We start from the raw sequence: 144,179 nt of genomic DNA on the forward strand, positions 1-144,179 counted from the left end.
CTTCCAAGAAAAATACAACCTTCCAAGACTGACCAAGGAAGAAACACGAAGTCTAAACAGACAAATTTCCTGCAAATGAGATTGAAGTGGTAATAAAAAAACTACCCAAGAGCAAAACCCCCAGGACAGATGTATTTACCTCAGAATTTTATCAGACATACAGAGAATACATAATACCTATTCTCCTTAAAGTTTTCCAAAAAACAGAAGAGGAGGGAATACTTCCAGACTCCATGAAGCCAGCATCACCCTAATACCAAAACCAGGCAAAGACTCCACCAAAAAAGAGATTTACAGACCTATAACCCTGATGAATGTAGATGCAAAAATACTCAACAAAATATTAGCAAATCGAATTCAAAAATACATCAAGAAGATCATACACTATGACCAAGTGGGATTCATCTCAGAGATGCAAAGTTGGTACAACATTCGAAAATCCATCAACATCATCCACCACATCAATAAAAAGAAGGACAAAACCACATGATCATCTCCATAGATGCGGAAAAAGCATTCGACAAAATTCAACATCCATTCACGATAGAAACTCTCAACAAAATGGGTATAGAGGGCAAGTACCTCAACATAATAAAGGTCATATATGATAAACCCACAGCCAACATCATACTTAACAGCAAGAAACTGAAATACAGGGGTGCCCACTCTCCCCACTGTTATTCAACATAGTACTGGAGGTCCTAGCCATGGCAATCAGACAAAACAAAGAAATACAAGGAATCCAGATGGGTAAAGAAGAATTCAAACTGTCACTATATGCAGATGACATGATCTTATACATAAAAATCCCTAAAGACTCCACTCCAAAACTACTAGAACTAATATCGGAATTCATCAAAGATGCAGGATACAAAATTAATACACATAAATCTGTGGCTTTCTTATACACCAGCAATGAACTAGCAGAAAGAGAAATCAAGAAAACAATTCCATTCACAATTGTATCAAAAAGAGTAAAATACCTAGGAATAAACCTAACCAAAGAAGTGAAAGAACTATACCCTGAAAACGACAAGACACTCATAACAGAAATTAAAGAGGTCACTAACAAATGGAAACTCATCCCATGCTCTTGGCTAGGAAGAATTAATATCCTCAAAATGGTCATCCTGCCTAAAGCAATCTACAGATTCAATGCAATGCCTATCAAAATATCAACAACATTATTCAATGAACTGGAACAAATAGTACAAGAATTCATATGGAACTACCAAAGACCCTGAATACAATCCTGAAAAGGAAGAAAAAAGTGGGGTGGATCTTGCTCTCCAACTTCAAGCTCTACTACAAAGTCACAGTAATCAAGACAATTTGGCACTGGCACAAGAACAGACCCACAGACCAGTGGAACAGAATAGAGACTCCAGACATTAACACAAACATATATGCTCAAATAATATACAATAAAGGAGCAATGGACATACAGTGGGGAAATGACAGCCTCTTCAACAGCTGGTGTTGGCAAAACTGGACAGCTACATGTAGGAGAATGAAACTGGATCACTGTCTAACCCCATACACAAAAGTAAATTCGAAATGGATCAAAGACCTGAATGTAAGTCATGAAACCATAAAACTCTTAGAAAAAAACATAGGCAAAAGTCTCTTGGACGTAAACATGGGTGACTTCTTCATGAACATATCTTCCCAGGCAAGGGAAACAAAAGCGGAAGTGAACAAGTGGGACTATATCAAACTGAAAAGCTTCTGTATAGAAAAGGACACCATCAATAGAACAAAAAGGTATCCTACAGTATGGGAGAATATATTCATAAATGAAAGATCCAATAAAGGGTTGACATCCAAAATATATAAAGAGCTCACACACCTCAAAAAACAAAAAACAAATAATCCGATTAAAAAATGGGCACAGGAGCTGAACAGACAGTTCTCCAAAGAAGAAATTCAGATGGCCAACAGGCACATGAAAAGATGCTCCACATCGCTAGTCATCAGAGAAATGCAGATTAAAACCACAATGAGATATCACCTCCCAACAGTAAGGATCGCCACCATCCAAAAGACAAACAACTACAAATGTTGGCGAGGTTGTGGAGAAAGGGGAACCCTCCTACACTGCTAGTGGGAATGTAAATTAGTTCAACCATTGTGGAAAGCAGTATGGAGGTTCCTCAAAAATCTCAAAATAGAAATACCATTTGACCCAGGAATTCCACTTCTAGGAATTTACCCTAAGAATGTAGCAGCCCAGTTTGAAAAAGACAGATGCACCCCTATGTTTATCGCAGCACTATTTACAATAGCCAAGAAATGGAAACAACCTAACTGTCCATCAGTAGATGAATGGATAAAGAAGAGGTGGTACATATACACAATGGAATATTATTCAGCCATAAGAAGTAAACAAATCCTACCATTTGCCACAACCTGGATGGAGCTAGAGGGTATTATGCTCAGAGAAATAAGCCAGGTGGAGAAAGGTAAGTTCCAAATGATTTCAGTTATATGTGGAGTATAAGAACAAAGAAAAAACAGAAGGAACAAAACAGCAGCAGAAACACAGAACCCAAGAATGGACTAACAGTTACCAAAGGGAAAGAGACTGGAGAGGAGGGCTGGGAAGGGATGTATAAAGGTGGGGGGAAGAAAGGGGGCATAACGATTAGCATGTATCATGTGGGGTTGGGGGGATGGAGAGGGCTATGCAACACAGAGAAGACAAGTAGTGATTCTACAGCATCTTACTACGCTGATGGACAGTGACTGTAATGGGGTTTGTCGGGGGGACTTGGTGATGGGGGGAGTCTAGTAAACATAATGTTCCTCATGTAACTGTAGATTAATGATACTAAAAAAAAAAAGTTTCCAATTGCTTTTCTTGCTGCACTTATGCAAATAATAAAGCCAAGTGTTAATCATAAAAAAAAACAGGTAAATGAATCACAATGTTTTATTTTAAGAAACTTAAAATCATCCTTGTTGTATATTATCGGAACATGATATTCTATAGTATTTTCTTTAGCTTCTCACTTTAGCATGAATTGGTAGTTGTTCCCCCAACAATATGAATGCAGAAAAAATTAAAAAAAGGAATGAATGCACCAACCCAATGTGCATATTTCTATTCATCAGTATTTTGGGTTTGTTTTGTATTAATAGATAACACAAATAAATAACATTATTGTTATGAGAAAAAAGAAAATACCACCACCACCACATCCATAGAACAAACATTCAAAAAATTCCTCCTTTAAAACTGTGATGACAATTCATTTCTGTTGAATGGATCATAAACAATTTGTTATGATCTAAGCTCCATGAGCTCAAGAAATCTTATTCATTCCAATGATTTCCCTATTCAAAAACCATTTACTGAGTAATTGCTATTCATTCTTTCATTTATTTCTCAGTGTACTTTTGCTGAGTGTTTAGAATACCTGAATATCCCAGGAACTTTTCAACACACTCTGGATCCAAAGTGAACAACAGAGAAAAGGATTCTGGTCCTTAGGCACTTAAATTCTAGGGAACAAGTACAAGGGAGAAAGCCAGTAAATAATTAAAACCCAAAGAAGCCGGGTGATTTCAGAAAAAGGTAGTTACTATGAAGTCAATCAAACAAGACCACGAGCTGGAAGTTGTGAAGACAGTTTGTAAGGAAAGCCCTTTTCAAGATGCCATTTGAAATAAAATGCAAATGTGTGAGTAAGCCTGGCATGGAAAGAACATTCCAGGGTGGAGAAACATAAGGAAATTGCCCCATGCTCCATTGTAGGGACAACTTCTCTTTATTCCCTTTTCCATCTTTTACATCCTGGATGTCATTAATCTTAGCAAGTTTTATTAGAGTCCCTGGATGACCCTATGCCTTCCCTCTCTCTGATTTCCAGGTTAACATTTATTCATCTGACAGCCTTATCTCTTGAAAGTACATGTAACATCCTTGTTCAAATATTCTCATTACTTTATCTCAGTCTATAGTATCATATCCAACCTCTGTAAACTACACTGTCATTAAAGTCTTTCTTTATTCTCATGAAAATCTGCATTTTCAGTCATATTTTTCAGCAGATCTGTTCATACACATTTGTCTTGGGCAAAATTATTTGTTCAGTATTCCTTCCATCACTTCATATCTGAGATGTTCCTGTTCTCTTAACCTAAATTCCTTATTACTGTGCATTTGTGCATATCCAAATGGCCCTTTATTTTAATGGTTAATAAAAATTCTTAACCTACTCTAAAATTCTCCCAAACTGGAAAACTATTTGAAATCACCATCCCACAGTTTCCATAACAAGAAATATAAAATGGCTCAAAGAAATGAGCAGAAAAAAAGAAAAATGACATTTTAGCAGATACTTACATTATAATGGACATTTGTTAAATTTTCTTTTTTTCTAATCACTGGCAATTTCTTTATGAATAATACATCTCATAGGCTGGAGTCTTAAAACTCCCTCTTGATGGTCCTTTGATGTTACAGCAAAGGCATATAACCTTTGGCTTCATCAGTTGACTGAGGAAGCATTTGATTTTAAATAAATGGATTATAGTTTCTGGGAAAATCTCTTGTTTTATGTCCATTTGACACCCTTCAGCAACTGTAATAGACCCTTGAAGATCAGAGAAACCCATATGGCTTCATGTATTCTGCTACTGATGTCACACAGTAAAACTTAAAAAAAAATCTGTATCCTTATCTTTTATACAAACTGTCCTAAATTACACGTACTCTCTTCAGAAACTACAGAAAGTACACAGCGTTTTTTTATATTGTACTACTTTGTTTAATTAGAATTGACTCTGAATGAAGTACAGTTTTGCCCTCTGTGAATCTGCCTTGAACTTTCTCCACTTACAAGGATTCCTCAGCCTCGTTGCCAAGCAACCTTACTTAGATTGTTAAGATTTGCCTTTGCTCTGAGAAGAGTCAGCTGCACCACATGTTCCCTTTGCATTTTTTAAGCATAAATAATTTTTCCCTCCCTTTAAAGTAGTTGTATCTTTTAGTTCTCTGTTCTTGACAGATCTGCTCCATGAGCAATTTACATTCTATATCTTATACTTCACAGTTTTCCTATTCTGCTAATTTAAAAACCTGGCATTCACCTCCTTTTTGCTTCTCAGGTACAGAATTAGAGCTGTTTCCTCATTTAATAAATAAAATGCCAACAACATTTATAATAGAGGAGAGTAAGAATGGAAAAATTAGGTATTTAATTCAGCAAATATTTACCTATTCTATTTACTTTTGGGGGGACTAGGAATCTAATACCAAGAAAATACCAAATACCAACTCTCATGAAACTTATATAGTACTCAGGAAAATAGACAACACATCTGTGAACAAAAAAAAAAAACCAGGATATATGGCTGGTATCGATGTCATAAACAGGAGAAGCCCACTTTTTGTTTAATCTTTATATAATATATATTTTTTACATATAATGTGTATATGTTTATATATAATTCATATATTATATACATGTATACATAATATATATACATATGTCTGTGTGTGTGTATATATATATATATATTTCATGTATAGTGTGTGATAAAAAATTCACACATACAAATTAGATAGAAGACCTTGGAAAGAGCTATGTAAATGAGGGACTTGAAACTTAAGTATCATCAGATTCATAATACATCCACTATTGACCGTTTGGCTGAATATAAAACTGAGAAGAGAGATGTGGGGCTCAAGACAGGTAGAATTTTGCAATTTGTATGGGGTAACCTAAGAAAGCCTCACCAAGGACATGGCATTTAAGGTAATGATCTAAATTAATTGGGGAACATTTTGCTGTGGTTGATAAATGGTTATAGTTGGGAAGAACTAAAACAGGAAATTAAACTGGAAAGACAGGATAGAAATCTATTGCTGCAGAGCAGAATGCTTGAAATTGAGATTGTGGTTGTTGAATACATTGTTAAAAACAAAGAATAGGATTGTCTGTGGGAATGCACAACTGAAGAAAAGTGAAGAGTATTTTCCTTGGAGGAATGGATGCCAAGAAACAGTAGCAACATTATTAGGTGAATTATATACATGGATTTTTAAATCATCAGAAATTAAGGCAATATTAATGTTATACTGAATGACAGCCAGGTGCTAACATTATCTATGAAAGATGGATAATGAGCTGGAAGATAGTAATGATAAATGATTGACAATGTAGTGGGAAGGGTATGAGGGACAGTGGGCTTTCTAGGAACACCTAGAGTTACACAGTTATGTATCCCTGTGGGTGTGACAGCAAAAAGAATGGATAGTGCATGGTATAATCTTGTTTCATGAAATTTATCACTGGTGTAGTTTAGTGAACAGAGGTGACTATTCTGACAGCAACATTGAAGAGCCTGTTACCAATCCCAACTCCAGGACCTTGAATATGTAACATGTGTAAAAGACTAAGGGACCCAAAAATCTCAGTTATAATATAAATTGGTCACAGGATTGGAAGTACAGCATGGAGAATATTGTCAATGGTTCTGTAACGTATTTATATGTTGACAGATAATAACTACACTAGTTGGGGGTAAAGATTTAATAATGTGGTTAACTGTTGAATCACTATATTGTACACTTGAAACCAGTATAATACTGCATATCAACTATACCTCAATAAAAAATACACTAAAAAATAAATAAATAAAAATGAAGATAATGATAGAACCTGCCTTATAGGTTTGTTGAGAAGATAAAATAAATTAATGTATGTAAAAAATGTTTAAAAGGTAACAGCTATCCCTTGAAGACTACAAGAACAGCAGTGTCCTAAGTGAGATCAAAGTTTCATTTCCACCAAGAAAGTAAGAGAAATGTTCAAAGAAAAGACTTAGAATATAATGTTTGTTGACGACCCATGTTGATTTTTCTAAAGACATATGGAACAATTTCAAAAATTGGAGAGCAGCATACATCAGCTGACAGGTGCAACTGATACAAAAAAAGGATATAAAGATCTTATAAAAACTGAGTCTCCATGATGAGGATGACATAAGATTCCTGGTCCACAGGTCAGGACTGGTATTGGTGTGTAGTGGAATCAAGGAGCAAAAAAGATTCAGAGTTACATGCACATATGCACTTGCAATGTCTGCATAGATATCACATATATTCATTTGTTTGCATACACTTACAAGAATATACATACACAGTCACAGAAAATAGGCATTTAAACTTTCAGATTAAGGCTAAAGATGAAATACTGATGTTAATTATCATGTGTATGACTTGCAACTAGGAACTTCCCTCTGGCGTTCTATAAACACCTCTCTAGTGAGTCACCTCTAGCAAGAGTCTATTATATATGCAAATGTCAGAGGGCCAAAGCAAGAGCAAAATTTTCTTATACTCTAGACAGATCTAGATGGACAATATTATCCTACCACACTGCTACATCTGTAGGCCAAAAATTAAAATGAATATATCTTTTATGTAACTTTTTATTAGATATACTTTCAAATAATTGATTTATATGGAAATGATATTAGAGGAAAACCAGAAAACTCAGCACAACACAATCTTACATTTACAGAGCTGTTTAATGAGTTCTACCCATCTACTAGTCTTATTTTATTGAGCAAACATTAATTCTATGTTTTCTGTATTCTTATGTTTGAAAGAGGACTGTTTCATATAAGAATCTTGTACTCCTTAATTCAAATATAAATTTCAGTGGTAGTTCATTGTGTTACTCGTTGGTCTTTATCTCTCTGGTTCTCTAATTTAAACTGAATTTACGTAATTGTTTCAAAAAAATCCACACTGGTACTTTGTTTGTAAAAAATGCAGTTTGGAAAAAAGATTTTGTAAAAGTCTTTATCTCATTTGAAACATAAAGCAATTCAAGTGTTTCAGAAAGTTCAGAATAACTGACACTTTCAATAAGTATTTTTCACTCACGAACATGAGTGCAGACTTATTTTTATTTCAAGAAGGTAAGCACTTTATAGAGTTACCACTTTGGAAAAGCTTTTAAAAACTATCCAATTGCCTGTTCTAAGATTCTGAATACAGGGAGGTAGGTCAGATGGAGCACTGGGTGCCCGAAGTATGGATTAGAAAGCCATGGGGCACAATGGCATAGAAGCACAAATTAGTCTTAATTTTTTGGCTTCTTTTGCTAGAAATTCTCTAATCGATGTATGGGAGTGATGTGTCTAGTGGGAAATTTGTGATTTGAAGGGGAAATATTTTTTTACATCCTTGGGAATTTAAATAATATCTTGTATATCGAGTTACTGGGGCTGTAATTGGAAGGGCCAATCTAGGTCTTTCTAAAGGGTAATTTATATCTCAATTTGTGGAAAAAGAAGTGAAATAAGGACTTTTGTTCCAGAGGAGCTAGAACAAAAAGAGGACACAAGAGAAATGGGGGAAGGAGATTCCTTCCTGAGGGTTCAGTAGGAAGGGTCCCTTCTCTGAGAGGACAGCATCCATTTCATGTTTGAGGCGCAGGAAGCACCAGATCCAGTGGAGGAGAAGAGGTTCCCCTGCAGGAGCACAGCCTGAGTTGTCAGGATTCATGGTGAGTATAAAATGCCAGCCCAACGCATGGCCCAGGAATGAAGATTTTAGCACCCAATCCATGATGGGAGTATTTCCTGTCGGTTCTGATTGGCCTTTCCTGTCAGTCATCAAATTATCCCAAAATAAGGTCCCCAAAGCATTTTGAGACTTGGAATTGTCCTGGGTCACTCCTTTGTTTACCAGGTGAAATGCCCCCCTTGCCTCGTCCCAGAAGCTGGTACCTCTCACGGCAGAGGGTGCAGCTTCCTTAGCAGTGTTCTGTTAGCTGGGACGGGACATTCAGTGTAACTGAGATGAGGACCTAATGAAGCAAATTCTACTTTTACACTACTGTTAGTTTATAGATGTTGCATATGAATAATGTTAATGGAACTCTCAAATCACTAACATGTATAAAACAAAAGGTTAAATTTCCTTAAAATGTAGTAAAGATTTTTCTTGACTAGGGGAGACGTGCTTGTAAATATAGAAATTCATCTTTCACTGAACAAAGAAAATGAGAGGTTATTTAGGTTTGAGAAGAAAGGTGGAATTTGAATTAGATTGAAAGAAAGCAGGGTTTTAATTACAGCTTATCACCAAAATAGTGCATCCCACACCCCAGCATGGATCTGTTCCTAAAGGGCCTACTGACTGGGAAGGATGTAATACAAAACAGCCTGTGACCATGTTTGCAGCTTCCTGAATATATGAGTCATTATCTTTCTAGAAGAGCAGGACTTACAGGTTCCTGTGTATGTGCAAAAGATGTCTTCAGGCATCGGTGCTTATCCCTGAGTCATATTTTTGCATAAAAATTGTTTTCAGTCCTTCCCTCTGTCCCTCTTGAGCCAGATCACAGGGAGGCCATTAAATAGTTATACTCAGGAAAAATCCCTTATGATATTTAGAATAGAATTAAGCAAAACAGAAAACAGGTAGAACTGGTTCTGGAACGTTCATTTTTCATAATAAAAGAAGGTGACAGTGTGCTCTACCAAGGGAGAGAAATTTTTACCATACTTTCTTTTGATTTATAATTCTGCAAGGTTCAAGAGTCAAGCAATGCACCCAAAAGCACAAAATGAAACAAAAACAAAACAAAACTCAAAACTCCAGATCTAAAGCCCAGAAAGTTCTAGGATAATAAGATAAAGTCAGTCAGATTCAGTTGACATAAATTGTACAGACTTTTCCTGTGAGCTCAGATTACATGTGGGCACTTATCCATCTGTGATGAAGATAATGGGTGGTTGGGTTGTGATTCCTAAAGGCTCAGGGAATGTATGTTATGTTGCAAGTATCTTCATTCCAAAGAATAAAGTGAGCAAGATTTTCAAGGAAATCTTAGTGGTAAACCTCAGAATTCACTGAAACCTGCAAAAGAAAACTGAATTCATTCATAAAAAATACAGTTTTTCACCAAAGAAAAGTTTGAGGTAATACAGGACTCAGAGAAATGTAGATTTTAGGTGATATTTAAACAAAACAGGGATTTAATTAAAGCAAAGTAAAGTAGGACTACTTTTATATGAAATTAAGAATAATCTGTTAATAGGGTGGATTCTATTGGTAGTGTGGGATTCTACACAAAAACAGTCTTAGCCTTCTTATATATCAGTCATAACCTCATGCTCTTCAACATTGTTTATTAGCATTTGATAGGTTTTAAAGATTCTTTTATTTATATTGCACATGTATTTCCAAGGACTAATCTTTGGTAAAAAGGAAGCTAAAACACATTGGCTGTTTTTTGTTGGGTTTATTTGTAAACTAATCACGTTTCAAGAATCAATGATGATTTGTTGATAGTCATGTTTTCCTCTGTTAATGGGAAACCATTGTTTAGATGGACTTTATTCAGATGTTAACTATTTTTGTGCTCATAATAACATTTTGTAAATAGTGCTCCAAATCAAAACCTGCTATTTCTGGATTGCTTTTTGATGTTATGTAAACATAAGACTCAATGATAAGCACATATGATGGTAACTTATCATTAACCATATAGTCAATAAAATAATGTTTTCATGAATGATTCACTGGTTTCGTGTCTCATAAAACTTTATGCACACATATGAACTGTGAAGTCTGCATTTTATGCCTTTACATAATCCTGACAATTTCTGAGGCAGAGCTGCACTTATAGTAGCATTTTGGTTAATGTCGATTGACTGATTGACCAACTAGCTGAATTAATAAAAAGCTTTTTTTTTTAAAGATCAAATTACAAGCAAGGTTTGCTGAGGAAAATAGAAATTATACCGAGTTAGAGAACACATACCTTTAGAAGAGCTGGGGGAGCAAAGGTCAGGAATTTCTCAACAGTGGTGTCACCCTGACTGTGAATGGCTCAAACTAGAGGCGCCCATGAGCTTTGCTGGAAGCTGCTCCCAGCCTTGTATCTGGTTACATGTGTAGCTGCTCCTAGTTCTGGAGAAAAATGGCCCATGCTCTTGACCTGCCAAATCTCATACACACTACTATTGGTAATTGTTTAATCGTGAACAATATTTTATTGGTTGTTTTCCATATTGCTACGTTGAGAATGGTTGGTATTGGATTATCTTGACTGCATAGCAAAAATAATTGTATTGTTTGCAAGACAGAAAGTAACTTGAAATTGCAATTTTATAAGATGTAGCACAGCATCTTTGTAGCTTACACACTGAAGAAACAAGCATGCCCACATTACTTAAGGATGTAAGTATTTTCTAATAAACATCAAGTTCTCTCCTTTTCCTGCTCCAGCATTCTTCCTACACCACAGTGCCAAACAATGTACTAAAGGCCTTACGCCTACCAAGATATTTAAACTTCGTAACAAATCTCTAAGACAAGTTGCATTCATTTTATAGATTAAGGAAATAGGCCTTGGAGAGACTGAAGAATTTATCTGAGTCCACACACTTCTAATGACCCAAGTAATAAGTGAAAATCAAGAACAATAAAATATCAGAAAATAATAAATATCAGTTATTATGAGGTTCTACTCTTTAAATGCCTGAGTATTATACACAGTGCTATATATCTTATATTAATGCCTAACACATTTGAATAAATTGCTATTTTCTTCTTCTACTCAATTGCCTTAATAATGATGTTAATAATAATAACGATTTTCTAAGGCATTTTATTTTTTTACAAGTTATTTATACCTTTAATGTGTAAACACGCACACATCTTAGCAGCCTAGTATTATCAGTTTAATCACTTGGGAAAATAAACTTTGACATCAAGATTAATAATATGGCATTTATAAGTTTCTCTTTGGAGATTTATATATAGAAAACACATGTTAATTATATAACAAATTATTGTAATCTTAGACATAGGCATATTAATTACACAAACACAATTATTTTTCATGGGCTTCAAAGTTATATAATCACTCCTATTTTCTTCCATGTCTGTATATAGAGAATAAATTGGTTATACTTTTAGGATAGTGCCTTTTATGGACACTTGAAAATCAATCAGAATTTAGACAGTTTTTAGCATTTTGGGGGGAACTAAATAAATTACCAGTAATACCAAATACTTGTATGGAGTTTTGAAGTGCAATGGCAGAAAAATGGTCCAAAGGTACATACATTGAAAGAAAATGTACTTTTGCTTTTGATTTGGCAAATAATTGGTACAAAGGAAAAAGACATGGTAGTATTTCTTAAGCTCATATAATATATAGTAATGTTCTAATGGAAAAAATATATGTATATATACCTATATGTAAACTTGCATACCTCCCACTTGACTTAATCATTTATTTTAATGTTACTTCAGAAGTTCAAAACATAGATGTAGGTATAAATTCTACATGCTTATCCAGCTACATAACCATAACTCATTCAATATTTAATCATAAACACTCTAAAAATAATAAAAGCTAAAGTAACAGAGTTGCTTTAATGTCACAAATAATGTCTTACTAAAACTTAATTGCAATAACCAGCTGTGCTAAGCACAGGTTATTTTTTAATTCAGCATGCCTTCAAACTTGTGCTCTGTAATAGCTAATTTTTCTTACCATCATTTGTATTTAAACCTCAGTGGAAAGTTTACTAACTTAAATCAGTTGGCAGAAATACAGAATTTCCATTCATTCACAGTAGAATCTAGCAACATTTCCTTTTCTCATTAAAATAATATTGTGTTGATTCAAAATATCTTTAAAACCTAAACTCAAAGTAAGAGGTATATTCTCAGCTTTCATTTTTTTTAAATATATCATAATAAAACAAAAAATATAGTGTTATATATTTATTCATTTTAATTTATCCAGCTTAAGCAACTGGCAAATTGCATTGCCATTAATTAAAAGAAGAATCTCTTGGAGTGGTGCAAATCTGGGGTGAGGAAGACTAGAGCCTTCATTAAGAAATTGGTAAAGTCATAATAATTAGTGGTTAATGGCTTACTTTGGAGCAGAAGCTGAGTACAAAAGAAAATGTGTACAAAATCCATATTCTCAAACAGCTTACATTCTAATATAGGAAAAAAAGACATTAAAATCTCTTTTTAGACACAGTATAAAGATATATATTATGCTCATATGTAAATATGCATAATACTATTCACTGTAGTATTATTTTTAACAGAAAAAGATGATAAATATCATAAATGTCCATCAGTAGTGAGTAGTTGGCAAAATATCAATGAAATGGAATATAACACAGCCAATAAAAAATAATGAATGGGTTCGTGGTATATAAAAATGGAAAATTATACAAGATTTATTAATAAGTGAAAAGGCAAGTGTAGGCAAAAGGTCTGTTTGTGTTTATACAGAGGATCAAAGCCTAATTGGGCTACCCCAAAAATGAACTAAGATACGATATGAAAAGGAACTTCCAACATCAGCACTCTCTGGAAGACTCATGCCAGAAGATGATCATCAAAAAGCCCCAACAAAGATCCACGCACTGCTACAGCTGTAGATGCACTTATCCCACCAGTTCCTGGACTTGCCATGGGAATGAGGAAGGAGATATCTAAGCTGGCCTGTGCATACAGTAAAACAACAAATTGGACTGGATCTATACTGTTGGAACTCAATCAAGAATTAGGAGAAGTGCAAATTGTAGCACTCCAAAATCTTACAACCACAGACTATTTACTGTTAAAAGAACATAAGGGACGTGAACATTCCCCAGGAATGGGTTGTTTTAATTTGTCTGATTTCTCTCAGACTGTTCAAGTTCAGTTGGACAATATCCGCCATATCATAGATAAGTTTTCACAAATGCCTAAGGTGCCTAACTGGATTTCTTGGTTTCACTGGAGATGGCTGGTAATTACAGATATGCTTTGGTTATGTAACTATACTCCTATTATGTTAATGTGTGTGCGCAATTTAAGTAGTAGCTTAAAACCTATACATGCTGAAGTTACTCTACAAGAAGATATGTCAAAGAAATAATCAATCTTCCCATGTTTTCTTCCGCCTGCTACTTCTATAGCTTTTCTTCTTCCTTCCTAATTACAACCCTTAAATAGAATTCGTGCCTCATATCAAATTTACCGAGTATCATAACTCCTCCAAGTGGTAAAGATACCTCAAGACAAATGCTGGGCATAGAAGCTACAGGGCATAAATATGCAAAGAAGTAAAAAGCTAACCTTTTCAAACAATAAGGCTTCCCTCTCACTTACCAACTTCACATTTCCCTGTATGGCCCCGGAAGATGACTGGTTAGCCAGAGACGGGTAAGATTCCTCAAGGGAGGAACAACCTAAGACAGGCACAGTCGCAGGGGGGTCATCAGGTGAGAAATTGGGGATCAATATAGGTGAGGCTTAGAACCTCACCCCCCCTGTTCTGAGAGAAATCTTCTGCATCCGTGGATGTTTTATTGCCCTTGTCTAGCTTGGATTAACACATAGTCTACAGGCACACACCTGATCATCTACATTTGCTCTCTTACAACACTAAACTATGTTTTCTACCTTTATCTTGTATCTACCTACCACTTTAGCATTTTATTAAAAATAATAATAATAAAGAGAGAAATGTGGTATCCACATATAAATGAAGTATAAAAACCAAATGAGTATTCATATTTGAACTGACTGTTTATAGTTCATAATGCATGAGCAAATCCGAAAGTTTCTGTGATGACTGACCTTGTACTGTTCACTATGTAACTTATTCATTGTGTAAGAATTTGTTCTACATGTAAGAACTTTTGTTTGTTATGCCTCAGAAGATTGGAGACTGACGAAAATTAGGCTTGGGGTGGATTAATGATTGTGCATTGAGCATTGACTCCCCTATACAGAATTTTATTGTCGTTAACAACCATTTGATCAATAAATATGAGAGATGCCCTCACAAAAAAAAAAAAAACAAAAAAAAACGGGACAGACTTCCAATGGTAAAATAAATAAGTAACCAGGATGTAATGTATAGCATAAGGAATATAGTCAAGATATTGTAACAGCTTGGTAGGGTGATAGCTGGAACCTAGAATTATGTATATAAATGTTTTATCACTGTGTTGTACACTTGAAACTAATGTAATGTAATACTGTGCATCAACTACCCTTCAATAAAAAATAATTATTTAAAAAAAAAAAAAAGAGTATTCTAGAATCAAAAAAAAAAAAAATAAGTGAAAAGGCAACGATATCTGCCCATCTATCTGTCTAGATCTTTTAAGAACTCACAGGAAAATAATAACGATGGTTATCTTCTTTCAAGGTAGAGGATGAAATATAGCAGAGACATTCCACTGAAAATACCTTTTACTTCTATTTGCTTTGTGAATCATGTGAATTTTCCACCTATTCCAAAATTTGAATCAAATGCAGTTGAATTTGTGGATTGGGTTCAGAGAGACCAGATGAAATATGAGAGCAATAGCGGTGGATGTTAAGAGGTTTACACATTCAGAGTACATTTGGAAGGCTGTCAAAGGAATTGGCAAACTATAGCTCTTGGTTGAAATCACAGTCAGTATCTACTTTGCAATTAAAATTTTATTTGAAAACAGCTACACCCCTTCCTTTATATATTGTCTATGACTGCTTTCCCAGTTTAAGGGAAGAATTGAGTAGTAGTGACAACGATCACATTGTCTACAAAAACCACACCATTTACAATCTTACTATTCACGGAAAAAGTTTTCTAATCCTTGTTATAGATCATACAATTTTCTCATGGATGACTTGTGTGATATTAAATGAAATTGGGAGTGAATTACTCCCAACATTTTTACCTTAAGCAACTGGTAAATCGCATTGCCATTTATTAAAAGAAGGACCACTCGGAGTGGTACAAATCTGGGGTGAGGAAGACTAGAACATTCATTAGGAAACCGGTAAAGTCTTTGAGTGTCTCTGCATGATCACATGAGTCCACAGACACCAGGTTGAGAAAAGGTTGTGTAGTAGAATAGAAAGTAGATATGTACAGCTTCTAAAATGAATAACCCTTTGGACAAATTATTAAACTATCTGATTCTCAATTTTCTCATAACTATAATAGTAGGTTCACTTTAAACTGAAGTTGTTTCCCAACCCAAAATTTATGAAATAGTTACGATATTTTACTATATGCATGTAAATCTATTTGTGTTGTTTTGTTGACTTTTAGTTAGTGAAGGATGTAAGGTATCTAGTTAGGAAAACAGGTAACCTCCCTACTGAAAGTCACAGGATAGATCTGACAGTAGATTCTGACATAAACAAAGACACCTTCAAAATATTAAAATTTTTGTTTATTAAATTGTATGGTATTGAACTTAAGGAACATTTACATTTGAAAACTTAATAAGGGAAAAAACAACCAAACTGCCATTGAACTAACATCACACCTACACTTTACATTTTGGTTTGATACTTTCACATAAACATAGAGGACTTTGATGGCAAGCAATCTTAGAGAGTTAATTGATGCAGAACATAAAGCATTCCTTTGCAAGTTTAATACCCTACTATGGTGTTTGACTTAAAAAATAAATGCAGCAAGAGTGTAATAAATCCCAGAGAATTTGTTAGTGTTCCCTATCTCTTCTCTCTTTTCATTAGAAATACCCTTTCTTTTAAGGACTTTACATTTATTTAAAAGACTTTCACACTTACAAGTGATTTGAATAGATCTGAAGGCCAAGAATCAGTTTAAGCATTTCTAATAGCCAGTTTGTTTCTGTCACAGTGAAATTTTCAGGTCCTTTTAAGGTCTTCCCAAATTATTAAATGTGTTTAACTATGCCTGACCTATTTTTTTAAAGTGTTAGCTAAAAGGGCTATTTTTCAAACTAATTCTATCTTTATTGTTTTTGCTCACACACCACTATTTAGAAATGCTACTATACAGAGAATTCCATCATATCCAATTTTCTTGAAAGTAGATGCAAGTGTTCTTTATTAAGACTAGTTCATGACTAACTTTTCACCCCCATCACAAATATAAAGTGGCAGTGTCATCACTCTTGCACAGCCTCAGTGAAACTCCGTTTCCATTTTCTGTAAGATTTTTCCACTTTTGTTTCTTCTACTTGTTCAAATTATATTCTCAAATCAGTCAGCAACTGGAGCTGCATTCAGCTTTGTGTGATCGAGTCATATGGAGGTCAAAATTGCTCCAGCTTGTTATCCGCAAATTTCTCGTGCACATTTTAAAAGTTATATAAAACAAGTTTATAAACATATGTACACAAATGCGTAAGAGTTATTTGTATTTCTCATCCAGTTTCCTTACTTTAACCTCTGACACCTTCTTACCATCAAAATTTTCTTCACTGTATCTACTTCCAAATTTGCTATTTATAAATGTATAGATTCCTAAGGTATTGAAAAATCATTCATACTTAAAATTATATGAAGTTAACATTAATATTTAATAAAATTTGGGGGAAGCAATCTCTGGGGATTGGTAAATTTGGTGACATTTTAGAAAGGTGAGCTTATAGGCATGCTATTAAATGATGACATATTCTCTTCCTCTGCTAGCTGCCACTGAGAAGAGAAATACACGTTACAATTTAATAAACACCCTCGGTTTCCTCACACATAAATACCTTTTAATTATCTCATGCTTTACTTTCAAACAAATATTTCTTTATTAATATGTGAAAATACCAACTAATCACTTTTCCTTTCATATGTTTTTATTACAAAATTAAGCAGGAAAACATTTTTTAAGAAAAATAGCCAACAAGAGAACAGGATATCTGTTTTCCTTTCATTGTTTTCTCCTATTTCTTCTACCCAATCTTAGCATCCTACTCACCCCCCACCAGCTAACCCATGTATTCTTCCAGAAATTTTACAATGAATTTACATATACATTTTTCATCATTTATCTAGTTATTTTCTATACATCTTGTTTTGCAACTTGTTTTTATTTTTGAACTTAACAATACATAGAAAGTATGTTTCCACGTGTGTACATATAGGTCTGTTTCATTCAAATACCTGTAGAGTCTTCCATATTAAGGATGTATCATAAGTCATTTGACATTTTTAGTACAATTTTAGGACACTTTAAATATTCGAAACAATGTACAATAAATTTGTTTCTGTGAAGCCATGTACGTATAGACTTGTTCTGACATATGATGACATAATACAATTAAGCTAGGCCAGGAATGTAATAAATATTCAATAAATGTTGCTTCAACTATTATCATATTGATGATATTGAAACTATTCATGAACACAGACATACAGGTTGTTAAACTATTGGGGTATTTCCAATTTCTGGTAATCACCATTGGTCTGAGTCTTGGAACACTACGTAACTTCGGCAGCTATGACACCCACAGCGAACTATCTTTAACATAAACCCTTTATTTCTCCAAATATTATTATTGATATAATATACACAGTAATTAATTAATACAAAGACAGTTATGAAATATTACTATTTTATACATGTTTTGTATAGACAGTCTATATAGCTGGTTTTTAAGGATTGCTAGAAATAGAATTCTAAGTGGACAAATATTTTTACAGCAATTTTAAGATTCTATTTCATATTTCTTTTGGCTTTCTTTTTTTTTTCTCCTTTTGAGTGTGAAACCTTAATCTTGTTCCACTGGGGTAATCTGTTTCTCTTATTTGGTTGTCTTTAATTTTTTTCTTCAGCTATTTTGCTAATCATATCCATTTTTACTTTGATGTGCCTATTTGTTGTTTTCTTGCAATTTATACCTTAGTGTTATGGTCTGAATATCTGTGTTGCCCCAAACTTCATATGTTGAAATCCTAACCTCTCTCTAAATTAATATTGGTGGGTGGGGAGCTTACAGAGTTGCTTAAGTCATGAGAGTGGAGGCCCCATGAATTAAAGTAGTCCCCTTATAAAAGAGGTCTGAGAAAGCCATCTGGGGTCCAGTGAGAAGTCAGCAGCCTACAACCCAAAGGAGGCTTCTCACCCAAACCCTACCATGCTGATGCCCTGATCTTGGGCAACCAGCATCCAAGAACAGTGAGTAATAAATTTCTGCTCTTGATTAGTTGTATTGTCCATGGTATTTTGTTATAACAGCCCAAATAGACTAAGACATGTACCTATTTGTTTTCTTTTAATTTATATATCTTTTGGTTCCTACCACTTGTAAAAAATTCATGAATGCAGGGTTTTCAGCTGTTTTGGATGGTTCTTTGACATGATTACTTCCGATCTAGGTTCTGCTTGTGTTCTTCTGTCTCCCCATTCTGAGCTTTGTTTTAAGCAGCATTCTAAGGTGGCCTGCATGCTTATAGCGAAGTGCCACTGAGAGAGATGTACTGAGAGAATACTGTTTCACAATAAAGAAGAGAATATGATGATTTTGAAAATTCTCAGCCTCTTTAGATGACAAAGAGGCAAAAAGTCAGAAATAGCTGCCATAAGTTTGTCATAGAGTAAAGGCCGGGTGTGTGATTGCACAACCCACTGCTGAAACTTCAGAGAGAAAGTAGAATGAGCTGTCCCTTCTACGGGATTAAGGGATTTCTCAGCGTTCTTCTCAATCAAATCGAGGACTCTAGGAGAAGGTTAAAGACACCGTTCCTCAGCCAAAGCATGAGAAGCCAAAATTACAGGAGTACCTAAGAAAGACATGTAGACGTGGCCTTTGCTAATGGAGTGAAACCCACTGCAATTAATGCAATATCTCAAAGTACTTGAGAAAAACATGGGTAGAAAGTCTGCCTGTTTAGACTGAAAAGAACAAAAAAAGTACTAAATGAAAGAAACCTGTTCAACACCTAGAGTTATATAGGTGGAGCAAACTGGTAAAATTATTCAGCTGCAAACATGTGCTAATTTTTATGAAAATGGAATGATGACTCAGAAGACAGACCTGAAAATTATTCTGACTCTGAAATCTATTCAAGGGAATATGGCTGGAGTTTGTCCAGGTACATTTTTTTAAGGTTCAAAAGTTGATAGATTTCAAATGTTTGTAGTAAGCAGAATAGCACAGTTAACAGAGAACAACACAATGTAAAAAAATTGATATTCACAAGCTATTAACAAAGTTTGAGAGAAAAATAAATATCACCTTAAATGGTGTTGTCTGATCAAGAGATGTAAGTGTACATTGTGTGGTGACACATATTCTTTAAATGATATAGAACATTATTTAAAGATAATGGCAAACGTCTAATATGAAGTCTTGCTTCCAGGTCCTTTGATAAGCCCAAGTAAGAGATTATTACCTAAGAGGGCCCTGTAAGTGCTCCTGAAGATAGAGCCAGTTTTACTCCAGCCTACTATATGTGGCAATCATTCAGAAATGAACTCTTGAATTAGCCTGAGTACCAGACAGGTACTTGGTTGAAATTTCCTGGGACGGATGATTTTTCCTTCCCTTACAATATTTTAATTTGTTATTTTAATGAATTATACATACTTTTTTCCATTTTAAACATATTTAAGTGTACCACACATGGCATTAAGTACATTCACAAAGTATTGCAACCACCACTATCCATCTTCAGAACTTTTTCATCATCCCAAACTGAAACTCCACACTCATTAAGAAATCACTCCCTATTCCTCCTCCTCCCAACATCTGATACCCACTCTTATGCTTTCTATCTCTATGCATTTGCCTCTTCTACATTTCTCATTTAAGTGCAATCATACAATGTCTGTTCTTTTGTGTCTAACACTTCACTCAGAATAATGCTTTCAAGATTCATCCATGTTGAAACATTTATCAGGATTTCATTCCTTTTTAAGGCTGAATAGTATTCCATTATATGGTATACCACCTTGTGTTTACTTATCTTTTGATGGCTATTTGGATCTCTTCTACCTTTGACTATTATAAATAATGCTGCTATGAACATGATGTACAAATATTTCTTCAAGTCCTACTTTAATTCTGTTGGATTTTACCCAGAAGTGGAATTGCTGGATCATATGGTGATTCTAGGTGAAATTTTTAGAGGAAACATACTCTTTTCCTCTGTAGCCATAACACCTCACTTTTCCAGCAGCGATGCACAAGGGGGCCAATTTCTCCACATTAGTGCCAGAATTGTAATTTCTGATTGTTCCCCCTTTTCTTTGATAGTAGCAATTGCAAAGGCCTTGAAGTAGTATCCTATTGTGGTTTAGCTTTGCATTTTCTTAATGTTAATGATACTGAGCATTTTTCATGTGTTGATTGGACACTTGTGTATCTTCTCTGGAGAACTGTTTATTCAAGTCCTTTGCCCATTTTATAAGTAGGTTGTTTGGGTTACTTTAATTTTTATTAATGTATCATTGATGTATAACCTTATATTGGTTTCAAATAGTGGTTCAACAGTTACCCATATTATTAAATCCTCACTTCCACTAGTGTGGTTACTATCTGTCAACACAAAGAGATGTTACAGAATTATTGGCTATATTCTCCATTCTGTACTACTATCCCCTTGACCAACTTACATTATGATTGAGAATTTTTGTGCCTCTTTATCTTCCTCACTGTCCCTACCCACCCATCACTCCACCTCCCCCATGGTAACCACCAGTCACTTCTTAGTATCCATGAGTCTACTGTTGTATTGTTCTTTCTGTTTTCCTGTTTTTATATTCCACAAATAAGTGAAATCATATGGTATTTGTCTTTCTGTACCTGGCTTATTTAACTAAACATAATATCCTCTAGATCCATTCATGTTATTGCAAATGGCAGTATTTCTTCTCTTTTTATGGCTAAATAATATTCTAGTATGTATATGTACTATATCTACTTTATCCATTCATCTATTGATGGACACTTAGGTTGATTCCTTATATTGGCTATTGTAAATAATGTGGTGAGAAACATAAGGGTGCATATTTCCTTTTCAATCAGGATTTTGTTTACTTCAAGTAAATTCCTAGAAATGGAATTACTATGTCAAATGGTATTTCTATGTTTACTTTTTTGAGGAACCTCCATACTGCTTTCCACAGTGGTTGCACCAATTGACATTCCCATCAACAGTTTAGGAGGGTTCCCTTTTCTCTACATCCTCAAAAACACTTATTATTTCTTGTCTTTTGGATAGTGTCCATTCTAACTGGTGTGAGGTGATATCTCCTTGTGGTTTTGATTTTCATTTCCCTAATGATTAGTGATGTGGAGCATCTTTTCAGGTGCCTATAGGTCATCTGTATTTTTTCTTTGGAAAAATGTTCAAGTCCTCCACCCATTTTCCCATCAAGTTAAATGAATTTTGGGTGTTGAGGTTTATGAACTCTTTATATATTTTGGACATGAAATCTTTATCAGATGAATCATTTACAAATATATTCTCCCATACAATAAGTTGCCTTTTTGTTCTGCTGATGGTGTACTTTGCTGTACAGAAGATTTTAGTTTGATGTAGTCCCACTTGTTCATTTTTTATTTTGTTTCCCTTGCCTGAGGAGATGTGTACAGAAACAATGATTCAAGCTTATGTTCAAGACATTTTTGCAGTGTTTTCTTCTCAGAGTTTTATGGTTTCATGTCTTACATTCATATCTTTAATCCATTTCAAGTTTACTTTGTTGTATGGAAATAGACAGTAATCCAGTTTCATTCTCTTTCATGTAGCTGTCCACTTTTCCCAACACTAGTTGTTGAAGAGTGGGTCTTTTACCCATTGTATATTCTTGGCTCTTTCATCATTTATCAGTTGAAAATTTATGTGTGGGTTTATATCTGGGCTCTCTATTCTGTTCCATTGATCTATGGGTCTGCTTGGGTGACAGTACCATATTGTTTTGATTACTGTAGCCTTATAGTATAGCTTGAAGTCATAGAGCATAATAACCACCAGCTTTGTTCTTCTTTCTCAGGATTGCATTGCTTTGGCTATTCAGGGTATTTTGTGGTTCCATATGAATTTTAGAACTATTTATTCTAGTTCATTGAAAAATGCTGTTTGTATTTTAATAGGGATTGAATTGAATCTGTAAACTGCTTTCAGTGAGGTGGCCATTTTGACAATATTAATCCTTTTTATTCATGAGCATGGGATAGATTTCCATTTATTTGTGTCTTCTTTAATTTCTCTCATGAGTGTCTTATAGTTTTCAGAGTACAGATCTTTCACCAGGTATTTTTGATGCAATTGTCAATGTAGTTGGCTTCCTGATTTCACGTTCTGCTATTTCATTGTTAGTATATAGGAATGCAACTGATTTCTGTGTATTAATTTTGTATCCTGCAGCATTGATGAATCTAGTTATTAATTTTAATAGTTTTCTAGAGTCTTTAGGATTCTCTATGTATCATATCATGTCACCTACAATAGTGACAGTTTAACTTCTCCCTTACCAGTGTAGATACCTTTTATCTTTTTGTCTTGTCTGATTGCCATGGTTAGTACCTCTGGTACTATGTTGAATAAGAGTGGTGAGAGTGAACATCCTTGTCTGTTTCCTGATCTTAGAGCAAAAGCTTTCAGCTTTTTGTCATTAGGTATGATATTGGCTATGGGTTTTTCATATATGGCCTTTGTTATATTGAGGTACATACCCTCTATAGCCATTTTGTTGAGAGTTTTTTTTATCATGAATGGATGTTTAATTTTTGTCAAATGCTTTTTCAGCATCTATCAAGATGATCATGCAGTTTTTATCCTTCTTTTTGTTGATGTGGTATGTAACGTTGACTGATTTACAGATATTATACCATTGTGGTATCCCAAGAATAAATCCCATTTGGTTGTGTTGGATGATCTTTTTGATGTATTTTTAATTTGGTTTGCTAATGTTTTGTTGAAGATTTTTGCAACTATATCCTTATTGGTCTATAAGTTTCTCTTTCAATATGTTAAATATTTCATGCCAAACCCTTTTGGCCTGTTTTTTGTCTGTTTTTTGTGTTAGAGTGATGCGGGCCTCATAGAATGAGTTTGTATTCCCTCTTCTTTTACTTTTTAGAATACTTTTAAGAATAATAGGTATTAGCTTTTCTATAAATATTTGGTAGAATTCAGCTGTGAAGTCATCTGGTACTGTTCTTCTGTTTTTTGGGAATTATTTTATTACTAGTTCAATTTCATTGCTGGTCTGTTCAGATATTCTGTTTCTTCCTGGATCAGTCCTGGAAGTTTGTGTTTTTCTAGGAATTTTACCATTTCTTCTAGGTTGTCCAATTTACTGGCATATAATTTTTCATAAAATTCTCAAATAATTATTTGTATTTCTGTGGTATCTGTTGTGAGTATTCATTCTTTCTGATTTCATTTATCTGTGTACTTTCTCTTTTTTTCTTGATAAGTCTGGCTTGAGGTTTATCAATTTTGTTTATTTTCTCAAATAATGAACTCTTGGTTTCACTGTTTTTTTCTATTATTTTATTCTTCTCTATTTTATTTATCTCTGCTTTGGTCTTTATTATGTCCCTCCTTCTGTGAACTTTGGGTTTCATTTATTCTTCATTTTGAATTTTCTTTAGTTATCAGTATAAACTGTGAATTTGAGATTGTTCTTCTTTCTTGAGGTAGGTCAGTATTGCTATGTACTTCCCTCATAGAACTGCCATTGTGGCATCCCACAAATTTTGGACTGCTAAATTTTTGTTTTCAGTTGTCTCCAGGTATTGCTTGATTTCTACTTTGATTTGTTCATTGATCCATGATTATATAGAGGCATTTTATTTAGCCTCCATGTAATTGTAGGCTTTTTGTCTTTTGTGTGTAATTTATTTTGGGTTTCCTACCATTGTGGCCTGAGAAGTTTTAATACAATTTTAATCTTTTTTAATTTATTGAGGTTATTTTTGTGGCCTAGTATGTGATCTGTTCTATGTACACTTGAGATAGATGTGTATCCTTCTCCTTTTGTGTGAAATGTTCTGTAAATATCTGTTAAGTCCATCTAATGTATTGTTCAGTGCCTCTGTTTTCTTATTTATTTTCTGTCTATTGATGTAGGTGGTGTGTTAGAGTCTCCTAAAACAGAGGTGTTACAATCTATTTCCTCTTTTAATTATGGTAGTATTTGTTTTGCATATTTAGTTATTCTATGTTGGGTGTATATTTATTTATAATGGTTATGTGCCCTTGTTGGACTGATCCCTTTATCATTAGTAATGTCCTTCTTTGGTTCTTGTTTCTTTCTTTGTTTTGAAGTCTATTTTGTCTAAGTCCTGCTACTCCAGCTTTTTTCTCACTACTATTTGCATGAAATATCTTTTTCACTCCCTTCACTTTCAGTCTTCGTTTGTCTTTGGGTCTGAAATGAGTCTCTTGTAGGGAACATATAGATGGGTCTTGTTTCTCTATCCATTCTGCCACTGTATGTCTTTTGATTGGTGCATTCAATCTATTTACATTTAAGGTAGTTATTGATAGGTATGCACTAATTGCCATTTTACTAATTTTTTTTAACCTCTACTCTGTTCCTTTCTTATACTCTTCTATTGTTATTTGATCGTTTTCTTTAATGTTGTGATTGGATTTTTCTTTCTTCATTTTTTATGTATCTATTTTAGGCTTTAGGTTTGTGGTTACTATAAAGTTCAAGGATAGTTTTCTGGCTATATAACAGTTTAAATTAAGGTGATGATTGCTCTACTTCAAACACAGTCTAAAAGTACTTCTTTCTCCTTCCTCCTCCACACTTTATGTATTAGATGTCATTATCTGGACCTTTTGGGTATCCCTTGATTGATTTCATGTGCAGATGTTTTTACTACTTTTGTTTTAATTTCATACTTGCTTGGTAATTATTTAGTCTACTATGTTTACTTTGGGTTTGTTTTCATTGGTGAAAACCATTTAGCCTTAGGGATATTTTTATCTACTGCAGTCCCTTTAACATATCCTGTAATGCTGGCTTAATGGTTATAAATTCCTTCAGCCTTCATTTGTCTGAAAAATGTTTAATAATCTCTCTCAAATTTAAATGATATCTTTCCGGGTAGGAGATTTCAGTTGATCTTTCTGTTTCAATATGTTAAATATTTCATTTCACACCCTTTCGGCCTGTAAAGTTTCTGCTGAGAAGTTTCCCTCATAAGTAATTTTTTCTCTCTCTAGCTGCTTTCAGTACTCTCTCTTTATTCTTAATCTTTGGCATTTAATTATTATATGTCTTGATTTTGTCCTCCTGGGGTCCCTTTCATAAGGGGCTTTCTGCACTTTAATGACCTAAGTATCTATTTCCTTCTCCAGTTTGGGGAAATTTTGAACGATTATTTCTTCAAGGAGACTTTACATCCTTTGTCTCTCTCTTCTCCTTCTGGTACTGCAATTATGTGAATATTATTTCATTTGGAGTTGTCACACAGCTCTCTTACCATTCTTTCATTCCTAGAGATCCTTTTTTTCTCTCTATTCATCAGCTTTGTTTTCCTGTTCTTTAATTTCTATCTCATTGATTTTCTCCCCCTCCTGTAGCAATCTTACATATTGTTAGAAAAGTTTCCCTCCCCTTTGTATACTTCATTTCAGTTACTTCAGCTGTGAGTGGCTCTTTTTCAGCTCTTGTGTCCCTTTTTTGAAGTTCTCCCTGAGATTCTCAATACTTTTTTTCAGTAGATCAGTGAGTATATTTATGTCTTTTATTTTGAAATCTTTATCAAGATGATTGGTGATCTCCTTTTCATTTAGCCCTCTTTTTGGTGTCTTGTTATATAGTTTTGTTTGGAACATATTCCTTTGCCTCTTAATTTTGTCAGGGTTTCTCTGTTTCTTCCTTTGTGTTAGATGGATCCGCTATGCTTCCTCATCTAAAGAGTAATGACTTTATGAAAGAAGGTGTCTGTCCTGTGGTTCCCAGAAGCTCAAGACTCCTCTCCACTCTGAATTTCTCCTTTGCAGTAGAGTTTCACTTGCTATTGGTGGGCAGCAGGTGGGGCTGCCTTTCTTCTTGTCTGCTAGCCCCTTGTGATCAGAGCAGTGGCTACTGCTGGGAGTGTTGTGGTCAGGGACTCCTTCTGCCTGACCTGCAGTGATGGCAGGGCTGCCGGGTTAATGGGATATGCAGGCGGTTGTGGGTCGCCGAGTTTGATGGGGCAGGTGTGTCTTGCCATGGCCAGGTGCTATGGCAGTGAGTTACACAGTCTTCCCTGGTGGCAGCAAGGCACACAGCACCTAGTTTGGCCACTGAAAGAGCAGAAGGATGTCCAGGAGCTGGCTCCTGCTAGCACCTCCCCAGTTGGGCTGAAACAGGGCCAAAGAATCTGGGAGAGCCTCCTTGTGTCTGGCATGCAGCAAAGTCCCATGCTGCTAGGCCAAGAGGGCTGGCATGCCAGTGGTGCACAGGTTGGTGTCTCAGGACTGAGCTGCCAACAAGGGGGGATGGAGTGACCGGGCTACTGGGAGCACCCAACCTGTTGGGCCAAGGGAGGGCTGTGAAGATATCATTTATTTGTCCTTTCTCCTGCAGAGAGAGCTCTGTCCAGTCCTCAACCCTCTGGCACTCTTATTTTTGACAAATCTTTCAAATAGCTGCCTCTGCTTTCAATATCAGCTAGACTATCTGTGCCTGTCCTCCACCATTGGCTGGACTCTCAGCCTCCCAGAGTGTTCCAATTGTCCCTGGTGTCCAGCCCCCCTAATTATCAGAACCCAATGCAATATGGACTCACGTTCCAAGAGCAGATCTCCAGGGTGAGGTGTGCAGAGTCCCTGAGCACCTGTCCCCTGCCCACGCTGTTCCTCTTCCTCCTGCCTGTGGGTTTGGGTAGGGGCAGTGCTTGGGAACTTCTCAATTGCATCTCTACCACTTTATACTTTTCTGTGTGATCTTTTCTTCTTCACCGGGTGTTGGTGGTCTGTTCTGCAGTCTTCAGGTTTTCGAGTTTATTTGATTCTGCTGTAGTTGCTTCCTCAGTGTGTGTGTGGGAGGAGGTTTCCTTCTCGCCTTCCTACTCTGCCGTCTTTCCTTCCCCTTCATCCAGGTTGTTTGACTTTATTGTCATTGTTGAGTTGTAAGAGCTACATATTCCAGAGATTAATCTCTTAGAAGATAGGTAATTTGCGTTTCTGAGATAAATTCCATTTGTTTGTGATGGAATATTTTTTTACATATTGTTAGAATCAGTTTAGTAATGTTCTGTTGAGAATTTGTGAATCAGTTTTTGAATGTGATAATTAGATTATAGTTTTCCTGTGACTGTATCCTGATATTTCATGTCTTTTTGTTTATTTTTGGTATCAGAGTAATATTACCTTATATAATGAATTGAAAAGTTTTTCTCCCCTTTGTTTTCTGAAAGCTATTTGGGATAATTAAGTTATCTCAGCTGGAGCTTTTCCTGCTGACAAATTTTAAGATAATTTAATTTCTTTACTTATTATGTGTTCATTCAACTTTTCCATACTTCTTAGTATGTTTTGTTAATTTGTGCTTTATATCTAAGTTGCCTAATTTCTATATAGTTGTCCATAAGAATTATTTATAATCCTTTTAATTTCTGTAATGTTAAAAATATTTCCTCTTTTATGCATAATGTTAATAATCTGTGTCTTGCATCTCTTTTCCTTGGTTAGTCTAACTAGAAGTTTGACAATTTTTTTAAAATATAAATTTTGTTATTAATGATTTTCTTTACTTTTTCTGTTTCTTATTACTGATTTTTCATTGTTATTTTTCCTTATAATTTCTTTGTTTTCAATTGTGTCTTCTTTATTTTTTCAGTGTAATATTAGGTTATTGATTTCAGAGATTTGTCTTTCCTAATATAGATATTCAAAGGTATAAATATTTTTATAAGCACTTCTTTTTCTAATTCCCTTGTGATTGCCTTTTTGAACCATGAATTGAATAGAATGTATTGTTTAATTTAAATATTTTTAATTTTTAACTTTCCAAAATATCTTTCTGTTGTTGATTTCCAATTTAATTCCATCCTGTCTGAGAAAATACTTTATTTGATTATTAATCCCAATGAATTTACTTAGACATGTTTTATTGATTATCAGTCTATCAGAATAGGCCTGGGGAAAAAAGTGACCTTTTGCTCTTGAGATGTTATGTTGGTATCACATTAAGTTGATTAGGAGTGTTGATCATGTCTTCCATATCCTCAATGATTTTCTGTCTAGTTATCTTATATATTATTGAGAATGAGACATTACAGTGACCAACTTATCTCGTTGAATAATCTATTTCTTATTTTTATTTTGTCAGGTGTGTCTCCATTTATAATTGTTATATTTCCTGAAATAATTGGTTCTTTTCATTATTAGATGTCCCTCTTTGTCTTTAGTAATATTTGTCTTAAAATCTACCTTGTATGTTACTTGTTTACCTATTCCAGGTCTACATGGTTGCTCTTTGCATGATATATTTTTTCTATTTTACTTTAAATTTATTTGTGTTTTTGAATCTAAGATGTGTTTCTTTTAGGCAACACAGAATTGAACTTTGTTTTTATATTCAGGCTACAATATATGTCTTTTGATTGGAGTATTTAGTAAATTCATATTTAATGTAGTTACTTATATGGTTAAATTTAAATTTGCTATTTTGCTCTTTATTTTCTATGTGTCATGTCTTTATTGTTTTCATCCAACCTGAAGTTTGCTGAACTTCCTGGAAATGTTGTATAATAATTTCTTAAATAAAATTTAACCAAATTTGGAAACTTGAGTCCATTATTTCTTCATACACTTTTCCTGCCTCCTTTTTTTTTTTCCCATTTCCTCTATATTTACTTCATTTTTTTTTCTTCCTATTCTTTAGATTGGAAACTTATATTGGCCTGTTTATAGTTTAGTTGATTCTTTCTTCTCCAAGCTCATATCTTCTGTTGAACAGCTCTAGTGGAATTTTCACTTAAGTTATTGTACTTTTCAACTGCAGAATTTCCAACACAGAATTCCTCTTTACTGAAATCCTCTATTTGGGGAGTAATGTCTTTATCTTTCCCTTTAATTCTTTAAACATAGTCTCTTCAAGTTATTGGAACATGTTTACTTATCATAATTACCTTGAAATATTTACCTGCACCTACGTCTGAGAACCCTCATAGACAGTCTACATCAACTTTTATTTTCCTGAATAGATGTCACATTTATTGTTTCTTTTTATCTCTCATAATTTTCTATTCAAAATAAAACTTCTGATGTGGTTTCTGTAGCAAGTCCCTTGCTACAGAAAATAAGCTGATTTTCCTCACTGGTTGTTGTTTTTATTACTATTTTACATGTTTGTTTATTTAACAATTTGCCTGGAATAAATCTTTGGACTATGTCACCCTTACAGAGAACCAATGCTGATGTCATTGGTTAGTCTTTATTATATTTTTAACTTTTAAGCCTCTATTCTTTGTGGTCACCCTATTGCCATTATGTTTTAGGGATCAGTTCATGATTGATCAAAGACCGACCTTAAACACCTTGAGCAAGTAAGACTTCAATTCTCTGCTGGTGGATCTTGTATAGGATGGAATTACAAAGAAAAATCAGGCAGTTTAAACATTGATTTTGATTATCATTTTCTCCAGGTCCTGTATTATCTCCTCTGCACATGTGCTTGGTCTCACATTCAGCCATGGATATGTGGATATCAAAGCCCCGCCGTAATCTCTCCTGTGTGGCATTGTTCCATTGCACAGTTTTCCAGACTGCCAGAGGGATATAGCATCTATCAAAACTCAGTTGCTATTTCATTTCTCAGATTCTCCTGTGAAATTTCTGGATAGTCTTTTTCCTGTTACTTGCCCCAACTGAAACTGTAACTTCAGACTTACTACATTATTACCATTTGGTCTTTACAGTTTGGTTACCACTTTTTATTGCTACTCTTTTCCACAAAGCCTTAGGTAGAAGGTATTTTCATACTACCTTCCAAATCAATTGAGCAGATATTTATAGCCTGTCTACTTTAGCAGAAATACTAAACACACAGTGTTAGTTGGGCCTGAGGAAATGGAGAAGTCCAGGGAAGAATGCTGTAACTTTCAGGTTCTTAATTAAGATTCAATAGTTTTCTTGGATAGATGTATCTTGTGTCTTGTGTGCCTTTGATCAACTTGCAGAATGCTGAAATTATTGTTTTTAACAATGTGGTCCAGTTTTATCATTATATTTTGGGGCACAAAATCATCAAGCTTTTCTTGACCCCACCAATCTAAAAATCTTGCCAAGACACCAATTTAATTTAAAAATACTCTGTAATATTCCATTCCATCACCAAAGAGAAAGAGAACAGTCTCAAATTCATATGACTCTCATCCTTAACTTCACATTTTTAAAGGACTTTATGCTGATTTAGTACAACTTACTTTTTTTAATCACAGGTGAAATGTTAGAGTTAGTTTTCTTACATTCATAAATACATGACAAAGGGAACATTTAGAGATATTAGGGTACAGTATTAGACATAACATTATAGTAGATATACTTACTAGTCTTTAAGTGTACTTTAATTGAATTATACTACCTTTGGGTGGATATTATTGGAATAATATAAAACAAGGTAGATAAGAAATATAAACAATAGAAGTGAAAAGATTTTATTGAGTTTGGCAAACAAATCTGTTTCAGACAATAAAAGAACCAATTAAGCAATCTTTTTTATTTTCCTTTAAATAAGTCAGTGCAAATTCCTGCAAAACTAGTTGTTTTGGCATTGTATAACTCAGGAATGTCTAATTTGAAAGTTTGCATGTGCCAACTACATAAGAAACATGAATGAACTTGAATAGCTAAGGTACTGGCTGTAAGGAGGAACCACAGTGCAGCTCTAGTCGTGACCAGGCAAGACTGTCATGATGTTGTAGAGTGTTTATGATTGTTTTATGAAAAGCTAGGAAGCCAGATTTTTTTGTAAAGTATCTGATACAAATACATGATACAAATGTACTTTTACATTAACATTTTATATTTATATTTTAAATAATGTAGAAAGAAAGAGAGGAGATCTCTATCTTTTTTCTATATATATATGTTGGGGGGAAAAATTTTCCTCTACCTTTCAAGGTCTTTTTGGCTGACTTAAGGGTTAAATTGACATAAGATATATTAACAGGAGAAAAATCAATTTAATTATGTATGTACAGGAGCTCCATAATAATATGAGGTCCACAGGCAGACGATTACAACTTATATTCCATCCAGAGCTGGGACGTCAGTAGGAAGTAAGGCAATTCACAGGAAGATGAAAAAGAGTAAATTTTCGGTAAACAAATGTTTTCTGGCTACACAGAAGTAATGCAACATAGAGAGGAATTTTAATAAACAGGCTTTGCTAAGTTCCTCCCTGTCTACCGACCTTAGCTCATATTATAATGTAGTTATCTATGCTGATAGCTCTTTCTAGAGCAAGTCCTCCATCTAAATCTTTTATTAGTCAGTTAGGTTGAAAGGTAAGCCTTCTGTTTCTTAAAAATAATCAGCCTAAAATAATCCACATGCTCCTACACATTTCAGGGTGGCAAATTTTGCTTTTATATATCAATATATAAATATATATCAAATTGAATTGTACAATGAACTTGAATTGTAACATTTTAGACAGCTGTCAAAATCAACTCAATTCAAATTTGGAGTTAGGATGATAATTAGTTTTACATTTTTCAAGAAATAGGGCAGAGAGTCTTTCATAAAAAAACAGCCAGACTTTGTGGCTATTTTATAACAAAATTGTCAAGTGGAAAGTTCTATATAAAATCATCTAAATAAATACCACTGAACTATATAATTTCTGCTGTGGAAAAGTATGCTAGAGAAACTATCTATGGAAACAAATATTTGTTAAATATTTACTAAATTCAAGACACTGTGCTGAAAAAGAGAGATATGAATGTGAAAGGTTAATAGTTAATAAAATGCTTTGTATTGCATATTAAAAAATGCAACTATATTTGCCATGTACATATATGATAGATGAAGAGTTTCCCTTAGTGTCAGTGGGCAACTCACATCCAGATTTATTCTATTTCTAATAATTTATTATCTCTTGATAATTAGAGATGCAGACAATAAAACTTTTTACAAATAATTTAATCAATCATAATTAATAATAGTAATAACTTATGTTCATCAGTAAAAAATAATTTTATAAATTACATATATTTATAAGATGGAAGATTATACAGATTTTAAAATCATGTCCTCAAAGGTATTGGTGGCATAAGAAAATCTCACATAGTTACATGGTGAAGCAAACACAAATACAAACATGTAAACAACATGATTTGCAGTAGATATTTTTATAAAAGGATAGGTATGAAGTATGAAGATAAATGGATAAAGAAGTAGGAAGATAAATAAATGAAGTATGTATTACAAATATTTTGTTGTCTTTGATTCATATTATTACATAAGGCTTTACCTGTATACTTTCCTGGGATATTAAAAAAAAATTATGAGGATTTCAAAATTCCTAATCAGAAAATAAAATTAAAGACCTTTCTGACAACCTACTCTCCCTGTTTCTCCTCCCTGCATACAAGGAGTGCTCACCCTGTGCTGTACACTCCCATAGCATTCAAAAACATCTTTGCATTATAAAAATCACATTAATAAATCATTATCTTATCTCCTTCAATCAATTCTAATCTCTTGAAAGACATGTACCATGATCTCTTTATCTCTATTCTTTCTCCTAGAAATAAATAGCCATACCTATTCATACAGGAAAATTATTTTTAATAAGGTCTTCCAATTCTGTTATAACAAAATTTACTGAGCATTTAAACAGTTCTAAGAGATCACATTTTAAAGAGATAAGGTCAGTTTTGTGCTAATGTAACCTGAAAATCCTTAAGAATTGTTGGATTGAATACTCCAGGATGTATAGATTCAGAAAGTTATTAAATTTTCTTTTAACATTTTAAGTATGCATACACATATATGTGCACAATAATGGGCAATATGATTTTTAATGTTATTAAATTATATTTCCTGTCACTTTTACATACTTGTGAAAAGAACTGCCAAAAAATGTATTGGTTAGCTTCTACATTTGTATTTTCATTTTTAGATGACATTTAGTAACTGTCTATTAGTAATTTATTTTTAGTCTAGAAAGATATCAAAATCCAATGCAAGATTTTCCTGATCATTTTCCCCAGTGGGAAATTATTTTGAATTTCTGAAGTCTTTTTATATGTGTTTAAAGATATAAAATACATCAAACTGAACCTTTTAATAAAACTTCAGTGAAGTGATAAAAGATGACTACTGCAAACAATGTAGAAGTACATTTGTATCACTGAATGATCTAGGAGCATATACAGTATAAATGGTATGAAAAATCATAGAAATATCATTCCATTTAATATTTCCTTTAAATAATCCTTCAAACTCCATTTTAAGCAAAGTAACATTTCTGTTGAGTTGTGATTTTTTTTGCAAGCATTTATCAGCAATCAAGTTTACAAATATACTAAACTTTCAAATTTTAACTTACATCCAGCTTAATCTACATTTATTAATTTTTATTTAAAAATTTAATTTGTATCAATGAAGCTCTCTAATGACTTTTAAAAAAATTGGAAACATATTAATACTTTCTTGAGAATATACATGACAGTATTGTTGGGAACATGAATATGAAAAAACTCTCACAAAACAAAGATTGCTGAAATTATGGCATCACACGTGCTTGCCTTCATCAAAAGGTGTAACTTTTGAGTTTCTTTATGCTTTTGGTGTTTTAAGATTGGTGTGACGACATTGCTGTTATTATTTTCCCATATTATATCTCCTCTAGTCTTCCAGAAGACCAATTGCAAAGATATTTAGAAGGAAATTTATTACTAGAAAAAAATCTTTCTAACACGATTGACAATTAAATTATTTGATCTAGCCCATTTTCTTTTATCTCCAATAGGAATTAAGGAATAATGGGAATGCTTAAACTCAGGTTTTCTTGGCACCCATCCTGATTCTGTGTAAAAATTGACATCATACATTAGAAAATTCAATATAGTCAATATTTAACTTTCTTACATTTACTGTTTGAATCCGGTTGAGTCATTACTCAAGGAAACTTGACACTATTTAGCACGTTCCTGTAATTTGATCAGGATGGGTGATACTGTTATCTATGAAAGGAATCTGGGATTCTTGCTGACATACTCTATACCTATATTTTTATCCTGGCAAGATTGAGAAATAGATTTCAATACCTGCAAGTGGCACACATCCCTCTTTCAATGACATATCACAACAAACGTATCTTAAGCCAAAATAAACTTTCTTGGAGTAAATGTACACTCTAAAGATGAAAAGCAAATTATTCATTTTTTTGAGAATTGTTTAAACAAAGGGAGAGGGTAGTAATGGATGGAGGTGACCAATATCAGAGCATATCACAGTGTGCACTCAATAATATTACAAGTAATTCTGACTGCTCTCATTGAAGTAGAAACTTTCCCAGATGATAGATTGCATTGGGTTTCCCTCAGTCCTTCCTGAAATCCCATTTGTTGAGTCTCTACTAGTGGGAATCCACACTATGGCAAATCTCCAAGTCTACTGAACAGAAAGCTCTGACCCAGAAATCAATCCCTTCTACTTTATTCCCTATTGGACTTTCCACTGTAAAGTAGAAGAAAAAAAGTATTTCTTCAGCTATTACAGCAAAATTTGTCTATCCATGCTTTTAGATTTCTTCTGCTATTTAAAAAGCATACCTTCTTCAAGTAAATATAACTCTCAATTTTAGAGAAACTTTTAGTTCTTTTCTTTCTGCTGTCTTGACTGAACTTCTGTCAGCTTGCTTTATGATCTTAAGTTTTCATGGTCAATCATCCTACAAAAGCAATGTTCTAGGGCATAATTATTTTGTTAAAGCTCCATGGATATTCTCAGGCATCATTTCTTTGGCGGTAATTTGTAAATAGACTTTCAGATATACAGAGAGGTAGAAATCACTACTCTAAACAAATCATACTTTTGCTCTTTCAATTTAAATACATATAACAAATAAAATTCAAATAAATCACTTAATTTTCAATTAATTTGTTCTATTTGAGAATCTATCACATAACAATACAAATATAATGTCTGATATCTGGTATTTTAGCAACTTATTTCATAAGGAAAAAGACTGGATTAAACATTACTGCAGATCATTACATTCTCAAAGGAACTGAGCCAAGAGATAATTTTTTTTGGAAACATTCTACCAACTCTGCATTGATTTTTATTCATGTTTTAATTTTATCTTTCTATCGTTTTCATTCTGTAAAGAATTATTAACCTATAGAAAACAAATTTATTAGAAGCCTCAATCTTGTAACCTTTGGAAATTAGCTATTATTGTCAGTTTCACTACTTTTTGTAAACAAAATAATGATGTTTTGTCCAGAGTTTGTTTGTTCACCTTAAGTTCCATATCCTACTTTTTCATAAATGTTTCCAATTGTTAAAACCCGGAAAATCTGCATTTGTCCTAGTTACAAGATGGCAAGAAACATGAGTTTCTTGATTCATAATTGGAAGGATAGAAACTAATAACATGAAAATATTCCCAAATATAGAAAAGTTGTTTCAAAACGGCTCACAGCCACGACCCCCTATTCTTTACACCTGTCATTCTGTCAATACTGTTAAAGAAAAAAACTATGCAAAATTAATAACTATGTGCCAAAGCCATATGGCAGTATCAAACTTTTCAATGAATTTCTTAGGGTATTCTTGATGTTTCTGTAGGCCAACCAAAAGAATATATATTCAAACTGATCACAAACCACACACTCAGAAAGGAAGAGAACCATGTATTTTAATAGAAATCTATTTAAATGCCAGTTTATTTCCATACACATTACTTTCTGGAGTTTGCAATGAGATAGATGTTCTACTGCATGTGAACTGGTTGTACTTTGGTTGCAAGTAAGAAATTAATCTTATATTTCTGTTGACCTCTCTGCAGGGCAGTGGGCAGTATTCCCCGGATTGTATTAATTGCTGTTGTTTTGTTTTGTTTTGTTTCCTTGTCCTGTGTCCTGCGAAAGTGTATGTATGTAAGGATAATTTTCTAACTTCTTTTATGATTAAAAAATTTTGGCCATAAATGTAATTGGCTGAAGATTATGTTTGCTTAGAAATTTGCAGAAGCTGCTACATTTTTTTCTAGCATCTAATGCTCTTTTGAGAAATCTTATCCCTTCTGCATCACAGCCTTTATGGAGCTATAATCCCCCACTCAGTCTTTCTCAGAAGCTTTTAGCACCCTCAAACTTCAATGTTTTAAAAAGTGAAAAAAAATGTTTTAGTTACTAATTAATAATTTGTGATATACACCATTACACTATACACAAACTAAATGAACCAAAACATAAGCAAAATAAACAAGAGCCATGGAAAGCTAGTTTCAACTTAATATACCATAGAAAATATGAGAGCAGAAATCATGATAACAGATAAATAGCTTATCCTCTTCAGCACACAGAGGCCTTTCTTATTTTGTGAGAAAAACTTCTGGTAAAAAACTGAATCTTAGGTTTTCCATAAGTTTTGTCCCTTAAACATATTTATTGAATCTGATTTTTTAAAAGAAAAGTTGACTTCAGTTGTTAGATCAACAAGAAAGGAATCCTTTGTTTCTTCCAATTTAATGTTCACAGTTTGACTTTATGTCAATTTGATATATACATATTTGTCTTACCAGTTTGTATTTTTTTCAAGCTAGAAAATGAACACTTTTAGAAAATTTACACTTTTTTCCTGTTTTTTAATTTTAGGTAAACTAATTTTCCTCTGTGAGCAATAATTTCTACATGATATCAACTCTTTTTACAAATATATTATATTTTGATTTAATTTGTCCCAAGTCTTCAAATATATATTTCACTTGCAAACTCATCTCTAAGAACTCCATTCAAGGTCTTCTAGTGATATTTAATTATGTTGGGGTGGGTGGGAGAGGATGTTGAGGGGGACAAAGGGGTACAGAAACTCTCAATAGTAGTAAACCATGGAGAATATAGCCAATGAATCTGTAACATCTTCCTATGTTGACAGATAGTAGCTGGATTAGTGGGAGGTAGGATTTAATAATATGGGTAACTGTTGAACCATTGTGCTGCACACTTGAAACTAATATAAATTGCATATTATTAATATACAACCTCATTAATATGATTGTGTATCAACCATACTTCAATTAAAAAAAGAATGTCTCAGCTCTGAACTGATATCTTCTTCTTCTTCTATAAAAAATTAATAAATTTTTTACACATATTTTTTACTCTTCTTAACATATATAGATAAGAATTATCTAAACAACCTGTGAGATCTGTGTCAAATTTTTCATATAATTTGGCCATACTTTGTTTCAAAAATTATAGATGTTATTTTCTTTTAAATTTACATTGTTTAATGATATTGCTTAAATGAATTCACTAAAATACATCAAATTTAAGATACTGTTTTTCAATGTGAAAATGAAAAAGTGATTAAGTCATCTAAATAGAAGCTGTATTTTTCATACTTAAAAAATGTCTAAAATTAGAGATCACCTTGCTGAAAATATAACCTAGTCAAATATACTAACTGTTCTGAAGCCATAAAGATACAATTTTATTGCGTTCTTATACTTTTAATACTGAATGGTTTTAAAGTATGTACAATAATAATTAAAATGTTTTTTATTATATTAAAAAAACCAACTCTGTTGGGATTCTTTAAGGAAAAAAGTGAAATAGTTCAGTATCTTCAGCAGTAAGAGTGTTGGGTGGTAGGGCTTATAAATTGAAATATAAATTTTTATTTAGTGTGACAAGGTGACATGTTTTATGGATGATTTTTCCTATTTAATACCTTCTTTGGAGTCAGGTATTTGGTTTCTGACAGTCGAATTAGTGCCTATTTCTCATGGTAGGCTTACATTAACAGAATTCATCAATAATGATATAAAATCTATAATCTATAATTATCAAGATACAACTTTTGAAAATAAAACTTACCTGTATTTTTTTTTGTGTTCCTTCAGAAAACATTAGATTCTGAGTCATGGAAACATATTCTGTAAAATTAGAGTGCTTTCTGTTTTCCAAGAAATGTCTTCGCATATCATGAGATTTAGATTGGTGGCCTTTTGTTTGGTTAATTACTTTATCAAAATCCATAATAAAAGTTCTCCTCCATCTCTTTCTATGAAGTCAAAATGATTATAGCCTTGACAGGATTCCCTAGGTTAAAACCCAAGGTGCCAGGACGACTGAAACAATATTTCCCTGGTATTTACATGTCGAAAGAGATAAAGCCTAGAATTGGGAGATGTTGCTTGGTCAGAAAGTCAGAGACACCAGGGTCATTGGAGAGATTTTACTCATATACTAAATGGTTGAAGTTATAATTCCAGGTAGTTATAGTTCCTAAGAGACTTTTCAGGAAAATAGGAGGACAACTGCTTCTCCTTTTTAAGCAGAGGGAAATAATTTCTAATGTTCCTAGCCTGTAGGGTGTCTGGTTGCTCATGTAGAGCCTCTGAACTTGCTTTCGTGACATCACACAGGGTGTAAGCATGACCACAGTGTATAAATCCACTTACAATTGACCATATGGTATTTAATAAGAAATTTGTCTCTGATCCAGAGCTTCTCAGATGTGTATTCAAGATGGAAAAAAAAAGCCCTTAGTTGAAGATTCAAACAAGGGGAATTAATTCTCTGTGTTAATCACACCAAGGCTCATTGCCAGAAACTTTATCTCTGTAATGGGGATAAACTTGCCACAAAGATGTCAATGTCTGAACCCAGGGGAAGAACAGCTCCTATCCATTAACTGAGTTTATTTTGCCCGGATGGTTTTCTTGACCTTAAGTAAAATAGATTGTTTAAATATTAGGAATTAGCTTATTTTCCTATTTCAATTTTTTTTCTTTGGGAGTGATATAAAATAAGGCATGAAAAATTCTATCTGCTCCCATGTATTCCCTTCAAATGTCTTTCCAAACTTTTCTTATTAACAAATGGATCAGAGTGACATCAGCATTATGGTAGAATAAGATGCTCCCTCTTTTCGTTCCCTTTTTCATAAATAGCAGTCATTCATGAGTGAAAGTGCCCCAGGGGCAGCTCCACACTCCAAGGAGCACGAAGGGGTCCTGTCCACCTGTGCTCTGGCAACAGCAGACAGCTCGGTATGTGCAACTAGCAGCAACCTGTGAATTGGCCTCAGCCTCACTTGGCCTCGGATGGGGAAATTCTGGAGAATATTAGTAGACTTGGGCAAACACTGACAGAAATGAGAAACTTTGTAGAAGTCTAGGTTTCCAGAGGAGAATTTTCAGAACTCTTCTGGAGAGATAGAGAGAAATATGGCAGGCGGGGAAAGAGAGAGGAAGAGAGAGAGATTGAGAGAGTGTGGACACACTGGAGAGTAAGAGGAACTTTGCCAGCATTGCACCTTCCCAAAGGCAGTGCAGCCTGGGGCTGAACTAGCCAGCAGTGACCCCGCTCCCGGGAGAGAGTCGTGAGGGAGGGCTGGGTTTCCACAGTTGTGCAGCATGTTACTGGAGAAACCTGTTATTCTCCTTCAGTGCCCAGAGTACTGCGGTGTGGCCTCCATGCCTTGAGGGAGAAAATTTAAAAGAGGCAGATAAGGATGCCAGAGGGCATTAAAGAGACAGTTTCTGTTGATTGCTTTATGTACTCCAGCAGGAAGCCTGCCCAGGAGCCACTGGGTAATATTCCCCATAGGATCCACCTAACCCAGCCCATGGGCACCTCAAATACCCCGGGAGCCAAACCCACCGCTCCCTCTACTCTCGTTCATGTTCCCAAGGATGGTGGCAAGAAAGAACGTTGGGACGACAGAAACCAAAGAGGCCAGGGTCTAAGGCAAAGAAAAACCAGAAACTCGAGCTGTAGTGCCACCTATGGGAAAACAAGAGGTTTCCAGCAGTCAGCCTAGGGAATTACATGATCCAGATAAGACATAGAAAGTTAAGAATTCTGCCTTAAAAGGGAACAAGAAGTGTTACTGATGAAATCAGTCCCCAAACAGATGGGTTATTTCCCTGTTTGGTGTTGTGAAGCCAATATATGAAACAGAAAGTGGGTTCCAAGCAGTGCAAGCTTTATTCAATGGTCAAATAATGGAGAATCAGGAGTGCAGCTCACACATCAACCTCTCAGCTTATGAGAGCTGGGAAGTCATTGACTTAGAGTACTTTTAGTGAAGAGATTGGACTTTAAAAAGCAAGAATTCATGTTCCCTCTGTGAAAGGGAAGAGAATTTCTCAGAAGTGGAATATCACCTCCCTTTTGTCCTTTACGGTTTCTTCTAGTTGTTGCCATGGTGATTGTCAACTATCATGGTGCTGGTGGGAGTGTGTAACTCCCAGAGAAAATGCCAGAGCAAAATACCTCTGAAACCAAAATCATTTGAAGAGAGAAATAGTGGGAAAACTCGTTTTTTGCATACAAGCAGTCATCCACTTGTGCTCGCCCATGTCTCTCGTGACCTGGCTGCAGAAAAAGAGGCCCCACCCAACCTCTCCAGTCCAGATATGCCCTCTTTTGCCCTCCTAATTACCTATTGATATGGAGATGGACTAAGGCCAGGCAAGAGATTCTAGAAATATCGCAATTTTACCCACAGAGAATCATTTAGTAGGAAAGTATGATGAGGTTAAAGGTTATTCAGGGGTCAAGTAAGCTGCCACCTTGGATACCATCAGTCTCCACTGATTTGGTTTCAAGAGGGAACTCCTGACTGCAGGCATCCTGTTTCTTAAAGATTAGCAGACTTAAAAACAGGTGGAAATTCATCTAGAACAAGTAGGCAGTGCCCTTGGGAACAGAAACCATTTATCATTGCTCGTGAGCCCATGTATGTTCGTAAATAGGGTGACCTTGCTCTTTCTGAAGTAGATGGACAGGTGCACCACTTAGAGCTCATCTCATTGGCCATATTTCTGTTCATCACTGACTTCCAGTGCCACCATGAGTAGGGATATAATGGGACAGTTACCTAGTTATTGCATGTACCACATAAGAAGGTTACCCATTCATGAAAAATGTTTACACTTTTCCCAACTCCAATCAGTTGGCCAGAAGGGACTTCCTTGAAGTTACGTAAACTGAGGAGGCTGTGCTGGTACAACTGCGGTGCATGATATAAGTACCTGAGCCAAGCGGCCACACAATTTATTTGTGGACCAGATCATTCCTGATTCCAGATACACCACTTCTGTCATATGAATAATTGCTTCTGGACTCACTTAACCTTAAGGCTGAATTTGTGGGTCTGACAGAAGGTGGCTCAAGGTGGACAATTCTGATAACGTAGTTCATTGATGTTCTATGGTCAGATTCTCTGATGTTTATCAAGTGGTGTAAAATTTTCTGCTACAGATGACATAGGCATGCTCCAGAATCTTAGGGAATGCTTCAAAGAAATTCTATATATTTTTTCCTATTGAGGTTTACTTAAACTCTCCATGCTGTCTTTTGCTCTACTAGGGGAGCTAAACTGTATTTTTGACCTGCTATAGAGTCCTTTCTCACTTCAGGCCACTCCCAAACATGATAGGCCTGCCTTTAACTCAATAAATGAGTCAGAGTGGTGTTCCCAGCTATGGAATATGCAACGTATAGAACCTGAAGAAGTGGCAGGAGCTGTACTTCCTGGTTAGTGGTGATAAATGCAAGACAAAATGCCTACTTTACTTTAGAAATAGTATTCTGGTATGCCCCAAATGATCTTTCCAACCTCATTGATGTGGCAGGCCCATCATAACTATTGATACCATTGATGTGGTATCTTGCTTCTGAAATGCTATTTTCTAATAACCAACTCCAGAGGTCAACAGATATGGTTTAACTTGCCTTTAATTATTGATCTGGTGACAAGGTGGAAAGATAGGGGGAGATACTGACCTATAGGTCTCAGGAGGATATGGGAACTCAAGATTTTGAAGGACATCTATTTCAATACCTCCATCCACTCCTTCTTAAGAGCAACTCTAACCTTAATAGCTGACTTACCAGGGTTGAAAACAGAGTAAGTATCTGTTGTTTAGGCTACTACATGTGTGGTTGTGTAACCCTAACAGTTTCAATCTTATAGAAATGTGCAGGTAAAATTGCAGTATTTCCAGAATCTCTCACTTGGCTTTAGTGCATCTCTACACAATAGTTGTCTCCAAGGGGTGGAGAGAAGTAGTCCATCTCCATATCAGTAGGTAATTACAAGGGCTAGTGAGCTTATCTGGGCCTCTTCTTCCACAGCCAGGTTGTGAGATACATAGGAAAGCAGAAGTGGATTGCTTGTAAGCAATAAATGGTTTTCTCCCACTTTCTTTCTCCCTTTGACTGATTTTGGTTTCAGAGGTATTTTGTTCCAGGATTTTCCCCCCTGGAGTTAAACCTGATGGTAGTTGAAAGGACGTCTAAACCCAAAATCTGTCTATATGGTTGTGACCCTTGGGCAGGCTGCCCCTAGAGATGGTGGGGAGATGCCCGGAATCCCCCCCAACAGTGGATAGTGGAGATACCCCAATGGCTGCAGTGGTAGAGGGTGCAGCTTCCCCTAGGAGCCCCTTATCTGTGGGGTTTCCAATTGGGGAGCCTCTAGTGGAGAACTGGTCTAGGGTAAAGCACCTCCTAGAGGGGTAGGGCATTCCCCAGAATTGGGGAAAGATGGAGACACTGGGAGCTGTGGAATTAGCTGCCCCTCAGATAGAAGACTGCTTAGAGGCCCTGAGTGGCTGTGTGGCAGCTGGGATTGTAGGTTATATCAATTCCTTGATATAGTGGAAAGTGTTATCGAGGAGAGACAAAGGATTATCGAGGAGAGAGAGAGAGAGACTTTGGCACGAGAGAGACTTCAGCATCACTTGGAGGAGCTGGGTGATGACTTATGGGATGCCCTTAAGGAAGAGAGACAGTTACTGAGAAGACGGGTTGCACTCTTGGAAAATTTCTTAGCAGCGGTGAGTGGGGAGGCAGCAGGAGAAGCCACATTGCAGGAGGTCGTGGGGGAGGAGGAGGAAAGAGCAGTGCCTTCAGCCCTGGAGGTTGTAGAGGACATGTTGGGAGAGGATGAGGGGGTGGGGCCGAGGGTTGATCTGTTGTGGAGGCCACCGCCTGAGACACCAGCCTATTCTCTATTAACAACCCCCCAGAATTACAAATGGTATCAATTTTTGCAATTTATTTTTTATATTGGCACTATGAGTTGCAAGTTAAGGAAAACATTTGTTCCAACTTAAAGAAAGACAATTATAATCCAAGATTCAAGAGCATATCATGGAAGACAAGGGTAATAGTGAAGGAAACTGTGAATTAATAGAATCTAGGAATAAGCAGATATATGGCTTCTCAGTCCATTTGTCCACCTCTCCTGACAGTCATTGGTAATAGACTTGCTTTGCAGTATTGGCCCATATGGAAAAACTATGGCCCCTGAAATCTTCTGAAAAACAGAACTATCTCTCTCTGTCTATATCTTCTTCCTCTTTTTATTTTCTAATTCAGGGAAAAGACTTTCTATTAAGTCATTTTTACCCTACCTCAGCCAGCCAACTGTGCCCTCAGAAGCAGGAAGTTCCTGCTCATGTCAGGACTGCTAGTTAGTCCCACCAGTGAAACTCAGTAGGCTGAAAGAAAGGAATAGTCCCCAGAAAAGAGATAGAGGGATTTTATGATAATACAGTAGTTTCTTACTACTTATACCCTGGTTGAAAGGTTTATTGAAAAATCATATTTCATTTACTCTTAGAACCAAGAACTTGAAAATTTTGCGAAGTAAAACTCTCGAAGGTCATAGTTATGATAATAATATTTATTTATCTATGTACCTAATTGTGTTTATTCATTTTCATAAATTATCTCATTTAATGCTTGCTAAAAATGGTGAAATGTTCAAAACAACTGTAATCATTACATGATGAAGAGACTGAGGTTTATTATGAGTTACATATATTTTCTCCAAGTAACCTGTTGAGAATGAGGCATAGTGAAGACTAAAATTGTCATTACCTTAGTCTAGTAGTTAGCCCTGAGATAATGGAATTACACAATATTAGCATTTTAGAGACCTATGTTCAGTCACCATTGGTGTTATTTAAATATTCACTTAACACTTATAACTTATCTTCCTTTGTAAAATATTATGTGTTTATCATTCTGTAAATTATTTCCTTTGGCACTCTCACTGACTCTTGCATACCTTCATATTCTTTATTTTGAAGGCTTAGTGTAGTTTATTCTAAAAAATAATATTAGTGCATTTAAAATCAATGGATTTATTTATATTCTATTTTTTTTCAATTCGTTTTATGTTTAATTTTACCCCTGCATCACCTGGTGATCTAACATATCTCTGTTCACTTATTGTTTTAGAGGTATTTGAAACTCATTTTAATTTTCATTTGTACTCTGAAAGAAGAAAAGACTGGAAAACTCAACCCAAATTGATGGAGTATTCCCAATCTCCATCTGAATGTCACTCGTTGTTTGACCACACAAATTGTCATAAAAAGAAACAAAACACAGACTCTCCATAAAAAACTACTCCCTGTTGAGCAGATTCTTAGAAACACTGAAAGTCTTGAAAGAAAAATGAAGGGAGTCTTCTTTGAAATAAGTATGGTGCTCCATGCTGAGACCAATCACACCCACATGGTACATAAACATTGAAAATAGAATTGCAAACTAGTAACAGGAAACATGTAATTCTGGCTACAGTTTCTATCTCCAAAAAATAAAAAGCAAAATGTTAGCATTTGGAAGCATTTAAGACATGAAGTTAAGCAAATAGAACAATAACAAATCTAAGGGTTATACATGATTTTTTTAAAAAGTAAATGAAATTCTGTGTTGACAAGAGCACTTCTATAAAATGAGAGTGCTCAAAATGTAATGGTTGCAAACCTAATTAGATAAACCAGATGTGAGCATGGTGAAAATCATTTCAGCAAAAACTGGTTTGGGCATGCTGGCTTTTAAATAATCTATCTCTTCTTTCTGAAATGAGTTTCAAATACAAATATCTTTAATATAAAAACTTCTTGCTCATACCCATTTAGCATGTTTTGTTTATATTTTGTCCAAAGTGTGGGTATACTTTTAGGTGACAGCAGTTTCATAAAATGTTGTTTTTATAGAATTTCATGTAACTTGCATTATTATTACACCCACACATTCCTACAAATTAAAGATGAAAAATAAGTGTATCATAATAACTTGAAAACTAATCACTACATAGTGGTGGACTCCAAACAAAAATGATCATATTAGAAGAAAATAAATGTATAATGATACATTTATTTTCTTCATAAATCTTCTTAAAATATAAACAGACTGTTATTTCTATTCCAGTTTTTAAAATGTTTTATACATATATATAACAGACTTCAGTGCAATAAGTAGACTAGCAAGTTTAAGAAATAAAATCTAAACATGTTCATATGTGATACTAGAGCTCTGGGAAATTAATTTTGGTCTTGTGGCCTTATCTGAGAAATTATGCAAATATTGCACATTAGAATCAATTGTTAGAAATATTGAACTTTAAAGAAATAAAAGCAAAAGAAAAGCAAAACAAAATTGCTGAAAAAAATAATTATTGTTTGTATTTAGGATGTAGGCTATGCAAGTAGAACACTTTATTTTCCAGTTTAATTGTACCATGCTATTACTTTAGAATTGTAGAAATAAAGCAATAAAAAAGAAGTTGCACTAGACAGTATTTCATCTACTAACAGAATATAAGAATGCTTGTGTACAATTTGGATACATTCAAGTTATTCATAACAGTGTTTTTCAATAATGGAATTCAATCAATGAATTAAGATCATATATGAGATTACATAGCAAAGAGTTTATTGCTATGATGTTTCTTAAGAATTAGTTTCTAATCACTTATTCAATCTTTACAGAACATATAATACATAATTCTTTCTAGGAGCTTTGGAAAAAAAGATACAACCTTGTTGTGAATATAAAGGGACAGATAGAATTTAAAATTTATAGTTTTTAAGTTATCCTATATGGTTGAGTATGAATAAATGCTCTCTCTAAATCGTACAATTTTTGGTAAAGCCTTAAAGAAACAATAGAATTTAGAGCATTTGTGTAGGGATGGTTAACATAACAAAGAGAATGCAGTTGATGCAATAAAGCATGAATAAAAGCTTTTTGGGTAACCTTTACTGGGTTGGGAGATAAGCAATCTGGATGACATTAAAGATCACACTTGATCATATACCTGAGAAGACAGTATGAAAGCCACGTGCGATAATATAGAAGATGTAATGGTTAGTCGGATAGAATCTGGAAACATACTTCATGGTTTCAAATCTGGTTCTCCCACTTATTAACTGTCTGACATTGGGCAATTTGTTCAATCTCTTTGTGGCACAGTTTCCTCATTTATAAAATAAGGGTAGTAATGCTTTCTAGGTCATGGGACTGATGTTAAGAATAAATGAATTTATGTATGTGAAATGTTTATAATAGTGCCTGGAATTTAGAGAGATATATTTTAGCTATTGTAATTATCTATATTGTCTAATAAATGATCAAATGTATGTACTCTGGAGGGAGTCAGAACTTCTTTTAATGACAATGTAAGGACCTCTGCAAATTCTCTCCACCACAAAATTAATAAATACTTCAAGAATTTTCAAAGTAAACTTTTTAAGAACAGAAAATTAATCAAAATCTTATCATAATTTTTAAAACACTGCACTTCAGAAAGAGCAATAGACTTTGTGATGCTTTAACTTGGCCTTCTACCATCCCACTTGCCCAGCTCTGCAGTAGCCATAAAAATCAGCAGTTTTACAGTGAAGATAGTTATGAAAACCAGCAGCGTCAGAGACAGTAAAAGGGGTAGATGGATTTGGAGTCCTCAAAAATATCCATTCCTAAACAACTCTCATTATTTGACCTGTGTCACAACTCCTGGAAATGTTTTATGCAGAGGGCATTGTGGTTACTTGACTTAATTCAGAGCTTGATGGTTGAAAACAATCAGCTATAATAGTTTAAAGTTGCAGGTTTCTAAACCTGTAATACTGACTGAGTCATATAAGAACTCAGCCAAAAGTTTAAAAGAAGTAGCTGTGAAATGGAATTTTCATAGAGGACTTTAAAAAAGTCTGATATATTCCTAGGAATCTGGAAAACTAAGCACATGTTCAGGGCTGTGTGCATGCCGATGAAAGACCTGGGAAGATGATAATTACCCATGAGTGACCTCGAGGCCCAGAGCGAGCAAGAAATGCCTTTTTCTCCTCAATGAAGGTTAAGGGCAAGTTGTAGTGTGCTGAGGCACCAAAGACATTCAATAAAGAGACAGAGAACCTCAGCACAAGTTGGAAAACTTACTTAAGGTATTTAAGGAAATCTTTGTAAAATCATGAGAACACCGCTAGGGTAACTGAACATTGACCTGAGTGGTCACATGCCACAGGAATGCAAACTTTACAGAATTACTCAAGGAAAGTAATTAAACACCCAAACACCAGAAACAATCACAACAGCCTAGGGAGGGAGGGGTTCTGATTTACAAAATTACCACATTAATTATCTAAAATGTTCAGTTTTCAAAAAACAGTTACAATAAGAAAAAAGAAAGAAAGGACAGCTGGTACACACACACAAAAATCAATGGCAACTGCCCTCCAGGGGACAAATATATAGAATTTGCTTAGACAAAGATATTAAATTTCCTTTGTAAATGTGTTCAAAGAACCAAACCAAATTGTTCCTAAATAATTAATGAAAAATAAGAGAAGAAAATCTTCCTAAATAGACAGTATCTATAAAGAGAAAGAATAATGGAAAAGAATAAAATAGAAATTCTAGAGCTTGAAAGAAAAAATGAATTGAAAAATTCACCAGAGAGGTTCAACAGCAGATTTGCAATGGCAGAAGAAAGAATCAGCAAACTGAAATATCAGTCAATAGAGATTATTGTATCAGAGGAACAGAAAAAGACAAAAGCAAAATAAAAAGCAAGCAGAGGCTCAGAGACACATAGGACGCCATCAAGATGCATACCAACATATGATTTTTGGTAATCCCAGAATGTGAGGACAGAGAAATTATGTAAAATTATATATATATAATAATACATATGTATGTGTGCATGTATTTTTGTGAGTTCAAATTCTAAAGCTTGTTTACCTGCCATTTAAATAAAACACTAATGTGTAAGGAAAAGAAAATGCTTAGAGTTTTGCCTGGGCTAGTGAAAGTTGATATAAATCATCATGTATATTTTCTTAAGAAGGTGAAACAACCATCTACTAAAGGAGAAGTTGTTTAATAATGCATCTGTAGATGTTTTAAAACTCAAGACATCTGATCTTTACTTAATAGACAATCAAATAGGTGCTTTAGAAAATTAAGAGCTTTAAATCCATTAATTTAAAAATTAATATACATGAAAAATAAATTACTCATTAGATTAAATTCACAGTTTATTGTTATTTATTTGCATGGCATTTGAAATATTAATTTATTAGTGGTGCTTAAGATGTTGAGGTTTTCTCTCTTTGTAATGATCACTGACATTTTTACATGATGAAAGTGAAATCATGTGTGAATATAATAGGCACTGGAACTTGAAATAAAGCTTTGAATTTGAGAAATAATGGTCTCTCTATATGTGTATCTAACTATCTCTATTATTTACCTATCATTTATATTTAAACAAACTAGACCTAACAGATACTTTATAGAACACAGCACCCAATTAGAGTAGAATACATATTCATTTCCAGAGCACATGGAACATTCTCCAGGCTAGGCCATACATTAAGCCATAAAACAAGTCTTTATAAATTATAACAATCTAAATATGACAACGTATGTTCTCTGATCACAGTGGAATTAAATTAGAAATCAACAAAATTAACAAAATTAGGAAATTGCAAAATATTTAAAAATCAAACAACACATTTCTATATAAGCCATGGAGAAAGAAGATATTGCAAGGAGAATTAGAAAATATGTTAAGCTAAATGAAAATGAAAACACCGATGTTAAAATTTATGGAAAGCACCTAAATCTTTACTATATAATAACTATAGAATTTATATAAGTAAAGATTTAGTTACTTGTAACTAAAAGATTTCTAAACTTGTAACCATATTAGAAAGGAAGAAAGATCTCAATCAATAATTCAAATTTCATCTTTAAATCCTAGAGAAAGAAGAGCAAACAAAATCTAAGGCAAGTAGAAGGATGAGGCAGTAAAGATTAGAGTGAAAATTAATGAAATAAAAGCCATAACAATTACAGAAATTCAATGAAACTAAAAGTTGCATCATTGAAAATCTTTTTTTAATTGACAAACTTTAGCCATACTAATAAAGAAAAAAATGAATATTTAGATCACAATAATTAGGAATGAAAGGACATTACCTTAACACCTCATAGGTGAAAATGATCATATAGGAATACTGTGGATAACTTTATGTTAACAAATGTAATAGCTGAGATGAAATGGACAAATTCCTAAAGAATCACGCATTACTGAAACTGACTGAATAAACATTAGAAAATATAAATAAACCTAAAACAGGTAATTTGAATAATAATTAAAAATCTTCCAAAATAAGGAAGCTCAGACCCAGAAGTTTCCCTGGTAAATTTTGCCAAACATTAATAGAAGACATAATAACAACACTTCATGAAATCTTTCGGAAAATAGTAGAGAAAATATTACTTTCCAACTTATTCTATGAAGCCAATATATTAAAGGAAAAGAAAGATATCACAAGAAAAGAAACTATAGGCCACTATAATTTATGAATGTGGATTAAAATATCCTTAATAAAATATTAGCAAACTGACTCCAATAAGAGATGATAAATGGCTGGATAGATGAATAGACAGAAAGATAAATAGGTAGGTAGATAGTATAGAGATATGTATCATGACCAACAGTATTATCTCACAAATGTAATAATTCAACATCTAACAAACCACTAAATACTTACACATAAATTTTACAAAAAACATTCAGGACTTGTAAAAGAAAATTCATAAAACTTTGTTGAGAGAAATTAAAGATTTAATTAAATATAGAGACATTGAATGTTCATGGCTTAGAAGTCAACATTGAGTCTCTTCAAATTTCTTTAGTGATCCAACGAATCTATCAATATCTCAGTAAGTTATTTTTTTCATAAGTTGACAACTAGATCCTGAAGTCCATATGTAAGTGAAAAGCACTTAAAATAATAAAAAAAAATTTGAAAAAGAAGAGTAATGTTAAAGGAATTTTGCTTCTCAATTTCAAAAGTTACTATAAAGTGGTGATTTGAAAACAAAGTAGTACTCACAAAGATAGATACAATGAAAAGACTATGTGCCCAAATATAAAACATTATATTTGTAATCAACTTATTTTTGACAAAGGTGTCATGGTAATTCATTGGGGTAAGATCCTCTGTTTAACAAATGATGATGGACAATTGGATATCCACATGAGATATGAACTTAAAACCTCACCTCACATCATGCACAAAAATGAACTTAAACTGGATCATAGACTTAATTATAACAGTTAAATAAACTTTTAAAAGAAAACATTGGTGAATATCTTTGATATCTTATTAAGCAAAGATTTCTTAGATATGATACCAAATGCCTGGTCCATAAAAGAAAATGTTTGATAAATTGGATCTCATCAAAATTCAAAATCTTTCACTTAAAAATAAACTATTAAGAAAATTAAAAATAGGATCAATAGTCTTGATACAAAATACACAGATTTTTTTCTTCAAAGAAGATTTATGAATGGCTAATAAACAAATGAACAATGCTTAACATAATTAGTCATCAGGGGAATAAATTAAACTCTCAATCTGATACTACTTAACACCTACTAAAATATCTGTAATAAATAAGGCAGACCAGTCTTAAGACAATAGCAAAGCGCTGATGAGGATACAGCGAAACCGAAACTCTCACACATTGCTAGTGGGAATGTAAAATGGTGCAGTCATTAAAAAATTTGGCAGTTGTAAAAAAGTTAATTATAAAACTACCACTTGACCCAGTATTTTAACTAGTAGCCATCCAACTAAGAGAAATGAAAACCTATGTCCTTGCATTTCACACACTTGTTGCATTTGAATGTTAATGGAAACATTATTTGCAATAGTCAAAAACTAGAAACAGTCAAAATGGAATGCTACTAGTTAGTTAAAGAAAATATTGTTACCTGCTATGAACTTAAAAAATGCTATGTTAGGTGACCATACACAAGACATCACTTATTATTTGAATCAGTTTATACGATATGTTCTGAAAAGGCAATCGTACAGTGACATCAAGTAAATTAGTGATTGCCTGAGGCAGGAGTTGAAATGGGGATTAACTGCAAATGGACATGAGGGATCTTATTGGAGAGATGAACACGTTCTAAAACCAATTTATGGTGATGGTTGAACCACTCAGTAAAGTTAATAAAGCTCATTAAATTGTACACTTGAAATAAATTAATTTTATGTTATGTAAAAATGCCTTAATAAAACTGCTTAAAATGTAATGTGTTAATAATGTTTGTGGAAGGACATGGAAGCTAGATATAAGTTTAATTGTACCTATCCTTATATTTTGATACAATTTTGAAATGTGAACAACATTATGACTTAATTTATTACATTTTATTCCATACAGCCCAGTGATGTAGAAATAGCAACTAACTAAATGTTCCCCTTGGTAAAACTGGTGGTTAAGGTGAAAATATAGACTGCAATACTTAAACCCAGATACTTGTACTTGGGTTTCACTGTTATCTAGATTGAACAGGATTGAGCTGGAGCTGAAGGCAAGATGTAAATTAAGAAAATGCTATAGTAATTCATACTTTCTCTTCCAACAATACTGGGAAAATTGGCGATATTCCAAGGGCATACATTAACAATTAATCAAAATGACAACTTAAAGTCAATACTTGTTTAATTAGTCATATGAAGTATTCTAATATTTATAACTTCTTTCACCACCCTTTGACTCATTACTATACGTGATTTGCTCACAAAAAAATGAAAAGAATTAACAACATAGAAGAGAGCACATAGAAGAGAGCAGTAGAAAAGCTGTATGTATAAGTGGTTTCAGAACGAATTTCAAAGAAATCCCACCATAGATGCCAGTATTTTAATTTTGCTCACTAGATTCAAAGGATGATATCATTACTTTGACACAATTTATAATAATTCCATAAAACTTAATGGAGATGGTGATGATAATAGAAGCTTCTAAATGGAAATAACATTTTACAATAAACATAAAAGTTCAGCGGGAATATAGGCAAGCAGAAACACTAGTGCAAGGTTTCAGAGCCTAACTTAGTTATATTTCACCTTGAATGACAGAGATTAATATCTATAAATTATAAGTTTTTTCTTGATATTGGAATGAGAAAAGAATTCGATCAGATTCAGGCATTTTTCTCAGTAACCATGGTTCAATGTATCAGATTTCTTTTCTATGACATTTGAGAGAGCTTGCTGGATATAAATGCCTTTTCCAACCTATCTAAGAAATGGAAAGGTTAAACTCTTAAAGATTTTAATGATTATATATATATATTTATGAAACCTATGCTTAAAAATGTGAAATTAATAGCAAGCAACGTGTTTTCCATTCTTTAACTTTTCTTATGATAGAAACAATTTCATTCAACATAACACTTTTTGGAAAATTAATCAGTTTAGTTTGGATTTCAAATACAGCCATAAAAAATAATTACTTCAAATACTAATTTAATTATAAAAACTAGTATCCTATTATAGTAAATTTTTAAAAATCTTCTCAAGAATGTAATAATAGCATGAAAGCAGAAGTAACCAGAAGATTGGACAGAGCCTTTGTCTGTAGATCAAGTATTTCCAACAAAATAAATTAGTAATATCATTTCTGGATGCTCCTGAGGATTACTATACAACAGCCAACATTTATTGAATATTTACTTATGTAATGAAGCATTATAATTGCTCTTTATTAGTTCATAAATTCATTGGACAGATATTTATCTGGTACTTCCATGTACCAGAAACTATTCTAGGATTTGGGGATCATGAATAAACAAAAATAGAAAAAATAAAATCTTTGAATTCATGAATACTTCTAGGAAGGGAGGCAGGCAAGGAAAAAATAAGCATAATTCTACGCTACTTTAATACTGTCATTTACCTGATGTTCCAAGGTGTATCTAGAATATTTTTTACACTGTTGGTTTACTAGTAGTATCAGGCTGACAATGATTATTAGATGCATCAAGACTTCTGTGATAAAATATAGAGTAAAACCACAGACCTGTGTAGTATAGACATTTTGAAATAGTAACTAAGCATATAGAATCAGAATGTGATAAGTGCTAGAGAAAATAAAATTGGGCACCATAACAAATATTTCGAGTATTGGGATACTTTGAATTTTCATTGGGGCACTCAGAAGAAGTATCATTTGATACAGGGTTATCAGGAGAAAAGTTAGTAAACCATTAAGTTAGTTAGGGAAAAACAGTTCTAAAAGCAGGAAGAATCAGTGCAAAAGCCAGTATTGTTAAAGCAAGCTTTGGATGTTCAGAGATAATGATGAAGTAAAACTATCTGGAGTGTAATAAGCTAGATAGAGAGTAATAGCAGGTGAAGTAAAAAAAACTGCAAGAGAGGGGAAAAAAAGAAGGTTGAGCAGGAAAACAAGGAAGAAACCTCCTCCCACACACACACCAAGGAAGCAGCTATAGCAAGTATGAGTAACACTTAAAATGACCAGAATCCTGCAGAACAGACCATCTATACCTGGTGAAGAAGAGAAGACCACACAGAGAAGAGTGACGTGGCAGAGCCATAATCAAGACACCACCCTTCTTCCATCCCTGTCTGCACGCAAGAGGAAGAAGAGCAGAACCAGAAGGGCATGAGTGCTCAGGAGCTCTGCACACCTGCCCTGGAGATCTGCTCTGAGAAAAACAAGTCCACACTTCACTGGGTTTTGGTGATCAGCAGGGCTGTACACTAGGGAGATTTGGGGCACACTGGGAGGTTGACTCCAGCCACTGAGGAGGATGGGCACACTCCACAAGTCCCACTGAGACCCAACACAGAGGTGGTAATTGGAAAGATTTGCTAGCAGCAGAAGGGGTCCCAGAGGGGTGAGGGTTAGATGGAGCTCTCTTCTCAGGAGAAAGGGCAGGTGGACCACAGTTCCCCAGACCTCTGCCCCTAGGCAATTCCCTCCACATGTGTCAGAATACCTACTCACTCAGCCCACCAGCATCACACTTTGCTGTCTGGCAGGCAGAGGGAGGCAGTCCCAGCTTTCTCAGCCCCAACTCAGCCAAACTGGGGAGGCACCTGTGGGAACAGCTCTGAGAACTTTACCTCTCAGGTGCAGCCCAGCCCAGTGCCTGTGTTTCTCTCTACCACCTCACATCTTGCCACGTCATGCCTGCCTCAGAGCCACATGAACACCCCTCCCACCCCATTAGCTTAAGCAGCACCGCCACTTATGCAGAGCAGGCAGAGGGTGGCACCACCCACAAGGTGCTGCTGCTCTGCTTACAAAGGGCCTGCTGAGGCAAACTGCCATCCTCAGAAGAATGAGATAGATCACTGCTGGAAGACAGACACGAATGCATCCACACCAATAGCCCACCAACAACAACTGGGGATCCACCACAAAGAAGAACCAAGCACTGGAGAGTGAACAGTCTTGAGCTGCTGACCACCACAGGACACCTTCCTTCATGAAGCCATTACTCTCTAGACCAGGAAGCACAGCAGATCCATCTAACACAAAGGAAGAAACAGAAACCCTGGCAAAGTGAGACAGAAAAATATGTTCCAAACAAAACTGAAGGATAAGACACCAGAAAGAGGACTAAATGAAGTGGAGATCAACAATTTTTTTTGACAAAGATTTCAAAGTATCAGTCAAAAATATGCTCACTGGTCTGGAGAAAAGCATTGAAGATCTCAGGGAAGACTTCAATAAAGAGACACAAGAGTTGTAAAAGTTATTCAGAGCTGAAGAATACGGTAACTGATATGAAATATACAAAGGAGGGAATGAATAACAGATTTCTGTGAGTAGAGGAGACAATCAATGAGATGGAAATCAGAGAAAAGGAAAACAATGAAGCTGAGGAACAGAGAGAAAAAAGAATCTCTAGGAACAAGAGAATGCTGAGAGTTGTGGGACAATTTCAATGAAAAAACATTCACACAACAGATACACCAAAAGGAGAAGAGAGAGACAAAGGGATGGAAAGTGTCTTTGAAGAAATAATTATTGAAAATGTCCCCAACATGGGGAAGGAAATAGATATGCAAGTGCTGGATGCTCAGAGAACCCCAACAAAAGGAAACTGTGGAAGACAACACCAAGACATATAATTAAAATGACAAAGATTAAGGATAAGGAGAGAGTATTGAAAGCAGGCAGAGAGAGAAAATAAGAATGCTTATAAAGGAAACCCTATCAGGCTATCAGAATACTTCTCAGCAGAAACTTTACAAGCCAGAAAGGAGTGGCATGAAATACCTAATGTGTTGAAACAGAATGATCTTCAACCAAGAATCTTCTGCCCAGCAAGATTATCATTCAATTTTAAAGGAGAGATTAAATAATCCCCAGATAAATGAAGACTGAAGGAATTTATAATCACTAAATAGGCATTATAGCATACATCAAAGCAACTTCTGTAGATGGAAATGTTCTTATGCCTAAATAGTTCTGACCAGTGAAAATAAACCCACAGTAAAGATAGTAGAACAATTACTTACCAAGCAAGTACAGAATTAAAACAAAACAAAACAAAAGTGGTAAGAGCAACTATGCAGAAAGTCAAGAGATACAAAAAATGCAGGTTACGATATCTAATACAAAAAGTATGGAGGAGGAAGAAGAATAACAAAGAAGTAATTTTAGGTTGTGTTTGAAATACAGCAATTATCAATTTAATATAGACTATTATATTGTAAGGAAGCTATCCATGAACATTATGGTAGCCACGAACCTAAAAACTATAATAGATATACAAAAAATTAGAAAAGAAAAATCCAGTCACAACACTAGAGAAAACCATCAACTAACAAGAGAAGAGCATAAGAGATGAAAAAAACAACAGACAGGAACTACAAATACAAACAGAAAACAATTAATGAAATGGCAATAAGTGCATAACTATCAATGATTACATTAAATGTAAATGGACTAAATGCACCAATCATAATACATAGAGCAGAAGAATAGATAAAGAAACAAGACCCATTTATTTGTTACCTACAAGAGATTCATTTCAGACCTAAAGACATACACAGATTGAAACTGTAGGTGGAAAAAGATATTTCATGCAAGAATAGGGAGAAAAAACTGGAGTAGCAGGATTTAGACAAAATAGAATTCAAAACAAAGAAAGAAACAAGAGCCAAAGTACCTTACTTTTAAAGCTATCAGTCCAACAAGAACAAGAGGACATAACCATTATAAATATCTATGCACTCAATGTAGGAGCACCTAGATATGTAAAACAAATACTAACAGAATTAAAGGGGGAAATAGACTGCAGCACATTAATTTTAGGAGATTTTAACATACCACTCACACCAATAGATAGATCAAGCAGACAGAAAATAAGTAAGTTGGCAGAGGCACTGAACAATATAGAACAGATGGACTTAACAGATATCTACAGAACATTCCACCCAAAATCAGCAGGACACACATTTTTCTCAAGTGCATGTGGAGCATTCTCCAGAATAGATCACATACTAGACCACAAAAAGAGCCTCAATAAATTAAAAAATATTGAAATTGTATCAAGTAACTTCTCAGACCCCAATAGCATGAAACTAGAAATAAATTACCCAGAGAACAAAAAAGCTTACAAACACATGGAGGCTAAACAACATGATGCTAAATAATCAATGATCAATGAAGGAATCAAAACAGAATCAAGCAATACATGGAGACAAATGAAGACAAAAATAAAACATTCCAAAATTTGTGGGATGCCACAAGAGCAGTTCTAAAAGGAAAGTACACAGCAGTAGAGGTCTACTGTAAAAACAAGAACAATACCAAATAAACAGTATAAACTCACAATTAAAGAAACTTAAAATAGAAGAAGGAATAAAACCCAAAGTTAGTAGAAACTGAGACATAAGTAAGATCAGATCACAAACAAATGAAAGGGAGAAGAATAAAACAATAGGAAAAAATTAGTGAAACCAAGAAATGCTTGAGAAAATAAAAAAATAGACAACTCTTAGCCACACTTATTGAAAAAAAGGAAAGAATACACAGAGAATCAAAATCAGAATCAAAAAAGAATAGTCACAATGGATACCACAGAAATACAAAGACTTATTAGAGAATTCTATGAAAAATTCTATGCCAACAAATTGGAAAACCTAGAAGAAATGGACAAACTCCTAGAAAAACACAAACTTTCAAAACTGACCAAGGAAGAAAAAGAATACCTGAACAAATCAATTACCAGCAATGAAATTGACTTTGTATTAAAAAAACTCCCAACAAACAAGTCTTGGACCAGATGGCTTCACTCTAGAATTCTACCAAACAACAAAGAGCTAATATTCATCTTTCTTAAAGTGTTCAAAAATGTAGAAGAGGAGTGAATACTTCTAGCTCATTCTGTGAGGCCAGCATCACTTTAATACTGAAACCAGACAAAGACACTAAAAAAAGAGAAAGTTACAGACCAATATCCCTGATGAACACAGATGCAAAAATCCTCAACAAAATATCAGCAAACCAAATTCAAAAATATACATCAAAAGGATTATCCATCAGAACCAAGTGGGATTTATTCCAGGGATGCAAAGATGGTCCAATATTCGTAAATCAATCAACATCATACACAACATTATCCAACATTACACAAAAGTATAAAAATCACATGATCATCTCTATACATGCTGAGAAATCATTTGACACAATTCAATATCCATTCATGATAAAAACTCAACAAAATGGGTATAGAGGGTACATACCTCAATATAATAAAGACTATACACTAAAAACCCACATTTAACATTATACTAGAAGGTGAAAAGCTGAAAACTTTTCCTCTAAGATCAAGAACAAGACAAGGATGTCCACTTTCACCACTACCATTCAACAAGTATTGGAGATCTTAGCCATGGCAATTAGACAACACAAAGAGATAAAAGGTATTGAAATTGCTAAGGAAGAAATTAAACTGTCACTATTTGCAAATGATATATTATATATAGAAAAACCCAAAAACTCCACCAAAAAACTATTAGTATCTATTAACTGGATTCAGCAAAGTTTCAGGATACAAAATTAATACACAGAAACCTTTTGCATTCCTATATACTAATAATAAATTAGCAGAAAGAGAAATCAGGAAAACAACTCCACTTACAATTGTATCAAAAAGAATAAAACACCTAGGAAATAACCTAACACATGAGGTGAGAGGCCTTTACTCTGAAAACTAAGACACTCATGAGATAAATTAATACAAATAAATGGAAATGTATCTCATGCTTATGGATCGGAAAAATTAATACTGTCAAAATTGTCATCTAGCCCAAAGCAATTTGGACATTCAATGTAATTCCTATCAAAACCACAATGGCATTTTTCAATGAACTAGAGCAAATCATGCTAAAATTCATATGGAACCACAAAAGACCCCAAATAGCCAAAACAGTCCTGAGAAAGAGCAGAGCTGGAGTATCACATTCCCTGACTTCAAGCTATACTACAAAGTGACAGTAATCAAAACAGTATGGTACTGGCACAAGAAAGACCCATAGTTTAATGGAACAGAATAGAAAGCCCAGATATAAACCATGCATGTATGGTCAATTAATACACAAAAAAAAGAACCGTGAATATAAAGTAGGGATAAAAAATCCTCTTCAATAACTGGTGCTGGGACAAGTGGCCAGCTTTATGAAAATGAATGGAACTGGATTACGGTCTAACTCTGTGCACAAAAGTAAACTCAAAATGGATCAAAGACCAGAATGTAAGACATTGAAACCATAAATCTTTAAGAAGAAAACGTGAACAAAAATCTCGTTAACACAATCACGAGCAATTTTTTTCCTGGACACATCTCCTCAGGAAAGTAAACAAAATAAAAAATGAACTAGTGGGACTTTATCAAACTAAAAATCTTCTTTATAGCAAAGGAACAAAAACACAACATGCAATATGGAAGAATATATCTGTAAAAGATTTATCTGATAAGTGGTTAACATCCAAAATATATAAAACGCATATACCTCAACACCAAAAAACCAAATAATTCAAATAAAAAATGGTCAGAGGATTTGAAAAGACATTTTTCCAAAGCAGAAATACAGGTGGCCAAGAGACATATATGAAGATGCTCCACGTCACTAATCATCAGGGAAAAGCAAATCAGAACCACAATGAGATATCTCCTCACACCAGTTAGAATGGTCACTATTCAAACGACAAGGAATAACAAGTGTTGGCAAGGATGTAGAGAAAAGGGAACCTTCCTACTCTGTTGGTAGGAAAGTGAATTGATGCAGCCACTGTGGAAAGCAATATGGAGGTTCCCAAAAAAACTAAAAATAGGAATACCATTTGAGCCAGTAATTCCACTTCCAGAAAATTATCCAAATAAAAGACTATCCCTGATTTGAAAAGATGCATGCACCCCTATGTTTATTGCCACATTATTTACAACAGACAATATGTGGAAGCAACCAAAATGTCCTTCAATAGATGAATGGTTAAGGAAGATATCATATGCACAATGGAATATTATTCAGCAATTTAAAAAAAGAAATACTGCAATTTGTGACAACATGGATGGACTTAAAGGATATTATGCTAAGTGAAATAAGCCAGGCAGGAAAAGACAAATAACCGTATGATTTCACTTGTTTGTAGAATATAAAAACAAAACAAAACAAAGTGAACAAAACAGCAGTAGACCCACAGACACCAAGAAGTGTCTAGTGGTTACCATGGGGGAGTCGTTGGTGTGCGTAGGTAGGAAGGGTGGGGAGGACAAAAGAACATAAAAATTCTCAGTCTTAATAAAGTTGTTAACGAGGTGGTAGTACAGCATGGAGAATATAGTTGATGATCCTGTAACATCTTCCTGTATTGACAGATAGTAACCGCCCTAGAGAGGGTGTGTCTTTATTAATATGGGTAACTAATGAACCACTGTGTTACATAGTTAAAACCAATATAAGATTGTATATTAATGACTTTTCAGTACAAAGGAAAAATATGCAAGAGAGGAGGAATATAAATGTATGTAAGGCCTCAAAGTCCATTGTAAAGAACCACTGAATGTAAGTGACAGAGAAGTGACATGATTATTTTTACAGGATCACCCTTATGTTTGTGTTGAGGATGAATTACAATAATGCAAAGGTAAAAGCAAGAAGATGAGTTAAGATATTATTGCAAAAATAATGGCAAGAATGATGGACATTTTGGACTAGGATGTAGAGGAAGAGATATTTTCAGACTAAAATCAAGAAGAATTCTGTAAAGAACAAATGCAGGACATAAGTTGATTGCAAGGGTTGGGGCATTGCAATAGGAAGTATGGCGAAGTTTGCAGATGGAAATGCAAATTATAAATTGAATTATAAGAGATTGTATTATAATATAAACTTGTTACAAATAAATTAAATATGGTGATAAGATATATAACTTAGTTTTGTCATGCAATTTGAATTCAAGGATCTGGTTGCAAATACTTTTTCCATGCTTGATCTCCTTCAAATTTTCTGTCTGTGGCTTATGCTCTAGGCTAGAAAATTTGTTATTACCAAGAAAAGGACCTTTGTCTTCACTTGCCTTTACTCATAAAGTTTTGTCTTCTTGAGGTAATTTTACCTTTCCCTATTCTAGCCTGAAGAAAATTTACTCCTCTTTCAAGTTACAACTGGTATGCCACCTTTTTCCAATCCATCCCTGGATGTTTCATCATTCTCATTTGTGTTACTGGATACTTGCAGGCATCTATCTTACTTTGCTTTTTATTAGTCTAAAGGTTAAAAAAAGCATGTTCTAGATAGGTCTAAATTCTGACTCCACCACTTACTAAGTATGACATCTTGGAAATATTATTTTTCTTTGTATTTTATTTTCCCCAACCACAAAATAATACAACAGATGATCCCTAATTCACAGAGTTGTTGTAAAGAATAAATAGTATACACAAAGCATTTTACTTAGTACCTATAAATAGCAAGCTATCAATAAATGTAAGCTATTCTACTACTTTCTATATTTACTTTTATCAGTATTTAGATTATTAATTTCATGATGTCAGGTGGGAATTACAAAGTTTTCAGATTTTGATTACTTAATGAATTTATATTCAATTCTATTAATACCCACATCCTTTCAGTATGTACCTCTCATAAAATAAACTTCAAAAAGCATAATTTTATTCTCAGTTATCTTCATTTGGCTTCTTAAACACAAAGAATTTCCCTGTTTCCAAGTGCCTTGTGACTAATACACTTACCCAATAAATTATAACCCATGATCAATTACATAATAATTCAGAACAAAATTTACTTTATTACATAGATTTTTTATCTACTAAAATACACTTCACAATTGGCTACCCAATTTTTGTGCTAAAATAAGTGCATTCAGAAAGTGAATTATAAAAATATGTCTCATCTAAAGACATTTACAAACAGGTTTTCTTGCTTGGTAAAAATACTATGCTGACTGGTTGAAATTTTACTCTCAACTGATTGTGTTATCTTTTTCTAAAAGCACACTGAGTTAATTGCATATTTTAGTATTGTTGTCAAATATGCTGCCAAACTTACTCCTTCATCAAAACTGTCCTTTTTTTCCCCTGCAAATTCAACACTTTATTTCATATTGATTAATTTTCTGGCAAAAATTACATTTTCCAAAAATTGTATTACTTGCAAAATTCCCTGTTGTGTATTTCTCTTTTGCTTCTCCAGGGTGGGTAAAAGAAAAAAAATGAACTTTGTACCATGTAGCCGACTCCAGGTATCATGTAATTTCTATGACTAAAAGGTACAGATAATTTGCTTGTTTTCCCAGAGAAGCGGGCAGGCGGCCAAACCTCACAACCAAAATTAGTTCCCAATTTAGTGTTCGATGTCATTTCACAAGGACTAGAATGAAAAATGAGACATTGTGCATGTTAACTCTGAGGAAAATTATCACTTCACCTTGTATAGGGCGTCTTTATGGGATGAAATCAGAGGAGATAAATCATCTCACTCTGTGACAGATCTGCCTGTCATCTAGGGGAAAGATGTCCCATAGTAAGAGGGCAGGCACTGTTTCAGTTTCCCTCAGGTTATGACCAGATATATTTTATATCTCAAAATAATTATAGTAATTTCAAAATGGAGATGATGTATGCAGGACACACTTCTCAAGTCAATTTTTCCAAATGACATTTTAAGTGTGTGGATATAAATACAAATAGAGATGCGTACATTTTTGCAAACTGCAGGTTCCCTTGAAACGGTTGAAGAAAACATTCACTGAGTGGTTACCATGATCAGGGACTGTAATGGCCTGCGATGATCAATATATGTAAATACCATATGCCCAAGAATGAGGCATGGGGTATTCTGTCCTCCAAATTTTCCTTCACAAAGCAGAAAATCAGCTTACATTTAAATATCTACACAGTTGGTCATATTATATTAAGATCTCTCACATAATTTATTTTGAAATTTAAAGTACTTTTGGGAAAAGGTGCATTAACTAGGGATGATATCATTACAAATCAAATTTTGGAAACATGTAGGTGTGACTTTATGGAAATACTAACAATGAAGGCAAAGATATTTTATCCAGGTTTTCTGTTTATTCCCGTGCTATGGCATAACAATTCAGAGTTTCAGTGGCTGTTTTACTAAAATGAGTATTTTTAAAAGTAATAGAGGAAGTGTTTAATGGGGATTCAAATTCATGGTTTCAGAAATACTTATTAGCCCAAATGTTCAATGAATGGATCTTTGTGGCTTGAGATAAAATGCTTAACAGCAGCATCCTGACCATTTAAAAAAAAGTGACATATCAGATTCATAAATAAGGAGAACAAACTGGTGGTTGTCACAGGGGAAGGATGGGGGAACAGGCAAAATAGTTGAAGGAGATAAAGAGGTACAAACTTCACAATTATAAAATAAAAATAAATTAAGTCATGGGGATAAAAAATAATGTGAGGAATATAGTCAGTATTATCTTTGTATGGTGATAGTTGGTAAGCATTTCAAGTGTACATAATTGTTAAATCATTATGTGGCATACCAGAAACCAATATAACATCGTATGTCAACAAAACTTCAATAAAAAAATTGTAAGAGTATTAAGGGCTTGACTCACATTTTCAAAGGAAGTCAAAATCAGTATGAGATAATTCAAAAGTAGCTCTGAATTTCATAAAGCTAAAGCCATATAAACTTCTAGAAACTAAAAAAGTAGCTATAATATTGTAAAGTTAAAGTTATGTTGTGAGAAGTCTAAATATTAATTTTGTTCTAAAATTCTATTCTAGTTTAGTCAAAAAAACCTTTTTGAAATCATCTTGTAAAGTAGGGACTCAGGGATCTCATATTTTTGGTGACTTGAATTTTATAAAAAATATATATATTAAAATTTAAATTCAAGAATAGATTAATGCTCCTATGCAAAACTTTTTATAAATCATTAAAAATTATCCATCCCTTACATTGAATAACGTAAAGTAGTTAAAATAATTTAAAATAATCATTTGGGTTTGCCCTCCTGAGGAAAGCCATAAAGTGATTAGTTTATCTGTGATTTTCTCTAAGTAGTCACTAAATCTCTTCTTTATATCATAGTAATAATAGATCAGAGGGCTCATTGTTTATCATTTACTCACGACACATATATTGAGGACCGCCTTTTGCTTGGGGCTTGTGCTGGCCGTTAGATGTACAATATAGTAAACAAAGCAGATATGTCATTTCAGAGCTTGAATTTTAGTGATTAAAGATTTAGTTCATATCATTGATTGTTTAGGACTATTACAACTGTAATATGTTAGTTTTATACGAGCCAGACAGAGGAAAGGACAGATTGGGACCAGATAGAACAGCAGGACAAAGGAGATGTTGAGAGATGATCAAAAGCTAAACCTAGAAAGGACATCAACACAGGGAGGACTGCCACAAGTTTCAAGCAAAATAATCTGATTTGGGGATTATGGTTCAGAGTGCATGTTAATTTTGATATAACTGATGGAGGGGTGTAATTTAGGAATTAGCTCAGAAATGAACTAGGATGAAAGACATTCAGTGACTCTTGTCTAAGGGCAAAGCAGAAACTCCATCTGATGGCACTCATACTTTCACCTCTCCATTCACTCCACTTACTCATCAAAAATTATTGAGCATCCTGCTTATACCAGAATTCTTCTATTTGTGGGTATTGAGTAGTAAAACAAACTAAAAAGACTCCCTGCCCTCATGGAACTTACATTCTTCTGGTGAAATAAAGATAATAAATATTCTATATATTTATATTAGAGTACTATATATGTAAATCTATATAGATAAAGATTATGTATAATATACATATTATATTATATATTGGTATACTGTCTATATCCGTTTTTCTATATACCTCTATTTATTGAAGTAGAGAAATAATAATAAAGAAAGAAAACTGGGATACCAGATGGTAGGAGTGAAGTGGAAATTTAGGTTTATAAATGACTTCTTTTTTTTTAAAATCAAGCCTCTTTCCCAGAGATCTTGGACATGATACTCACATGTTCCCAGTTCTCCAAACATTCCACTCTCTCCTCCTTCTCTGCTTTTAAAGATCCTGTTTTATCTACTTGAATGCTGTTCCTAAATTTGTTTAATTTCCGATTAAAAATAAAAAACATGAGTTTTGCTTCACAGCCCTGGTTAACGTGACAGCCTCTCTATCGTATATCCTTCCACCCAGGCAGGGTTAGCTGGGACCCTAAAATGTGCTCACTGCTCACAGGAGTTTAGTGCCATGAGAATTGCCCAACTCACTCTTCAACATTGAAGCAAAACAATTATTTTTTAAATTTCACTATGTATTGATTGCCTAACATCATCAAGTTTTCTGTTAGATTTTCTTTTTCCATTATGTGACCTCTTAGTTCAACATTAATTTTTTTGAAGAAGCAGGCTTCATGTTTAAAGAATAGTAATTTTACCCCAGAAATCACTGGAGGCCAACATTATAGTTCTGCAACCAGGGCAAGGGAGGATTCAGGATACAGAAGACTTCCCTTAGAATAAAGGGGAAATTTATATTTTTTAAATGTAGTTCCATGATTATATATTTACAGTAAATCTGAAGTGGTACTATGGGTATTGAAAAGAGGCTCTTTTAGACACAGAAATAATGCTGTTAATTTTCCTCTTAGCAGCAAGATAATGAATTTATAGCATATATTCATATGGAATATATAGCATATCATTTACAGCATTATGAAGGCCATTACGAGCAAAGGTAATTATTAGTTGTTAACAATTAGTAGAATTTAGGCTGCATTTGCATATGCACCAGCAGAGAAATTGTTGCTATTAATTTCAATAGCAACTTTAGTAAATAAGATTAGCTTTAACAAAGGGTAAATGTGTTTTTGCTTTAAGAGTGCTTTTTACACATAATATTTAAGCAAGAACTATACTGTTTGCATCACTGAAAATAATATTTCATTGGTAATCAATCTCCTTGCCTTGGGAAACAAACCATTCAAATCTAAAGTCCATCTAGCTAGTAGACTGACCTAAAATGCAGATGTGAATGTTGTACAATCTTGTTATACATCTTTGGTTTCCCCAAATCTCAGGAAAAAAATATCGAAATTTCTTTCCTTCAATGTCTGTCATACCTATCTTTCCATCTACATTTCTTTCCAGTGCCAGGGAAACAAGTCCTCTTTCCAAACCAACTACAGTTTTGTAGCTGCACCTACTTCAGGTAGTCATGGTTTTGTATGTTATTCCCCAGGTTTATTAAACTTATTGCCATTTCTTATTAACCTGTCTCTAGTGCCCTATATTTTAATATCAGCTGACATTTTATTTCCTTCAGGATTAGTGATTTGCCTTTCATGTTAGCAATCTACCATTCCCAGGCTGGGAGAAATAAGTACGCTCCCCTAGTATCTTGTATGTAATCTTAGTTTGATTTTGGTCACAAGTACAATTTCTGCATTATACTTGCATATTTACTTGTCAGTCCTTAGTATTGTTATGTGACATCTTATAGTCTGATTTGTGCTTTTTTAGTATACACATATTTTAGGAGTCGTGACTCAGTCCCTGTTCCAGAGACTTTAATTAACCAGGTCTTAAATTAAGTCTGAGTCATGAATTTAAGAGAGAAGCAAAAGGAGAAAGGAAAAATACCAAAGAAGTATTTAAATAGAATTAATTTAATTGTGTCAACAGTTTAGAATCACTGCCCTGAAAGGGATTCCATAACCCTAATGCATTACGTTTTTCCTGAAACATTATAAAAAGAGAAAAAAATATGAAGAAAAAAAGACGTTCTTCAGTATAAGCATTAACTTGAGAAAACTTTATGCACTGTCGAATTAAAAATATTCAGAATATTGGATTATCTAATTTCCAACATTTTATTCATAACTCTATGACCAACAGTGCCTACCAATCTTGTTGTTTTCAAATATATTTAATAACACCTAATAACAAAGAAAACACAATTTTTGATGTGTTTTCCCAGGTTGAACCTGTCATGTGGATAAAGGGAATCCCAGACAATCCTAGACATACACTTAAGTAATCATATAAAACATAAAATACATGATTTAAAATTGATTTCATTCTCCTTGAAAACAGTAATTAAGAACATTCTATCTGCTCCAGAGACCACATCACTGCAGGTGTGCAATGCCCACAGATTTCTAGTCCTGTTACCACAGGCTGGTAACAAATTCTCATCTTTACTTATCAAAATCCACCTGTCTCAGTACCTATCCCCCCTGAGTTCTGTGTCTGCTTTGATAAACAGCCTATGTAATAAAGACATACAGAGGTTAAAGTATGCAAAGCCTTATGTAGGCTACATGCCTTATCCTATTTTTATTATCTTCCATGTATATTTTAACAAGTAATTTCTAGAATTAGAGAAACTTAATGGGAATTGGTAATAACAATGACAGCAATTCAGGAGTGAGGAAGGCTGTTGAGTACTCTTTCTTTCCATGTGTTCCACTCACATGTTGCTTTGTTTTTCTAATTCAACCTTTTTCATTGAACTATAGATTACATACTATATATTACTTTCACATGTATAAGATAGTGATTCAACAATTACTTGGGAAGAAAAAAATTCAATTTGAGTCAGCTAGTCTACACATATGGATGGCACAACTAAAATATGATTTGAATGCTCTTAATTACTTATGTTTTTAAGGAGAACAAAATGAATTTTAAGTCATCTATTTATGTTTTATCTGATTACTTAGTGTTTCATACAACTGGATATTGAAGTTTGCGAGGCATCTTTACTTGGTATCTGGTTTGACAAGACAGTAACAGCACAACAGGTAGTGAAGGGCCCCCACCAGTAAGATGGTGAACTTCCGGCTTCTCTTCCGGGTCCTCAGTTCCCGACGGCGCCACCTAAAGACCAATCACCTCTCTCCCCCCTCCCACTCCCAGCACCCAGCCAATAGCCACCAGCCCCGTAGAAGTGACACCACAATCACCCCACGCCCCTTCCTTTATAACCCAGCACCTTTCCCCAATAAAGCGGAATTCTCTGGTGAATTGCTGCTGTGTGTCGCTCCCTTCCTTTCAGGTAGCACAATGACATTAAAATTAATTGAATTCCAATCTAAGGAACACTAAAATGCTTAGCATTGAATGATTAAGAATATGAATATTTTTAATATAAAAAAATCAATGGGATCCATTTCACAATGGATTATTGTTTAAATATAATAATCAACATAATAATAGATTATCGCATGGAAGGCATGCAGAGCACACTAAGAAACAATAAAATACAATCAAGATGCAATAAACATGATATAAAACTAAAATGTTTTAAAATTAGGAACATAAATTCATTTCTTAACATACTGTAGGATTAACATTCTACGATGTTGCCACTGGTTTAACTTTTATTTGAAAAAAAGTACCCAGCATTATAATGTTTAATTACAGCGATTCCATAAACATTAAAACAGGGAAAAATCTTGACTTAATTCTCTTTTGATGAAGTCATAATATCCAAAAAATACAGCATATCTCTTCCAAATGGAAAATGAAAGAGAAAAAAATGCATGAAGTTGGGGAATGAAATCCGTAATCCTTGGATCAAAATGCATCATGTGTCAGAGCATGAGCAATAGTTTGGTTTGTTGAAATCAGATGAAAGTAAGTGGAAACTACAGAGCTCTACTGCTTGATATTTTAACTGTTAGCATTTTACTGTTCACCTTAAGACATTTTTGTTAATTTGCTTTCTTGTTGTTTTTTAATGTTCTCAAAAGCCTATAGTCAGGTTATTACAATTTCCTTCAGCATCTGGTAATCACATGTTTGATCACTAAGGTCATTTTACCACTGCCTTCTCTTATTAACTCTTAAATTTTTTGTTCCTTACATATCTCTCAGTTCATATTCTTCAATGAACTGCTGCAATTTAAAGCTATAACCTAATGGCTCTCCTGTAATACATGCCCAAACATAAAATGGCTCTTGAAATCAAATATATATTTGTGAAAATTATATATCCAGAAAACAGCATTTTGTCACTGAAATACCAGCCCGTAACTTGAATTCCCTAGCTAACACCACATTAAATAAGAATGTATTCCACTTACCCTGTCACTCACATCATCCTACTCTACATTAAAACACTGAAATTTTATAATAAAATATCCTTGCCAAATAAACAACTCAGTCTTAATACTATTTAAATTGCGTATGTTGGATAAAAATAACCTATAGAACGTTTTTCCTTTCTATCTGGGCAGAGGACTCTGGGCACTTCAGTAAATGCTTGATTCTACTGGTGGTTTTTCCTCTGACGTCTCGTGTATCACTTGCATGACAAATTTCAACTTCTTTTCTTTCCTCTCATTGTCATAGAGTTTTAAGTAAAATGCAGACCTGAATATTTTCTTATATTTACCTTCTATTCCTTTTTAATTTCACTATTTTATAATTAAGGACTTTTTGCTATGGCATTTTTTATTTCAAGTAACAAATTAACTTGAGCTAACAATAAAAACAGGGCATATTTTTAAAGTACAAAGGGATGCTTCATATCAGGACAGAAAAGCAGCTGAGCTTTAGGAAGGACTTTAAACAAAACAAGGAGAACTATCAGAAACAGAACATGTGAGTTTTCTTTGGTTTTTAAATTTTAAGTCTTTTAAGTAGCTGCATTCAGTTTTAATAGCATAACAATGTTTTCTGTTCTATCCACAGAAGAAAAACAGAGTCACCCAATTTAGACAGGTAGAAGGATTATTTGTTCTCTTTCTATCCCTTGGCCCCAATCCTAAATTTCTGGGACAGAGTCTCTGAGTGACTGAGCTTGGGTCAGCGGCTCCCCCAGCTGGACCAACTCCACTGTGGCTACAGTTCACATCAGCAAAACATACTTCATGTACATTTGTAGAATTGATTTACCTCTTGACCAGAACTAGACATGGGAAATGGGAAAAATTGGGGGAGTTGAAATTTATTCTAACAGAATGAGAAAAAAATTGGAAATCAGTAAGTTTATCAAAGGAAGAAATAAAGAGAAAATGGGAGCATCAAAAAAAGGGCAATGTATAGAATTCAGATTTTACTACTGGTTAAACCTGTACTCATATCCTGGCTGCGCCATTTTATAGGATGCATGGTCTTGCACATGACACTTAATTTCTAAGAAAATAATTTCCTCGATTGTATAAAAATAATATCTAACTCATAAAATTGCTTTTGGATTAATAGTAATGATGCAAGTGAATTTTGTGCGTTTGGTGCATCCATATGACTGGTAATAGTCCATCAATACATTACATCGACGTTGCCAGTCCTGCTAATGGTTCAGATCTCCACTCCAGTGAAATCTGTTTAGAAAACCATTCCCAGATTATCTGACCCCTTACTCTGACTTATGTTTCTCAGTGCACATTTTATTGTTTAAATTACATCATACATTTTTGTTTATAGCTATCTCTTACACCCATAAGATTGTAAAGTTCAGAGAACACAGTCTTTGACCAAATTGTTCATTAATGTAATCCCACTTTCTGGAATGATGTCTAGTAAATTCAGTTTGTTTAATGGAAGAAATGTTTATTAAACATATGACAATTGTTCTATTTTAGTGAAATGATAGCACATGTAGTTCAACTTTCAGATCTTGGACTATATTGTGACATGACAAAGTCATATACTTTCATTAAATTTTGAAAATGTTCATGGGATTTCTCAAGGTTATAAATATAAAGAGACTGTTTCCTAACGAAAAAGAAACAGAAAAAAAATAGGAATGTAAAAACACTTAAAAATGGAATCAGTATGCTCTCCATGATTCCAAAGATGTAAAAAAGCAGAATAAAATATTTTAAAATGCTCTTTGCCCATCTTCTAACCCAAAGAAGATCTTTCTGGGTGGATGCAAAATTTTTAACTAATGTTGATGGTTTTCTGAATGCTATGTTCAGTGTCTGTGGTACTGCATTACATTGGAATGAAGGTTGTTTTGTTTTAAATAAAATACAGTATGTTTGAAGTAACATTGTAATCTATATCAAAGGTATCATACAATTGGCAAATTGTATTTCGTTTAGTTGAATTGCTATGAATTCTTGCTCACAAAATGACATGAAGTGAATACACCATTATGTTTTTTTTTTAATTTTTTAATTTTTTATTTTTTGTAGATAATTATTTATTGAAGGGTAGTTGACACACAGTATTACATTAGTTTCAGGTGTACAACACAGTGATTCAACATTTATATACATGATAATTCTAGGTACCAGCTATCACCATCCAAAGTTGTTACAATATTTTGACTATATTCCTTGTGCTATACATTACATCCAGGTTACTTATTTATTTTACAATTGGAAGTGTGTACTTTTTTTTTTTTTTGAGAGGGCATATCTCATATTTATTGACAAAATGGTTGTTAACAACAATAAAATTCTGTATAGGGGAGTCAATGCTCAATGCACAATCATTAATCCACCCCAAGCCTAATTTTCTTCAGTCTCCAATCTTCTGAAGCATAACAAACAAGTTCTTACATGGAGAACAAATTCTTACATAGTGAATAAGTTACATGGTGAACAGTACAAGGGCAGTCATCACAGAAACTTTCGGTTTTGATCATGCATTATGAACTATAAACAATCAGATCAAATATGAATATTCGTTTGATTTTTATACTTGATTTATATGTGGATACCACATTTCTCTCTTTATTATTATTATTTTTAATAATTTTTATTTTTTATTTTTAATAATTATTATTTTTAATGCTGAAGTGGTAGGTAGATACAAGATGAAGATAGAAAACATAGTTTAGTGTTGTAAGAGAGCAAATGTAGATGATCAGGTGTGTGCCTGTAGACTATGTGTTAATCCAAGCTAGACAAGGGCAATAAAACATCCACGTATGCAGAAGATTTCTGTCAGAACAGCGGGGGAGAGGTTCTAAGCCTCACCTCTGTTCATCCCAAATTTCTGACCTGATGGCCCCCTTGCGACTGTGCCTGTCTTAGGTTGTTCCTCCCTTGAGAATCTTACCCGTATCTGGCTAAACATTCATCTTCCAGGCCTTACAGGGAAATGTAAAGTTGGTAAGTGGGAGAGAAGCCTTATTGTTTGAAACAGTTAGCTTTTTACTTCTTTTCATATTTATGCCCTGTGGCTTCTATGCCTAGCATTTGTCTTGAGGTATCTTTACCACTTGGAAGAATTATGATACTCGGTAAAATCGATATGAGGCACGAATTCTATTTAAGGGTTGTAATTAGGAAGGAAGAAGAAAAGCTAAAGAAGTAGCAAGTGGAAGAAAACATGGGAAGATTGATTATTTCTTTGACATATCTTCTTGTAGAGTAACTTCAGCATGTATAGGTTTTAAACTACTAATTAAATTGCGCACACACATTAACATAATAGGAGTAGAGTTACATAACCAAAGCAGACCTATAATTACCAGCCATCTCCAGGGAAACCAAGAAAACCAGTTAGGCACATTAGGCATTTGTGAAAACTTATCTATGGTATGGTGGATATTGTCCAACTGAACTTGAACAGTCTGAGAGAAATCAGACAAATTAAAACAACCCATTCCTGGGGAATGTTCACATCCCATATGTTCTTTTAACAGTAGATAGTCTGTAGTTGTAAGATTTTGGAGCGCTACAATTTGCACTTCTCCTAATTCTTGGTTGAGTTCCAACAGTATAGATCCAGTCAAATTTGTTGTTTTACTGTATGCCCAGGCCAGCTTAGATATCTCCTTCATCATTCCCATGGCAACTCCAGGAACCGGTGGGATGAATGCAGCTACAACTGTAGCAGTGCAAGGATCTTTGTTGAGTTTTTTTATGATTATCTTCTGGTATGAGTCTTCAAGAGAGTGCTGATGTTGGAAGTTTTTTTCATATCGTATCTTAGTTCATTTTCGGGGTAGCCAAATTAGGCTTTGATCTCTGTATAAACACAAACAGACACTTTCCCTACACTTTTATATGCCCTTTATACCATTGTGTAGAACTCATTAGAGGCCACCACACAGGAACTGCTTTTTTTTGTTGTTGTTATCATTAATCTACACTTACATGATGAATATTACGTTTACTAGGCTCTCCCCTATACCAGGTCCCCCCAAAAAACCCCCTTACAGTCACTGTCCATCAGCATAGAAAAATGTTGTAGAATCACTACTTGTCTTCTCTGTGTTGTACAGCCCTCCCCTTTCTCCCACCCCCCCATGCTTGCTAATCTTAATACCCCCCCTTCTTCTTCCCCTCTCCTTATCCCTCCGACCCACCCATCCACCCCAGTCCCTTTCCCTTTGGTACCTGTTAGTCCATTCTTGAGTTCTGTGATTCTGCTGCTGTTTTGTTCCTTCAGTTTTTCCTTTCTTCTTATACTCCACAGATGAGTGAAATCATTTGGTGTTTGTCTTTCTCCGCTTGGCTTGTTTCACTGAGTATAATACCCTACAGCTCCATCCATGTTGCTGCAAATGGTAGGATTTGCCCTCTTCTTATGGCTGAGTAGTATTCCATTGTGTATATGTACCACTTCTTATTTATCCATTCATCTATCGATGGACATTTAGGTTGCTTCCAATTCTTGGCTTTTGTAAATAGTGTTGCGATAAACATAGGGGTGCATCTGCCTTTCTCAAACTTGATTGCTGCATTCTTAGGGTAAATTCCTAGGAGTGGAATTCCTGGGTCAAATGGTACGTCTGTTTTGAGCATTTTGATGTACCTCCATACTGCTTTCCACAATGGTTGAACTAATTTACATTTCCACCAGCAGTGTAGGAGGGTTCGCCTTTCTCCACAGCCTCGCCATCATTTGTTGTTGTTTGTCTTTTGAATGGAAGCCATCCTTACTGGTCTGAGGTGATACCTCATTGTAGATTTAATTTGCATTTCTCTGATAATTAGCGATGTGGAGCATCTTTTCATCTGTCTGTTGGCCATCTGTATTTCTTTTCTGGAGAACTGTCTGTTCAGTTCCTCTGCCCATTTTTTAATTGGGTTATTTGTTTTTTGTTTGTTGAGGTGTGTGAGCACTTTATATATTCTGGACGTCAAGCCTTTATCGGAGCTGTCATTTTCAAATATATTCTCCCATACTTTAGGTTTCCTTTTTGTTCTATTGATGGTCTTTTGCTGTACAGAAGCTTTTCAGCTTAATATAGTCCCACTTGTTCATTTTTGCTGTTGTTTTCCTTGCCCGGGGAGATATGTTCAAGAAGAGGTCACTCATGTTTATGTCTAAGAGGTTTTTGCCTATGTTTTTTTCCAAGAGTTTAATGGTTTCATGACTTACATTCAGGTCTTTGATCCATTTTGAGTTTACTTTTGTATATGGGGTTAGACAATGGTCCAGTTTCATTCTCCTACATGTAGCTGTCCAGTTTTTCCAGCACCATCTGTTGAAGAGACTGTCATTTCACCATTGTATGTCCATGGCTCCTTTATCAAATATTAATTGACCATATATGTCTGGGTTAATGTCTGGATTCTCTAGTCTGTTCCATTGATCTGTGGCTCTGTTCTTGTGCCAGTACCAAATTGTCTTGATTACTGTGGCTTTATAGTAGAGCTTGAAGTTGCAGAATGAGATCCCCCCTACTTTATTCTTCTTTCTCAGGATTGCTTTGGCTTTTCAGGGTCTTTGGTGTTTCCATATGAATTTTTGGATTATTTGTTCTAGTTCATTGAAGAATGTTGCTGGTAGTTTCATAGGGATTGCATCAAATCTGTATATTGCTTTCGGCAGGATGGCCATTTTGACGATATTAATTCTTCCTACCCACGAGCATGGGATGAGTTTCCTTCTGTTACTGTGCCCTTTAATTTCTCTTAAGAGTGACTTGTAGTTTTCAGAGTATAAGTCTTTCACTTCTTTGGTTAGGTTTATTCCTAGGTATTTTATTTTTTTTGATGCAATTGTGAATGGAGTTGTTTTCCTCATTGCTCTTTCTGTTGGTTCATTGTTAGTGTATAGGAAAGACACAGATTTCTGTGTGTTGATTTTTTAACCTGCAACTTTACTGTATTCCGATATCAGTTCTAGTAGTTTTGGAGTGGAGTCTTTAAGGTTTTTTATGTACAGTATCATGTCATCTGCAAATAGTGACAGTTTAACTTCTTCTTTGCCAATCTGGATTCCTTGTATTTTTTTGTTTTGTCTGATTGCCGTGGCTAGGACCTCCAGTACTATGTTAAATAACAGTGGAGAGAGTGGGCATCCCTGTCTAGTTCCCGATCTCAGAGGAAAAGCTTTCAGCTTCTCGCTTTTCAATATAATGTTGGCTGTGGGTTTATCATAAATGGCCTTTATTATGTTGATTTACTTGCCCTCTATACCCATTTTGCTGAGAGTTTTTATCATGAATGGATGTTGAACTTTGTCAGATGCTTTTACAGCTTCTGTGGAGATGATCATGTGGTTTTTGTCTTTCTTTTTGTTGATGTGGTGGATGATGTTAATGGACTTTCAAATGTTGTACCATCCTTGCATCCCTGGGATGAATCCTACTTGGTCATGGTGTATGATCCTTTTTATGTATTTTTGAATTCGGTTTGCTAATATTTTGTTGAGTATTTTTGCATCTATGTTTATTCAGGGATATTGGTCTGTAGTTTTCTTTTTTGGTGGGGTCTTTGCCTGGTTTTGGTATTAGGGTGATGTTAACTTCATAGAATGAGTTTTGGAGTATCCCCTCCTCTCCTATTTTTTTGAAAACTTTAAGGAGAATGGTATTATATCTTCCCTGTATGTCTGTTAAAATTCCGAGGTGAATCCATCTGGCCTGGGTTTTTGTTCTTTGGTAGTTTTTTGATTACCGCTTCAATTTCATTGCTGGTAATTGGTGTGTTTAGATTATCTGTTTCTTTCTGTTTCAGTATTGGAAGGTTGTATTTTTCTATGAAGTTGTCCATTTCTTCTAGGTTTCCCAGCTTGTTAGCATATAGGATTTCATAGTACTCTCTAATAATTCTTTGTATTTTTGGGGGTCCATCGTGATTTTTCCTTTCTATTTCTGATTCTGTTGATGTGTGTTGACTCTCTTTTCCTCTTAATAAGTCTGGCTAGAGGCTTATCTATTTTGTTTATTTTCTCGAAGAATCAACTCTTGTTTTCATTGATTTTTGCTATTGTTTTATTCTTCTCAATTTTATTTATTTCTTCTCTGATCTTTATTATGTCCCTCCTTCTGCTGACCTTAGGCCTCACTTGTTCTTCTTTTTCCAATTTCGATAATTGTGACATTAGACCATTCATTTGGGATTGTTCTTCCTTTTTTAAATATGCCTGGATTGCTATATACTTTCCTCTTAAGACTGCTTTTGCTGTGTCCCACAGTAGTTGGGGCTTAGTGTTATTGTTGTCATTTGTTTCCATATATTGCTGGATCTCCATTTTGATTTGGTCTTTGATCCATTGATTATTTAGGAGCGTGTTGTTAAGCCTCCATGTGTTTGTGAGCCTCTTTGCTTTCTTTGTACAGTTTATTTCTAGTTTTATGCCTTTGTGGTCTGAAAAGTTGGTTGGTAGGATTTCAATCTTTTGGAATTTACTGAGGCTTTTCTTGTGGCCCAGTATGTGGTCTATTCTGGAGAATGTTCCATGTGCACTTGAGAAGAATGTGTATCCTGTTGCTTTTTGATGTAGAGTTCTGTAGATATCTATTAGGTCCATCTGTTCTAGTGTGTTGTTCAGTGCCTCTGTGTCCTTACTTAATTTCTGTCTGGTGGATCTGTCCTTTGGAGTAAGTGGTGTGTTGAAATCTCCTAGAATGAACGCATTGCATTCTATTCCCTCCTTTAGTTCTGTTAGTACTTGTTTCAGGTATGTTGGTGCTCCTGTATTGGGTGCATATGTATTTATAATGGTTTTATTCTCTTGTTGGACTGACCCCTTTATCATTATGTAATGTCCTTCTTTGTCTTTTGTTACTTCCTTTATTTTGAAGTCTGTTTTGTCTGATACCAGAATTGCAACACCTGCTTTCTTCTCTCTGTTGTTTTCATGAAATATCTTTTTCATCCCTCGACTTTAAGTCTGTGCATGTCTTTGGGTTTAAGGTGAGTTTCTTGTAAGCAGCATATGGAAGGATCTTGCTTTTTTATCCATTCTATTACTCTGTGTCTTTTGATTGGTGCATTCAGTCCATTTACATTTAGGATAATTATTGAAAGGTATGTACTTATTGCCATTGCAGGCTTTAAGTTTGTGGTTACCAAAGGTTAAGGGTTAGCTTCTTTACTATCTTACTGTCTAACTTAACACGCTTGTTGAGCTATTATAAACACAGTCTGATGATTCTTTATTTTTCTCCCTCCTTATTCCTCCTCCTCCCTTCTTCATATGTTGGGGGTTTTGTTCTGTGCTCTTTTTAGGAGTGCTCCCATCTAGAGCAGTCCCTGTAGGTTGCCCTGTAGAGGTGGTTTGTGGAAGGCAAATTCCCTCAACTTTTGCTTGTCTGGGAATTGTTTAATCCCTCCTTCATATTGAAATGATATTCATGCTGGATACAGTAGTCTTGTTTCGAGGCCCTTCTGTCATGCCATTCTCTTCTGGCCTTTAGGGTTTCTGTTGAGAAGTCTGATGATAGCCTGATGGGTTTTCCTTTGTAGGTAACCTTTTTTTTCTCTCTGGCTGCCTTTAATACTTTGTCCTTGTCTTTGATCTTTGCCCTTTTAATTATTATGTGTCTTGGTGTTGCCCTCCTTGGATCCCTTGTCATGGGAGTTCTGTGTACCTCTGTGGTCTGAGTGGCCATTTCTTCCCCTAGTCTGGGGAAGTTTTTGGCAATTATTTCTTCAAAGACACTTTCTATCCCTTTTTCTCTCTCTTCTTCTTCTGGTACCCCTATAATGCAGATATTGTTCCATTACACTTGGTCACTCAGCTATCTTAGAATTCTTTCATTCCTGGAGATCCTTTTATCTCTCTCTGCATCAGCTTCTCTGCATTCCTGTTCTCTGTTTTCTAGTCCATTAATGGTCTCTTGCATCTCGTCCATTCTGTTTTGAAGTCCTTCCAGAGCTTGTTTTATTTCTGAATTCTCTTTCCTTAGTTCTTGCATATTTCTCTGCAAATCCATCAGCATGGTTATGACTTTTGTTTTGAATTCTTTTTCAGGAAGACTGGTTAAATCTATCTCCCCAGGTTCCTTCTCAGGGGAAGATGTAGCAGATGCCAAAGCTGTCTGGGTTAGTCTTGTCTGGATCATATTTTTTTGCCTTTTCATGTTGACAGGTGCTGTTGACTGTCAGCTGGGAGGGCCAAACTTTTCACTTGCTACTGGCCTTTCTTTACTGGTACAACTGTGACCCCTAGTGGCTTGTGTTGGGTAATTGCGTGTAGGCTGGGTCTTTGTGTCTTTGCCCGGCTGGTATGAAGGAATTTTCCTGACTGTGGGCGTGGTTTGCCTTAGGCTGTTTTTCTGCTTTTGCACCGCCTGTAGGGGTAATGGACCAGTGAGCTGTTTCTGTGTTTGCCTCCGTGAGGGTTCTCAGAGCTGTTGCCCAGGGGGTTAGTGTGCCAGGTTTTCCCTGTAATTTCCAGCCACTGGGCTGCGGCCTGTGTTGTTTCCATTCAGCTGTTACGTCTCTGTCCCTTTAAGACTTTCAAAAAGCACTCACTTTTCTTTGTCACAGGGGTGTCAGCATCGGATCCTGCTCAGAGGTCTTGCTGCCCTGTTTCCCTAGTTTCCAGCCCTCCACGCATGCACTGTGTCTGCGCTCTGGTGCGGGTGGCTGGGGCTGGGTGTTTAGCAGTCCTGGGCTCCCTCTCCCTCCCGCCGGGAGCTGGTGGGAGGTGTGCTCGGGTCCCACCAGGCTGGGGCTTGTATCTTACCCCCTTAAGGAGGCGCTGGGCTCTCACACGTGTGGATGTAGTCTGGCTGTTGTCCTGTGTTTTCTGGTCTCTCTTTTAGGATTTGTTGTAATTGTTGTATTTTCAAAAATATATATGTTTTTGGGAGGAGATTCCCACTGTCCTACTCATGCCGCCATGTTGGCTCCGTCCGAATACACCATTATGAAGAACTGGTATTAAAGAATTTTTTTTGATAGGGCATCTCTCATATTTATTGATCATATGGTTGTTAACAATAACAAAATTCTGTATAGGGGACTGAATGCACAATCATTAATCAACCCCATGCATAATTCTCAACAGTCTCCAATCTTCTGAAGCATAATGAACAAGTTTTTACATGGTGAAAAAGTTCTTACATAGTGAATAAGTTCTTACCTGGTGAACAATGCAAGGGCAGTCATCACAGAAACTTTCGGTTTTTATCACGCATCATGAGCTATAAACAATCAGGTCAATTATGATTATTCATTTGATTTTTATACTTGATTTATATGTGAATCCACATTTCTCCCTTATTATTATTATTATTAATTATTATTATTTTTAATAAAATGCTGAAGTGGTAGGTAGATGCAAGATAAAGGTAGAAAACATATTTCAGTGCTGTAAGAGGGCAAATGTAGATGATCAGGTGTGTGCCTATAGACTAAGTATTAATCCAAGCTAGACAAAGGCAACAAAACATCCACAGATACAGAAGATTTCTCTCAAAACAGGAGGAGTGAGGTTCTAAGCCTCACGTCTGTTGATCCCCAATTCCTCACCTGATGGCCCCCCTGCGACTGTGCCTGTCTTAGGTAGTTCCTCCCTTGATGAAACTTACCCGTCTCTGGCTTACCAGTCATCTTCCGGAGCCACACAGGGAAATATAAAGTTGGCAACTGTGAGAGAAGCAATATTGTTTGGAAAGGTTAGCTTTTTACTTTTTTGCAGATTTATGCCCTGTGGCTTCTATGCCCAGCATTTGTCTTGAGGTATCTTTACCACTTGGAAGAATTATGATACTCGGTAATTTTGGTATGAGGCACGAATTCTACTTGGGGGTTGTAATTATGAAGGAAGAAGAGAAGCTATAGAAGTAGCAGATGGAAGAAAACATGGGATGATTGATTATTTCTTTGACATATCTTCTTGTAGTTTAACATAAGCATGTAAAAATTTTAAATTACTAATTAAATTTTGTGCACACATTAACATAATAGGAATACAGCTACATAACCAAAGCAGACCTACAATTACCAGCCATATCCAGTGAAACCAAGAAAACCAGTTAGGCACCCTAGGAATTCATGAAAATTTATCAATGATACGATGGATATTGTCTAACTGAATTTGAATATTTTGAGAAAAATCAGACAAATTGAAACAACACATTCCTGGGAACTATTCACATCCCATATGTTCTTTCAACAGTAGGTAGTCTATAGTCGCAAGATTTTGGAGCGCTGCAACATGCACTTCTCCTAATTCTTGGTTGAGTTCCGACAGTATAGATCCAGTCAAATTTGTTGTTTTACTGTATGCACAGGCCAGCTTAGATATCTTCTTCTTCATTCCCAGGGCAACTCCAGGAACCTGTGGGATGAGTGCAGCTACAACTGCAACAGCACCAGGATCTTTGTTGAAGTTTTTAGATGATCATCGTCTGGAATGACTCTTCCAGTGTATGTTGACGTTGGAAGTTCTTTTTCATATCATATCTTAATTCGTTTTCTGGTAGCAAAATTAGGCTTCGATCATCTGTATAAACACAAAGAAACCCCCTGCCCACACTTTGATATGCCCTTTATACCATTGTGAAGAACCTATTGGATATCACCACACAGGAACTGCCTTTTTTTCTTATTTTTAAGATAAAGGAATATTATCAGAAAAATGTAATTCCATAGCTCATCATCTGACACCCTTTAAATGATCAAAATTAAATATATTTAAAGCATGCATTAATAGGTGATTTGCAGTTAGTTTTATCCTATCAGGGAGTAATCCCCCTTTTCCTTCTTTTTTTTATCATTAATCTACAATTACATTAGAACATTATGTTTAGTAGGCTGTCCCCTATACCAGGTCCCCCCCACAAACCACCTTAAAGTCACTGTCCATCAGCACAGCAAAATGTTCTAGAATCACTACTTGTCTTCTCTGTGTTGTACAGCCCTCCCCTTTCTCCCACCCCCCTATTATGCATGCTAATCATAATACCCCCTTTCTTCATCCCCCCTTATCCCTCCCTACCCACCCATCCTCCCCAGTCCCTTTCCCTTTGGTACCTGTTAGTCCATTCTTGGGTTCTGTGATTCTGCTGCTGTTTTGTTCCTTCAGTTTTTCCTTTGTTCTTATACTCCACAGATGAGTGAAATCATTTGGTATTTCTTTTTCTCCACTTGGCTTATTTAACTGAGCATAATACCCTCTAGCTCCATCCATGTTGTTGCAAATGGTAGGATTTGTTTTCTTCTTATGGCTGAATAATATTCCATTGTGTATATGTACCATACCTTCTTTATCCATTCATCTACTGATGGACAATTAGGTTGCTTCCAATTCTTGGATATTGTAAATAGTTCTGCGATAAACATAGGGGTGCATCTGTCTTTTTCAAACTGGAGTGCTGCATTCTTAGGGTAAATTCCTAGGAGTGGAATTTCTGGGTCAAATGGTAAGTATATTTTGAGCATTTAGAGGAACCTCCATACTGCTTTCCACAATGGTTGAACTAATTTACATTCCCACCAGCAGTGTAGGAGTGTTCCCCTTTCTCCACAACCATGCCAACATTTGATGTTCTTTGTCTTTTGGATAGCAGCCATCCTTACTGGTGTGAGGTGATACCTCATTGTGGTTTTAATTTGCATTTCTCTCATAATTAGCAATGTGGAGCATCTTTTCATGTATCTCTTGGCCATCTATATTTCTTTTTTGGAGATCTCTCTGTTCAGTTCCTCTGCCCATTTATTAATTGGATTATTTGTTTTTTGTTTGTTGAGGCATGTGAGCTCTTTATATATTCTGGACGTCAAGCCTACTGTAGGGTACCTTTTTGTTCTATTGACGGTGTCTTTTGCTGTACAGAAGCTTTTCAGCTTAATATAGACCCACTAGTTCATTTTTGCTGTTATTTTCCTTTCCCGGGGAGATATGTTCATGAGGATGTCACTCATGTTTATGTCTAATAGGTTTTTGCCTATGTTTTTTTCTAAGAGTTTAATGGTTTCATGACTTACATTCAAGTCTTTGATCCATTTTGAATTTACTTTTGTGTATAGTGTTAGACAATGGTTCAGTTTCATTCTCCTTCATGTAGTTGCCCAGTTTTGCCAGCACCATCTGTGGAAGAGTCTGTTGTTTCACCATTGTATGTCCATGGCTCCTTTATCAAATATTAATTGAACATATATGTTTGTGTTAACGTCTGGAGTCTCTAATCTCTTCCACTGGTCTGTGGCTCTGTTCTTGTGCCAGTACCAAATTGTCTTGACTACTATGGTGGTGTAGTAGGACTTGAAGTTGTGGAGTGAGATCCCCCTACTTTATTCTTCTTTCTCAGGATTGCTTTGGCTATTTGAAGTCTTTGGTGTTTCCATATGAATTTTTGCACTATTTGATCCAGTTCGTTGAAGAATGTTACTGGTAATTTGATAGGGATTGCATCAAATCTGTATATTTCTTTAGGTAGGATGGCCATTTTGACAATATTAATTCCTCCTAGCCATGAGCATGGGATGAGTTTCCATTTGTGAGTGTCCCCATTAATTCTCTTAAGAGTGAGTTGTAGTTTTCAGAGTATAAGTCTTTCACTTCTTTGGTTAGGTTTAATCCTAGGTATTTTATTCTTTTTGATGCAATTGTGAATGGAGTTGTTTTCCTGATTTCTCTTTCTATTGGATCATTTTTAGTGTATAGGAAAGCCACAGATTTCTGTATGTTAATTTTGTAACCTGCAACTTTGCTATATTCTGATATCAGTTCTAGTAGTTTTGGAGTGGAGTCTTTAAGGTTTTTTATGTACAGTATCATGTCATCTGCAAACAGTGACAGTTTAACTTCTTCTTTACCAATCTGAATTTCTTGTATTTCTTTGTTTTATCTGATTGCCATGGCTAAGTCCTCCAGTACTATGTAAAATAACAGTGGGGAGAGTGGGCATTCCTGTCTTGTTGCCTATCTCAGAGGAGAAGCTTTCAGCTCCTCGCTGTTCAGTATAATGTTGGCTGTAGGTTTATCATATATGGCCTTTTTTATGTTGAGATACTTGCCCTCTATACCCATTTTGCTGAGAGTTTTTATCATTAATGGATGTTGAATTTTGTCAAATGCTTTTTCATCATCTATGGAGATGATCATGTGGTTTTTGTCTTTTTGTTGATGTGGTGGATGATGTTGATGGATTTTTGAATATTGTACCATCCTTGCATCCCTGGGATTAATCCCACCTTGTCATAGTGTGTGGTCCTTTGATATATTTTTGAATACGGTTTGCTAATATTTTATTGAGTATTTTTACATCTAAATTTATCGGGGATATTGGTCTGTAATTTTCTTTTTTGGTGGGGTCTTTGCCTGGTTTTGCTGTTAGGGTGATGTTGGCTTCATAGAGTGAGTTTGGGAGTGCCCCTCCTCTGCTATTTTTTGGAAAACTTTAAGGAGAATTGGTATTATGTCTTCTCTGTGTGTCTGATAAAATTCCGAGGTAAATCCATCTGGCTCGGGTTTTTTTTCTTGGGTAGTTTTTTGATTACCGTTTCAATTTCTTGGCTCGTAATTGGTTTGTTTAACTTTTGTGTTTCTTCCTTGGTCAGTCTTGGAGTGTTGTATCTTTCTAGGAAGTTGTCCATTTCTTCTAGGTTTTCCAGCTTGTTGGCATATAGGTTTTCATAGTAGTCTTTAATAATTCTTTTTTTTTCTGTGGAGTCTGTCGTGATTTTTCCATTCTCGTTTCTGATTCTTTTGATTTGTGTTGATTCTCTTTTTCTCTTAATAAGTTTGGCTAGAAGCTTATCTATTTTGTTTATTTTCTCATAGAACCAGCTCTTGGTTTCATTGATTTCTGCTATTGTTTTATTCTTCTCAACTTTATTTATTTCTTCTCTGATCTTTATTATGTCCATCCTTCTGGTGAGTTTAGGACCCATTTGTTATTCTTTCTCCAGTTTCTATAACTGTGATGTTAGACTATTCATTTGGGATTGTTGTACTTTCTTCAAGTGTGCCTGGATCACTATATACTTTCCTCATAAGACTCCTTTCGCTGCGTCCCACAGAATTTGGGGCTTTGTGTTGTTGTTGTCGTTATTTGTTTCCATATATTCCTTGATCTCTATTTTAATTTGTTCGTTGATCCATTGATTATTTAGGAGCGTGTTGTTAAGCCTCCATGTGTTTGTGATCCTTTTTGTTTTCTTTGTAGAATTTATTTCTATTTTTACATCTTTGTGGTCTGAAAAGTTGTTTGCTAGAATATCAATATTTTGGAATTCACAGAGGCTCTTTTTGTGGGCTAGTATGTGCTCTGTTCTGGAGAATGTTCCATGTGCACTTGAGGAGAATGTATATCCTATTGCTTTTGGATGTAGAGTTCTGTAGATGTCTATTATGTCCATCTGTTCTACTGTGTTGTTCAGTGCCTCCATTTCCTTACTTATTTTCTGCCCATTGGATCTATCGTTTGGGGTGAGTGGCATTTTGAAGTCTCCTAAAATGAATGCATTGCAGTCTATTTCCCCCTTTAGTTCTGTTAGTATTTGTTTCACACATGCTGTGCTCCTGTGTTGGGTGCATATATATTTAGAATGGTTATATCCTCTTGTTGGACTGAGCCCTTTATCATTATGTAGTATCCTTCTTTATCTCTTGTTACTTTCTTTGTTTTGAAGACTTTTTGTCTGATATTAGTACTGCAACCCCTGCTTTCTTCTCTCTGTTGTTTGCCTGAAATATGTTTTTCCATTCCTTGACTTTTAGTACGTGCATGTCTTTGGGTTTTAGGTGAGTTTCTTGTAAGCAGCATATAGATGTGTCTTGCTTTTTTATCCATTCTATTACTCTGTGTCTTTTGATTGGTGCATTAAGTCAATTTACATTCAGGGTGACTATTGAGAGATATGTACTTATTGCCATTGCAGGCTTTAGATTCGTGGTTACCAAAGGTTCAAGGTTAGTCTCTTTAGTATCTTACTGCCTAACTTAGCTCACTTATTGAGCTGTTATATACACTGTGTGGAGATTCTTTTGTTCTCTCCCTTCTTATTCCTCCTCCTCCATTCTTCTTATGTTGGTTGTTTTGTTCTGTGCTCTTTTTAGGAGTGCTCCCATCTAGAGCAGTCCCTGTAAGATGCCCTGTAGAGGTGGTTTGTGGGAGGCAAATTCCCTCAACTTTTGCTTGTCTGGGAATTGTTTAATCCCTCCTTCATATTTAAATGATAATCATGCTGGATACAGTGTCCTTGGTTCAAGGCCCTTCTGTTTCATTGCATTTAATATATCATGCCATTCTTTTATGGCCTGTAAGGTTTCTGTCGAGAAGTCTGATGATAGCCTGATTGGTTTTCCTTTATAGGTGACTTTTTTCTTTCTAGCTGCCTTTAAAACTCTTTCCTTGTCCTTGATCTTTGCCATTTTAATTATTATGTGTCTTGGTGTTGTCCTCCTTGAGTCCTTTCTGTTTTTGAGTTCTGTGTATTTCCATGGTCTGTTCGCTTATTTCCTTCCCCAGTTTGGGGAAGTTTTCACCAATTATTTCTTCAAAGACACTTTCTATCCCTTTTTTCTCTATCTTCTTCTTCTGGTACCCCTATAATATGGATATTGTTCTGTTTGGATTGGTCACACAGTTCTTTTAATATTGTTTTATTCCTGTAGATTCTTCTATCTCTCTCTATGTCAGCTTCTATGTATTCCTTTTCTCTGGTTTCTATTCCATCAATGGCCTCTTGCATCTTATCCATTCTGCTCATAAATCCTTCCAGAGTTTGTTTCACTTCTGTTATCTCTTTCTGGGTGTCTGTAATCTCCCTCTGGACTTCATCCTTTAGCTCTTTTATATTTCTCTGCATCTCCGTCAGCATGTTTATGATTTTTATTTTGAATTCTTTGTCAGGAAGACTAGTTAGGTCTATCTCCTTCTCAGGTGTTGTTTCTGTGATCTTTGTCTGCCTGTAGCTTTGCCTTTTCATGGTGATAGGAATAGTTTGCAGAGCTGGGATGAGTCACGCTGGAAGAACTTTCCTTCTTGTTGGTTTGTGGCCCTCCTCTCCTGGGAGAACAGCGACCTCTAGTAGCTTGTGCTGGGCAGCTGCGCACAGACAGGGTTTCTGCTTCCTGCCCGGCTGCTATGGAGTTTATCTCCGCTGTTGTTGTTGCCGTGGCCTGGCTTGGGCAGCTGCTCCAAAGTGGTGGAGTCGCGTTGGAGGGGGAGCAGCTGGGAGGCTACTTATCCCTGTGAGGGGCCTCCCTGCTCCCTGCAGCCCAGGGGTTAGGGTACCCAGAGATCCCGGATTCCCTACCTCTGGATTAAGTGTCCTACCCTGCCCCTTTAAGACTTCCAAAAAGCACTCTCAACAAAAAAAAAAAAAAGAGAGAGAGAGAAAAAAATTAAATAAATAATTAAAAAAAAAAAAAAGCCGCTCACTTTTCTTTGTCCTTGGGCACTGCCCTCAGGGACCAACTCACTGTTCTTGTTGCCCTGTTTCCCTAGTATCCAGGACACCCCGTATGCTCTGTGTCTGTGCTCTTGTCTGGATGGTGGGGGCTGGGTGTTCAGCAGTCCTGGGCTCCGTCTCCCTCCTGCTCTGACTTCTCTCCTCCCTCTGGGAGCTGGGGGGACGGTCCCCTGGTCCCACTGGGCCGGGGCTTGTATATTTCCCGCTTCGTGAGGCTCTGGGTTCTCTCAGGTGTCGATGTGGTCTGGATGTTGTCCTGTGTTCTCTGGTTTCTATTCTTGGAAGAGTTGTCTTTGTTATATTTTCATAAATATATGTGGTTTTGGGAGGAGATTTCCGCTGCTCTACTCACACTGCCATCTTGGCTCTGCTCCCCAAGAATTTTTTAAATAGAATAAAGAAAGAGTACTGAAGTGGAAGTAGAAATAGAAACAGAGATATAGAAATGTAAGGCCTATATGAACACTGATAGTTGGAGAATATTATCTGTAACTGTGTGAAAGTTGAGTTACCATGTCCCGAATGTGAAAGAACCCTTCTAAAATGGTCTCCAAGTTCCTCTTTAGTACGCTATTTCAATGATTCTCAATGATTTAAAATAGCCACAAATGCTTGATGAAATACCTGATACACAATAAGAGATCATGACAACTTAGTGGGGCAAAGGCTTCTTCAAAAGTACAAAGTTTATCATGCAAAAATATTGTTGCAAGGCAATTCTAAAGTCACAATCGTGGTATCCCATATTTCCCTGCCTTCTGACTTTGTTCTTTATTCTTTGTGGATCTGATTTTTAAACAACATTCTTCTTTGTGCTCAATATGGCTACCTGAAAATGTGCTCATCTTGTTCTGACAAGTTAAGGTCCAGCATAAAATTCATTGATTTCTAGGCCAGCTTCGAAGAGCAGATAGGAAATATAGAATGAAGAGGAAGACATGGAATCACCCTTTAAAAATGTATTATCTATGTGATTTGGAATAAATATACACTAGTTAGAAAGCATACATTGTACAAATAGATGCAAAATACAGACAGATTTTCTAAAGTTACAAGTAATAATATATTGAGGCTATTTAGTGAAAAGGTGTAATTTATGCTAATTGTATAAAGGAAAGAAGAGCAATTGTGTTAGAAATAACTTTATAATTTGCCATGCCTCAGCTTTATTTTAAAACTCAATTTAAATTACTTAGAATTATATAATATCCATAACATGTATAATATATAAGGCCACAAATATTCTTATGGTCTTAGAATATGCTTGTTTAATTAAGTAACAATAACTCCCAAGAAGAAAAAATGTAATGTTATTGAACCATTTTTTTCAAAATTTTACTTTACCCTACCTGTACAGAATAATAATGTGTGCTAAGGTATGAAGAATAAAAGAGGTAATGGATACAAACATTCTCCAAAAAATGTTTTTTAAAAACAAAGAACATGTTTGACCTTAAGAAATAAAGGGAACACATTGAGCTAGAAATGAAAAATCTGAACATTGGCAATAAGAACAAAGATGCTGTACATTTGAAAAACATTAGTGTCCTCCTTTTAAATACCCATATCAACATTCATCTTAAGCAGACATAAACATGTGTCAATATTATTGTTGTTCTTCTAGAATTATTTTTCCAGAAATAATAATTAGCAACCACTAAACTATATTTACACTAACCACTCATTTATTTAGGTGCTTTACAAAGACATTATTAGAGGAAGAGAAGTTTTAGGCACTCCTATTATAATAACAGATGTCTCATGATGTGATGATGTACAAGTTATGACATTCTGATAGTGATTTCTAATGCATTACAGTCAGGCGTGAACTCTTAAGAATCAGATGAAATTCTCTTCCATCTAGATTACATTTACTCACTGTCCCAAGGTGTTTGATATGAAGTGACACAGCTCTAAATATGTTTATATGAATGACAAGCTGTCATAGTTAGATAGGGAAATAGCACTGTGTGAAAAATAATTTCAGATACTTTTCAAGTGCTTTTTGCTGTTGTAACAGTAATCTTGCAAACCACATAGTAGGCTACGTAAAATAACAATGCTGCTTACAGATTTGGTGAAATGTGTGTTCTTTGAGGAAACTTGAAAATTTCAGTTCAGATAGTACTTAAGTTTATCAGGTAGGATAATTTACCTTTTTGGAGGTTTATAGATCTCCAAATTCCCTATAATATCTCTTGAGAAAGTATTCTTGACCTTCCAATAAATTATGAATATACCAGCGATTATTGTATGTATACCCAATTAACTACAGAAGTAGATGCACAATATTCTAAATTAATACACAGAGGAAATATATAGCTAACTGTGCTGTGGAATTAGAAAAATATGCACTTCAACAACCTCATAAGGTTGTTAGCAACACTTAAGTAGTTAAAATCTATCAAATGCTTTAGAACAGTGCCTGGTACTTAGTAAATATGACACCAGTGCCTGACAATTTGTTAGATTTAATATATGAAATTTGCAAATATCTTTTAAATTATTATACTGCCTTCACAAAGCAGTGCATGAAATTTATTTTATATTTTGAATATGACTTTCCCTGTGTTCTTGTACTTTGTCTAAATAGCTAGCAGTGTTATGATTGTGCCCTAGGACTGATTTGATCCACTAAATGTTATTCAGGTCTTTCAAACAATAAAATGGTATTCGGAAACCTTTACCGTGTTGCATGATTATTTAAATTGTTTAAATATTTTGGTCTCATAAATGCAGGTTACAGTAATTTTGATCTTATGTCCAACAATTTTTCAAGATAATTTTATATTATACTCCTGAACACTATGCTTTTTCCCAACAACTTCAAACTTGCCATTATTTAAAGCTTATATAAAACATCAACTTCCTCATAAAGTGTTCCCCAAACCCAACTGTAATTTTCTTCTTCTTTAAATTCAGTGCCAAATGTAAAGGCAGCTGGCAAATTTTGAAAAACTTCTTCCTTTCCTTATCAAATCTCTTATTTATTTCCACATTTGCACAAAAATATCCAAGAAAGTCTGTTACGAAAAATTTGCAAATGAGCTCTAGAATTTATATGAACGTTCAAAGGTCCAACAATGTCAAAGGAAATCTTAATGAAAGTTGGACATAATCTACTGGATCTTAAGATATACTATGTGCACAGTAATGGATTAACTTTGTTCAAAGCAAGGTCTGGCCCTTTGCCTTCATGTCTTGTGAAGGTAACCTCCAAGCCTGCCTGACAATGTCTTTGTTTACCTGGAGGTCTTGAGCTATACCACTTAGTCTATACTAATAATGTGATCTTGGGCAACTTGGCATCAGCTGGACCTCTGAAAGAGTTAGAGACTAATGTCATTTATGTGTGTGCTCAGCCATGTCTACAGGATCAACCCCCAGGAAGAACTCTGGACATCAGGTGGTATATGGGTTTTCCTAGTTGGCAATATTCCATGAGAATTTTCAGACATCTTTACTGGGAGAATTAGGGACTGTTCGCACCACTTCCCATGGGCATGGCAACAGGGAGCTCTGTGTCTGTTCTCTCCCGCACCCTGCCCAAATGCTTTTCCCTATTCTTATTGTAATCTGTACCTTTTCACTATACTGAACTGCAAACCATGAGTGCTTACGACTCTTCTCAGTTTGTGAGCATTTCTATTGGTTTATAAGTCTGAGGGTTGGCTTAGAGACCATCCTATTCTAACACTACAGTAATTGTGAATTTGGTGTGAAATCCAAAGAAAAAATAGATTGATGGAACAAAATCCCCTGTGTAGTCCAATATGATGATTACCAGTTAAATGTGGCTGTTTAGATTCAAATGAATTAAAATTAAATAAAATTAATATTCAGTTTCTCAGATGCATTATATACATATCAAATGCTCAATTGTATATGGTTAGTGACTATTGTATATGAGACCACAAAGATAAAAACATCTCCATCATCATAAAAATTCTATTGAATAGCATTTGAGTAGAAAGTGCAGTGAAAAACATAGATAAATAAATAGCTATTTTAGGTAAACTGTGCATTGATTTGAGAGGTAAAACTATAAAACTTGTAGAAAATCACGTGTGAAACTATCTTCATGTCCTTTGGGAAGGGAAGAATTTATTAAAACAACAAAAATACTAATTATTAATGGAAGCTATTAATAATTAGGCTTCATTAAATAAAAATTCAGTTCATCAAACAACACCATAAATAATGTAAAAAGAAAAGTTACAGGGTGGGAGAAGAAATCTGTATTGCATCTAATTAACAAAGGGCTTGTATCAAGAATATAAAAACAAAATTCTAAGAAAGAAAAAGACAGATAATGTAATGAAAAATGTATGCAACTTTATCAGGCATTTCACAAAAAGTGGATATCCAAATAGACAACACAACACCCAAAGATGTGCTCAGCCTCAAAAGTCATCAGGGAAAGGCTATGATAAAAATACAGTGAGATATTAATATACACCATTAAAATGGCAAAATTAAGGAACACTGAGAATATCAAATGTTGGTGAGAAAGTAGAGATACTAGAGCTCTCATACTATGCTGGACAGATGGTAGATTGCTAAAATGATAGTTAGAAACTCTTGGACATATTTTTCCATGTTAAAAAAATGCATATGTATATGATCCAGCAATCCCTCATTGGCAATATATAACTGACAGAATTACACTCCCATGTGTATTAAAAAAAAGAACAACAGTGTTCACTGCAACATTATCATAATAGCCCCAATCATGAAAACAACCCAATTATCCATCAAGAGTAGACTGGATAAATTGTGGCATGTAGAACACCATAAAGTAATAAAGATAAATGACAACTGCTTTATGCAACAATGTGAATGAATTTCAATATTAATATTACTATAGTGCTTACTGTTATGCTATAGGGGTGAAATGCAAAAGAATATATTGTAGAATTCTGCACTATTTCCATATATGGGGAGTAATTACAGAGCATGTTTATATTGTGATGATTCATCAAGCTATACACAAGGTTAAATGTACTTTTATAATGTATGATATAATTTAATAAAAATGATTTTAAAATCTTATATCCTAAGTAAAAAAAATGTATGACAACTGTTTAATGGTAATTATATACATTCTGGAGACAGTGGTCCAGTTTTAACATGATGAAATGAGGTGAAACAAAATGATTCTGGCTAACTTTACTAACTAAAACTAATACCTAATTGTTAATAATAACTAAACATTTAAGGCAACTTAATAAATTTCTCAGTTTAAATTAAATTTAAACTAAGCTGTTTATCTAACATTAATTCTTATTTCATTAGCCAGTTGTTTATTGATCAACTACTAAATGCTAATTACTGGACTATAAGCTAGAATGCAAAAATGAATTAGATATTTTGCATATGTAAATGGTTTAACAATATTGAGGAGATAGAGGAAAATTTAACTTCTTTGTGTTCTTAATGAAGATTTTTATAAACACCCCATATGTTTATTAACCAATATATTATTAATATATTACTATCTTTTTAAATAAAAAAGACAATGATGAGTAATCATTTGCCCAGATAAAAAAATATTTTAAAATTAGTTATTTCAGAAATGCCAATTTCACCTTCAGCAGTGCAATTTTTCACAGTATGATCAAGACAGTTTATGGCCTAAGATTCATGACAGGCATGTGTTTAACTGTGTCAGACACTGAATTGATAGCCAAGGACAAAGAAGTGAACAAAACATTCCATGCTCCTCACCATGATAGAGTTTACAACCTAGTTGTTTATACACACAGGTATAAAATTTAAAAATAAATGAATAAAAACAAAAAATATAAGCTACAATAATGGTAAAGGTTATGAAACAGAAGTTTGTTGCATATAGCAGGAATGTATCCTAATAGTGGTACTCATGCTAATACCAAGTTTGAAAAAATAAAACTTCCCTGAATTTCTCAGTGTTTTATAAAAAGCCCTAGCTTCCTAGAAACATTTCCAGATGCCATGAGATATGTAGACATTTGTCTGGTTAATCGGTCTGTCCTGAAAGTGTAGTAAAATGTCTCTTTTTTTCCTGGAGAGGCCCTACCAGTTTTAGCCTTAAATGAGGTCCCTAAGTTAAGTACCTAAGGTGTGTAGGAAGACTGGAGCTTTATCTTCCTAGATATTTATGCAATGATGAAGAATGTGACCTAAACACTTGAAAATAATTCCAGGTCTTTAAAGTTGAGACACGCAGATCTATCAGACACCTGTAGAGGTTTTATTCACATCTCAAAGGGCTGGAGGAAGGAAGAGATATTTTCATGTGGAGAGGGAAACAGTTAGTTATCTTCTTCAAATTTATAAGCAGGGAAAAATAATTTTCTCATGGCTTGTTATGGGATTTCCAGTTATTTATGCAGGAAAATATCAATGGCTCCCATGATGTCATTAGGGGTTAAAGGGCAAAGGGGAGTACACACATTATTTGCTCTGAAATAATAATAAATTTGTCTCTGATCCAGTACAGCTTGTGTGTGCTTTCAGGATGAAATTAATAAAGATGAATAATGAAAACCCAACACTAATACTGCACCTAAAACTTTGTGAATGCTTTATATGTGCCAGGCACAATCGTAAGCTCTTTACATGTTTTAAATCACTTAATAGCCATAGCAATAATCTAAAGTAGTTACCGTTATTATCCTTCAATTTACACATGAGCAATAAAGGCAGAGAGAAGTTAAATGTCTTGCCTAATTAAAGTGGACATCTTATCAGCAGTCTTAAAAAGAAATGATTCTGATTCCCAAGTCCATGCAATTAAATCTATGGTATAGATTAAGGTGTCAAGGAAGTTTTATTGAAGATGCTACTTGAAGGATTTAGACAGGTGTAAGTGGTGGAAATGTTGGCCCTGGCAAAGAGAACATAACCAATGAAGACATTGAGGTCATGAGAGTTTGGTGTATTTAAAGGAGAGAGACAATGCTGAGGACTGAGAAAGAAAATTACTCATTATTATAGACCTACTGACAGGTTAGCATTGCATTTCTAATGTTTCAGCCCCTTCCTAGGAATCATGTACAAACACTTTAGATGTAACACTGCAGAGGTATTTCTGAATAATCTCATCTTTTGATAAATTGCACACTAAAATAGCTAGGTTTATGGGGGAATAAAGAGATAAGGTTAGAAGCAGACCACTTAAATTTATGCAACTCTCCAACTGTAGAGCCCTAAGAAAACAATGAAACTCCAAATAAAAACAGCAGTGCAGCCAGCTCCCTGTTAGCATTCACACCCAGCCTCACATACTTTACAGTTTTAAAGCTGGAGTTCCTTTTCCTCTACCAAATGTGGGTGCTTGAGGAAATTCACTTCCAAAAGAGACATGTTATCAACATTTTAAACTATTGGATCCCAGACATGTACTACCCGTTCATCATTTTTTTTCAACATGGAAGGAATCTTCACATTTTCCTACTCTGTGCTCTCAGCTTCCCAAGATAACTAAACACAAGGAATCAAAGATCTTGAAGCAATAAACCAGCTATCAGTCCTACTAAATGAAGGCACTTTTGTAGGATTTTTAGTTTATTCTTAAGGTTTTCATGTTACAAACTTGTCTTTTCCTTGTGAGAAAGTTTGTCAACCACAGCTTTAAAACATAAAAAAAAAATGTAGTTGAAAAAATTTCATGTAAAACAATTTGACATCTGAATTATACTAACATTATTCCCTACTTGCCCATCATGTGTGAGCTAATTTGCATTCGAGTAATATATTTTGTGGCAGCATAGACTGTACTCAGAGTATTAAATGTTACACTTAGTCATTTATGAAATAATTTATGAATTAGGAAATATCACCCTTTAAAATTTTTATGACTGACAGTTTATTTTCCAGATAAAATTTATATTATTACTTCATAATGGATCTTTCCTCACCCAGATGGGAACTGTTATAACGATTTCAAGTCTTTGTCCTTATTCCTCACTCTACAGTTTACTCCTCTTTGTGTACAGAGGTAAATTACATTAACTTTTCAGTTCCTATTCATTCATTTGTTACTGAGGCGGCTAAAACTGAAAGGTGTCTTCTACATTTTGACCTATTCCAGCCCAAGTTTAGGAGATCATAAATGTGCTTTTCATTGTTGTAACTCACATTCTTTAGGAAAAAAAAGAACATTGCCTAAATTATTTATGTATAATATATATATTCTCTCTATATATGTCTATATATCTATCTCTATCTCATCTGTATCAATAAGACCTGAAAAATAAAGTGGTGGGTTGTCCTTGTGATCAATGTACTTAGAACATTTTTTAGGTCTCCCATCTGAATTAGTTGATAACCACACGTTTTACCATTTATTATATGAATTACAACAAACCCAAAAAATATTTAAAAAATTTCTCAACTATCTGGGATATTTGTGGTTTTAAACACATCTTAGAGATCACATGCTTGTTTCCTTTTAAATTAAAATTGTAAATATTCAGGAATATTCTGACCTTTACTTGATCCAAATGCTGACCAATTCCTTAGTCTAGACCCTTCTCACAATGCTGGGATTTCTTAAATTACCAGTAATGAGTTGCATATCCCCAAGAATAAAAAGCAAAATGGTGCTGAAAAAACATCTATCTTAGTAGAAGATACTTAAGACACATGCTATGAAAATTCATGCAGACTTTTAAATGTTCTTTTCAATTACACTACACATTTAAAATATCATTCAATTATAAATAATGAAAAACAAAGTAGTCATTGTCAATATTTCATGATATACTTCTTCTGGGCTTATAAATATTTTGATTTAACCAAGAATTTACAATATATAAGATACTCTAGAACTTCTAATAACATAAGAAAAAGAAATTAGCCATATTCCACATAATATTATAGTGCCTATTATATTATGCCAATGGTTACACAAATGATTTCAATCTAATGTTAACTTTCCATTGAGACTATGACTTTTTTACATAGTCAAATAATTATTCACAATTTTAATTTATTTTAAGTTTTGTAATTTTCATTATCACTTCCTAGATACTTCTCAGAGGAAGAAAGTAGTGTGAAATAATGAGTACATCATGTCACAAATGTCTTTGATACTGTGAAAATAATCATCTATATACAAAGGTGGGCAGAGGCACCAATAAGTACTTTTTAATATAATACGCTATTCAGCCATCGAACTAAATACTTAGCTCAGATGTCAAGCTCTCCACCAACTCCCTCCATAGGATTTAAAAGCTCACATGCAGATTTTGTAACATCTTTCTGCTTTGATAGCAATTGCACTAGAGGGGTGATGATTTAATAATACAGGTAACTATTGAACCACTGTGTTTTATATTTGAAACCAACATCAGATTGTATATCAACAATACTTAAAAAAAAAAGCCCTATTGTGAGTTATCATGGTACTCTGTGCACCTACCACACAGTCTGTGTCTCTTTATCTCTAGAATCTTAGTTCCTAGACAGTTACAAAAAAAATGGCTAAATTATCGATCATTGCTGTCCTCTTTCAAAAAACTGTCTTTCAAAAAGCAGTCTCTCTCCCTCAGAAGAGCATATGTATGGGTATGTATAGAGAAACTTTATTGCAGTGGAAAAGAACATTGGCCCAGAAATCCTACCTGAAGGTTTCAAATGATGGCTCCAATATGATGGCTCAGCAAGAACCTTGTCAAGTCACTTAACTTTTTTATGAATGATTTTTTCTCATTTGTAAAGTAGTATTTACATAATAATAGTATGGACCTCATTTTATTTTTGCAAAGGTTAAATAAGATACTAATTGTAGAAATAAGATACCTCAAGTCCTGCTTACAATCTTCACTGGGTTTCTGTAGCAGTTTGGAGAAAACACAAACTTTACTAAGCCTTCAGATCCTTCTCAGATTTGGCCTTTTTCTGCCGTTGAATATCTTATGCTGATCCACCAAATCCTAGAAGATGCCAGGCCTTTCCACTACCACTCCTCTGTCCAGGCCACTCTTGCCTCTGATTCCTCCTGGAGCATAGCAAATATTCAATAAATATTCATTCAGTAAATATTGACAGTTTAACAGAAAAAAGGAAAAAGTGAAAATTTTATTGAAAACATAATAGAGATTGAGGCAGTAAATATTAACATTAGTAAAATAACCCAGAAATAAAATAAAAACATCGTAGAACTTTATAACTAAAAAACCCCAAAACTTTACCAAACGAAGATTTAAAAATTGGAATGCAGTTGATATAGTGGATTTTACATGTACAAACTCCTACCAGACTTTGAAAAGTAAAATAGATATGAGAGAGACTACTTTTTTAAAATAAGTTACCTAATTAAGAAGTAGAAATACAAAGAGAGAATGTATATGCATTTTAAAAACTACACAAAGACTACATCTCATTTGAAGCATCTATAAAAATATTAAATTTTATCAAATATTGCATCAAATTATGTATATGTTAACTCTTAAAAGCCGAAATCATTCAGGTCAGTCTCTCTTTTCAAGATAATATATATAGATTAAATTACATAAATTATGAAAGCATATTTAATAAATTTACTATTTTAACTGAATTAGATTAATTCCATGAAAACAGAAAAGTTTCTTGATAATGATTCATTAATTACCCATCAAATCAATAAGAAAAATCACATGAAAATTCTTATTGACCAAAATGTATTTTAAATATTTTACTGCTGTATCTGATTTTCTCTTTTAAAAATAAAATATTTGCCTTCCTATTTTAACTTAAATAATATGCCATGACAAAATACATTTAGAGCAACTTCTACTTAAAAATTAACATTCTACATTATCAACTTCCTTATTTAATATTATAATGAATGATATGAGATTACTGATATAACAAGTAAAATTAAGGAGTATGATAACTATGGAAAGATCACAGCAAGGTTCTCTGTGTTTGCTGAAAGAGACTCAAACTTCTAAGAGACTCAATATACTAAGATTGATAGTTTCTCCAATAAAAACAATGTAAGTTAAAAGATTTATTTGTATTTTTCATTTCAATTTCTATTAAATTAACCAAAGATATATACAGAAGAGTGAATCTGAATCTACACTAGAAACTAGCACATACACAAAGAAAAGATATGATTTCAACATGATCAAAAACAAAAGAGACTAGTGGTTCCAAAACTATGTGACAAACAGAACCATTTAGGGAAGTTTCTAAAAATACAGTAGAACTAGAATGCATTTTATTTTATTTTATTCTGTTTATTTTATTTCATTTTTGCACTTACCATTTATTTAGATGATCAGTTAATTTTGGGAATGGTTAGTGTATGAGACACCTAAATGAGGGAAAGGCCATTTCTACTTCAATAAGCAATCTAAAAAAAGAATTGTCTTGTTAATAAAGTGAAAGTAAACACAGAAGAAGCTCTCTAGCCCTCATAACATGGAATGATGGTAAGGAATGTCAAAATAAAAGGTTCACAGGACTCTGTTGGTGAAAAGACATAACATTCTATGGGCACTTTCATCAAGAGAGCATGGTTGTATCTTGTGGTACATGTGTTAATCTCCTCCCTAATTTTTTTTAACATGCATATATATATATTTCTATTTTGGTATCGTTAATGTATAATTACTTGAACAACATTATGGTTACTAGACTCCCCCTATTATCAAGTCCCCACCACATCGTTAATCATCAGAGAAATACAAATTAAAATCACAGTGAGATATCACCTCACACCAGTTAGGATGGCCAACATCCAAAAGACAAACAACAAATGTTGGTGAGGATGCGGAGAAAGGGGAACCCTCCTACACTGCTGGTGGGAATATAAATTAGTTCAACCATTGTGGAAAGCAGTATGGAGGTTCCTCAAAAAACTCAAAATAGAAATACCATTCGACCCAGGAATTCCACATCTAGGAATTTACCCTAAGAATGCAGCAGCCCAGTTTGAAAAAGACAGATGCACCCCTATGTTTATTGCAGCACTATTTACAATAGCCAAGAATTGGAAGCAACCTAAGTGTCCATCGGTAGATGAATGGATAATGAAGATGTGGTACATACACACAATGGAATATTATTTAGCCATAAGAAGAAAACAAATCCTACCATTTGCAACAACATGGATGGAGCTAGAGGGTATTATGCTCAGTGAAATAATCCGGAGGAGAAAGACAAATTTAATGTGGTTGACACATGTTGCCTGTTTTGGTTGACTCATCAGATAATGACATTAGAGAATGACAACACATCACCAAGATTACAATAGTAAGATTACCACCACAAATACAGAAATTAATGTTGACAAAGGGGCAAATTTGCTGTTTCCTCCTTTTCCATTTATTATTTAAACAGGCACATGGATCTTTAATTTTAATTATTAAATGGCAATAACTAATTTTTGTATCTTCTTTTAACTCTCAAAAAGACTTTGAACAAGCACTCACAAAATCATGAGCAGAGCCCATTGAGTGAAAACAATAAAAAAAGTTTCTCTACTGACTCCCATCTGCTCTCCTCAAAATTTTAAGACTGTATTAAGTGATTAAGTCTTTTAAAAGAAAACCTCCAACTTAAGAAATTCAAATAACATCCTCTACATATACAGTTACTAAATGAAAGAGAAAAGTTAGTATCCAGAATGAATTCTTTTTCCTAGTAAGATATGAGAGAACATGAAATCCATGAAGGTGAGATAGGTAGGTTAGTGTAAAACTGAGCCTTAATTGCCACATTTTTAAATGTGTCAGCAGCATTAAACAGCAAGTTACATAACACAGAATACTAAATCAGAGATACAAGACACCAGAAGGGCTCTTAGAGAATTCTGAAGGAATATCAATGTTATATAACTAAAGGTAAGAGATAACAGATTGAAGGAGGCCTCCCTCTGCCAATTCACCAAATATGAAGAAAAAGTTCCCAAGAGTAAAATGAATAAAAGACATCCAGAAAAAAATCCACTGGTACTATTACTTTGCAGTGAGGTGAGCTGGAAGGGAAAGAGGGACTTAGGAAAATCTTTAGCAAGAAGATATCTTTCACATTTGAAACATTAGAACATTGGGAGGACAGATCTGGAAGTGTTTGCATGTTAGGAGGAACACCAGACTCATTAAGGGAAGCAGAAGTTTAAACAATATTTAAAATGTGTAATTTTGTGTAGAGATGGATGTGACCTAGACTTCTTGTGGTGATCCTTGAGCAGTATAGGCAAATATTGAATCATTGTGTTGTACATCTGAAAAAGTCCATTATATCTCAATAAAGTATATCTCTAGTAAAAAATCAAAGGTAAAATAATTTTAAGCAACTTCCCTATGCAAACAAAACACTGTGATTTTTTCCTTAAAATACTACCTCATTCAAATTTTTAGCAGATACTTACTGAATGCTTACCATCATGCACTTGCAAATATATTAGTCCCTTAGGCTTTAGCAGCAAACTGGATATGATCCCGGCTTCGAGGTCAGTGGAAGCTTAGAATCTTGTGAAGGATACAAACAGGTAAATAAACTGCTCTGCCAGTTAACAGCTGTGTAACCTTGAGCAGTCACTTAACTTCTCTTTGGTATTTCCTCATTTGTAAAATGAGATAATTGAGATTCTACTTACGATGGTTTGGCTATTGCCAATTTAGCGTCATTACCACATCTTTCCAAGGTCTCCTGTTTCCATATGTTTCCATATTCTAACCTTTCTCCATATGTTTCTTTGCTAGAGTTTGCCAATGGCAGACACCTGTGCGAGCTCTGGAAGACAGGAGATTGGGAGAGGCCATTATTCTCGGGAGGCTGTCACAGCCAGACAAATGAGCAGATGGGAGATTTCATTGCATCGCAAAGTGCACTAGGGACCTACCTGCGTGACTGTTACACACCGAGACAATCAGGGAGAGTCTCACAGAGACTGTTTAACACTGCAGCAGCTTCCAAGACAGTTCGTGGGGGCTTCTGGCTCACATCTCTGGTAGAAATCCTCAGATTTCTTGCTGGGTTCCTTACCCTTCAGAGTCAGCTTTCACAACCTTTCTTTTTGAGGATCTTCTAACAGTTCTGTAAGCCTTTAGTTACTTTATTAACTCTTTCATACCTGGAAAAATTAATGTGGCTTCTGTTTGCTGTTGGTTGATCTCCCACTACTGGCACACATGTATGTTGTTACCAAAGCAGCTGGGGTATTTAAAACTTCCTGCTTACAAGTCCAATCACAATGACCACAATGACTATACACAAGCATGCCAACAGCTACACACCAGATGGTAGGTGCTACAGAGATTATTCTGCTAAAGAGACCAGATTTGGAACACTAACTACAGTTGGAAACAACATGGTATAGTTCATAATAACCCATTATTACTCTCCAAGATCTCTTAGCTTCAGCACTGCCCAAATAGGGAAGCTCAGTGGGGACATGATAGGATTCCTTACCTCTCTACCTTTACCCAATTTCATTGTGGCATTAATCTTTCTAACTCTTCCAGAAATATGATACTGCTTTTTGTTTAATATTTTGATAAGACACAAACAAGACTAGGGGCTTCACCCGGCCCTTCTTCCCATTATAGGCCCACTGCATTCATCAGGAGACCCGTATAAGTGTTCTGCCAAGCCTATCTCACCTCTATCTTCAACCACAGCTGAAAAAAATATACAGTTCAGTTTGTGGATGCGGTGGGTCCACTGTGAGCCAGACTTGAGCCAGACTTAAATGGTTATTGAATTTGTAGACACATAAAACACACGCATTAATATGTTAAGGAAAGTATACAATGAAATCTTTAAAAAAATATAAATTGCAATATATTTTATGTCCCCTGGAGATACACAGCCAGTGTACAACAGTCCTTAAAATGTTAATGCATGGCTACAGATAGATACCTTTGGAAATGTAGGCATAGTTTTCAGGATGTTTTTTGTGGGGGGGGGTTTGGAAGTAGTTTGATTTAAAATACCAAAAGCGTGTGTATAGTGTTTTTCCCTGTAACTAACATGCATTCAATCCATTTCAAACTTGGCAATCAAAAAATAAAATATTCACATATGTTATGTACACACCCACATATATATGAAACATAAGAAATCAGGGGATTCATTTTCACAAATTAAAGGAATGTAATCTATTTATCCAATAGCCCAATGCATATTATATTTTTTTATTTAAAAAATAAAACTTCCAATTTTTAAAAATTAAGTATCAAATAAAAAAACTATATATAGATACAGATGTCATGTAACTCTTTTCCTGAAAGAGGCTGATGACACCCAGCTATGCTGATAAAGGGAGTAAAAGTACAAAAAGTGAGAAGACAAATTACAAATAAAATTAAGAAATGAGAGCACATCATGATATCTTAAATGTGGTTTGTGAAATTCAAAGAGGGCTAACATTTGACAATTAGCCTCTAATAAATTAAGAGACTAATGGAGAAAAGTAAAATAATTCTTTCAACTTTTTGAACTTTTTAAAGCCACCATGTATGAAAAAATTATAACCCAATTACACAAATAATTTATTTTTAGTGGAAGAACATCTACTAAATCCCTGTAACTAACATATTTCATGAAGAAATGTTTGCTTGCTTAGGAGGAGGGCAAGCATGACTATTTCATTTTTCTATTTAATATTGTATGGGGTGTCCTAGCAGATGTAGTAAAGTGACAGAAAGAAATAGAAACTGTACAGATTCGAAAGAAAGAAGTAAACTTTTTTCTTTATTTATAGATAAAAATAGTTGTTTTATAGAGATCTAATGGAATCTAGAAAAAGAAAACCAGAACTAAATATTTTAGCAAATTCATAGAATAAAATATCATTACAAAATATCAACTGCATTCGTAAACCATAAAACATTGCTCAAATAAATATAAGAATACCTTATTTTACTGCATAAATTTTTATCATTATAAAATCTGTCCTTGGAAATCTTTTTGGAAGTCTACTTTATCTGCTATTAGTTTAAACACAATAGAGTTCAAAAATATGAAATATTTTGTGATCACATAATCATAGTAGCATTGTTATTAAGATATCAAGTCTCCCCAACTGAAATATAGATTCAACAGAATTCCAGTCATCCCTGAAGTTCTTTCTGTAGAAATAGACAGGTCAAATGAGTTGGTATGTGTGCCCTCACAGAGGATTCCACAATGCCAAGAGCTAGATGGCAATGGGAAACCCAACATCAACAGTGGCCTAACCTGAATAAGTCTGAAACAATGTAACATCCATAGTGGCAGGTGTGTGAAGTCTCAAGAAAGTGGAAATGTTGGAATGAATACATTAGATGAAGATTTCAGAATCTTGCAATATTGCCTTAGGTATATAACCTGAAAGAGGATTGAGAACACATATTAAAAAATTATTAATAAAAAGAGCATCCTTGAAGGGCTTTGCAGTCCTGTTTTCTGTAGTTCAGAGACACAATGATGTTATAAAGGGATATTACAAAGGGCTTGGGTTCCCTGCTATCAATAGAAATAAAGAAATTTTATAGTGGTAGATGGCAGATGGTGCCTAACAGCCAATAACCACATCAAAGTACAGAACAGAAAGGTAAATTGGGAATGTTTTGAGACCTACAGGGATATGTGGTACTAATTAAATAATTAAATGGTTATTGGTTTTCTAGTGATGGCGTAGCTTGCCATATTAAGACACAGTTTTTTTGTGCTTACTGAGAGAAAAAATTAGCTGGTATCATCAAGGGGCTATTCAAACTCTCTTATCCAGTCCCAATACCTATGTAAGTTTACTTAAGGACGTCCTGAATTGAAGGGAGTCAAGAAGTCCTTGAAGAAGGATCCTGCAATCCTGCCATAGTGAGACACCACGACTCATCTCCAGAGCCTTCCTCAGAGGAACCTGCTGCCATGACTGAGGCCCTGTGTGTTAGGTCAAGAAAGCCAAGGAAATGTAGGAGTCCAGATTGGCGACAGCAAAAATTACCAGAAGATTTCAGTACAGAGGTAGTGAAGGGCTGAGTCAGAGAGACTCAGAGGAAAAAAATCTTTAGAGTTTTATGGCAATCTGTCTTTAGCCAAGTGGATGTCCCCAAGGGTCTGGGCAGGATGCAAGTGCAGAGCTTTCTGCCTCTTGGTTGGCGGGACCTGAGCCCTGTGGATGTCCTCAGGGTCTGGGCAGGCTTTTTCCAGCTCTTCTCCAGTTCTGCGACTTCTTGAAGAATTAAACTCAAAATATCACAACTAGTTTTCTTGTTTCTGCCTTCTCTATACTGTTCATTATGAAAAATGAATTACTCATTCCTTCCAAGAGTTACAAGATACTGGCTTTTAAGATGATACATATTTCTGAAGACCAGAAACCCCACTTTCTCCCAGTCAGGGTGGGGCTTAAAAGATGCCTAGTGATTGTAGAGTTCTGGATAAATACATTTCACTGTGGACTTATAGAGAACATAGATCATCCCATGGTTATTTGTCTTTGCTCAGAATGAATAGTGGAAGTAATCTTAGCAACTTACCAAATCCTTGTATTACTAACTTTACCTGTGGAATCAAGAAAAAGATTAAGGAGAAATTTCTGAGTAATTGCCCTCCCCCAACTCCCCAACTACAAAATCAACGAATTAAAAGCAATATTATATACCTGGGTGAAATGCAGTGATTAGAATCATTACAAAATACTTGAAAGGTGCAAGGACAATGATTTTAACACAGCTGTTATATAAAATGAGCCAAGAATGGCCTCTGCATGTTGGCCTCTAAGTTATTTATTTCTTCACAAAGACTGAGATTTGTTATCTCAAAAGCCCACCAGTGCCAAACTCATTTTGACACATCCAATTGTTTTGAAAACAGCCCAAATCAGCAAATTTTTGGCCATTTAGAGCCTTCCTGCTTTGCATCTCCCATAAAAATGGCTCCCCACATGTGCTAGCCATGTATTCGCTAAACCCTGCAGCTACCCCGAGCCACTGCTGCCCTCCTGAGCTCTCTGACCCAAAACATTCTTCATGGCTGCGGAGAGACATCATCTGGATACGTAAGTCCACCCACTAACGCTCTCCTTTCCTGGGCTTCCCTTACGTCCTTTACCCTCCCGTGTTAAAAAGTTCCAAACGTCAGCTTCTTGATTGCTTCATAGTATGAAGGACTTGCCCCACATGTTTGTATGTTATGTGATGTTCTTACACATGCATGAGTTTTTCTTTCTAGTTCTTCACATGCGTATAAGTTAAGAAGGTATTTAGGGACATTATGCTCAGTGAAATAAGCCAGGCGGAGAAAGACAAATGCCAAATGATATCCCTCATTTGTGGAGTATAACAATGAAGCAAAACTGAAGGAACAAAACAGCAGCAGACTCAGAGACTCCATGAAGGGACTAGTGGTTACCAAAGGGGAGGAGTGTGGGTGGGTGGGTAGGGAGGGAGGGAGAAGGGGACTGAGGGGTATTTTGTTTAGTACACATGATGTGGGGGATCACAGGGAGAACAGTGTAGCACAGAGAAGGCACATAATGGATCTGTGGCATCTTGCTGCACTGATGGACAGTGACTGCATTGGGGTATGGGGGTGGGGACTTGATAATATGAGTAAATGTAGTAACCACATTGCTTTTTCATGTGAAACCTTCATAAGAGTGTATAGCAATCTACCTTAATAAAAATTTTTTTTTAAAAAAGGTATCTAGGCTGTTTTATGTCAAAGTATTGCTTAAATACAGCTCTCTGTCATACTGTTGCCTTGTGATCATATCTTTTTCCTGGATCATCACAAAAATTCCTTGAACTCCCTGTAATTAAAGTATTCATGTTTTCTATTTGGCCAGCACAAAAGCCACATGCTCCTTATTGATTAGACCAAAATTAATCAACTGATAATGCCAGTCACAACTGGATAAAGTATCTTTACAGAAGCACACCAATATAAATCTCTGTAACTGTATGCAGAAATTAATTGAGTACATTATATTAATTAAATTTCTACCAACAAAGAAAATTGGGAGCAATTTGCCTTCATGCATCAGGATGGCCATTTTCAGTCTTTCATCTTGATCTATCAAATCCCTTCCCTTTGTTATAGTCAATAGTGACATTGATTATCTTGGTATCAGTCAGAACCTGAATGTGGACCTGTTGAGGAGTGCATAGAAAGCAGCCTAGAAACCTTCTTAACCTACAAGCATGGTAGAGAATGGGAAATAAACCTCAAGCATGTAAAAAACCTCATACAACAATAAGGTTTTTAGGTTTCCATGATATAATTCATGAAGAGATTGTCCCTCTAAGTAAAAGAAAAATTGATGTACTTTATGATACCAAAGTAGAGAAAGGGTACAATGTTGGATGGGATATTTTCGAGTTTGGAAGGTAAACAGAAAGTATATGAGTGTGCTGTTCTGACCCACCTTCTAGGAAAGTTCAAGAGTGATAGGATCCTATTCTATTCCTTTTCTCCTAGCTGGTTTTGAAAATGTCTTTGGTGCTATGTGAAACCTTGAAAAGTAGGGGAATCATAGCTCAGATCCTAAAAGTATTCATGGGATACAAACCAAGTATTTTCCATTTGAAAAGCAGTCTCTTGTTTGCTGCTGTGCTTCAATAAAGACTGTAAACATGCCCAGAGGATGCCATTCACAACACAACCTAAATTTCCCATCATGAAATGAGTGTTATCAAATCTGCAGGATGAGGAAATTGGTCACGCATGGCAGCAGTCTGTTGTAAAATTGAAACAAAACATGAAACGCCAGGTCTGGAGGGCACAAACTTCACAAGTGCTGGTGTGGACTTCCAAGTATCTGCTCCTGCTGCTTTGCCAGCACTTCCTCAAACCACATACCTTTCAGATTCACTACAACCTGCTAATTGAGAAAAAAAAAGAACAACTAAACTTGCTTTACAGATGGTTCTGCACTGTGTGCTGCCATTAGCTGGAACTGTGTGACTGGTGCAATATGCACACAGTAAGTAATGAGGAGTGTCTCTGGAGAACAATCGAGTTCCCCTGCCTTCCAGTGGGCATAATTCCAAGCAGAACTTTTAATTGCATATTATTTGGGATGATACACAGCATGAAGTATAAATCCACATTGATTCATTAGCAATGGCTAAAAATTTTTCAGCTGAATAGGAACTTGGAGTATTGGTGACAAGGATGTCTTATTGAAAAATACGTGGTCAAACTCTTCATGATGGGTATTCAATGTGAAGATATTCAAATGCCATTTGTCAGTTGCCAACTTTGCATCACTACCAACCATATCTAAGGACTTAATTGCATTGTAAATAGCATAATTTCACTGCAAAGAAGAAGCCACAAACTGTATTTCTGAAGACCTTTTTCTTTTAAGATTCCATTTTAGAGTGGAAGGCACATCAGGTTTGGGAGGTGGACGTGAAGAAAGGACATTATCAAGAAATCATACTGGTCTGTCAAATGGGCAGCCCCACAAAATACACAGTGGTTTTTCTGGCCAACAGTTTCCAGGGGCTTTTGAGAATTGCATAGTTTCCTAGTGAAATTATACAAGCTACTCTCTTCCGTCTGCACATTAAGCTAAGGTTATTAATGACTCTCTCCTTCTAAACTATCAAGTTCCTTTCATATTTGCTTTCATATGTATGTGGATCATAACTCCTATATTAAACTACTTTATTCCCTTAATATTTGTAGTGGCTGTTTTCCCAACCAAATACAAACTGATAGACATTGGATGCTGAAAGTAGTTCCAAGGGAACAGAACTTTGAGGATGGGAAACTGAAGGTTGTTATCTGATGTGATAGCACTGATGATTCTACTGTAAATGGGACATTGCAAACCTACGAAATATCTTGGCAAAAACTTACTTAGTCATAGTAAAAATTAATTATCTTGTGAGTATTACCTGGAGTTAAAGACCTATAGAAAACAAAGGTAGTTGCTGCAATACAATATTGTAAGGAAAAGTAGAAAACGCAGAGACAAAGACCATGAAATGACTTTTCTGTTTCTATTTGTGCTTAAAAACTTGGAGAAAGAGAATTACTAGCCTGGGGCTTTAAATTCTTAGCTCAAGGTGTAGATAAGAAATCAGTCACTTTCCTGAAAAAATCATTTTTTTTTCTTGTACCTGCAAGATATTGACTCACAAAAACCACACCTAAAGTCTGAAGCAGTTGGAATATGAATTGAACTGCAATTGCAATTGCAAGTTGAAATCAAAGTTTTGTAAGTCTTTGGAATGCTAGAATACTGGTTAAGGAAAAATTGGGCCTCAAAAGGATACAGTTTGCAGATCTCATGACGTTGTACACCGCAAACCCACACATTCAGCCAAATCGATCATACCAGAGGCAGCAGCCTTCCCGGAGGAGGTGAGTACCCTGTTGCCTGAAAACTCTTTAACAGCTTCACCTCAGCCACTTCCTTGCAGTAGGGAATTCCTGCTACTCCTCAAGACATATCTTGCCAAATCTCTGCTTCTAGTTTAGTAGCAGAATTTATGACTGGTTTCAAATCTTGAAATTCCCTAGTAGATTGAAAACTGTCTAGAAGGAGTTACCATGCATACCAAAATGATTATAAGATTTTGCCAATTTATATATATATACATAGTATATTATATATTATTATACATTACAAATAACATGTATTATATATTGAGTATATTCTGAATTATTAATATGTAATATTAGTGTATTCATTAATATTACATATAGTATTGCATATGTTACATATAATACATACATATTTAATATATAAATTTTTTCAAGTAAAATGTATTTATGCAAATATAAATATATATACATATATATCCTAAAAGAATATTATATATATATATATATATATATATTTTTTTTTTTAAGTGTTGGATCAGAATAGATGGGCTGTGATGTATGATCACGCTGGATTTATTTTTATGGGTGTATTGATCAGAGATTCTGGACCCAAATGTGTCCCTCAAGAGGCTGAGAGTTTTGCTGAATACTGAAATCTGGGCTCTGTGATTATGTCTGTTAAATAAAGTTTATATGCCAAATTTCCTTGTTAAAATGTCGAGGATGGAATCTAAAAACTTAGGTAAGTAAAAATGATAGTATAGACTCATTTTGGGTTTCAATCTGTTCTCCTATTCCCTAACCATGCCTCTGGGAGAGTCCAGAAGATACCACATTTAACAAGCCTTGAGAAATACTTTGATGCAGAGAATATAAGCACCTTTGAAAGTAGTGTCAGTTCTCTGTAGGCCAGGAATGATGGAGGCAAATACCGCTGTGGGAAAGGGCTCCCTGATTTCAATGCTGATGATGGAATCCTAGACAAGCAGAGGTTGGGTGGGAGCAGGGCAGCGACCAGAGTCAGCTCTCTAAGAGGTCTTTGGCAGTCCTGCCGACTGAAACAGGGCATTCTACTCAAGCTTCACTTGATAATTAGGGTCTCACTCCATAATTAAAATCTGCTAGGAATGGTGATATTTCTAGCGGACATTCATCACCCACAAAGAGCTACAACTGCTCACAGTATTTTCAGACATGAGCCACTTCACAGTTAAACCCTTTGAATGAAGGAAAAGGAGACTGTGTCTTCTTGAGGTAAGACACGGCTATACTACCAAAAATGTATACTGGGAGCCTTTCTTTCCCTGCTTCCCCAGGGGAAAGCGCTGAAGTTTTAATCAGGGTCCTATGCAAGAGAAAGCTGTTCGGTAGGTCAGGGATGCATGACGATTGCTGTGCCACTGCTCACGTGACCCGAGGGATTCAAGCTGCCAGCACACCTGGTGCAGACAGGGATATTCCGTGGGACCTTCGGCAGGTTCCTGTGGGTGAATCCATATCAGAACTTCAGGATTTTGGAGCACATCATGTTCCTTTATGTATAGAATTATCTTTATTTTGAAAAGCAAGATTTAGCTTGTTACCAGGCCCAGGTAGAGATTGACTGCATGACCTTTTGCTTTTAACCTACCATGTGGCATGCACTGTCTATAATGAACTGGCTGTTATTTAACTCACCAAGCATGCATCAAATGCAAGTGATACACATGAAACCAGGGTTCATCAGGTGGAGGTAAGTAAACCACACAGACATGTGGCTCAAACTTTCCAGACTATGAAAACAAACCACCCCAAAACTTAGTGGACTGAAACATCATTTACTTATGATTCTATGGGTTGGCTGGCACTTCTTACTGAGCTGGCTTGGTTGATCTCTGTTGGTCTTCACTGGGTGACATATATGTTCCAAAAGTAGAAATTGAGAAATCTCCAGTTTGCTAACATCCCATTGGCCTAAACAAATCATAGGTTAGCCCAGATTTAAGAGAAAGAAAAATAGATTCCTCTTGAGAGATCCATCTCCCAAAGTCACTCCAAAGGAACATTCATGCAAGGATCAGAAAAAGTCCTATTTTTTTTCCCAATTAATCACAGTGCTCAAATTTGAACTTACCACAGTGCTCCACCTGCCAGCATAAGTAACTCAGAGGAAAAGATGACTCCCTCTGTGTCAGGCTTATTGCATTGGACTGATCTGCTAAGGAACTAGGCACCAAAGTTTCCTTCCTGAAAATATGCTTATTCTGCATATGGATTTTTCTGCTTGCCCACAACACCTTTGCTAAAACCAAATCTCTGAACTTGTAGAATGCCTTATTTTTCTTGACCAAGCAATGTATTTTACCGAAAATTATGGGCAGCCATGGGCTTATGTCCATGCAATTCACTGGCCATACCATATCCCATTACCTTTAAAGTAACCGAAACCTGAACTGCATTCCAGCTTCAAAGCCTTCTCATTAGCAGCCACTTGCTGTTGCATTTCAAGGCAGTCTGTGGAGGTTTCATAAGCCTCTTGCAATTTGCAGAAGATTACTTGTGGGTTTTTGAGAATTATCCATTCAGTGTTTCAGGCTTTTATTCAGACGGGGTCCAAAATGATAAAGTATGCCAGTTAAATGAACACAGTAGGTTAGAAATTGGATGAGGCTCTCAATAAGCAGATGGAAATTATTACTACTCACTCCTTTCCCTAGCCTTATTGGTGCTGGTTCAATGAACATACACAGTGGCCATGATAACAAAGATGGAAGCTATGCATGGCTCGGTTATATAATATTTCACACTGAGGTTGGTCTGGCTGCTCTCACTGCAGAGCGCCCAGTCTGTGAATGAGAGAGGCCAATGACAAAATCTACTTGGCATAATTTGCAGAGTAAGATCCAAGCATGTCCTGACAGATGGATTGCTCTGTATTCCTTTCATCATGGAGCAAGCACTGATTTGGAATGTATGTCCATGGAGATACAGAATTTCCTTACTGCCCGCACCACAATTCATTAAATTACAGACAGCTGCATCCATTGCCACAGTATCTCACACAGCATCTCTGCCCATCAGGTATCATGTTACCTATCATGTTTTATGGTAAAGGGATTGGAACATTTGGCTCACACCCACAAATTCACTCCTGCAACCACATGTTTCAACAACTGGAAGCAGTGTTATAGCATGTTTTGAGATGGATTTCCATAGTCTTAGTTACAGGACCATCTCAGGGTTATGGTGTAGTACTGATAGTGCCACATATGTCTTCAGGGAGAAGTTAGTATATGATGGGCTTCCTCCCATGAATAGAAAGGGGCCAGAACCAAGGGAAGGGGATATGGCTTTCTCAATATAAAACCAAATAATCTGCTGAAGTAGATTTCCTCCCTGTTCCTGTAATATTGTGCTCAGTGAGTTCCACTCCCAAGTGAGAAAGGCTTCCACCAAGAAACATACTCATGGTTCCATTAAATTGAATGCCAAGACTGCCACTGGCCATTTTTGTCTATTATGCTCTTAAATCAGCAGGAAGTAAAGGGGGTTACTGTAAAAGCAAGGGTGATTGATCGATCACTTTCAGAGAATTCATCGATTCATTCTAGGAGCTGGCCAAATTGCCCCTCAGCTGTGTTGATTCAACTCTTCAGCTCATTTATTGAGTTTTCTCTTTCAACAGACAGGATTGCCATCTTGGACCAATGCTAGCCATGAATTTTTTACTGCTTTGAACAGATGTTAGCAAGTTTATTCTTGCTTGCTAGATAGCAACTCAGACAAAATGAGAAGCACAAACCTTCCACTTATAGTTGGATGGCATGCACAATAACTAAATAACTAAACTGGGTTCTAGTTTAAAATAGATTTTGACCTGGTGGACCTAGATAAAATAGAAAATGCAAGTTTAAAATGTGGACTGAATAACTTCTAAAAGAGAAAATATTACTCATATTTAGAAGCACCATGGATTTTAAGCATTATTTTTGCATTGAAATACCACTTAAATTATATGAGGAGATGGCTATTTTTCTTTTCCTACTATGAAAGAGTCATGAAAAATATACCTAGAACCTCAAAATTTTCCACTGTTAATAAAATAGTTTGAAAGTAATATTACTCTCAAGACACTGTTCACCATTAGTACACTTTCTTCCTATTTTCATAGTTAAGAATGCAAAATTCTCACAATGCAAAACTGAATGTTGTTATTGTGGTTGAATCTATCAAAGTAGTATATATGGTCATTTGTTATTCAATAAGTTTGTAGTGCCTAGTATATGTAAAGTACTCTTCTAGGTCTGTGTGTTGCATCAGTTAGAAAACAATAGCAGGCATGGAGCGTGTAGTCTAGTGGGGAGGGAACAGAAAATAAATATAAAAGAACATGAAAACTAAGTAAACTTATAGTGTATTTCAAAGTGCTTCATGCAATGGAGAAAGAAAGAATCAGGAATTTTTTCCTCCCATGTTTTGAGATGAATTTCCATAGTCTTAGTTACAGGACCATCTCAGAGCAAGAGAAATGAACTGATACAGATTGCTGAATTTTGTATTTACTTAAGAAAAAAATGACAAATTATTTCATCCATCGTACTGTCCTTTAGGTGTCAGGGCCATAGAAAACTGTTTGGATTTGCCAGAAGTGAGGGTATGCTATATTCATGTGCCCTTCCCAAGGAATCAAAACAAAGAAGGCATTTATCCTAACAAAAAAAGAAAAACTGATGTTGAATATTTCATATTTTGAATCGTACAGCTAGATGAATACATAGCAGAGTCATCGGTTGAAAGCACATGAGCATTATATGTGACAGAGTAGAACAATGAAAGTGCTTAAAGAGGGAGAATAAAAGGAGAAAGTAAAATAATATTGATGGTTCTTTAGATAATACGCAGAAATCAAAGGATGTCTTTGAAAACTGGCAGATACTAAAAGGTTAAGTGAAAAAATAGATTAATATAACTGTAAAATGTATAACAAAAAAAACAGAGTAAAAATACAAACCATCCCAAATAACAAATACAATCTTAAAAAGAAAATAGTATATATGAAATAGTGAAAGAAACAGTAAACAGCAAATATAATGTATAGAATTATGACAAGCATAATCGTCCTCAATATGTGAGTGTAAATTGTTTTTGGAAAGAAAAAATATTTTCAAATATGCCCAGAAATGAATTAAAATGAATTGATTAAAAATTATAGACTTGAAAAAAGATTTTTCAGGCAAATAAAAATAATAAGAAAATAAAGTTTGTAGTGCTGAAACCTGACAACATAGACTTCATTACCAAAAGCACTAAATTTAACAAAAAGGTTATTTTCTAAAGTTAAGAACCCCATTTAAAATGAAGCTTTAACATACTCTTCTTGGAAGCACACAAGTCAAATGAACAAAAAATAAGAAAAGATTTAAGAGAGCTAGCCAGAAACAATAAGGTGTATCTTTTATATATATTTCAAATGCTGTACTTACCATAGGGAACCCTATGTAACTGCTCAAGCACATAAGCAATGTTCCCCCAAATTGATCATATTCTAGAGTAAAACTAAACTAATTTCCATAAAATACAAATTTACAAACCAACCTTGTGCATAAACTAGAAACAAAAAACAAAAAAAGACCTTTCACATTGTATTAAGACATTCCATTAATCAATTATTTGGTAAAATGATAAATGCAAATAGTAGTTACAGAATTTCCCAAAATGAATGGTAATGAAAACACAAAATACAGCATAAATGGAGTATATTTACATTAATGCTCAGATGAAAATGTATGGTTCTAAAAATATATATTGATAAAAATGGGAAAAAAAACAATAGATTAAAAAATTCCGTTATTGTATTTTAAGCTCTTTAATTTACATTTTCAAATATTTCTATTTCTTGGTTGAGATTCTTCATTACTATTCACTATGCAGATATGTTTCACCTTTGAACATATTCAAATTAATTTCTTGAGTCTTAATCCACTAAGTATGACAACTGGGTAATCTCACTGTTGGATTGTACTGAGTGCATTTTTAAAGAAATGTTGATCAGATCATTTCCCTGTAACTTTGCATGGCTAATGACTTTTATTGGTGAGTGGGCATCTTGCATAGATGTGATCTTGCATAGAATATGTACCAGAGATTCTGAATCCTGTTACGTTCCAATGAAGAGTAAGTCTCATTCTTGTGTGCAGTTACCCTGGCCAGACACAAATTCCAATCTTTGCTCTTCAGCTTCCATTTGTTGCTTTTTTTACTGGTCTCAGATGCATGTCTGATGCATCTCAGATGCAGACTCCTCCAGACACATGTACCTTAGCAGTAAATCAAAGATTTTGGTAAATTTTAATTCAGATTTGAGGGATCACTCCTTCTGTGGAATCCACCATTCTTAGTTTCCCCAACTCAAACTTCTGGCTGTTCTCCCATCCCCAGATTGTACCTTCTGACCTCTCAAGCCAGTATGACCCCCGCAAGCTAGTAAGACTGGTTTTCAGTCACTCGAGCCACTAGAAGACCCCACAGTAAATGGCCACACTTGAAGTTCTCATTAATCTCACATCCCATCTTCCAAGAGCAGGTTTCTTGCCTTGTCTGCTGGTTTTAGTCTCTCAATAGTGCTTTCAAAGAGTTTTTTTCTTCGATGTAATTTCTAGATTTCATCATTGTTTTCTGGGGATGATTAATAGCAGATGAATCAGGATGATGCATAGCAGCAGATCTGATGTTAAAGCCTAGATGCTTTCATCTCTCTGTCTCAACTTTATTTGTCCTACTCAGTTTTATGCTGCAGGTCCATGGAAAGCTTTGTTTTTGTTTAGGTACTAGTGGCTCAATTAGACCAGAGCTTATGTGGGTTTTTTATTACTATGGCATTACTAATGTCTAAATCTTCAAGGTAAATTTTTTTTTGCAATGAACTAGTGGGACTAAGACCTAAACATTTATTACACAACAGATAATTTGTTCTTTCATGTTTAAAAAGCATAGGAAAAAATCAATTAGTAATGAAACATGATAAAGATTTAAATATTACTTAGGAATTAAAATGCAAATGTAGCAAGAATCCCAAGGTTGTTTTTTCCTGTTTGACCCTGTATAATAGAAAGGCCAATAAAATGTATTCTCATAGTTCTCAGAGAAAGCAAGTTGCAAGCTGCTTAGATACCTTAGTATAGTTGAAAAAGGTTTAAGGGATCTTTCCAATTGCACTGATTAGTAAAATTAAAATTGAAATGTTCTATACCAAATAGATAATAAGCTTAAGGGTAAAGTTTTCCTAATTGAAAAAATTACCCTTAAGAGAAATGTAACACCAAATTAAGGAGAACAAAAGAAGCACAAAATCTTTAAGATTTTCAGAAAACTATGAAGAAAGCTTAATATGCTTAAAAATAAAACCAAAGGAAGAATCTTAACTATTGGAACTCCTGGGCTCATATTTTTTAAATGTGATAAAAACAACATAAATGTTTAGAATAAATGACCTGAACACATATATTTCAAAATACTTTTTTTGGTTTCTTTGTGTTTTTACTGTTGCTCATAAATGATCATTTAAGGACATGGGGTATTGATTTTCCTCTATCAGTTAGTTATTGCTGGTGATCATATTAGGTAATTACCCATCAAGATAAATTCATAACTCTGTATGCATTTTATTTATTTTACAAGTTCTTTTATGTACATCATCCAAAGTGTTCCAGTGAAGTAAATGATGATAGAAAAGTGGTCTGAGATGTTCATTAGGTAAAAAAGCAAAGCTAAAAACAAAAATGACAAAACAGAAATCATCCAATGAATGCAACCTATTTATTCAACTTTTTAAAAATTCTATATTGGCTTTTGTATTTTTTGTTATAAATAAGTGCCTTTGAATTTGAAAACAATACATATCAGTAGTTGGCAATCAGTTCTTAATATTGCATAAGTCTGTAACAAGAACAAATCAAGGACAGGACAAAAATTTCACCATGTAAGACAATGCCAGAAGCACACTACAGATAAAAGTATTTTTATTAGTCATTATTCTTAAATCTTTTTAATTTAGAAGTTTATTACTGTTTAAATAGGTAAATGTGCTTAAAATGTTGCTACAAAATAACACTAATGCTATCTTTAATGAAAATTCTTCATAATTTTTAAAAGCTGTTATTTCAAAATAGCAAATATTATAGTTCTGATAATTATTCTCAGACACTAGAATGCAGAAAAACATCATCGGTGTTATAAACAGAGGCATTTAACAAATTAAAATTTGAGAGAATACCCTTTCAGGCTCTCCTTTTAATTTCTTTTTACTTCTGTGGTGTCTAGTCATGTTCACATTTCTTTTGAAGTTCATAACATGTATCTGTTTCTTCTGGATTCTCTGAGAAATTGTAAGAGCTTAGAAAAAAAAAGAACAGTATATACTTCAGGTCTAGGGAGTCTGAGTGATAGAATCATAGAGGCTTATAATTTTACTTGCAAAAATTCCTCATTTGCTTAAAATTTAATATGTATTACTTTACCCAGTCCTACAAAAATTGATCAAGAGAGTGGATCCTAAGGAGAACATGAAATTTTTGAGCCTGTTAACAAAACTGTGATCATAAAATTCAAGGTACTATGTGTTTCTTTGCTTAAGAACCATAAATATTCATGAGTTTTTGGACATGCAGCTATTCAACAAGAATGCTCACATTTGAATAGACTGAGCAAAAACTTGTTTCTTTATACTCAAAATATGAATGATCTTGTAGAATGAAGTATTTTTGCATAAATAATATAAGATAAAAATGCCAACATCTCCAGGGTGAATTCTATTATTTATTTTAATTAAATTGTAAATTTGAATAAAAGAAATCATAAAAGAAAAGGCTATTAAATTCAGAGAAGATACTTCATACCTTTCTGTATTTTAACAAGTTATTTTTACTTCACATGTACTGCAGTGTTTATTTACCCCTTTTCGAAGGAAGAAATAAGCTTTAAGAAGAAAATCCTTCATGCACTATAAATCACTATAGTACAAATATAAATTTTCACTCATCTTTTTTAATAAAAATGTTTTTGATATAATATGCAGTATTTAAGGTATGAACAACTATAAGTAAATAATCAAATGTAGAAATTGTTTTAATTCACAGAGTAAAATTTCACTCTCAGAATGTTTTTGTGTTAAGTGAATCCATGTTGCTATAGTCAGATTTCAGTGTATTTATAGAGTATACACTAGAATGAAAGTTTTGACACATAAACTATATTTAGAGAGATATACATTGTGAGAATATAATATAGTATCTTTAAATACAAAAATGGAATGTTTTAATATGACTTTAATAATGGTTAACAGTAATGCTTTCCTTAACAGAGAACACATATAATCTGCTCTCAGAATTTTGGTTCAATGAAGTTACAGTTCAAATTCTGGAATTTAAATATAGGCAGAAATTCTGGAATTCAGACATTGGTTTAAAAAGTATGTTCATCATTTCTCCATCCATACTGGTACAATTATATATGCACCTCCATTTTGAAGATACAACTTATACTCCATAAATAGTGGACTATCAGATAGATGGATAGACACAGAGTGATTTATTACTATGGATTGAGTGTAATAAGTTAAAGTTACAATATTTAAATTTAGCAAGGGCTATTAGTAAACAAATAATGATTATAGTTACATTTTGTTATTAAGACACTGTATTTTTAAAACATTCTGTAGAAATATTGATATTTATATTTTCACTTTTATTCTCATTAATCTATCCCATATCATCTACCAGAATTTCAACTTTAAGAACTGCCTAGTTGGGTAAAGACCTGACACTAAGGATTTATTAGAACTGAAAGAGCAGTTTCATGATATCTTTATCAGGCATTGAAAACAAAAAATATAATTGTTACCTTTAGCAATACAAGTTCTGGCATTTTGGCAGTAGCTGAAGATAATTTTGGAAACATTCCAACTTCATGCATACTGATTGCAGAAATTTTGATGGCCTCCTTTAGCTTTGATCTGGGACTCCCCACTACCCCTTGGCAGGGTCACTGGTATCACTGACATGAGCATAAGCAACCTGGTTAGAAATTCTAGCAAAATATAAAGTCAGGGAATAACACACTGAAGCCAAATCTGTGGTACTTCCTATTAACTTGTGAAAAATAGATGCTAGAAGTTCTTAAAGAAGGTCTCTCTCAAGGACTGTGTAATTAGACATTTTGTGCTTGAATAATTGCTTCAGTATTTATTAGTTGCCACTTAGATGTAATTTAGTTCACAGATGACTTATTGCATAGGTCACGTGGCAGCTATCAGTCACTGGCATTATGTTATACTAAAGTTTATTCCTTTATTTCTATTTCTCCAACTAAAATATGTACCTCATAGATGCAACTACTTTTATATCCTGTTGACCGCAGTAACCTTAATGAATAAAATATTGCATGGCACAGAAGGAGTTCTCAGTACATGCCAGTCAGATAAATAAGCCCACGAATAAATGAAGTAATGTATAACACACACTGTGCTGCTCCCACTATAATGTTTACAATCCCACATTGTTATCCTATACAGAATGAATTAAGTTTAGTAAGGCATTAATGTTGAATCCACAAGTATTCTATGCATTTCTAATAAATATTTTCTGATAGTAGTAACAATAGAAGTAGCAGTAGTAGTGGTATTATGCTAGTAGTAATTTAAAAAGTATTGCTGATGGTGAGAAAAAGAAATGCTGACATTTTATTATTAGTTGTTAGCATTTCATATAAAAGTTGTAGTAAAGTTGCTTTCCAGCACGCCTGTGTGTTCTGGTGCTACCAAAACCCAACTTATCGAACACATTTTTTGTAATGGGAATCTTCCAAACACACTAATTAAAAAATTGTTTTTAATTATCCTTTCAACTTCATCCAGCAGCCTCTCCTATTCAGCAAACATAAGGGCACCATGGGAAAAATTAAATTTTATTTTTCCAGTTTTATTGAGGTGAAATTTATATACAGAAACTGTATATATTTAATGGATACATTTTACGAGTTTAAACATATGCACATGCCTGTGAAACCCTTACCACAATCAATAGTAATAAATATACTTATCACCTCCAAAATTTTTCTCATACCTCCCTTTTTTTCTGATAAGAACACTTAACATGAGATCTACCTTCTTACCAAATGCTTTTAAGTTCACAATCCTGTATTGTTAACTATAGACACTATGTTGTAAAGATCTCTAAAACTCACTCATTTTGCATAACTGAAACTTCATGTTTGGAAGACTTACTATTATTAAAACATCCACACTACCCATATAGAGGTACAGATTCAAGGCATCCCCCATTAAAACCTTGACGGCACTTCTAAAGAAATAGAAAAAACAACCCTAAAATTCATATGAAACCAAATATCTAAATTTGGTGATATTCTACTATGGGTATTTTAAAGAATTCCCAAAGGATTTTACATTTAAAGCCATGTCAATGCAGAAACAAAAAGTGGCATTCATAAGACTTATTTTCTAAGCAATTTTTTCGTGATGCCATTAGACTAAATGAAATTTCCTAAAAATTCTGTTTAGTAAGTAAAGTCCAAACTGTTAAGTATTCTTTTCCTAAAAAATCTTCGTATCTGTTTGAACATTTAACACACTTGAATTGAAATTAACAGTAATTCTTAAATAACTAAAATTACTTAATAATAGGATGTGTGCATTGTTGAATATAACACGACTTCCCAAACCTAAGTATTATACTGGACACCATTACCCTCCTTTCTTCTTCCATAGTGATTCTTGAATGATTATTTCACCTATGATCACAGCACTGCTCAAAACTCAACTTTGTATGGGTGTGATATGATCAAAAGAGGCATGGCTTGATCCAATAAGGATACTCTAATCTCTCTTAAGCTAGTAGTAATTTTCATGGTGTCTGAAAGATGTCAGATATTGCTGTGCTTCTTTCAAAGACTTGAGATATCCTGTGGCACCTGGTGATTTTGCTGTGGCTCTGCCAGGCACCTAAACACACAGTGTGGCACCCATCAGATTGAAAAATAAACACTGTATAAGAAAGTCAAGGCAGAGTTGTTATGCAGGCCTTCCGAAGATTTCAGAATGGGAAGAGGTGTTCTGGGGAGAGAAACTGCTATGGGAAAAGGTACAGAGGTGGCAAAGTAACAACAGTGCCAGGAACTAATTGTGCAATCTTAGGTGATAGAGTAGAGGTCCTCTAGCCGACCCTCACTGCTGACACACACACAGTTTTTAAAAAATATTTGAATTAATTGCTAACATTAAGAACTAGCAGGTTTCACATGGTAATAGATTTCTGATTCTCTTAAAAACCAGCTTTGGTTCCCTATCCTACATGACAGCTGTGTGCTGAGCCACAGCCCCGTAGATCCCACTCCAGTCTATCTGGTTGCCTGCTGGGCCACTGTGGGAGCTCACCTGCACCATTCTGGGTCCTAGGGTGTGTTATGTGTAGAAGAATAGTAAATAAAACCAGAAAGGAAAATTAGGGTACAATTTGGGAGTGCATTGAATTGAAGAGTGATTTCTTTGTTTAGTTTTGTTTTTCTTTCCCAGTCAAGCCACAGGAGCTGTCAGTGTTTGGAGAAAGCAGGTGGCACAAAGTGATGCTCCAGGGTAAGAGAACAGGCTTATGTCATTGAGAGGAGTGGTGACTGAAAAAGGGAGGTACAGGAGGAGGGCCACCGCGTTAGGCTGGAGGTTGTGTTCTGAACATGGGCACTTGGCCAAAGGTAAAAGGGTCTGAATCCTGCTGCCCATTTGCCAAGCTGAAAACTCCGGCAGGGCCGTGACTGCACAGATGTGAGTTCCTTTTTTTAATTCACACAGAAGTGCTATGTGGGCTCAGGCATCCCTGGGTACAGTAATCTAAATAATAGGAAAATAGCTTTGAATTGAACCAGAGTTATGAAATGGAATGACTGTGAGTATGAGACATACCATGGCATTTACTCAACAATTCTTAACAAAATATCTGATGTAAGAAGACAGTAGTAGGGTAATTCATTATGAGACTAGTTCTAAAAAAAAGGTGATACGCCTCTAATGTAAGAACAAGAAATAGGAGCATAAGAAATTGGTAGGAGGTAGGGCAGTAAGTTGGTTGAAGACTGAATTCCTTCTGTCTATCAAATGCTTATTTTCAAGAAAGGATAGATTCATGATGGAATTAATGCTCATTAGGAAAACAGTGAGATAATTTTATATAGTTGTTATGAGATAATGGATCAACCAACACATTTTAATTTAATAAAAATATTTTGTATGGAAGTTAATGCAAATCATGTAGTTCATTATGAAAAAAATGAGGAAAACACCGTTCCTACTGAATAAAATGTAAATCATGAAATCTTATTTAGATTTCTTCCTACTAAAATATAGCCTTTATTTTTTCTATAAATGTTCAGGTATTTTTCCATTCATAATGTCCTTAAATTCTTTTAGAAGCATTTCACAAAAGAACACATTAAAGAGAAATCTTTCATCATTCATTTTTAAATTCTATACTTTGGCAGCATTTTTGTAAAGATATTTTTCATGACATTGTTTAATTTTTTATTTTAGGTGTTTGTTAGTAACTTTTAGTATCTTTGAATATACTAATTAATATGTTTGTCATTTTCCCCAATATTTATCTCTTTAAGTACAAGAATTTTTTATTAGAATAATCATTATTTACTTACATATTTTTTCTTGTAATTGAAGTCCTTAAGTTCCTTAATCATTTGCTCTTCTCTCTTGCTCCTCTAATCATAACATGAAAAGAGAAAATCAACATGAGAAAGAAAATGTCTATAACCCTGATATTATAAAAGCACTGCTCAAGTTATATTGAGAATTACTCAGAAATATGGCTGGCTGCATTTATAGAACATGTAATGATTTAGATGGCTAAAAAGCAGTTAAAATTATCCATTAATTCAACAGTATTCATGCATGTGAAAAAGACAAATATGTCAGAAAACATGCTTAGTTTTAAAAGACCAGCCATGTCTACTATGTATCATTATTATTTTATTAAATGATGGTCCATCATATGTGTTATGATCAGAAGCTTTTTAAGACATTCTATAAAGCAGTAAAGATGTCAGAAATGAGAAGGAGAAATCTGTAAAACATTCAACTCTTCCAACATGTATACACATTATATATATATATATATAGAGAGAGAGAGAGAGAGACACAACTTTTTTCATTGTCTAATGGAAAAACTGTAAAAATATAATTATGTATTAAGGCAAAAATATTCCTCAGTAAAAAAGAAAATATGAAGACCTTGATAAACATATTGAAATTAATAAAGATTTGGACAGCAAAATGTTAATAACCACACAAACAATAAAAATTCAACTATGTGAGATTTTTAATATGTATTTTTCTAAAAAACTCAGGACAAAGAGCAATCACATCTACAATGATAAATTCATACTTGCTGAACATTTATAATATGTGGGATTAGTCCTGGCCCCCAATATGGAGATGATGATTAATATCATGCATATAAATATATATATTTATAAATGTGTGATAGATATTCATATGAATATAGACACATGTATTAATATGTATTCATGGATGAATTTTCACACAAATGAAGTATGAAAATACTTTCTCAAGTATACACTGCTGGTGGGAACATAAAATGGTTTAAACAGTTTGGAAAACACAGTTTCCTAAAATTTTCAGCATATGTATGCGAAATCACACAGCCATCCTACTCCAAAGCATTTATTCTAGAGAAATGAAAGCATACTGCTATACAAATACTTACACATGAAAGGTTCCTAGCAGCTTTGTTTGTAATAGTCCAAAACTGGAAGCAACCCAAATGAGTATCAGTAGATGAGTGGATAAACAAATTGTAATATATCCATACCATTGATTACTGCTAAGCAATAAAAAATACTGAACTATTGATACATACAACAACATGGATGAATCTCAAAATAATTTTACTTAGGAAAAAAAGTCAGATAAAAGGCTATGCATTCAATGCATGAAACTTACATACTCTATGTTCATATGTGTACATACATATAGGACAAATAAAATTCCACAGAAAATACAAACTAATCAATAGTGAGTGAAAGTAATTTAACATGGCCTGAGGCTGTAAGGGGACAGGGGGAGCACAAAAGCATTAGAAAACTTTTGTAATAATGGACATGGTTTTTATTTTGACTTGGTTATATTACAGGGGTTTATACATATTTTAAAATTTATCAAATTATACACTGTGTGTCATTACTATAGATCAATTTTATATCAAAAGCAGTTTTAAAACTAGTATGTATGTAGAAAATGATGGAAATGTAGACTCAACAAAATTTTATGTATAAATAATACTTTATGGACACCAGTATTGAATAGCCCATTCTAGTTTGTAATAATTATTGATGTCATAATGTACAAACTACACAATGCTGAAGGAGATTTCCTTGGTTATATTTTTGCTTTTTATTTTTCTGCGTACTGTATGTGTCACATTTAAAAGAATAGGAATTAGGCATCAGTGAAACAATTCAAGTTCAATATATTTATATATTTTAATCGTGCAGCAGTTTTAAAATAGGTTCCTTTTTTTTTTTAACATCCCTTCCATCAAGAAGTGTGGTCTATGACCTCTACTCTTGGGTCTAAGTTGGCTTATACATATATCAACCATTAAAGTATAATGAACTGATGTTGAATGACTTCCAAGTTTGGACTATAAAAGGGGATACAACTTCTGTCTTGCTCACAGAAGTATTTGGACTCTAAGCCCTGAGCCTCTATGTATGAATTCCGAACCCCCTGAGTCTGCCACGCAGTGTGGAAGCCAAGCTGGACAGAGGGGCCTCTGTAGGCACGTCAGTGGGCAGTTCTGATCAGCCAGTCCTTGTAGCCCAGGAGCTGCGTATATAAGTGAAGGAGCCAACAGATGATTCCAAGCCCAGTTCCTGAGTCCCTGCCAGCCTTCTAGTTGTCCAAGCTCAGTTTTCAGACATGATGGAGTATATAACATTCATTTTTGCTATGTCCCATCTGAATTTGTGATCCACAAAATCTGTGAGCATAATAAAACGTTGTTCTAAGCTAACGAGTTTTCTGGTAGTTTGTATTCAACAGCAGTAACTGGTCTCTAATGTAGGGGCCATATTAACCAGTATTTTAAGTAGATTTTCTTTTTAAGACCCACAGTGTTAAAAAAAATGTTTAAGATTTAGATTTAAACATAGACAGAAACCTTTGGCTTCCCAGATGTTTACAACTCTCTAAGCATGGGGATAAATCCTGGACTGGAAATGGTAGGAATTATTTTCATAAAGTCTGACAGCAGTTCTGCAATGTGAGAACAGATGCTGGCTTTAAAGAGTAAGGGTTGCCCACACTTAATAGCAAAACCAATATTGGCTTATTAAAAATACATGATCACTTTGTTCATTCTGTCAAATGACTGGTTCAAAACACAAATACCTTTTTTTAAAATTCAGACATTTGAAAAGAGATTGAACATGCTGTCTCAAACTGTTTTAAACAACTGTGCTGCACATTCATGCATGACAGATAACAAAATAAAAATAAGGATTTCAAAGGTGTATATAAAGAAAAATTCAATTTCTGAAAGATATTTCCATTTTTACTATTCCAGTCAAGACTGTCCTTAGTGACATGTATTTCCAGATGTCTGAGACAAAGAATATCCTTGGCAGGCCATGTTGCCAGTTCTACTGCTCTCTACCAGTCACGGTGGAGTGACAGAGACTTTGTTAAGGACTAATTACATTATAAAAATGAAAACTTTTGATAATGTGAATCCATTAAGTAGCATCTGCCATACACTTTTTTAATCAATGATCTTACAGTACATGAATAAGTCAGACAATCCTTGGAACTAATAAAAGCATAGCTCATAACTAATTATTTTAGTTCTGCTAAAGACCAAAATATGGAATTACCTTCAGCTTCTGTTTACACAGCCACCAGAGCATCCTCCTCTTTCAGTGCCATGATAGAAATCATGTTTAATTTCTATGGAGGCTTGATTACTTATTTTATTCAGCAGAATTGGCTGCAAATATTTTGACTCTTTATCAGAATTCAAATTCAATTTCAACAGAAAAGGCTTTGGAATTAGAACTACTGAAAATAATTTGAAAACCATTCCATTTTTTAAAACATTAACAGGAACATTTACAATAAGGGTTTCTCAAGAAAACAATTTTGAAGAAGAAAACCTTTTTTAACAGTTTCAAAGTCTCTATACTTTGAAACAAAAACAGTTGTCATGATTTACAGTGAAGCATTGTTCATGGTATCTGTGTCCCAGTTTACATTTCTATGTTGTAAACCTTGAAAACGTTAATATAATGATCAAATGACAGTGATACTTGCAATTTTCTTTGCTTTACTTTGATTTCAACAAAGATATCTAACAAAGATCAATTAACTGAATCACATCAAATATGGAAGTGGCTCAGCTTCGTAGGAAGAGAATGAGGATTAATATAGTAGTGTTGTTATGTAGGAAGATAAACATGAGCAGTCAGGGAAGGGGAAGATAAGGTTCAAGGAAAAACCACCTACAAAAACAAGTTAGGGAGACCCACTTGAAGACAACAAAGGCTTTGCAGGGCAATAACTTCCTTACTTATCTTGACCAGGCCAAACTGGTCACAAACAGATCAAAATCCAGACACAATTACACATCTAAGAACTGCTCAAACCACCCCTTGTCATAACCTCATTAAAATAAAATTGCAGTTTTGCTTCCCTCCGCACCCTGTGGGTTTTTCTGTGAGCACTTTGGGAAAAGACATCCACACCAGGAGGAATGGGTGTATAACCAAAACTGTCAATCAAATGACCTCCTCCTGTCAATCAAAGAGGGCCTCCCTGCTAGGACATGATAAATAGACCCTCCCCTAAAATTTTGGGGTCTTTGTCTACCTTGGAGAGTATTCAAATAAAACTTCTGCTTTGCTTTGCTATTGTGGCTCTGCCTTTTAATTCTTTGTTTTGGTGGGGACAAGAACCCAGGAGAACAAACCTGACCTGTAATGTATTTGGTGCCATGACTCAGATTGCTACTCCCGCTGTTAAGACCAGCTAAATAAAAGCCTGTGACTTTAACTCTCTATCAAACCTCTTGGATGCATTCTTTCCTTTGAGAGAATGATACCTGAAGAATGCCACAATCTACCAGCCTGTAACAGTATCAACACGGACAGTGACCTGAGCATCAGTGCTGACAACCATAACAGTCTCATCAATATCATCGGCTCAGCAGGCCAGTTATCTTACCTAGGGCTCTCTGCTGTGTAAGTGAAATTTAATTTGCGATACTATTACATGTCCCAAGAGGGAAGTTCATAAAGTCATTATTAAGATTTATGAGACAATGATATTAGGGTGTTTTTTTTTTTGGAAGGGGTATCTTTTGAATCAAATACAAGAGAATGCAGAAAAAGAAGAGTTTGGCATTATTATGACTATATTGATGATATGGGTTTTCATTTCTCTTTTCAGTTAAATCACAAAAGAATTTTCTAAAAGTAGGGTTTTTATCTTGCTACCACTTTGCAGAAAGCAATACACATAGAGAAGTCAAATAATACCCTGCAAACAGAGGTTCATTTGATGTTTCAGACCCTGAAACACCTTTAGAATTATATCTATAATAGTGGCTTATATTTAATATCATTTTACATTTCCTTCCTTCCTCATCTGTTTTTTAGTAGGTTTATGGACTAACAATCGAAGCCAATTGAACAGGGAGATGAAAATTTATAGAGATATTGAGAGAAAGAAAAGATTTTTTGATAGCAGTTATATAAGGGAATAGATTGAAGGAGTCAAAGGGGGCTAAAGGAGGGAGAAACAATCAACTCACAGTTGATGGGAAAGACAGTGATCTTGTGAAAATACTGGTACCACTATAACAGCTCAAATTTTAACTAGAAATAGTTTAAAATGAATTTAATATTGGCCTTTTAAGAAGTTTTAAGACAGGGAAAAGAGGGTTTTGTAAAAAAATTATTTTTGATATTACAGTACATTCTCAAATAATCAGAGGGACAAATGTAAGTCTGGGGAGAGGAAATCCTGGGGCAAAATACCTCTAAAAACTGAAATCAGCCAAAGGTAGAAATAAAGTTTAAAATCTGTTTACTGCTCACAAACTGCAGTCCCGGGCCATCTCTCTTTCCTACTCCAGCAGAAGCAAAACAGCCCTCCCCTCACCTCTCAGGTACAGATAAGCCCTCCATGCCCAGGTAATTACCCATTGATATGGAGATGAACTTCTCTCCACCCCTGAGGGATGATGCAAATGCACTAGAGCCATACTTCTTTCCACCTCTGAACACCTATTGATATGCAGATGTACTAAAGCCAGGCAAGATATTCTGGAAATGTTACAATTTTACCCACAGGCCACCCATCCAGAAATCTCATCTTACAATTTACTCATTCTTCCTCTTCTGACCAATCTAATAACATACAATAGCAACAGCAATAAAATCTATAAAATCCTCAAGCAAGAGGATTCAGCCTATGCAGATTAAGTAAATGTTCTTTACAGCACAATCCCTCACTAAGCACAGAATATGTTTCTACACTTGTTTACTCATTCCTAACAACCGCTAGATTGCTCAGGAAACTTTTACCAAACATTAGACAAAGTCAAGACCCTCTTTAAGCATTTTTTCTTGACAACAGGAACACAATCATGATCATTCTCAAGCCAGAGGATTCAGCTAGTTTCAAAGTACATGCAGATTAAGTCCAAAGCTCTTCCATTCCAGCCATCATGGGGCAGCTGCAGCCAAGGGACTCATCCAGGACACAAGGACTGTAGAAGCAAATGACCATGACTTTGAGGAGCCACTTTGCTGTTATTCCAGGAATACACAGGAGGCCAGCTTCCAGGCCTTTTCCCCAAGGTGCCAGAGAGCCAGCCATTGCCAGTCCATGTGTCGAAATGTCCAGGGCCACATCCATTTTATTCCTAATTGCTACACCCATCCTTGCAATGCATGTCCAATAAAGTGGATGCCTTGATCACTCTCAATCACCAGCGACAGGCTGTAAGCTGCAAAGAGACGCTCTAGGCCCTTCTTGGTGGTTTGCTGATCTGCACAATGTGCAGGGCACTCCTTCCGGGATTAACTGACTTCTTCAAAGGTCAGTGGCAAACCCCACTGATGGGCTACAGCCCACATTGTCTATTGCCCCATGTGCACCAAATGCTGATGTAACCATTGGGCCACATCAGAGGCAGGCTTTCCTTCTAGCCAGTGCACTTGAACCAATGTGTCTGCTTCATTGTTCGCTGGGGATGCCAAAGGTAAATGGTGAGTCACATGACATATGGTGGGTGTCCGTGCCACACCACTCCATGGCCTTTGGGTCCAGTCTCTCACCCACCCTGCAATGGGATAGGTGGCTATTAGCTTGGTTGGAGCTTTTCCAGTAATGGGTTCCATAGCCAGCAAGGCATGGTACACAGCAGCCAGTTGCTTCTCTATTAAGATGTACCTGACCTCTGCTCCTTTCCATAGTGTGACCAGGCTCCAGCCAGCAGCAGAAGCAACATCAGTGGCAGAAGCATTAGCCTTAGGCTTGGGCCACGGGCTGGGGTTGGTATGGCCAGCAGTGGTGAGGGCACCTCCATGACCACACGAGTGTAGACACATGTCCTTCAGCACAAGCACCACTTCTCCCCATCATTTCTAGGGGCAGCCCTTCCAAAGGTCACACCCATTATAATAGATTTCAGGTTCAGATGAACCCTGCTGACTGCACCAGATATAAGCCCGGGGTGAGGAAATCCCAGGGCAAAATACCTCTAAAAACTGAAATCAATCAAAGGGAGAAATAAAGTTTAAAACCCGTTTATTGCTTACAAACTCCAGTCCACGGCCTATTCTCTCTCCTGCTCCAGCAGAAGCAAAACTGGCCGAACCCCTCACCTCTTGGGTATAGATAAGCCCTCCTTGCTCAGGTAATTACCAATTGGTATGGAGATGAACTTCTCTCCACCCCTGAGGAATGATGCAAATGCACTAAAGCCATACTTCTTTATACCTCTGAACACCTATTGATATGCAGATGTACTAAAGCCAGGTGAGATATTCTGGAAATGTTACAATTGTCCCTACAACAAGGCTTTCCTTTTTCCTCCTGCTGTTTGCCTTCATTCTATTTCACTGCTCATTAGCACCTTCATCACAGTGGGCAGGGGAAAAAAAGAGCTGAAATATGAATCAGTCAATTACAGTTCTCATTAGGGGCTCTGGTAAAAAATGTGTGGGTGGGTGGAGTTTGAAGCTAAAGGGAGATGTGGGATTATCCATGGGATTCTCTTTGTCCAAATCATTCTAATCCCTGAACATCAGAGAGAATTGCATGTTGACTATATCATAACATATTTCCATAGCAATTACTGACATGTTTCAAAAAGGAAACAAAGCAAAAGGGTGAAATAATTATCTAGGTCTGTGGTTCTGAGACAGGGACGATGGGCTTAGACAGAGTAGGGTGAGGGCCTCCGTAAAAAGCAAGGCAAGATATTTACAGTCAAAGCAATGTAACAATGTGAAGTTCCTATTGAAATTCTGTGTTCAGTGTTACACAAAGTCAAGGTCACACTGATTCTCTACGTTAAAGATATCAGATTAGGAATATAGATGTCTTCAGTGAGATCAGTTAAAGGTCAAAAGGCCAGGAGCAGCTTCTCCTGGAATGTTTAAGTGTTCCTCAAGGGTATCTCAGCATAACCCGTGACTTATCTGTAAACAGCCCAAGCAAACAGACAACCCAGCCCACCCTGAGGGCAGGGCAGGTGGTACAAATCCACATCCTAAGCCCTCAATTCCCCAAAATCCTCAACTGCCTATAAATCCCCTAGACAACACACCACCCCAGGCTCTCTTGTCCCCTCCTGGCATGAGCCAGGAGCTCTTTACTCTCACTTTATTTGTGAATAAAAGCCTCTGCCCTGGCTCTCCTACCTTGGGTGTTTGCTAAATTCATTCTTTGACTTTGCAAACAAGAACCCCAGCATCAGTTCTCAAATTTGAGTTAGAATTGGAATCACCTGCAGAGCTTCATTTTCTTAAAAAGGTAAATTGTTGACCTCCACCCATAAAGTTTCTGATTGAATAGGTGTGGGTTGGTGCTCAAGAATATGAATTCTAACAAGTTTTTGTTACCGGTTGAGTTCCTTCTCCTTGGTTCTTGTTCTCAATGCAATAAAGAACTGAAAGGCAGAGACACAATAGCGAAAGCAGAGGGACAGTTTTATTTTAATTCCCTCCAGGGGAGGAGTGGCCAGAGTCCAGGTAGGCAAAGGCCTCGACCTGTTAGGCAGGAGGCTTCTATATTGCATTCTGACTAGGACGCGCCTCTGACTGACAAAAAGGGGTTATTTGATTTATGACTTTCTACATAGTCCTCCCTCTCAGTGAGCATGTCCTTTCGCCCTGTTTAGGTGTGATCTGGGCAGTTCTTAGTTCTTTCCATTGGTATCTGGTTAGGGAGGAAGTTCTCTCGCTGCAAAGCCTTTGTTCTCTCACCTGGGAACCCTTACCTTGCAGAATTTGGAGGCTTTTTCTTTGAATCTTATCTGGGTGGATTTTTCTTTGAGTCTTATCTCCCCCTTTCTGGCTGCTCATGTCTGTCTTTCTACCTAATATTCCTAACATTTCCTTGTACAGCTGGGGCTGATCCACAGGTCATACTTCAAAGATCATTGGTCCAGATAATTCAGAAAATGTTACACAGTTGCTAACAAGAAACGTAACTGACTGATTTTAATTTTTCCTTCTCATGGGATTAATGAATCCTTATATGATTATTTTATAAGAATTCTGGCAGCCATACCATCTTTTTGGACTTATCTTAATTTGATATAGAAAAAGAGAACATTAAGTTGCTATCCAACCTCTACAGTAACATGCTAAATTTTAATGGCAAAAACAGATACAATATTTAGATATTTGCTTTCATGTTTGTTTTCATTTCATTAAAAAATTTTGCTAGTCACCCTCAAAGTACTAATTTGCCCTTTAAGTCTTGTGAAATACAATACAATTCTGTGGTTCCTCATTGTGGTCCCACAGGCCAAGAGAGCTATGTAAACTGTGGAGGCCCCAAGTCAGCCAGGCCAGCTCCTGCTGGGCTGTGAAAATGCCCTGTAGCCTTTCTTGCCTGTGTCACAAGACTCACAGCTCTTCACCACTCATCAGCAGCCAGGAAAAAATAAATAGCCTAGAATACTCAAAAGAAAGTAAGTTGATCTGGTTCCTGTGTCCCTAGTGAAATCCTTCAAGAGAATAATTAGCAATCTTAATCATTGTTTCCTCCGACACATACATAACATCAGAATAATCATTGTCTGGTCATTTACAACAATGCCCTGATGTGTTGATTGACATAGCTTTCCCTGCACCCACTCCCTCCTGTGAAACAGTATTTAAGGAGCTTCCCAAACAAAGAGGCTTTGGAACAGTTTATCAGAACACACTGAGAAGGTGACTCCCCCACCATGGTCCTCAGTAAGACACTGAATAAACTTTTCCTAAATTCAAACAGCAGAGCTAAAAAAAAAAAAAAATTTCATTGAAATAAGTGTTGACTTCAGTTGACAGTCTCTTGAAGCTATCTTCTTCTGTACTTTTTTCCTTTGTTTTAAACGATCAAAGTAGCATATGATCTTTGAAAAAGAAATGTCTTGAACTCTAAAGGAAAAGTATAAAAGTCTCAATGTTCTACTTCTATCCCGCTCGTAATTTCACTCCTGAGAGCTGCTGAAGCCGCCCATCTAGAAATGCACACTCTCTGAAATACAATGGCATAGATTAATATCTGTAATATATTTATGTGATTAGTATAGATATTAGATATTTATGTTTATTATAGATATTAGATATAATCATTGTATATTATAATTTTCTTTATCTTTTTTTGATTAACAATTTGTTGTAGATATAGCAGAAAAGGTTCATTGCTCCCTTTATCCATTCTTCCTCTTACCTTTTTTAAGTAACTTAAGATTTTAGCTTTTCTTATAGCCATCTAGATTAGTTTTTTTATTTTTCCTATCCTGTTCTTCAGTTTCTTGTGGCCATGTGACAAACTGAATAATTGGAATGTAGCATAAGTGTTGTATAACATTTAATAGAATTATCTTACATATATTGGAAAATTAGCTGTATCAGAATCACCTGAAGACACTCAACCCCAGAGTTTCTGATAAAATAAGTTGGGTGAGGCCTGAAAAATTGCATTTCAGGTAAGTATCCAGTTGACACTAATGCTGCTGGTTCAAAGACCACACTTTAAGAACCAGTGTCTTATGTTAGGCAGAAAGACAGAAATGAGTGGGATGAAAAAGGAGAGAGGGGTTCCCCCAAAATGACTCAGGGAGTTGATCAGAGAGAGCCATAGAGCCAGAAATGACTCAGAGGGTTAATTAGATGAAGCCACAGGGGCCTAGAGTGACTCAGGAAATGTCCAGGGTCTCCCCAGATAAGAAACATCAAAAGCACAAGCACAGCATAGCCCTGTCCTCATTCCACCAATCAGAATGAGACAGGGAAAAGACAGTCCCTGCCTAGTTAGAACAGGATAAGGGGCCTCAGGAAAGGAAAAAAGCAGGAAGCTTACCTAGGGCCTCAGGAATATACAAGAACAGGATGCCTATGGTGGAAATGCCCTTTATTTTATTTTATTTTATTTTATTTTATTTTATTATTACTAGCAGTAAGGGTTGCATGAGCATGCCAAATTTGGAAATATAGACAGCTTTCAATTAGATTGGTCAAAACAAGTGTGGGTAAAATTGCAATTATTTCCAGAATCTCTCATCTGGCCTTAGTGCATTTCCATATCAATAGGTGTTTCCAAGGGGTGGAGAGAAGTAGCCTATCTCAATAACAATAAATAATTACAAGGGTGAGCAAGGGCATATCTAGACCGGAGAGGTTGGGTGGAGTCCCCTTTTTCTGCACCCCGGTCAATAGAGACATGGACGAACAGAAGTGGACAACTGCTTGTAAGAAATAAACAGGTTTCTCCCACTTTATTTCTCCCTTTGACTGATTTTGATTTAAAAGGTATTTGCTCCAGAGCTTTCCCCCTTGGAGTTACATCTAATCATAGTTGGATGGACCTCTGAAACTGAAATCTGTCTAGATGGGTGTGACCCTTGGGTGGGCTGTCTCTAGAGATGGTGTGGAGATGCCTGGAACCCCCACTGTGGATAGTGGGGAGGCCCTAGTGGCTGCAGTGGTAGAGGGTGCAGCTTCACCAGGGAGCCCTCTATCTGTGGGGTTTCCAACTGGGGAGACCCTAGTGGAGAGTTGGCTTAGGGTAAAGCACCTCCTAGAGGGGTGTGGCCTTCCCCAGAACTGGGGAAGGATGGAGACACCAGAACTTGTGCAATTAGACATCCATGAGATAGAAGACTGCTTAGAGGCCCTGAGTGGCCATGCAGCAGCTGTGATTGTAGGATCTCATTTCCTTCAGATAGTGGAAAGTGTTATCGAGGAAAGAGGGTTATAGAGGAAAGAGAGAGACTTTGGCAGGAGGGGGACACACTTCAGCATTGCTTGGAGGATCTGGGTGAAGACCTATGGTATGTCCTTAAGAAAGAGAGACAGTTATTTAAAGCTCCGGGAAGATACATTAGCAGCAGAAAAAGAGAAGACATCAGAATCCACGTTGCAGGAGGCCATGGGGGAGGGAAAGGCAAGAGTGGTGCCTTCAGCCCCAGGGACGGTAGAGGAGGTGTTGGGAGAGGAGGAGTAGGTGGGACGGAGGGCTGATCTGCTGCTGAGGCCAACACCCGAGGCAACAGCCTCTAATGTGTTAAAGGCCTGTCTGGTTGTAATTAAGAAAATAAAGAAACAACCACTACAAGCTCCTCAGGAGGCGGGCCTGCCCCCTTCCCAAGCTGTGGAGCACTCCATGCTTCACCCCTATACCCAGGATGAGCTGGTGGACTTGAGCGTCCGGTATTGAGAGAAGCCATCGGAACCTCTGCCTAGATGGCTTTTGTGCCTCTGGGATATGGGGGGTGGAAAACATTGTTATGTTAGGTTCTAAAATGGGTAGACTGGCTTCCCTGATGGATTGGGCATCACGGTTTGACTGGGGGGGTCAAGGTCCCCACCTTAGGGGACAAGAGGGGGACCGGAGGCCACATGTAGAATTAGCAATTCATTGTTCCTCTGTGAATGTACAGTGTGTCGTGGCGCTGGTGGACACAGGAGCAGAATGTTCTCTGATTTATGACAAGCCTCAGTGATTTCCTGGGACACCTGCAGTAATACATGGATATGGGGGTAAGGCAATTAGGATGAATAATGCCCAAATCCCACTGGGGATAGGGCATTTACCCTCAAAAGAGTATACTGTGTACATTTCTCTGCCCCGGCTGGCGGGCAGTTCAACAAGGGCTCAAGGGGAAGTTAACCTGGATGAGAGACAAACCAGACACAAAGAAGGAGACCAAGTCGAAAGTCTGATCAAGGTCTCAAAGTTTATTCTTACAAGGTAGATTATATAGGAGCTAGGAGGGGGAAACAGCTCCAGCTGAAGTGGCAAGGATTATCTAGGTTGCTAGGATACCTAACTGAAGAATGTTCTCTGGAAAAGATCATGGGTGGGGGATTACTGAGGAAAGACAGAATGTTTTACTAAGGAGGAGATGTTATCATGGCAGCTGCTTAATCTCTATCCCAGCAGTCTAATCGCAAACTGGGTCATTTGATCTTTCGTAAACACGGCAGGCTTGAGAAAATAGAGACCTAGGCGAAAAGGGCGAGACCATTGTTTCTATGGCCTACGGCTCCTGACATCTCCTCCCTTCTTTTATACAAAAGAGGGGGAGGCCCGCTATTTAGCGGTGGGCATTAACCAATTGGGGGAGTAGTGACCTGGCTCCTCCGAGACTCCCCATTGATGGGGGTCAATGTTGGCCCTTGGTATCTTTTGTGGAGGGGAGGAAGGGAGTACTTATTTTAGATACCAACCTCCATGCAAGCCAGGTTTTTCTCTCAGGGAATTCAGAGGCGGTTCATGGACCTTCCCTTGCGATGCTTAGCTTCGCACCCACATTGGTGCCCATATCGCACTCACTTTATTGTGAGCCAACATGCATAGGTCTGAATCCTATGCAGCTTCTAAAGGAGGGGAGTCATCTGGCACATCATAGCCTTGGTCCGCCAGGTCAAGCCAGTGATAGTGGACTTGTACCTGTCTGCCGAGGGCAGTATTGATCTGTTCTCTAATGAAGGTGGTAATTCTCCAGAAGGCCCAAGGGCCAAGGGAGAGCACAAGCATGAGACCAAGGAAGGGTCCTAGTATAGGGAGAAGATAAGGAAGAAACCCACTCATCCCAGTCCATAGTGGATTTTCAAACAGTTTTTTTTTCTTTGCACGAGATCTTCTTGGAGTCTTTTTATTTTGTCATGAACTACTCCGGACTTGTTTGCGTAGGAGCAGCATTTCTCTTCTAAGGCTAAGCAGATGCTGCCTTGTTCCGTGGTGAGAAGTTCTAGGCCATGCCTGTTCTGTAAGACTACTTCTGCAAGGGAATCTATTTGGTCTTGAAGATCTTGTAAGGTTCCTGAAACAGCCTCAATATCATTAATTAATTGATGGGATAGTTGATTATATTTGTGTATGGCAATGCCCATTCCTGCGGTACCGGTCGCCAGACCGCCTGTGACTCCAAGAGCGATTAACAGAGGAAGGACAGTAACTGCTCTTTTATGCCTTACGGGGTAGTAATCAAAGGTTGGCAAAGGGACTGGTTCTTTTCCGTCAACTAAGGATATATCAGGTAAAGGGCTAGCAGTGGTGCACTGCCCTGTCCAGTTGGTGGGTAGAGAGGTGTATGCCATGTTAGTCCCACAAACAAATATTTGGTCTTTTGGGGGGCATAGGGCACTGTTTGTAACGTTAGTGACAAGAATTTCTGAGCAGTGGCCGAAAGAAATGTTCCCTAGGTCAATATCATAGGAATTATTTTGAAATCTCTGGTACAAGCAGGTTATGTTATCTAGTGACACTGGTTGCACTTTAAAAGGAGAGGAAAGTGAGCAATGATTATTATTTTGGAGATTACGTGTGATATTGGATGTGAGAATAGCTAGAGGCATGGGTGTTCCCCAAGGCAGACAAAGCCAACAATCGGACGCAAGGTCAGGGTTGGTAAGATTAAGGAGTTTGTGAGTTTCTTTAAGCAGGTTGCTCATGGGTGAATTAAGATCGATTCCTCTGGGTTTTGGGAGAGCCAGGGGGTGATATTTTAAGGAAGGATACATATACTCTATGAGTTGCTCTATATGCTGTTGCACAAGTTGTTCATGGGCCCTATCCAATGGACCTCCTCCATCGGACACATGAATAGGTGACAAGACCTTCCAACAAACAGGTTTTCCTGGCATCCTTGCACAACTAGCTGAAAGTGGTGAGTTATGGGAATGGGTTTGTACAGCGCCTCGGCGGGTGGTCTGTAGAATGGCTGTCAGATAAGTCTGGTTTTTATGATGACAGCTCTGAACAGAGTCATAGCAACTACTATGCATTTGATCTTGGACCGTAAAGGTGCCGGTGGCATTGCAATTACAGGGTATTGATTTCTCATCAGCAGTTGGTGTTATGGAAGGCTTTTTAACACATTTCCAAGAGAGTTGTTTCCATCCTCTGCTAGAGGAATATCCTCCTGCAGAGATATCTGCTGCGAGATTTGCTGTCTTATCCTGACAATCTATGGGTCCTCGGGTGGTCAATTGGGGTCCAGCTAAGTATTTTGTCCCTTGAGGTGGTACTTGTTTATGTCCTTCTATATTGGGTTCTAAATCCTGTATTCCTCCCTTACAATCACATGGTTGTCCAAATAGCTGCACATAGATCTGTTCTTTGTTAGGGGGTGATTGAAACCCCCCCCTGACAATAGAGAGGGAGCAGTATACTTACCGCAAAGAAGGTGAAAACGCGAGAGTTGATGGGCTTCATCTTTTTATAAGGTGCAGTTAAGAAGTGCGGAGGTGCCAACAAGGATCCAGTAAGTGGTAACAAGAATAGTCTGCTGTACAGGGGTCCACTGGGGAGGGGTGGAGGCGGCGAGTCCTATGCCTAAGATAAAGGCAAGGACTAAACCGGTGGCCAGAATCTATGGAGAGAAGAAGAAAAAGGGTGTCTCAGGGGGTGTCACCACCCTGAACAGTTGGATAAGATTTTTTAAAGTCTTCTGGTAAATCTATTGGTTTAAACAAATGCTCTGGCAGCCAGCGAGCAGCTCCTTCTTTGGTGTTGAAAACACAGGCAGATCCCTGGCCCCATATGAGTATGGGGTCGGGGCCATTCCAATGGGAAGTGAGGGGGTCTCTCCACATGACAGTGGCATAGTTTTTATCAGTTTGTGGGTGCCAAAGGCGATCAGCTGCGGATTTGCCATGAGCGTCCAAAGTTAGAAAATTAAGAACAAACAAGGCATGATGAAGAATATTTCTTGGAGAGCCTTTCATGGGATATAAATCCCCCATTTTTAATTTGTGGAAGGTATGTTTAATAGTTAAATGGGCTCGTTCAACAATCCCTTGACCCTGGGGATTGTATGGTATGCCTGTAACATGCTTAATTTGTAATTGGCGACAAAATTCTTGGAATTTTTTTCCAGTATATCCAGGACCATTATCAGTCTTGATAATCTCGGGTTTTCCCATGACACTAAGACAATTGAGTACATGAGCAATAACATTTTTTGAAGCTTCTCCAACATGGAGGCTGGCAAAAATAAATCCACTAAAGGTATCTACAGTAATAAGAAGATATTTAAGATTTCCGAATGAGGGGACATGTGTTACATCCATTTGCCAGATATCATTGGGAACTAGGCCCCTAGGGTTCACACCAAAGTGAGGAACAGGCAGGAGAGTGACACAATTTGCACATTGTTTAACAATCTGATGGGCTTGTTCTCTAGTAATTTTAAAAAGAAGACATAAGGTTTGAGCATTAAGGTGGTGTAAAGAGTGAGCTTCTTTGGCTTGAGTCACAGGACCGAGCTCAGCGAGAAGGGCAAGTTGGGTAGCTTTATCAGTCACAGCATTGCCTGTGGCTAGAGGTCAAGGAAGACCAGAATGGGCATGAATATGGCTTATATAAAAGGGATGTTGCCTGGAATGTATGCACTGCTGGATGGAAAAAAACAGAGGGGTGGCATTTGTAGTGGTTTTTATATAGGGCACAGTCTCTAAAAGGGGAATGGATTGAGCAATATAAGCACTGTCAGTGTATAGGCTAAATGGAGTATTTGGGAGTTGTTGAAAAACTTGTAAAATAGCAAAGAGTTCAACCAATTGAGCGGAGTGGAATGGGGATTGTAGGGAAGTGGTTTGATTATCTATGGTGAAGGCTGCCACTCCGTTGGAGGAGTCATCGGTGAAAACTAGGGGGGCATGAGGAAGGGGTTGGGAGGAGGTCAATGTAGGGAAAACAAATGGTTGGGTCCTTAGAAAATGGAGAAGCTTGTTAGCAGGGTAATGATTGTCAAGGGCTCCCTGGAAAGAGGTGCAGGATGTTGCCCATTTATCGTCATTCTCTATCAACCACTGGATTTGGGTAGGGGAATAGGGTAGGACAATTTTGTCGGCGTCTTTACCGAATATTTTCCTGCTGTGGTCGCGTCCGATTTTTATCAGTTCAGCCACCCAGGAGGTATAGGGGATAAGGACTTTGGGTGGCGAGGCAGGTAAATGGACCCAAAAAAGGGGCCCCTCTTGCCAGAACACTCCTGTGGCTATAAAATAACTAGCACAAATGACTAGGAGAAGAGGCTTCTCATAAGAGATAAAGGTGACCCTTTGGTTTAGAATTTCGGCTTCCACTGCCTTTAGGGCTTCTAGGGAGGGGGCTGTTAATGAGCGACTGGAAGTAGGATCTGGGTCCCCTTTAAGAATATCAAACAAGGGTTTAAGCTCTCCAGTAGTTAGCTTGAGATAAGGTCTGAGCCAATTAATATCTCCTAGAAGTTTTTGAAAATCATGTAAAGTTTTTAAGCAATTGGTTCTAAGTTGAACCTTTTGTGAAAGAATCTTATTATGAAAGAGTTCAAATCCTAAAAACAAGTAAGGGGATTTTAATTGAATTTTATCGGGGGCTATCTGAAGACCAGCTCTGGTAAGGGCCCTAGAAAGCTCTTGGGAATAAGCAAGGAGTTCAGTGTGGTTAGGACCAGCCATGAGGATGTCGTCCATGTAATGAATTAAATATGTGGAAGGCCATCTTTGTCTAAATGGGTCTATAATTTGAGCTACAAATTTTTGGCACAGCGTAGGGCTGTTTGCCATTCCTTGGGGCAGAACTTTCCATTGGAATCTTGGCATAGGGCCTTTAAAATTAATCACCGGCAAACTAAATGCAAAATGCTTGCGGTATTTAGGATGTAGGGGTATTGTGAAAAAGCAATCTTTTAGGTCGATAATGATTTTACAGTATCCCGCAGGAATCGCCACAGGAGTGGGGAGGTCTGGTTGAAGGGCCCCCATAGGTATCATAGCTTTATTAATTTCTCTAAGATCTTGAACTAACCTCCATTTTCCTGATTTTTTCTTTATGACAAAAATAGGAGTATTCCAGGGGGAGGTGGTGGACTCGATATGGCCTGCAGCAAGTTGTTCCTGTACTAACATTGTGGCTGCAGCCAGTTTTTCAGAAGTTAAGGGCCATTGATCAACCCATACAGGCTCTGTTGTTTTCCAGGTTATTTTATCTGCATGGGGTACAGGTATGTCAATGGCTGTTAGTGTAAATTTTCATAGCCAATTCCAGCATGATCAGTTTTTATGGTGACTGGACGGGCTCTTTTGAGCCCTGGGAGTGTTTGCCCAATCCTTGCCCAGGGCAAAAGCCTTGATTGAGCATCTGGTGAGTGACTAATTCATTAGGGCTACACATAATGAGCTTCACTTGAGAGAAAATATCTCTGCCCCAGAGGTTGATAGGTAGGCCTGCAACCACATAGGGCTGGACAGTACCGTGATTGCCTTCTTCATCTTCCCATTGAATAACTTTGGAGTTTTGTAGGGGGTTGGAGGTCTGTCCAATACCTCTAAGGTGAGTCATGGAAGTGGTGAGAGGCCTAAATGAAGGCCAATCCTTACTGGAAATAATTGTGGCATCTGCACCAGTATCTATAAGATCTTCAAAGGTTTTTCCTTTTAATTTTAACTTAAGAAGGGTTCTTTTTTGAGTGATCTCTTGTGCCCAATAAACATCTGATGATCCAAACCCATGGGGGCCTCTCTTTTGCTTATAGCAAGGATTTTTATCATCGAGGGGGAGTAATATTAATTGAGCAATCCGTTGGCCAGGGGAAATGGTAATTGGTCCCTGAAAGGCTGTAGCCATAAGTTTAATTTCTCCAGTATAATCGTTGTCAATGACTCCTGGAGAAATAGTGAGGCCCTGAATAGTGGAGCTGGCATGACCCAGAATAAGACGAAAGGTGCGTTGCGGCAAAGGGCCAAAAATCCCCGTAGAAAGAATTTGGGTTCCCATTTCTGGGGTCAATATTGACTGGGAGGTGGAACAGAGGTCCAGTCCTGCACTACCGGCGGTTGCTCGGGAGAGGATAGTGACACTGGATTTTGGACTGACTGGGGGATGAACCTGACGACCCCAGGGTTCTGTCCCAGGTAGGCTTTGGGGCCCTGGGGTGGGCCCCGTATCAAGTTTCCCTGCTTCAGAGGCAGAGGTTTACCCTGTATATCAGCCTTGGAGCGGCATTCGGAGGCCCAATGCTTACCCCGTTTGCATCGCGGGCACAAGAATGATGGGAGCGATCGTTCGGTCCTAGGGGCTGTGCACTCTCTTGAAAAATGACCTAGTTGCTTGCAATTAAAGCAAGTCTTGGGCCTGGCTCCCTGAGTAAAATCTTTAAGAGCTGCTCCTATGGCTATTCCGATATTGCGAGAGGTTGGGTCGACATCGGCACAAAGTTTTATAAAATCAGAGACATTTTTGCCGCAGTGATGGGGATGCATAGCCGCTTGACAAGCTGAGTTAGCATTTTCAAAAGCAAGATGTTTAATGAATTCATTATCTGTTTCCTCCCTTCCCATGAGGCGTTCGGCGGCCTCTGTAAGGCAGCCTATGAATTCACTGTAAGGTTCCTGCGGCCCCTGTCTAACCTTGGCAAGAGAGGTGATGGCCGACCCTTTAGAAGGGAGGCTCTTCCAGGCCTTAAGGGCTGCATGTTGGATTTGTGTGAGTAAGCCTGGAGAAAACTTAGCCTGTTTTTCATTTGTGTCATAGGGGCGATTGCCCAGAAGTTTGTCTAATGTCCAGGATTTGGAAGGACTGCCAGCAGCCATATTGCGGGGGGCAGTATCCTGGCATCTTTCAGTGTAATCAGCTTTCCATAAGAGAAAGTCACCTCTTGTTAAGGTGGCTTTAGTTATCATGCCCCAATCATTAACTGTAAGCCAGTCTTCGCTTAGAGACTCTAACAATGAAATAGTAAAGGGGGCAACAGGGCCATATGAGGAAACAGCATTCTTTAAGTCTTTTATATTTTTAAATTTAAGGCGGCAGTACCGCTGAGTCCTAATGGTTGAAGTTGCAATCTCGTCCTCTCCCTCAGTGTTTTCTGACTCAAGCTGGGCTATAGGCTCTTCTGCGTCCGTATCTCCCCCTTCTGATTCTTGTGGTTCAGCCTCATTTGACTATCCCTCAGTCGGTTCTCCCTCGGTCGGTCTAGTTTGGGATCGGGTCACCGGGAAGACATGAAGGGTTTTATTTTTGGTTTTAACTTTCTGAACAGGGGGAGCAGAGGGGGAACTTACTTTTATTTTCTGAACAGGGGGGATGGGGAGGAGCTTATTAATTGCCTAAGCAATTGGGATCTCTCCCTTTTGATCTGAAGCAGTGCCTTAAGGGACTGCACCTCCCGAGAGAGTTTAACAGTGGCTTGTGAAAGGGGGTGCTATGATATAGGGCAGTGGTATGTTATAGGACTTGGTATGTTATAGGGCGGTGGACCTGCACCTAAAGGTGCTTGAGGGGGCCAATCAAGACTATGGTGCTTAGCGGCGGCGTCTTTTAGTTTGGCCTCCTTTTCAGGGGAGAGGGGATCATCATCAGGGCTGTTGGACTTGAGACCGGACAGGACTGGGTAAATAGATTTTGTGGGGGGTGCTAGACGGTAGATCATTATTAACCTCGGGCATGGGAATGGAGACAGAGAGAAAATTAGAGGCTGGGGAGGAGGGACGAAGGTCCTCGGGGACCTCCTTTTTGTGGAGAGAAGTCTGACTGGTTTTAAACTTTCCCTTCAGATAATTTTCACTATCGTCAACAATCTTTGAAGCATCTGGGTGACAGTGGCTGACCTGCAACACATCGTTTATGAGATTCCAATAAGAAAATGCCTGTACTGGGACCTTCTCAGGGCCAAAGGAACGATAATAACCATTCAGGTAGTCGCCAACTCGGCGCCACCATTTTTCATCTATAGTTCCTTCCTGGGGGAACCATGGGCAGACATCCTCTAGCAAGATAAAGAATTTAACTAAATCTTTTTTCTTAACCCATATTCCTCGTGTCTTGAGAGAAGCCTTAAGTCCCTTAACAAATAACTCATGCTTATTTAGTGTTTGCCCCATGATTGTGTCGCTTTCCTTACCTTTACCGATCTGTGTCACAGGCGGGTACTCCTGTGGTGATCTTCGTGCGGATCTTCACTCACCGGCAGGGTCGCGATCCAAAGAAAGGATGGCCGTCCATATGAGCGACGTCCAGATTAGGCTTTGTACCTCGAGCCCCACATTGGGCACCACTTGCCCCGGCCGGGGGGAAGTTCAGCAAGGGCTCAAGGGGAAGTTAACCTGGATGAGGGACAAACCAGACACAAAGAAGGAGACCAAGTCGAAAATCTGATCAAGGTCTCAAAGTTTATTCTTACAAGGTAGATTATATAGGAGCTAGGAGGGGGAAACAGCCCCAGCTGAAGGGGCAAGGATTATCTAGGTTGCTAGGATACTTAACTGAAGAATGTTCTCTGGAAAAGATCATGGGTGGGGGATTACTGAGGAAAGACAGAATGTTTTACTAAGGAGGAGATGTTATCATGGCAGCTGCTTAATCTCTATCCCAGTGGTCTAATCGCAAGCTGGGTCAATTGATCTTTTGTAAACAGGGCAGGCTTGAGAAAATAGAGACCTAGGTGAAAAGGGCGAGACCATTGTTTCTATGGCCTGCGGCTCCCGACATTTCTCCTATCCCTTAATATATTCTGGGGGTAGATATCCTGCAGGGCCTGTGGTTACAGACCACTGCAGGTGAGTTCAGACTGAGGGTACATGTGGTAAAGGCAGTTCTGGGGGGCCATGCTAAGCACCTGCCTGTACCTCTGCCTGCACCTCAGCAAGTGACAAATACTAAGCAGTATACATTGTCTGGGGGACACAAGGAAATTGGAGAAACTTTACAGGAGTTGGGGAAGATGGGCATCATAAAGCCCACTCACAGCCCTTTTAATTCACCAGTGTGGCCAGTGAAAAAGCCAGATGGCTCCTGGCTTATAACTGTGGACTACAGGGAATTGAATGAAATCACAACCCCTTTGCATGCTGCTGTCCCCTCCATAGCAGCCATTCTGGACACCCTCAGCCATGAGCTGGGCACGTACCATTATGTTGTAGATGTTGCTAAAGCTTTCACCTCTATTGACATAGCACCGGAAATTCAGGAACAGTTTGCCTTCATGTGGGAAGGCCAGCAGAGGACATTCACTGCCTTCCACAGGGATACTTCCAGTCCCAC

The sequence above is a fragment of the Manis pentadactyla genome, chromosome 19 (genome assembly GCF_030020395.1).
Source record: "Manis pentadactyla isolate mManPen7 chromosome 19, mManPen7.hap1, whole genome shotgun sequence".
NCBI lineage: Eukaryota > Metazoa > Chordata > Mammalia > Pholidota > Manidae > Manis > Manis pentadactyla.